The 144,179-nt window shown below is 38.2% G+C and overlaps 1 protein-coding gene across 1 annotated transcript; it reads left to right on the forward strand.

Moving 5' to 3' along the window:
* Positions 1-60,876: 60,876 nt before the first annotated feature.
* LOC111886159 (uncharacterized) lies at positions 60,877-62,878 on the forward strand. The gene is made up of 5 exons (XM_023882387.3): positions 60,877-61,413; positions 61,644-61,693; positions 61,797-61,884; positions 61,961-62,077; positions 62,630-62,878. The coding sequence occupies exons 1-5, from the start codon at positions 60,949-60,951 to the stop codon at positions 62,675-62,677; spliced, it is 768 nt and encodes a 255-aa protein (XP_023738155.1). The 5' UTR covers positions 60,877-60,948; the 3' UTR covers positions 62,678-62,878.
* The last annotated feature ends 81,301 nt before the right edge of the window (positions 62,879-144,179 follow it).

Genomic DNA, 144,179 nt, shown 5'->3' on the forward strand with positions numbered 1-144,179 from the left:
ATTACACCACCAGTTCCATAAAACATCCGGGGCTTGGCATTAGTGAAGTCCTTATAGGTGCATTCTCGAGGTGGTCCATGACTCTCGCCATGGTTGGATAGGTGTGTGCCAGATCCCGAGCCATTAGTACTCGAGTTATTGATCTGTGACATGGCAGCTGCCACCGCTGCGGTGACTGCTGCTTGAAACATAACAACATCAAATTGAGGTGGTGGAGGTGGTGGTGGTACAGGTGCTTCCTCACCGTTGTTTCGCCTTGGATTCCTACGTGGAGGCATCCTTCAACTATAGGTTGAAAAGACAAGGATAAGAATTTCATAGAATAGAAAATGTATGTGTCTCATGAACTAAATCACTATAGTTCAACAACAGATGATAGTATGAGTCTTAAAATAGAAGAATGAAAGTTATTTGTAAGACTGAAGGTATGAAACAAGTATTTGGCTTCCCAAAGACCATTCAAGGTTTGAACGAAATACTTAACATAGTAGTAATAGTGTCACTTATATTAATATAAAAATTGTTACAACGATCATGAAAATTTGACCCCTATAAGGGTCTCCGGTTACAAAGTTCGAGAAATTTAAAGACTTTTAGCCGAAATCCTAAACTATAACAAAATTTGAGTCCTTGACAAGCACTACTTGCGTCGTAGGTTGCGCTTGGAGCTTGACTCCGCATCTGATTGCTTCGACTCCATTAGACGCCTATCAAAAGCGGCTTGTTGTTCCCTCAGTTCAGCGAGGGCTGCAATCATTTGCGCTTGAAATGCTTCGGTTTGGAGTTGAGCATTGTCTTGTATCTTGTCCAGCCTACGGATGTCAGAAGTGTGAACCTACACTTCCACGTTGACATCCCGGAGTCGACTAGCTTGAACTCCAGACTGATATGACTGATTGGATAACTTACCCACCATTACCGGGAGTGCTCGATCAGCTGAACCTCCGCCTCGGACATCGTAGAAGTCTCGGCACATGCCGTAGGGAGGGCGTAGGTTTTGCTGTTGGCTCCAATGGTGGAGGTGACTTCCCCAGACGGGAGTCGGTCCTTGAAAGTTCCTTATGAAGACGGGAGGTTGAATGGGTGGTGGATCGATAACTTCCAACTCTGAGTCGGTACCGGAGTCATCACCCACTTCTATGGGTTCCTCGTCCTCTTCGGGATCATCTTCGATCCATCCTCCGTTGCCTTGGTTGGGAAAGTAGGGGTCGCCAGGGTGGTGAAATCCAGCCATTTGACTGTACGAGAAATAGGGTTATAAGAATGGAATAAAGTTGAAACGTGCAAAACATGTAAGTTAAACTAGTTTAGATAGCAAATACTCCTATAGTATTTAAATTCTTGTGTTTGATTCTAGTAATGGTTTGGTAAGGTTTGACTTGTTGCTTACTACGATCATTCCTCGATATACGTTGGTCCAATCTCGGGAAAATATAGTTGATCACGCTATATTTGTCCAAAATTTGATTACATATATCGAGTCTCAATCGTGGTGTCAACTTGTCTATATACTTGTATAGTTGTATAACATGAAAATAATTTGTGGTATGCATGTAATTGTACTTAAATGAACTATCAATTTAAGTTGAACGCAAAGCTGCTTAAGCGTAAAAAGAAAATTTGTTTTGTCAGAGAGTATTAGTCCCTTAAGCATTTATAGTTTGTATATCTTATGTGTTTCGATATACTTAGTTCACTATAAACATTGCTCTGATACCAATCTGTCACACCCCCAAACCTGAACGGCGGAAACGTTCGGGGGCGGATGACTTCATGTGGTAACGTAACAAATGAATACATAGTAAAGAAAGCGATACAACCATCATATATATAATTGAAAGTTTATATTTGTCAAAAGTTACATGTTCAAAACCAATTACAATATGATGTCAAAATACGAGATTAAACTGGCGCCGCAGCATCCCTTCATCAAAAGCAAAATGAATACCTGAAATTTACTGATTTCCTGGGACATACAAGTAATTTTGAAAGAGTAGATCAGCATTTAAGCTGGTGAGTTTCATAAGTATTTAAATGACAATGTTTGAATGAAATGAAATGTTTTGTCCTTGTTTGTTTGTGTTTAGAAAATCCTATATTTTCTACTAGTATAATAGTAGCCTTCACTCAAGACCAATGTTTGTTTCTAAAATGTATGTAAGTGTAAAATAACCAATGAGTTTGAAAACCTTGTAAATCAATGCATTTTTAATACCCCTTGTGAGTTTTATAACCATACTATCGACTCGGAATGCCTATACACAATGTTCTTCAGGCGTTGGAATGTTATGACGTTTGTCACCCCAAACGGTGGACTGCAGCTAACAGTCAGGGCGCGGGTTGTCAAGCCCGTATAGATCTATACACAAACACCACGCTCCCCCTCCAAGGGATTCTGGTATATAATACAGGACTTGAAATGTGTACTCGAACGTACATGAAGTTAGTGTCTCACAAAACCGTGGTATAAAAACATATCTACTTGTTAAAATGTTACGTTTGTTCTTGTATACGAAAGTAAACTTCTTGAAATTCATGTTTCTAGTACATAAGAGTTAGAAATTTGTTCGTAAAACTATACCTATTATAGTTTTCTAAAAGTGTGTCTTGTTTGTTTAGAAATACCTAGAAAAGGAATCACTTGTTTATGAAAGCATAGATTTTTGGTGTAGAGTCTAAGATAGACAAGAATAATCTAAGAAAAGTTTAGTTTATACATGCATTACAACAAATTTATATTTCAAAAGATAGAATGCTATTTTAACATATGTTATATATATGAAAGTTCCTTAAAGGTTTATAAATCGCATGTGATTTGGATATATAACAACATATAAAAGAGTTTCTTTATGTAACACACGATAATACTCGTGTGTTTTACTTGTAATCCCCCCTTGAAAGCATATAAAAGAATTTATAAAATATTTAAAAGGTAAATTAAGGGGTATGAACTCACTTGAAAGTTTGAAGATAGCGAGATGGAAAACCGGGCAGAGTTTCGTCTTGGGAAACGGATTTTCCTTGGGATTCTCGGGAATCTCGGGAGTAAAATCGACCCTTGGGACTTGAGCAAAAAGACCAGAGCTTCGGGTTTGAACGGGCACGGAAAACGAGGCAAGATTGTGAGAGAGAGGAGAGAAATGAGCCCTTTTCTCGGAAGCCCTCGCATCCTATTTATAGGAAGGCTGAACTGCCTCGGTACGCGGGGCGTACGCTCGTACGCAGCGCGTACGCGTACGTCATGCATGACCGAAGCCTCGACTGCCTCGGCTTCGGATGGGACGGGTTGCTGGGGAGGCGGGTCGGATGGGACGGCGGGTCGGACGGGACAGCGGGTCGGACGGGTCGGACGCTTCGGACGGGTCGGACGCCTCGGATAGGGCGACGTGGACGATCAGAGGCCAAGTCTCTCGGGTACGCAGGCCGTACAGGGGTACGCAGCGCGTACCTCGGATGAGGACGCTGACTCCTCTTCGGATAAGGTCCGATTTTTGAATTAAATAAATATATAATTTATTTAATAAACTTCAAAAATTCATATCTTTTTCATACGAACTCCGTTTTCGATGGTCTTTATATGCACACGTAGGTGAGACTACGCTCTACAACTTTCGTTTAGACTCCGTCGGCAAATTCCGAAATTATTTTTTTATTATTTATTTTAAACTCATCGTGTTTAAGGAATTTCTTTGAAAATTCATAACTTCTTTATCTGATGTCGGTTTTTGCCAAACTTTTTACCGCTGGAATACCATTGTCGAGACCTTCGATTCTCGTTTAGGTCATTCCGGCCAAAAGTCGCTCGATCTCCGATTCGAGTTTTTAGATGTCTGTTGCTAAGCCGAACTTGGAAAAATCATAACTTCGCTATATGAAGTCGGATTTGGGCGTTCTTTTCACGTACGATCATGGTTCAAAGACATTTAAACATAGAAGGAAATTAAATAGAACTATTTGTACATTTTATTATGAAAGTAAATTTTATTACTCAAAAGTGGTTACAATACTGGACCCTTTTTGGTCATTACAAAGAGTTGAAATATCGGGTTGTCACAACTAGGACCAGTTTCGCATTCCCATCAGGAAGGAAGGCGGTCAAGTGGCCGTCTAGGTTAAGGATTTAGAAAGTTGAGAGTTTAGAAAACGTTTCAACTTTTTGTTCGTGCTTTTCCATGGCATCAGATAATAGGTTTTGTGAACCAGTTTAGAGCTCCAGTTATTATTCGAGTTTAGTTGAGTGTTAGTTTGAGTGTTGGCTCGACCTGGTATGGACAATGTTGTAAGATTACGGTGGTAGCCGTGGCTCTCACCAGCGTTCATTAGTGTTGAAAGTGTTGTAAGACTACGGGGGTAGCCGTAGCATTCACTAATAATCAGATAGTATCGAAAGTGTTGTAAGACTGTGGGGTAACCGTAGCATTCACTCGCGGTCAGATGGTGATAGAGTGTTGTAAGTTTGCGGGTGTAGTCGTAGCATTCACTCGCGGTCAGATGGTGATAGAGTGTTGTAAGTTTATGGGTGTAGTCGTAGCATTCACTAGGTTGGTAGATAGCGTGAGCGCGTTGTTAGGATGCGGAAGGAACAATATTACCCACAAGATCGAGTGTAGCACTGAGGGCGTGGTAAATCTACAGATTGGATTATGGAGTTTCCCCAGACGGATTAGACCTGGTTAAGCCAGTGATAAGACTGTAGAAGCACCATACGACTATGAGAGCAAGGAGGCAGTGGACTGCATAAGGTCATTCGTGACACAAGGCTACCAATGGTCAGGTAGCAATCACTTTTAGCCTTGGATTTGGTGACGTCAGGGTTCGACGCATGGGATCGAACGGTTAGATCATAAAGTTGTTAGAGTAACAGTGGCATGATAACTAGAGGCAACTAGTTCCTGAGAAGGATTTCGTTTAGAAGTCGTGTGAGGCGACTAAGTGGGGAGTCCTCTGGCTCTGCAGCTGGGCCGAAATCCGGTATTTTAGATGATTGGTGAATGAGACGAGACCATGCAGGTCTCGGTATATTATGGAAAACAGTCATGTGGCAGTATACTGCTTCAGGAAGATCAGTGTTCGGGCAGTTTCAACATTTGGGCAACATTAATATTTGTGTTTTGGGTTGCGGAATAAACAGACTAGATTCAATGATAATGATTCAGTATGAGTGGTCTGTCATGGAATCAGACTACCTCAAGATAGCAGATTTTAGACGGAATAGATGTGATCTTGTTGTAGGGAATTCGTTCATCTTCAAGTTTTAGAACCCTACGGGGTTGGTCTGAGTGGCCTTGGAAAGGCGGGGTATGCTTGTGATTGTGACCATCTCGTTCAAGTGTCGTGGGTGTAAGGAATGGTAACGAATGATTTCAAGGACGAAATCTAATTTAAGTGGGGGAGAGTTCTGACATCATGTTTATTAAACAAATAAATAGATAGAAATTGATGAACGATTGGTCGCCCTAAATCCATATTATTTAGTGGGGTGTTGGTTTTAGAAAGCCAAATGTTATAAATTGAATTATTTGGGGGTTAAAGTGTAATTCCGGGACTTGTTTCGCAAAGGATTTTAGTAGTCAGGCGGTGTTTGGTATTATTGGGACGTATTATGTAAGGATCTTAGTAGGCAGGGGCTGATTGGCAACATTTTGGACTGGAATTGAAAGAGATTTTAGAAGGAAGGGTTAAAAGGATAAATTATGGATTGAGTTTGGAAGAAAGAGGGAGAGGAGGGACTAGTTCTGCCATTATGGCAAACTTCTAATATGGAGCAGGTATTTAAGGGTTCTAAAACCTAACCCTAAGGGAAGGAATCAGCTGCCACCCCTCCTTATCTCTACCGCATGCAGCCGCACGCCTCACAACTCCTCCATCACCGGTCGTTGTTTCCTTGTTGGTTGAGGCCGGAGAACAGCCGAAATGCCACCGTCGTCACCATGTCGTCGTTCAATTGGTGATGCAGCCGAGAACATTGAAGACCATCGACATGGCTGTGTACCGCCATGACTAGACTTGCCTCCCTCCTTCCTTCTGTTCGTTTGGTTTATCACTAATCATGTCGCCGAAGTCAAGCTAGAATCGTTGTGCCCTTCTTCTCCTCTTCTTCTTCTTATTCTCCTTTTGTTGCTGTTGTGGCTATGGTATTCGGTGGTGGACTGCCACTTTTTTCCCCACCATAAATGCCTCCATTTCGTTTGCGGTTGAACTTGGCGTGTGTCGCCACTGTTATCGTCGTTTTGCGCCACCAGAAGGGGCAGATGGGCTTGTTCTTGGCCGGTAAAGTGGGCACCAAGACTAAAATCATGCCTACCGGGAGTTGAAAGTCGAAGATCGGAGCTATGCCACCGGTAGCAGCTATTGCTGCTGTTTCCTGTACCGCTACTGCCACCACATGCCATTAGGTGAGGTGGCTTGACTCAATTCGGGCATAAGAGTGTGGGTGTGTGATTTATTTGATCGGGATCCCATGAGGGCCACCACCACCACCGTGAGGTGGAGGCTAGCACCTCCGACCACCACCTGTTGCCACAGTGCGGCGGTGTGTGCGTGTATGTGTTACTTACGTGAGTGTGGGTGTTTAACTATTTTTGTAAAATTGTAATTGTATCGTTAGTCAATGAAAACAAAACTCTAACCACCACCGTGAGGTGGTGGCTGCCGCCACTGGCCGCCGTGTCAGGTGGCGGTGTGCTTTGTATTGTTGTGTTTGATTCGTTTGGGGTGCTTGAAACCCTACTAGGCCCAATGAAGCCCTAATGTGCCTAATAAACCCTAATTGATCAAAAGACCTAGCTATTGGGCCTATTGGGCTAAGATGGGTTGGAAACCCTAACTAGGGTTTGGAAAATATGTCATGAAACCATAATTTGGGATTTATCGGGACCGCATCGGGATTATTTAATGAACTTGAAATATTAATTAAGAAACATTGGCAAATTAACTTAAAGGAGATATTGGACCTATTGGATTAAGTCCTTAATGGGTTAATTAGGGACACTTAACCCTAATCGACATTTATGTGAAAAAAACTTAATTGGAATTGGGTTCTTGTTGGGCCACTTATTGAACTAAGTTGTTGTGGGCCTTAATGGGCCAATTGGGAACATGTTATACACTTAGGAAATCATTGGGCGTAAGGATAAGACCCATTAGAGAGGCTTGGGCACAATTGGGAAAATTGGGCCATAAATGGGCCACAACTGGGCCCTGAGGATTATGAGAGGTTGGGCCATGGGAATGCCTAATTTTTCGACTAGAATGATTGGTTGCGCCTTAAATAAGTCCATATAGAGGTTTGGGCCCAATTTGGAAAATTGGGCCATATGTTGGGATCTGGGCCATTAATTGGCTTTTTTGCCTATGGAATGTGATTTCGACCATGGGCTTGGAACCCAATTATTAATTTGGGTATCATTTGATGTTGGCAGGTTGGGAATCTGTCAACCAGTAGCTGGAAGTTCATCCGCGAGACATCAACAGTGTGGGGTGAGTTTTCTCACCATACCCATGGGTCTAAGACACCAAGGCCGACCCATTTTGTGATAGTTGGTTTACTTGCTATGTAGAGGTGTGATATGTATATATGCATGATATGCGGTAGAGATAGCCTTTGTGGCTAATGGTAGAGATAGCCTTATGGCTAATGGTAGAGATAGCCTTATGGCTAATGGTAGAGACAGCCATATGGCTGATGGTAGAGATAACCTTGTGGCTAAAGGTAGAGATAGCCCTTGTGGCTAAAGGTAGAGATAAATTCATGGCTAATTAATGTGTGATACTTGGTAGAGATAGTTTTATAGCTAATGTTATGTGGTAGAGATAGCATGTATAGCTAATTTGATATGTGGTATGTGGTAGAGATAGCTTGTATAGCTAATCTGATATGTGGTATGTGGTGTGTGGTAGGGATAGCTTTTATAGCTAACATGATACATGTTATGTGGTTTTTGTCTGGGGTATGCTCTAGGGAACTCACTAAGCTTCGTGCGTACAGGTTTGTTTATGGTTTTAGGTATCATCGATCTGGAAAGGAAGGGCTTAGCTTGATTGCAGTGCACACACCTATGATTTCCACAATGAATGGTTTTGGGATGAACTCTGATAATTATTTTACTTAATGATGATTTGGAATGTTTGAAATAAATGGTATCAATGTTCTAGCCATATTAAAAATAAAAATTTGTACCCTTGATTTTTGGGTCGTTACACGTAACGTGACATGGAAATGAAAAGCTTGTGCAAGATTTGCATTTGGATTTTGACCTTGGCGAGAAAAAGATGTGAGATCCAGAAAATAACTAGTGTAATGACCATTGGTACGACACAGTTGGCAGTGGGGTGGGCGAGATCCATGACCACGACCACTTGAAAAAGTTCCACGCACATGGCTAGTAGAACCACTTCGTGATGTTGTTTTTGGTGGTTGCTATTGTTGGGTAGAAAACTCAGCCGGTGGTGGTGAATCTTGAATAGCAACGAGAAACAACTCATGTCCATTGCTTAAGTTACAAGATCCATAAAAGATGGACGAGGTTTGATTTTTTTGAAAAGTGGTAGAGAATGTCTCGAAAGAGGAACTGAGACCACATAAAAATCAATGACTTTTGTCAAGTTATTGAATTGGGTAACCAATTGTTGAGAGTTGAACACAAATAGCTCAAAATTTGGATCTATATTTTGAGGCAGTAGAAAAGCCTTTTCAGAGTTGATGAAGGGTATATTTAAAGTTTTGCATGCATTTCTATGAGTCTTGGTGATATGCGCATTTGAGATTGTGCCATACATCATAGGTGGTTAAGAGTCCTAGAGTTTATGTGATGGTTGGTTTTAGTTAAAGAAGACTGAATGATAGGAAATGCATGTTGATCATCTTTGAGTCATGTATCACAATCTAGATTTGGAGAAGAAACACTTTCAGTTACTTTGGTTTGAGGAGGAGCTTGTAGAGAGCCATCAACATGACCAGAAAAATTCTGGTAAGCGAGTAAAGGTAGGATCTGATTTCAACACTAAGATATTATCCACCTCTTTTGGATTGGAGCATATTTATCTTCCTGCCCAATTGATTCTAGACCTTGCGCTTAAAATCTTTGAACATTTCAAAAGTGTCTGATTTATGTTTGATTAAGTAGATATACCATTATCTAATATAATCATCCATAAATGTCACATAGTATCGATTAGCATCCCTTGTGGCAGATTTGAAGAGCCCCCACAGATCCATATGGATAAGGTCCAATAATCCTTCACCTCTTTCACATGTTCTAGTGAAAGTTGATTTTGTCATCTTTCCCAATAAACAAGATTCACATTCATCATCTTTCCTTAAGTCAAATGATTCCAACACTCCATACTTTTGGAGTTGGGCGATGCGTTTCTTGTTAATGTGCCCAAGACGATAATGCCACAAGCATGCTTTGTCTATACCATTATACGAATCAATATGGAATAGATTATTTCTTAAGTTATCAACACACATCACAATTTCATATACACCATTACAAGGAAAAACTTTGAATATAAAACAACCTTTTTTATACACCAAAATTGAACTATGGTCATCATCAAATGAATATTGATATCCTTGTCTAAATAATGATTGAAATAAAATTATGTTTTTAACCATATCATATGAATAACAACAATTAACTAATCAAACCCCAAAACCACCACCGAACACAAGTCCATAAGTCCCAATCTTGGTAACATGTTATGTGTGCATATTCCCCATGATCAGGTTCAACCTTCCATGCTCCACTTCCTCACTTTCTTTTAGCCCCTGCATATCAGAACAAATGTGAAAACCATATCTTGTATCAAGGACCCATGAATGATAAAGTTGTGTGTTATTGATTTGGATAATGTATATACCTGACGAGGATCCAGGTGGCTTGATCCTCCCTTCTTTCAGCTCTTGCAGGTATTTCGGGCAGCTTCTTCTCTAATTCCCCTTTTCGCTATAGTGAAAGCAAGTAGCCTCCTTTGGATCACTAACAACAGGAACATCAAACTTTGGCTTCCCATTCAACCCACTTCTAGACGCTATAGCATGGGCCTTACCACTCCAATTTGGTTGGGAGGTAGCCCTCCTCTTCTTTCCTATACTATGACCAATACCCAGGATAGGAGAACTTGTCACAGAAGGGACATGATTTTTCTTCATTCCTGACTCAGCAGTTTGCAACAAGTTGTGGAGTTGGGTCAATGGGGTCTCTATGTTGTTCAAATGTTAGGTTAAAATGAATTGATCATAACTAGAAGGTAGGGAGTTAACGAGCATATCAATGGCCAACTACTTATCAAAAGACACATTGAGTTTTTTTAACCTCTCTACATATCTCCGCATCCTTTGCACTTGAGAATAAACAGATTCTCCTTCCTTCAGCTTACATGCCATTAGGGACTTGACGACTTCATACCTTTTTTGTCTAACTTTCTTGTGAAACTTTTTAGAAAGATCCAAGCACATTTTGTATGACCAATAGTCCTCATACAACTTTTGTACCTCATGTGCGATGGTTGCAACCAATATGCAAGCGACCTTAGTGGCGTCACCAGTATGTTTATTATAAGCAACAATAAGAGGTTTCTCGAGAACACTCTTTGTTCTCATAGCGAAGAGTCATCTTCAGGTTGTGCATCTATTCCATGTAGTTTGGACATGTCAGCTTTTCTTTTGATAGAAACGACAAGAGAATGAAGTTGGAGGTTTGAGTAGCGTAAGCATCACTGTTTCCAGAAATCTATAATAAGAGATATAGTTTTAGTTAGTTGGTATAGATCCTTAATATTTTAACCCAAATTAATATACAAGGCTAGGATCCAAAATACAATTCACAATTAAGAATAGGGTGTCATAATCTAATTGCAAATTTATTAATGTAGGTAAAACGATTCACCAATTTATGGATCATTTGAGATTCATTGAATCTTATCAATGACATGTTTAATCTCAGATTATGCTCTTTAATTTGTGACTAGGATACTGAGGATCACAGACAAGATGTGAATAACCAAACAAACCCGCTCGACAACCTTAATGTCATTATCATCGCAAATTTGTGACATCCCCATTTTTACAGCCAGAAAAGACCGGTTTTGTTTATACTTTATTTCAAAATCAGAGTAACCTTTTAATAAAATAGTTGTGGAATTTGTCCCAAAACAATAATATGATAAAGATTTATCAAAAGCATTTACTTAGAAATGTATTTCATTAAAAGACTCGGGATGTCATGTTCGATACAGTACATAAGTATAAACAATACAATATAAGCCTTACTACATTATTTCATATCTACAGGCCTATATCCGTAATCCCTCATCTCAACACATCACAACTATGCTCGAGCGCCACTACCTGTAATACATAAAACTGAGTGGGTCAAGCTTGGGAGCCTGCTGAGCACATAGGGTTTTCAAACCACAATAAATAGTTTATTAATTTCATCAACCAACAATAACCTGATTAACCGTTCTCGTTATCCTCACATTACGTCCCTAAACACCTACCATAAGGGACCTATCCTAAGGATCATCATCGGGATGGACACTACTGCTAAAGGGGTTCCTTAGCAATAAATGTCCTAAAGGCAACCATGTGGGCGATGGAGTACACCGGTGAACACATCGTTCACAACACCTACAGGTTGCGAGGCTGCCAGCATTCCACTAGACTGTCAAGAAGAGTCTGTGGTTGTCATCTATACTCCACTAGATGACTGGATCAACAACAACAACATCGAGGCCTCTCATCATTTTATCACAGATCATCTTATTCCATCTACCCATGTTTTACCCCAACATTATTGTAGATATAAAATACATATATAGTTTAAATCATCTAAAACTTGTATAGAAACATTCATCCAGCATAGATAGCAAGTATACAGATAATATGCACACATATCACGTAATATATAAAATACTTCATATATATGTGTAAGATGAAAGTAACTATGCACTCACCTTAGTAGCGGGAGTAGATAGAATCTAAAAACGGTCAACGACTCGTGATCGTCGGGCTTGGGACGCGGAACGGCTTCAGAAAAAGAGAGAGAGAGAGAGAGAGAGAGAGAGAGAGAGAGAGAAGGAAGATTTAGTGTAAATATTGAATGAGCTTTGATCGTTATTTATAAGGTGTTCTGGGGCCATTCACATCGTGAACATGAAAGGTTCATGTCGTGAACTTCCATGAGTCATCCCATAGCCTTAACGCGTGTTTTCTAGCTCCGATTAGTGTTTGTTGACTCCTCACGTCGTGAATTTTAGATGCTCACGTCGTGAGTTCAGTCAAATTAGGGTTTCTGACAGCTGCATCTTCGGAAGGCCATAACTTTTGCATACGAACTCCGTTTTCGACGTTCTTTATATCCACGCGTAGGTGGAGACGTACTCTACAACTTTCATTTAGACTCCTAAGGATAAAAGTAGTTTATCATAAACTAACTTTTTATGATTCCCAGTGTCGTGTTGGTTTTGACGCGAAACTTCGACAGGTTATATCATTTTTGTTATAACTCGGATTTCGGCGTTCTTTATATCTCTGAAATCCTTGTCCCGACCACTACAACTTTCTTCATAGATATTGGACCTATATTTTATTTTATTTTTGACGCTTATTTTTATTCTTAACTTATTATATCTTATAATTAAATATAAGGCACATAAAATCACATAATATTCAAATAATTCCTATTTATTATTTCAAAGTAGGTTATAAGTGTTGACCCTAACTATTACACCATTAAATTAATGCTTAGCCTAGAAACACGGACATTACAATTCTCTCCTCCTTAGGATGATTCCGTCTCGGAATCATGCATCAGCAAATAGATGTGGGTAGCGACTCATCATGTCACTCTTTGTTTCCCAGGTGAGGTTCGGCCCATGCATATGTTTCTAGCGCACAAGCACTAAGTCAACCATCTTGCGGTGCAACTTTTTAGTCTTACGGTCAACAATCGCCTTAGGCTCTTCAATTAGCCTCTTATTTTCATCCATCCTTAACTCTGAAATTGGAATTATATCAGGAATTTCTCCTGTAAACTTCCTCAAGTAACACACATGGAAAGTGTTATGAATACCATCTAGTTCTTCCGGTAACTCTAGCTTGTAAGCTTGGTTCCCAATCCTCTGAAGAACTTTGAATGGTCCTATAAACCTTGGACTCAACTTTCCTCTCTTTCCAAATTGTATAAGTCCCTTCCATGGTGAGACTTTGAGCAAAACCAAATCTCCAACTTCAAATGTCAGCGGTCGTCTTTTCTTGTCAGTATAACTATTTTGACGATCCTGAGCTGCTAACATCCTTTCCTTGATCACTTTCAGCTTTTCAGCAGTCTGATGGACTATCTCGGGGCCCATAAACTGCTTTTCTCCAACTTCAACCCAACAAGATGGCGTACGACACTTATGTCCATACAACGCATCATAAGGTGCCATCTTAATGCTCGAATGATAACTGTTGTTGTAGGAAAACTCTACTAGAGGTAAGTGCTCATCCCAGTTACCTTGGAATTCAAGGGTAGATGCTCTCAACATATCTTCCAGTGTTTGAATCTTTCTTTCGCTCTGACCATCAGTCTGTGGATGGTAAGCTATACTTAAACACAACTTCGTACCCATTTCTTCCTGTAGACTTTTCCAAAACCTTGACGTGAAATGACTATCACGATCTGATACAATCGTTAATGGTACACCGTGAAGTCTTCCCACTTCTTTCACGTAAGCATTTGCAAGCTTATCCATAGACCATTTCTCATTAGCTGCTATGAAGTGTGCACTCTTTGTGAAACGATCCACGACTACCCAGATCATGTCGTGACCGTTCTTCGTTTTGGGCAGTTTAGTCACAAAATCCATGGTGATATCTTCCCATTTACCCATGGGTATAGGCAAAGGTTCTAAACTCCCATACGGTTTTTGATGTTGTGCCTTAACCCTTGCACATGTTACACATTCATCCACATACTTTTCAATATCGAGCTTCATCGTCGGCCACCAGTAGTAGGGTTTCAAATCCCTATACATTTTAGTGCTACCTGGATGAATCGAGTACATGGTTTTGTGAGCTTCTTCCATCAGAAGATCCCTTATTCCTTCCATCTTAAGTACCCAAATTCTATCTTGGAATACCTTCAATCCTTGTTTATTTGTACCGAATACCAACGTTTTGCCTAAACATTCTTCCTTTCGGTCATTTTTCTCCAAAGCTTCTTTGAGTTTTCTAGATACTTTCCACAATCATTGAGACAACTTCAATTTGTAACGATCTTGGCCTTTTTCTTTCAAAGTTTACATTTCAACTTAGAGCATCAACTACAACATTTGCTTTACCAGGGTGGTAAAGTATCTCACAGTCGAAATCTTTGAGTAACTCTAGCCAACGTCGTTGTCTCATGTTCAATTCCTTTTGATTAAAGAGATACTAGAGACTCTTATGATCAATGAAAAGTTTGCACTTTGTGCCATAAAGGTAATGCCTCCATATCTTTAGGGCAAAAACTATCGCTGCCAACTCTAGATCATGAGTGGGGTAGTTCTTTTCATGCTCCTTTAATTGTCGAGATGCATATGCTATCACCCTTTCTCTTTGAGTTAGAACACATCCTAACCCGACTCCTGACACATCGCTATACACTGCGAAATCTTCAACTCCATCGGGTAGAGAAAGAATTGGTGCTTCACACAATTTCTTCTTTAGCTTCTCGAATGCCTCATCGTGTTTCTCACTCCGTGCATATGTGGCTCCTTTATGGGTCAAAGTTGTCAATGGAGCAGCTATCGAAGAAAAGCCTTGGATAAATCTTCGGTAATATCCATCTAATCCCATAAAACTTCGAATCTCCGTGGGTCTTTTTGGTCGTTCCCACTTCATTACAACTTCTATCTTTGCTGGTTCAACCATTATTCCCTCTTGGTTAACCACATGACCCGAAAATTGGACTTCTCGAATCCAAAAATCACATTTGGAGAACTTAGCATACAACTTCTCCTTCTTCAGAACTTCTAATACTTCTATCAGGTGTTTGCCATGCTCCTGCTGACTCCTTGAGTATATTATAATGTCATCTATGAACACTATTATAGATTTATCAAGGAATGGTTTACAAACCCTATTCATCAAATCCATAAACGCTGCTGGAGCATTGGTCAGTCCAAATGACATAACTAGGAACTCGTAGTGTCCATATCTTGTTCTGAATGCAGTCTTCTCAATATCTGGCTCTCTCAACTTCAGCTGATGATATCCTGACCTAAGATCGATCTTTGAGAAATAGTTCGAACCTTGCAACTGATCGAATAGTTCATCAATCCTTGGCAATGGATACTTGTTCTTCACCGTTGCCTTGTTCAGCTCTCGGTAGTCTATACACATCCTCATACTTTCGTCCTTCTTCTTTACAAATAGCATCGGAGCTCCCCAGGGTGATGAACTAGGTCTAATAAAACCTTTGTTCAATAACTCTCGAAGTTGTGTCATAAGTTCCTTCATCTCCGTCAGTGCTAGTCGGTATGGTGCTTTCGCTATTGGTGTTGATCCTGGCGACAAGTCTATTCGAAACTCCACTTGTCTATCAGGGGGCAATCCAGGAAGATCTTCGGGAAAGACTTCTGGATAGTCACACACCACGGGCATACTTTGTATCTCCTTCTTCTCCTTCTTAGTATCAATCAAAAATGCCAAGTATGATGTGCATCCTTTGGACAAACATTTTCTGGCTTTCATCAAGGAAATGATTTCAGAATTTACTCTGTGTTTGTCCCCGTACACCATAAATGACTCCTTTCTAGATGGGTTTACTCTTACCATCTTCTTGTTGCATAGTATCGCAGCATTGTACGTACTAAGCCAATCCATTCCTAGCAGAATATCGAAACCATTCAACTCAATGGGCAGTAATTCCTCGTGGAATTTATTCCGGTTCAAGTCAATGATGATATTTTTAATGCAAGTACAAACAGGTATGAACTTGCCACTAGCAACTTCTACAACTATAGTATTATTAAGTTTATCTATAGGCAATGCTAGTCTTCTACCAAAATTATGTGATATAAATGAGTAATTTGCTCCTGAATCAAATAATATATTGGCAGGCAATCCATTTACGAGAAAGGTACCTGAAGTGACATCTGCTTCATCTCTTGCTGCTTCCAGTGTCATCTGGAAAGCTCTGGCTTTCGGTTTCAGTGGGACATTGGGCCTTGTTGCCTCCTTCTTCTCCGGACAGTCTTTCAAGATGTGCCCTTCTTCATTACACTCATAACAAACTTTCTTGTCGAGGGTGCATTCATTGGCATAGTGCCCAGGCTTTCCACACTTAAAACAAGTGACTCCTCCATCACATTTCCCTAAGTGCTTCTTTTTGCACTTCTCACACCATTTTGCTTCACCTCCTCTTCCTCCAAACTTCTTTGAATCAGACTTCGAAAATTTACTTTTCTTGTTGGACCCTAAAGATCCATCCAACTTCCTTTTATCACCAACCTCAACCTTGTTGGCGGCTCTTCCCTTGATCATCTCCTCAACAGACTTAGCATCCCAGATAGCTACCTCCAGAGTAGGTGCCTGACGTACTGGCACAGCGTACTCCCATGGAAGTCCCTTTGCGTACTTGTCGAAAATTTTCAATTCATCTGGGACGATGCGCAAAGCAAACTCTATTTATTCTATGAAGGCATTGGTGTATTCATCAATGGACATATTGTCCTTCTTTAACGTCAGGAATTGGTTTTCCAGCTCTAGAATATTTTGGGCCGAGCAGAACTTGCGTTTGAAGTATACTAAGAACTCTGCCCATGTCAGTTGTAGTGGCTCGTTGGGGATTATGGTCTTCCCCGGAGTGTTCCACCAGCGAACAGAGCCACCTCTAAATTGATGTACTGCATATGTGGTTTGTAGTTTGCCCTTGCAATCACATGTTATGAAAGCCAACTCCATCTCCGAGATCCAATCCGTAACTCCAATTGGATCTTCTTTCCCAGTGAAAGTCGATGGCTTGCAAGTTATGAAGTCCTTATACTTGCATCCATTCCTCTCGACTCTTTCATCTTGGTTGTTCCTCCTAACCACTGGAGGTTCATCTTGACTAATAGTCCTGCTGTAATTCCCTTCTTCTGACTGTTCGTCATTCAGCTCAGGCTGTTCAACAGGTATCGTCGGTTCATCCCTATTCTATTGAAGTAAACGCCTTGTCTCCTCCATCTAGCGATCCAACACGATCAGGATCATAGCTTTTACCCCAGCCATCGTCATTGGCTCAGGTGCAGCTGCTACAACTGGTACTTGTTCAATCACTTGGGGTTGAGGCTGGTGATTGTCATTTGCATTGGCATTTTTTACTCCACTTCGGGTTCTTGTCATGATGGTCTATACACCAAATCAGACGTTCAGTGTGTAGTGATGAGAATTAAGATAGGGAAACTTGATCTATGATAGACGTATTAAATCCTCCTTATTACTTCAAAACGTTTACATGCTAGTTCTAATATCGTAGTCAAACGTTTAGAGTCCTAAACACATAAAGTTTCAAGATTCGGTCGACAACAAACCATAGATCCGAACAAATAATAGCATATGAGGCATCTTTATAGTTATAGCTATAACACAAAGCATTTAGCACATAAAAGCATTTTAGGCATCTTTCCTAAACTAAACTAGTGCTCGTGTCTAAAATTTAGCAAGCACTCATCTCACAATCATCACTTAGCATTCTAAGTTTAAGTCAAGAAATCCTATAATTTCCTAGTTTGCTTAAACTAGTGCTCTGATACCAACTGTGACATCCCTATTTTCATGGCCAGAAAAGACCGGTTTTGTTTATACTTTATTTCAATATCAGAGTAACCTTTTAATAAAAGAGTTGCGGAATTTGTCCCAAAAAAATAATATGATAAAGATTTATCAAAAGCATTTCCTTAAAAATGTATTTCATTAAAAGACTCGGGATGTCATGTTCGATACAGTACATAAATATAAACAATACAATATAAGCCTTACTACATTATTTCATATCTATAGGCCTATATCCGTAATCCCTCATCTCAACACATCACAACTATGCGCGAGCGCCACTACCTGTAATACATAAAATTGAGTGGGTCAGGCTTGGGAGCCTGCTGAGCACATAGGGTTTTCAACCCACAATAAATAGTTTATTAATTTCATCAACCAACAATAACCTGATTACCCATTCCTGTTATCCTCACATTACGTCCCTAAGCACCTACCACAAGGGACCTATCCTAAGGATCATCATTGCCATGGACACTACTGCTAAGGGGGTTCCTTAGCAATAAATGTCCTAAAGGCAACCATGTGGGGGATGAATTACACCGGTGAACACATCGTTCACAACACCTATAGGCTGCGAGTCTGCCAACGTTCCACTAGACTGTCTAGAAGTGTCTGTGGTTGTCATATATACTCCACTAGATGACTGGATCAACAACAACAACATCGAGGCCTCTCATCATTTTATGACACATCGTCTTATTACATCTACCCATGTTTTACCCCAACATTATTGTAGATATAAAATACATATACAGTTTAAATCATTTAAAACTTGTATAAAAACATTCATCCAGCATAGATAGCAAGTATACAGATAATATGCACACATATCACGTAATATATAAAATACTTCATCTTATGTGTAAGATGAAAGTAACTATGCACTCACCTTAGTAGCGGGAGTAGATAGAATCTAAAAACGGTCAACGGCTCATGATCGTCGGGCTCGGGACGCAGAAGGGCTTCAGAAAACGAGAGAGAGAAGGAAGATTTGGTGTAAGGATTGAATGAGCTTTGATTGCTATTTATAGGGTGCTCTGGGGCCATTCACATCATGAACATGATAGGTTCACATCGTGAACTTCCATGAGTCATGCCATAGCCTTAACGCATGTTTTCTAGCTCCGATAGGTGTCTGTTGACTCCTCACGTCGTGAATTTTTGATGTTCATGTCGTGAGTTCAATAAAATTAGGGTTTCTGACAACTGCATCTTCGGAAGGCCATAACTTTTGCATACGAACTCCGTTTTCGACGTTCTTTATATCCACGCGTAGGTGGAGACGTACTCTACAACTTTCATTTAGAATCCTAAGGATAAAACTTAGTTTATAATAAACTAACGTTTTATGTTTCCCAGTGTCGTGCCGGTTTTGACGCGAAACTTCGACAGGTCATATCTTCTTCATTATAACTCAGATTTCGGTGTTCTTTATATCTCCAGAATCCTTGTCCCGATCACTAAAACTTTCTTCATAGATATTGGACCTATCTTTTATTTTATTTTTTACGCTTATTTTTATTCTTAACTTATTATATCTTATAATTAAATATATAAGGCACTTAAAATCACATAATATTCAAATAATTCCTATTTATTATTTCAAAGTAGGTTATAAGTGTTGACCCTAACTATTACACCAATAAATTAATGCTTAGCCTAGAAACACGGGCGTTACAAATTGAAGTGACGGTAAACCACATCAATAATTATAATTTTCAATTTGTTCCATCATTTCAAGTTTATAGTCCGAAATTAGTGTGTCGGTCAGCCACACACGCTCCACTAACGACTTATAAAGAGTGATTTGTCTTTTAATGGATTAGCATACATTTCACATTTTTCCTAAAGTAACTAGAGTGGTATTTAAAAGAAAGCTCTAGTATATAGCATTATACTTTTAATGAGATTATGTTCTATCAAATTTGTTCAGCTAACCACCATCCACCACACAAATGGGCAGTGGGTGAAAAGGAAACTCATTTAATGGTCATTTTATAGGTTGTTTCCTTATACCCCTCTTATAGCACGACTTTGTGAATGAGGCGTACAAGAGATTCGACTGACTTTTCTTATACATATAGTATTAAACGTTTTAATATGTATGTATGTATGTATGTATGTATGTATGTATGTATGTATATATATATATATATATATATGCTATTTTTTAAAACTTTTTAAAATACAAGGTTTAAATATTAACTATCTAAATGAATTAATCAATTTAAACCTAATATGATTTAATGTTTTCTTTTAATTAAACAATTAATTAAATTAATTAAATCATTTAGGATTTAATTAATTATCTTAATTATAAGTTTAATTAAATAATTCAAATTTAATCATAATCCTTCTAATTTTCAAAATTAAGGTTAGGATTACCAAGTTTTAATTGTTCAAATTTCCAAGCATTTAAAATAACAATAAGGAAACTAGAACGCTAAGAAACCCATTGGGATTTTCTAAAATAGGCAAGGAAGCTAGGGTTTCAAGAAACCCTAGCAATTATTAAAATTTGCAAGAGGCAAGGGTTTATTTTCAATAAACCCAAGCTAGATCAATTGTAACATCCGAAAAATCATGATAAATTTTTTTATTTTTCAAAGTGATTTTCATAAACCATAAGTCATACAAAGAATTGTTTCAAAAACATAGTCGTAAAATCATAGTATCAAAAATCTCTCAAACATATATTACTATGAGGATGTGTATGATCACGCCTTAGCCTTGCCCCAGTCATCTGATGTACCTGAAACCATGAAACCAAACTGTAAGCCAAAGCTTAGTGAGTTCCCCATAATACCACACACAACAGTACATGTATAATGCATGCACACTAGGCCCACAACATCATATTGGAGTGCCTCTAAGCCCACGACATAAGACTGGATTGCCCTTCCGTCTCTCAGCTTATGACAGGATTGCTCCTAAGCCCATAACATAACTCTAGATTGCCCTCCAGTCCTTCGGTTTATGACTGGATTGCTCTCAAGTTTGTTGGCTTACCGCATAAAGTGCTAACGCATCAACCTAATCGCACTATGTCGACATATGCAACAGATAAACAATAACCAACAAGTACAGGTAATCTTACAGATCTACCAATCTAATATATCACTACATCATAACAACATCCTACATACCATGATACATAACACAACCTAGTGGGCTGACATTTTTGCCTTCGACCCACAAGTACGGTGAGGAAACTCACATCAATCCTAAGACAAGACAAACCACCCATTCGAGCCAACGATATCAAGCCTCCTCATGCTAAACATATCCACAACAAAACCCTAATTAACAATCAAGAAAATGACTGGCCCATGAAAATCTAGGCTCATCATTAAACCTCCTTTGGGCAAAAGACTATTTTTCCCTTCCAATACTGAGTCCAAAAGTCAAACTGGCCAAAAGTCAACATTCAACCCTCAGTTGACTTACGCCCTACGTAACTAATCTATGCCCTACATAGAGTTACACCATGCATTACTAGATTACGCCCTGCGTAATGCCCCAAATCACAAAAACTTATATTAATCTCTTAATACAGCAAGTCAAACACCCAAACTCCAAGATCTGATCTAGATGGACATCTTAATGGATAAAGTCTCTGACTTTATCCATTTGTATGGTCATAAACAACACAAAACCAATACCTAGGTCCATAAAGTTATTTATTACTCAAGAACTCATGGATGAATTGATGTGAGTGTCTAAGCTCTCATATTTATGACTTTCTATCCTCAAAACCATAAGAATGATACATTTAAATAGTTTGGAGTAACCTATACTCACAAGGAAAATATTATGGGACAAAAAGCATAAAACCCATTACCTAATTAGATCTAACAAAAGGAACATCAAGATGCAAGATTTATACCTTCTGGAGATAGGTGATGATGTGCAAAGTCTGGATCTACAAAGCTTGGAGCTCACACTTGCTTCTACAATGGACTCCTTTTTCAAGAATACACCCAAAAATCACACTAATGCCTCCAAAACTCAAAATTGGTGGCTAGGATTTCAAAGGAACGATTTGAGGTGATGTAGACTGGTAATGGGAAAGGCTCCAAGAAGTTAGAACCCTTAAATAGGATTTAAAACCTTAGGATTATGGTTTTGGTTAGTAGCAGTTACGCCCTACGTAACCTAAGTTACGCGCTGCGTAGCCCATTAGAAACGCAATCCACATTTAGCAAGCTACAACCTGCATAACTTGACTACACCCTACATAGGGCAAAACCCCAAACTTCCAATTAAAATTCAAACAACCATAACTTCTTCATTTCAACTCCATTTTCGTCGTTCTTTATATGCAGGAAAAGGTATCAGTGAGCCCCGCATTCTTATTAGTTACTTTTGAGTAAAAATATACCACACTAAAATACTTAATTCATGAAAGAAGTCTGAAACTTCACTTTTCATGTTTTACCCTTTGACTCAAAAATACAAACCAACGGCTTAGCGCACATAAACAATATTATCAACATCCAATAGGGTTTAAACCATATTTCCTTAAAGCCCAAGGCCTTTACTTGATCCATTTATTGTCTGCAATCCCAAAATAAGAAACTTCTCAAAACATGAAGTTACTGATGGGTTTTGAGCATAACTACAAACCTATGTGTTCATGCAACCCTAATTGCTTAGGATCTAGGTTTTTACTAGTTGAACATGAAAACTTGAATACCAAAGAAAAACCCTAGGAACTAGTATATAATTCGTAATTCTATATATAAATAGGGTTTAGAAGTGTACCTTACTCATTATGTAGTAATAACAAGAGAACCTTGTAGATCTAGACTCTTGAAAGCAAGTGCCTCAAATATGACACCTCTAATGGCTTACAAACGCTCTTTGCAAGATAGATGAGAGGAGAGAGGAGTAGATACACCAGAATTTTGGCTACCAACTGTTGTATTAGGTGTCTAAGCCCATAACTATAGTTGGGATGTATTTGAACCGATTGTAGCATGGTCCTTTTGGGTTGCCTTCACCAGAGCAATTTGATAGGATGGACTTTATGAGAATAGGTTATTTGTGATTTATTAATAATTATAAGTATAATATATTAATTGAGAAATCATATTATTTAATTAGTATTGATCAAGAATTAATTTGGAATTAATTTAATGATCAAAAGAGGCTGATTAAATATATGGGAACTGATTATATAAATCAGTAATACTTATAGTTGGGCTAATGATCCATGGTTGGTTAAGGTGGGATAAACATATGTGATAGTCCATAAAGTTTTAACCTATGTAACCTAAGAGATATGAAGGATCATGGTGCATTAGGGTTTGCATAGATGTAACCCAAGACTTTCCCACACTATAAAAGGAACCCCATAGTCACCAAAATCGCCCCCCCCCCCCCCCCACCATGTATTCTAAGAAGAATGATATCCGATTTTGAGCTTCCTAGCCACTTCTCATAAGCCTCCTCTTGCATTTGGTATTTGTGACACATTGGAGGCATCACATTTGAGGTGCTAAAGCTTTCAAAGGTCAAGAACTCCAGGCTACACTAATAGGTATTCATCTAACTTGGTTTTATGTTGTATATTCTCAATTGTATGCTAGTTATGATGAATGCTTTGGAAAATTGAAATTGCAAGTATAATTAGAGAAAACATAGTTCTTCTAGGGTTGCATGTGCACCATAGGGATGTTATAGTGCTCAAAACCTGACAGTGGTATTAGAGCCTAGGATTGTTTTCTGTTATATTTGATGATAGATTAATTTTCAAAGCTGAAAAAAATGGATTCTGGCCTCTGACTGATGAACTCGCCGAGTCCATTGATCTGACTTGACGAGTTCACTCACAAAAAAGGCAACTCGACGAGTCTAGTTCATGCACTCGTCGAGTAGAACACTCTGTTTGGATCATTAAAAAAGTTTTTTTTTCTGATATGGTAGTGATCATGCTAATCCAATTAAAGGATAATTGTCAAATTTTAAGATAATAAGTTGATTATTTGTAATATTTGATATGAATTGCCTTGCTTTATGAGTTTAGTTAGATCAATCATGAATTATATGATAATTTTATTTGTTAATATTGATATAAATGGTTTTAATGAGTTCCATAACTTCTCCTCAAGTTATGGAACATGAAAAGTCTCGTTAATTAAAATAGCATTAAACTCATAAGTTATGGAAATCAAGAGTTTTGAAGAGTTTCAAAACTTGCCCTCAAGTTTTGGAATTTGTAAAGTCTCACTAATGAAACATTTAATTCCAAACCCTAGAATTTTAAAATTTAAAACTCAACCTTTATACTATTATAATATTAAAAGCTAATACTTATATATATATATATATATATATATATATATATATATATATATATATATATATATATATATATATATATATATATATATATATATATATATATAGGGAAGAGTTATATGGAAAATGAATGATTAGGGCAACACATATTTGAACCAATGAAAACATGACAACACATCACTTCCATAATAACTTCCACAATACATTACTTGTGAAGAAAGAAATGGACATGTGTCATTTGATTATTGGTTCCGGTAGATGTTGCCCTAGTTATTTGTTTTCCATAGAACTCATTCCTATATATATATATATATATATATATATATATATATATATATATATATATATGTATATATATATATATATGTGTGTGTGTGTGTGTATAAGACAAGTCAATCTTACCGTTAATAGGCCTCATTCAAGAAGTCGGTCTATAAGGGGGTCTAAGGTTATTGCCTATAAAATGGTGGTTTAATGGGTGTTCACTCTCACCGACTGCTTCCTTGACTGGTGGAGGGTCGTTAGCCGAACGGATAGGATTGGACATTAATTCTCGTTAAAAGTATAATGATAATTATAAATTAACTAAACTTTTATAAATTCCCAATCTTAGTTACTTTAGGAAAAATGTGAAATTGGTTTTATTCCATGAAATTGGACTTTGCACCTTGCCAAGTCATTAGTGGAGCGTGTGTGATTAATCGACACACTAATTTGGGACTGAAAATGTGTGGAAAAGGGTAGCTTGATGTTAATCATGGATCAATAGAGTGTGTGTGGTTAACCAGCACATTGATTAGGTGATTTTTAACATTAAGTGTACCAAGCTAATTTGCATGGTTATTCACATCGTGTTTGTTATCCTCGGCATCCCAGTCACAAACTTGAAGGGCATAGTCGAGATTTAAACATGCCATGAAAAGTTCAATGAATCTTAAAGAATCTAGGAATTTCAATCCAATTTAAAACTTAATTATCAATTTCGTTTTTGATGGTGGAAATTGGTAAATTGTCATTTACCTACCTTCAAATATTTTGCAATTGGATTACGGCATCCCTCTTCTGAATTGTAAAATATTGAGTTGGGTCCTAGCCTTAATATTTCATTTGGCTGTTATATTAAGGATTGTCATCTAATCTAAACTTTGTTCTTCTTCTTTTTTTAGATGTCTATCCCAAACAATGCTTCAGGCTCTAATCCTTCTAACTCATTCTCCCTCATGAAATTGGTTGGGAGAACAATTTTCGATGGGTCAAACTTTAATGATTGGATCAGAAACATTCGTATGGCCCTTCGCTATAAGGAAAAATAATAAGTCCTCAATAAAGAGCTAAAGGAGTTTGATGAACAAATTGCTACTCCTGAGCAAATTGAGGAATATAGGGTTCATGAGAGGGACACGAGATGCACCAAAACTTGATGGAAAAGTACCATCAAATTGCTCGACAGGAGAGGTATGAAATCATTGCCTCCATGATTACAACCAAAATAATGGATGGAGAGTCCATCACGGCCTACTTGCAAAAGATGCAGAGATATATGGACCTCTTGCTGAAATTGAATGTGAATTTCGATGAAGAGTTGGCCATAGATATAATTCTACACTCTTTGCCTCCTTGTTATGATCAGTTTTGTATGACCTATCATATGAACAAGGAGGAGGTCACTCTTAGAAAGCTTCAATGCCTTCTAAGAACTGCAGAAAGCAACTTGAAAGGTAAGTCTGTTGTATCTACTCCTACTGCTACTCCAGTCCTGGCAATTGGACATGGAAAAGGGAAGAAGATGAAGGCTCCTTCTAAGAGCCGCAAGGGAAAGTCTCATGATGGATCCTCTTCTAGTGGGACCAAAGCCGGTTCTGCAAATCCCTCTAACAATCCTAAAGAGGTAGAGTGTTTCTAGTGTCATGACAAAGGGCATTGGAAAAGAAGCTGCCCCAAATACTTGCAGGACATTAAGGCTGGGAAGATAAAGCCCACCTTCGCAGGTATTTACACTATTCTTTATAATAACTCATCACATGCTAATTCGTGGGTCCTTGATATAGGATGTGGATTTCACATTTGTTCTGATTTTTAGGGACTAAAAGAATGTAGGGATGTGGAGCACATGAAGATAAACTTAATCATGGGGAATAGGAAAGTGTCGTCTGTCACCAAGATTGGAGTTTATTCTTTATTGCTTATTAGCGGGTTAAATTTAGAACTGAATAATACTTGTTACTCGTCAGATATGGCAAGGAATATTATTTCCTTTCATGGTTTGTAAAAACAAGGTTTTAGATTTTCATTTGATAATGAAATTGGTTCTATTAATGCTTTCTTTAATGGTGTATTTTATTTTAAAGTATTGCCTTGTAATGGTATATATGAAACTGTGATGGTTGTAGATAACCTAGGAAATAATGTGTTGAATATTGATTCATCCAATGGTTTGGATAAGGCATGCTTGTGGCATTGTCATCTTGGACATGTCAATAAGAAGCACATAGCCCAACTCCAAAAGGATGGAGTCTTGGAGTCATTCGAATTGAAGTCGGATGACACTTGCGAATCTTGTTTGCTTGGAAAGAAGACCAAGTCACCCTTCACTGGTACTTGTGAAAGGGGTGAGGCTTTGTTGGATTATACACACCGATGTGTGTGGACCCTTCAGATCTGCCACAAGGAATGTTGACCGCTTCTATGTGACTTTTACTAATGATTACAATAGATATGGATATATCTACTTGATCAAGCATAAGTCAGAAACCTTTGAAAAGTTCAAATAGTTTAAGAAAGAAGTGGAGAATCAATTGGGCAAGAAGATAAAGATGCTTCGATTCGATCGAGGTGGTGAGTATCTTAGTATCGAGTTCCTAGACTATCTTAAGGAATGTGGAACTGTTTCACAATTGACGCCACCTAGGACACCGTAGTTGAATGGTGCGGCTGAGAGGCGCAATCGAACCTTGTTGGACATGGTTTGTTCTATGATAAGTCAAGCTTCGCTACCTATCTCATTCTGGGGGTATGCCTTAGAGAATGCCGCTCATATCCTTAATCTAGTCCCAACTAAAAAGGCTGCAAAAACACCTCACAAGATGTGGACAGGGAAGGTTACCTCGTTAGCACACATAAAAGTTTGGGGTTACGAGGCTTTTGTGAGGCGTGAGACTCACGACAAGTTTGAACCTCGTAGTGAGCAATGTATTTTCATCGGCTACCCACAGAAGTCCTTTGGATATCTCTTCTACAGAACGAGTGACAATATTGTCTTCGTTGCGAGGAAAGGGGTTTTTTGAGAGTGAGAGAACTTATATGCCAAGAGGACAGTGGGAGGAAAATTGATCTTGAAGAGTTTCAATAGTTAAGCAATGAAGGAACCTCAAACACTAGCGCTCAACCCGAGGAGGAAACTCATGTTGAACCAATTGACGAGTCCATACCTCTGAGACGTTCCAGTAGAGTTAGTGTTCCACTTGTGTTATATGGTTTTCATATAACATCTGAAGGTGATACATTTATCAGTGATAGTACATGGATAAATATGGATGAACCTAACAACTACAAGGAAGTCATGGCAGGCCTCGAGTCTGCTAAGTGGAAAGAGGCAATGGACAGTGAGATTTAGTCCATGTATGACAATCAAGTTGGAAACTTGCTTGACAATGTGCCAGGTTGTAATATGGTCGGGTGCAAATGGATCTTCAAGAAGAAGACCGACATGGATGGGAAAGTACACACATATAAGGTACGACTAGTTATGAAGGGATTTACTCAAACTCATGGAGTTAACTATGATGAGACCTTCTCACCAGTAGCGAAGATTAAATCTATAAGGGTTATGTTAGCCATAACTACATTTCATGATTATGAAATACGGCAAATGGATGTCAAAACCGCTTTCCTTAATGGAAAGTTGGTTGAGGATGTTTACATGAGTAAGCCAGAGAGTTTTGTCAATGCAAAGTACCCTAATAGTGTGTGTAAGCTTGAGAAATCCATTTATGGATCGAAACAAGCATCTCGCAGATGGAATCTTTGTTTCGATGAGAAAGTCAAAGAGTTTGGATTTTCGAGAAGTGAAGATGACTTATGTGTATGTAGATGACATACTTATCATAGGAAACGACATCCCAACCTTGCAGGAGGTGAAGTCCTGGCTTAGGAAGTGTTTTGCTATGAAGGACCTTGGAGAAGTTGTTTATATTCTAGGGATAAGGATATTGAGAAACATGAGTAAAAGACTAATAGGACTTAGTCAAAGTACCTACTTGGATAAGGTGTTGAAACGTTTCAACATGGAGAATTCCAAGAAAGGTGACTTACCTATCCAAAGCAATACCAAGCTGAGTAAGACTCAGAGTCTAAGTACAGAGACCGAGATAGCAGAGATGAGTCGAGTACCATATTCTTCCACAGTTGGCTCAATCATGTATCTTATGACTTGTACTCGCCCTGATGTGGCATTTGCTTTGAGCATGGTCAACATATATTAAGGGAATCCTGGTAAAGCTCACTGCACTGCAGTAAACAACATTCTTAAGTACCTACGGAGGACTAAGGACTAGTTCCTTACCCTCGGTGGGAGTGATGACTTGAGAGTGACAGGGTATTGGGACACCAGTTTTTAGACCGACAGAGATAATTTGCACTCTCAGTCGGGATGGGTTTTTACCCTAAATGGAGGAGCAGTAACATGGAAAAGTTGCAAGCAGGAGACTATAGCTGATTCAACGTGCGAATCAGAGTACATAGCAGCGAGTGAAGCATCGAAGGAGGTGATATGGTTGAAAAACTTCATCGGAGACCTCGGAGTTGCACCATCCATAAAGGAGCCTATAGAGATTTTTTGTGATAATGGAGGGGTGGTTGCCTTAACCAAGGAACCGAGAGATCATGGAAGATCAAGGCATATCGACAGAAAATACCACTTCATAAGACATCAAGTATAAGAAGGACGCTTCGTTGTAAAGAGGGTATCGTCAGAGGACAACCCAAAAGATCACCTTACGAAGGGACTGAGTAGGGTTAAGCACTTGCTGCATGCAAGGGGCATTGGGCTAAAGGACGATATTATTTTTGGTGATTAGATAAATATTTAGAAACTTGTAATAGCTAAATTGTAATTGACATTTGATGATTGAATAAAAGGAGTTTTATTTATAATTAAAGTTACTATATTGTGTCAATTATTTACTATTGTTTCACTTTTGCACGCTTTGACTTCCGGAATAATAAGATTATTCAAACTATCCACATTCGATCATACTTTGGAAGTAGGTTATGAGTCGAGATTGTCATGAATTGGCTTGTAGATTGTCTAAGGTGTTAGACATAGCAAAAGTTTGCTACAACATTCATGAGTGCTCTTGAAATAAGATTTGAGTATTGGATTAAACTCACGCTCATATGAATCACTTCATGGAATTTATCACCAGTGATAGTGAGACGATAATATCATTTAATATTCAAACCAATATATATGAGTTATTGGCTATGAGTTGGTTGTGCACTGATGGTATGAAAACGCATCAGTAACTTGATGTTATAAAATGTATCGTTATGCATGATTTAACGAGTAGTTAGTACAAGCATATAAGTCGAAGTTTATATGTTCCTTTTATCCTAAGAGGATTAAAAGAGATATCTTGGGCCCCTCGATGATTTTGTTTTGGGTTATGTGTCGAGCCCGGCCAGAACTCAATTGATGTGTTTAATTAAGTTCTATGTCAAACAAATTAGAAATCAGGAAACAAACTGTTGGACAATAAGTATGAGTATGTTCCATGTATTTTTCCACACAATTTCTTGTAGAACAGAGTATTATACAATCCCTTATCTAAAGGACATGTCATTGACTGGGTCATACTTCGACGACGGCTTTTGAGAGCTATGATTGCTAATTAGATTTTGAAGTTGCATTGGCAATTATATTTATTAGACTTATCCAAATGGGAGACTGTTGGATTAGGTGTCTAAGGCCATAATTATAATTGGGATGTACTTGACCCTATTGTAGCATGGTCCTTTTGGGTTGCCTTCATCAGAGCAATTTGATAGGATGGAATTTATGAGAATAGGTTATTTGTGATTTATTAATATATTATAAGTATAATATATTAGTTGAGAAATCATATTATTTAATTAGTATTGATCAAGAATTAATTTGGAATTAATTTAGTGATCAAAAGAGGCTGATTAAATATACGGGAACTGATTATGTAAATCAGTAATACTTATAGTTGGGCTAATGATCCATGGTTGGTTAAGGTGGGATAAACATATGTGATAGTCCATAAAGTTTTAACATGTGTAACCTAAGAGATATGAAGGGTCATGGTGCATTAGGGTTTGCATGGATGTAACCCAAGACTTTCCCACACTATAAAAGGAACCCCATAGTCACCAAAATCGCCCCCATGCATTCTAAGAAGAGTGATATCCGATTTTGAGCTTCCTAGCCACTTCTCATAAGCCTCCTCTTGCATTTGGTATTTGTGACACATTAGAGCATCACATTTGAGGTGTTAAAGCTTTTAAAGGTCAAGAACTCCAGGCTACACTAATAGGTATTCATCTAACTTGGTTTTATGTTGTATATTCTCAATTGTATGCTAGTTAGGATGAATGCTTTGGAAAATTGAAATTGCATGTATAATTAGAGAAAACATAGATCCAAAGTATCTAGGGTTGCATGTGCACCATAGGGGTGTTATAGTGCTCAAAACCCAACAACAATGAGCATATACCGAAACTTTAAGGAGGTAGGGTCTTTATATAGTTGAGGGCGGCTAGGGTTTGTTGGAGGAAACCCTAATTTCCTGCTTAAGACTTAAGCATCCCATGGACTCCTCATCAAGAGGCCTTGGACGAATACTTATAGGGCCTCCCTATAATTTTCGTCCATTCCTATCTAAGGAGTCCAGTAGCCCAGTTTCACAACTATAAATGATTTGCAAAACAGCCCATGTTCCTTTAATCAGTTCTTTTAATCCCAAAATTAATTCCAAATTAATTCATGATTAAATACTAATTAAATAACATGATTTCTAATTAATATATTATTCTCATAATACACTAATAAATCAATTTATTATTCCAATTTATAAATTCAACCTCTCTCTCCAAAATTCATCCTGTCAAGTTGCAAGAGTGAAGGCAACCCGAAAGGACCATGATACTATCAAATCAAGTACATACCAATTACAGTTATGGGCTTAGACACCTAATAACTATGATTGCAAGTATGACCTCAAAATTTGACCAACAATCGTAGCTTCCAAAAGCCGCTGTCGAACTCTGAGCTAGTCAGTTAGATGTCCTAAGATAAGGGATCATATAGTCCTCTGTTCTTCAAGATATGAATAGAATCATTCTCATTCTCCAATAGTTTGTTTCCCGATTTCTGACTTGTATGTCAAGGAAATTAATTGAACACATCAATATAGTCCTGACCGGGCCCGACACATAAGTCAACACCAAATCATCGAGGGGCCTAAGATATCGCTTTTACCCCTTAGGGAAAAAGGAACAGACAATTTTTGACGTATATGCTTGTACTATTTACTCATCAAATCATACACAACATACATTTTATAACATCAAGTTACTGATGCGTTTATGCATTATCAATGCACAACCAACTCGTAAACAGCAACTCATATGCCTCGGTTTAAAGATTATACGATATTATCGTCTCATAATTACTCATGATAAATTCATTGAAGTAATTCTATGATCGTGGTTTTAATCCAATACTTAAATCCCCATTTCAAAAGTACTCATGAACATTGCAGCAACCATTGTTATGTCTAAACACTTAGACAATCTACAAGCCAATTCGTGACAGTCTTAATTCATTACTTACTTCTAAAGTATGATTGATTGTGGATACTTTGAATAATCCAATTATCTGGGAAGTAAAACATGCAAAAGTGAAACACAATGATAAACAATTTACAAAAGATAGTAAACAATACTTATAAATAAATCTCCATTACTTAATCATCAAATGTCCATTACATTTATATTTTTACAAGTTTCTAAATGTCTATCTAATCACTAAAACTAATATCATCCTTCAGACCAATTCTCATTGCATGTTGAACGTGCTTGATCCTACTCAGATCCTTTGTGAGGGGATCTGTATCTTCTAATGATACCCCATTGGTGATGAGGAGTCCCTTTTCTACCCGATGTCTAATAAAGTGATATTTTCTGTAGATATGTCTAGATCTTCCATGATCTCTTGGTTCCTTAGTCAAGGCAACTGCTCCTTCATTATCGCATAAAATCTCCATGAGCTCTTTTATGGATGGCACAACTTCAAGGTCTCCAATGAAGTTCTTCAACCATATAACCTCCTTTGACACTTCACTCGCAACTATATACTCCCATTCACATGTAGAATCAGCTATGGTCTCCTGCTTGTAACTTTTCCAAGTCACGGCTCCTCCATTTAGGCTAAACACCTGTAACGCCCAAAATTTCAAAACAATTAAAACTTTTCAAAAGCCACTCATTTTAATAATGTTGTTACAAAAAGGTTTTCAATACATTATTTTAACAGAGTATTTCCCAGGTTCAATTCATAAAACACCAACGCGAGGAACGGTACGATCACGCCTTTGCCTTGCCACAGACTCTTGAGAACCTGAAACATAAAACCACAACTGTAAGCCCGAAAGCTTAGTGAGATACCCCCAGAATACCAACCACATATACGCCTTTCCAGGCCCTGACCTTCCGGTCCATGTGTCTCAGGGGACTTCCATCACACAACATAATCGCCTTCCGGCCCATATCATATTGCCTTCCGGCCCATAAGCATAAGATACACATATAACATAACAAGCAACCATATAGCAGTTCATTGACAACAATCGATCAACAGATCACATATCATAGCATTACTCTAACAAGATACTGGTCTAGCCGGTCACTATCATAACATTACCCTATGAATCAGTCAACATACTAAATGCTTACATACGCCTTTCCAGGCCATGACCTTCCGGTCCACATAGTAATGCCTTCCGGCCCATAACATATAACAACTGACAACTACCCGGATTTCTATCCAATAAAAGGGTTGGCCTTGGTGCCATAAACCCTAGCGATATAGTGAGGATAACTCACCTCGAAACTGCCGACTGAACAGATAGCTCAAGCTGCTCCGATCACTGATACGATCTCCACCCCTGGATAGCCACCAATGCACTGAACTCAAACGATAAACAACAATTACCAAAATACCCCTGGAACCACTAGTCAATCCTTGGTCAAAGACAAGGTCAAAGTCAACCCCTGACTGACCCTACTCGCCGAGTCAACCCTATGACTCGCCGTGTCCCCATACTCAGAACTTCACTTAACCCGCGACCTAACTCGCCGAGTCACCCCAAGACTCGCCGAGTTCAACGACTCTGAGTCCACTCGCCCTTGACTCACCGATTCCTTAAGATTCCCTTTCTACACGTCGAGTATCCCCTTTTTGCTCGACGAGTTCCTCCTGGAAGAATCGCGGGGCCACCCCGACTCAACTCGCCGAGTCTGAAGAATAACTCGACGAGTCCCAGTTATTCTTCAAGCTACTCGCCGAGTCTGTTCATCGGACTCGGCGAGTCCATGCCATGCAACCGCTCAACTGCCTTCTAAGGTCAGAACCGCTCCGACCATTCATAAGTCTGGCCTTCCTAGACTGATCCACCACGTAAGGTCCTCATTTCAGTGCTCATGATACACCCCATGATTCATAATTCACATTTTGACCTAAGGCATAAGGATTCCAATCCAAATCCTTCATCAATTCCCGAAATGCACAGGCATGGGACATTCTGGACCTACAAAGGTCCTAATACAGAGTCACAATCGTTTGGGGGACTAGGGTAGCATTCAATCTAATCACAAAAGGGTTCCACAAACCCTAATTCCATAAACACATCAACATAGCAGAGTATACTCGAATTCTTACCTGGATGATGTATTCTCTGTGTCCCCAATCCTCAGAATGTGACTCCCTTGCTGCTCCTTTAGCCAATCCCTTCTCTTCCTTGCACAACAACTCTTCCAAGATCAACAATGGCCCTTAGACTTTGCTCCAGATGCACCCACTCGATTTAGGGTTCTTCTCAGAAGGCTAAACTGAACAATGACAGCCAATCAGTGCCTCTTATACGTCCCAAACCTGAACGGTTAGGGTTTTTGCCAAACAGCGTAGACTCGCCGAGTCCCTATCTGGACTCGTCGAGTCCAGTCGCGAACCCGCGACCCGGTCTGCGATCCTACTCGGCGAGTCTAGGCTCCAACTCGCCGAGTCCCCTCTTAAAACACCCCCAAAATCATAGTTATATCAATATTTGAAATTCCGGGCTGTTACAACACCCAGCCTGATTAAGAATGAAAGTTGTCTCTATCAGTCTAAAAGCTGGCATCACTATATCCTGTAACTCTTAAGTCATCACTGCAATCAAGCACAAGGACCCAGTCCTTTGTCCTTCGTAGATACTTAAGAGTGTTCTTGACCGCTATCCAGTGAGCCTTACCCGGGTTCCCTTGATATCGACTAACCATGCTCAAAGCAAAAGCCACATCAGGGCGAGTACGTGTCATAGCATACATGATCGATCCAATGGCGGAAGCATATGGAACTCAACTTATTTCTGCTATGTCTGCATCAGTACTCAGACTCTGATTCATACTCATTTTGGTATTGCTCTAGATAAGCAACTCTCCTTTATTGGAATTCTCCATGCTAAAACACTTTAGCACTTTATCCAAGTAAGTACTTTGACTAAGTCCAATTAGTCTTCTACTCCTATTTCTCAGAATCCTTATTCCCAGAATATATGCAGCCTCTCCTAGATCCTTCATAGCGAAACACTTTCCAAGCCAGGACTTAACTTCCTACAAGCTTGGAACGTCGTTTCCTATAAGTAGTATGTCGTCAAAATACAATACTAGAAAGTTGACTATACTCCCACTAGCTTTGACATATACACATCACTCATCTTTACTCCTAGAGAATCCAAACTCTTTGACTTTCTCATGGAAGCAAAGATTCCATCTGCAAGAAGCTTGCTTCAATCCATAGATTGATTTCTCAAGCTTACACACTCTATTGGGGTATTTAGTATCCACAAAACCCTCTGGCCGACTCATGTAAACATCTTCAGCCAGCTTTCCATTAAGGAAAGCGGTTTTGACATCAATCTGCTAGATTTCATAATCATGAAACGCAACTATAGCTAACGTAACCCTAATAGATTAAATTTTAGCCACTGGTGAGAAGCTCTCATTATAGTCAACCCATGGGGTTTGAGTAATGGGGTTTGAGTAAATCCCTTCGCCACCAATCGAGCCTTGAAAGTGTGTACCTTTCCATCCATGTCGATCTTTTTCTTGAAGATCCATTTTCACCCAACTATCTTACGACCTAGTACATTTTCAACCAAGTTCCAAACTTGATTGTCATACATGGATTGGATCTCGTTGTCCATCACCTTTTTCCACTTAGCAGACTCAGGGTCCGCCATAGCTTCCTTGTAGTTAGAAGGATCATCTAAATTTATCAGTGTACTATCACTGATAAACGTATCACCATTTGTAGTAATATGGAAACCATAAAACTCATGTGTCATTCTAACTCAAGTGGAACGCCTAAGAGGTAATGACTCGTCAATAGGTTCAACGGGAATTTCTTCCTCAGGTTGAGTGCTAGTGTTAGAGGTTCCTTCATCGCTTGATACTTGAATTTCTTCAAGATCAATTGTACTCCCACTTTCTTCTTTGCATATGAGTTTCCTCTCGCGGAAAACTCCCCTTCATGCTACAAAAACCACATTTTCACCAGGTTTGTAGAACAAGTATCCAAAGGACTTATGTTGGTAGCCGATGAAAATACATCGCTCACTTCAAGTCTCAAGCTTTTTGTGAGTCTCTAGTCTAACGAAAGCTTGACAACCCCAAACCTTGATATGTGTCAACGAGGGAACCTTCCCTCTCCACATCTCATGAGGTGTTTTGGCAACCTTATTTGTTGGGACTAGATTAAGGATATGTGCGGCAGTCTCTAAGGCATACTATAACTCCCGGGTTTCAGGGCTAAGAATTTTTTTCAATGTAATAGTCTAGGTCAACTATTGTAACTCTTTTTGAAGTAATAAAGATGAAATATTTGAGTATTATGTGAATTATGTGTGTTTATGTGTTTATTATTTAATTATAAATGTATAATTAATAAAGAATAAAAATAAGCGTCAAAATTAAAGTGTGAGATAAGTCTGATATCTTTACATACAGTTGTAGTGGTCGAAACAAGGATTCTGGAGATATAAAGAACACCGAAATCCGAGTTATAACGAAGTCGCGACAGAACCGGCACGATACCGGGAAGCGTAAATAGTGAATTTACGATAGAGCGAGATTTAGCCTTAGCGATCTAAACGAAAGTCGTAGAATAGGTTAAACTAAGAACATCGATAAAAAGAACGCCCAAATCTGACTTCGTGTGAAGAAGTTATTATTTTTCGAAGTTTCGGATTAGCAGTGTACAGCCCGAAATTCGAATATTAGATCGAGTGATTTCTAGCCGACATGACCTAAACCAGAATCGAAGATCTCGTTAAGAGTAGCGTAACGAGAAAAAGATGGGCGAAAACAGATGTCGGATGAAGAAGTTATGAGGACTTAACGGACCAATCCTGTCCCGGCCGGTTAATAATATAAAATTTAAAATCGAGTCAAAATTAGCCGACGGAGTCTAAACGAAATTTGTAGCGTACGTTTCCACCTTCGCGTGGATATAAAGAACGTCAAAAACGGATCTCGTATGTGAAATTTACGAATTTTTAAAGTTGGAAAGTGAATTTGTGAAGCTGAGGCATGGACTGATGACGTGGCTTAATCCTGACCGTCGCTTGGGCCCACAGTCCTCGCTTCGGATGATGACACGTCGCCTCGCTTACGCCCCGCGTACCCTCTCCCTTATCTTCTTCCGGAGTGCGAGACATCTGGTCCGAGGTGGCGCCCTTATCCGAGCCTTACGCCCAGCGTAATCCGAGGCCTCGCAGGCTATAAAAGGGGGCCGAGAGTTCCTCATTTTTCACACCTTTTTCACTTTTCTCTCTAACTCCTTTCTCTCTCTAAGTGTCCTAGACACTCCTAAACCCTAGGGAACCTCCCCAGCACCCGAAGGAAGCCCCGAGGCTCCCGGAGTCCCGAGAAAAAGAGCGTTTCGGTTTCGAAACGCTGTTCCAAATAAGTTCCGATTTTCGATAAAATTCGCTGTATGTGTGCTACGCTTATGCAATTTTTAATATAACTTTCAAATAATTATAGGAATGTTATTAGGTCCTTAAAATAATTATTTGGGCTATTATTATGAGTTATATTGATTGTTATTAACGCTTGTATAATAATAATAATAATAGTCAGACTAATTAATTTGTCGCGGTTATCGTTAGACTAAACCCTAGTGGTATTGGTACTAGATTTTATCGAAAGAAAATCGTTTTGAGAGTATCGAAGCGCTGTCCGAGTGCTGAGTCACCACCTTTCAGGTGAGTGCATAGTTACTTTCAGCTTACACATAGATACGAAGTATTTTATATGAATTACATGCTATGTGTGCATATTACTTGAATACTTGCTATCTATGTTGGATGAACATTGTTATACATGTTTTCAATGATTTAAACTGTATATGCATTTTATATCTATGAAAATGTTGGGGTAAAACATGGGTAGATGTAATAGGTGATGTGTGATAAAATGATGAGAGGCCTCGATGTTGATGTTGTTGATTTTGTCATCTCGCGGAGTATGGATGACGACCACAGACTCTTCTAGACAATCCAGTGGAACACTAGCAGACTCGCAACCTGTAGGTGTTTGTGAACGATGTGCTCACCGGTGTACTCCATCCCCCACATGGTTGCCTTTAGGACATTTATTGTTAAGGAATCCCCTTAGCAGTAGTGTCCATCCCGATGATGATCCTTAGGCTAGGTACCTTATGATAGGTGTTTAGAGACGTAAAGTGAGGATAACGGGAATGGGTAATTGGGTTATTGTTGATTGATGAAATTAATAAACTTATTTATTATGGGTTGAAAACCCTATGTGCTCACCAGGCTCCCAAGCCTGACCCACTAAGTTTTATGTATTACAGGTAGTGGCGCTTGAGCATAGATGTGATGTTGGACGAGGGATTATGGATATAGGCCTATAGATATGAAATAATGTAGTAAGGCTTATATAGTACTGTTTATGCCTTTGATCTGTACGAACATGACATCCCAAGTCTTTTAATGAAATACATTTCTATGGAAATGCTTTTGATAAATATTCATCATATTGTGTTTTGGGACAAATTCCGCAACACTTTTATTTAAAATGTTACTCTGATTTTTGAACAAAGCATAAACAAAATCGGTCTTTTCTGGTCGTGATTTTGGGGATGTCACAGTTGGTATCAGAGCATTAGTTTAAGCGAACTAGGAATTTGTAGGATTTCTAGAGTTAAACATAGAATGCTAAGCGATGATTGTGAGGTGTGAGCACTAGCTTATTTTAGGAATTGTGCCTAAAATGCTTTTATGTGCTAAATGCTTTGTGCATGATATGCTGTAATTTGTTCGGATCTATGGTCTGTTGCTGACCGGATCTGGAAACCTTATGTGTTTAGGATTCTAAACGTACGACTACGATATTAGAACTACCATGTAAATGTTTCGGAGTGATAAGGACAATTTAAACGTCTATCCTAAATAAAGATCTAAATTCACCTTATTCGGTGTATAGATCAAGATGGCAAGGACCCGTAGCGGAAAGGTAAACGCAAATGGAGATAGGAACCAACCCCTATTGGTTCAGCAAATACATGTTGTAGAAGAAGTTGCGCCTGAACCAGTCATGATGGCCGGAGTGCAAGCGATGATCCAGGCGATGTTGGATCGTCAAATGGAGGAAACCAGATGTTTGCTCCAGCAAAATCGAGAGGAAGAGGCTATTCAGATCGAACAGTCCGAGTTGAACGAAGGGCAGACTGAGGAGGGAAACTACAGTGGGACTGTTGGTCAAGCCAACCCACCGATAGTTAGGCAAAACCACCAGGATGGAGGAAATAATGGACATGGATGCAAATACAAGGATTTCATGGCATCCAAGCCACTGAGTCTATCTGGAAGCCCGACGCTGGTGGAAGTCATGAACTGGATCTCTGAGATGGAGACGGTGTTCGAGAGTTGCAAGTGTAGCAATAGACAGAAGACCGCTCTCACGGTTCCTCTGTTGAAATCTGGAGTACTAAGCTGGTGGAAGCTACTAGCTGACTCAATGCCCAAAGGTGAAGCAAGCAAGATGTCGTGGGAGGATTTTTTGGTACAGTTGAAGATGCAATACTGCTCTAAGCAGGATCTTCTGGAAATCAACAACGAATTCCAGAATCTGAAGAAGGGAAGAATGAGCGTTACTGAATACGCTGCAAGCTTTACTGAGAAAATGAAGCTTGTTCCTCACCTCGTCCCAACTGAACTCTCCAAGGTTAACAAATTTGCCCTCGGATTACCAGCGGACTTCGGTCCAATGGTCAAGCAAACTACCACTCTGAAAGCCGCCATCTGGGCTGCTAAGAATGTGGAGACCCAGATACGAGAGAAGGGTCTGGAGAGAGCGGAAGTAGGAGAGAAAAGGAAATTCGACGGATCCTCGAGGTCCAGTAAGAAAGGTAGATTCTCAAAGTCTGGTTCGAGAGGAGGAGGATCAGAAGCGAAGTGGTGTGACAAGTGCAACAAGAAGCACCAGGGTAAGTGTGACGGAGGGGTCACTTGTTTCAAATGCGGAAAGCCCGGGCACTACGCCAACGAATGCACGTTCACTAAGAAGGTCTGTTATGAGTGCAACGAGGAGGGACACATTTCAAAGGATTGCCTGAAGAAGAAGGAGGCAGGAAGACCCAACATACCACCGAAGCCGAAGGCGAGAGCCTTCCAGATGACGCTCGAGGCTGCGAAGGAGGCAGCAGACGTCGCTTCAGGTACCTTTCTTGTAAATGGTTTGCCTGCAAATATACTATTTGATTCCGGAGCCAACTACTCCTTTGTGTCGCATAAATTTGGTGGGAAATTAGCATTGTCTGTAGAAAAACTAGATAATCCCCCTGATTGTAGAAGTTGCCAGTGGCAAATTCGTACCTGTTAGTAATCGTATCAGGAACATCGTCATTGACCTAAACGGAAACGAATTCCACGAAGAGCTATTACCCATAGAGTTCAACGGTTTTGACATCGTTTTGGGTATGGATTGGCTTAGCGCCTATAATGCTGAGATTCAATGCCGAAAGAAAATAGTAAGGGTAAACCCACCCGGAAAGGAATCATTTATGGTGTACGAGGACAAATGCATAATGAATTCTGGAATCATCTCCCTGATGAAAGCCAGGAAATGTTTGTCCAAAGGATGTGCATCGTACGTGGCATTCGTAATCGATGCTAAGAAGGAGAAGAAAGAGGTGCAGAATATACCGGTTTTGTGTGATTATCCGGAAGTCTTTCCCGAAGATCTTCCCGGATTACAAACTGATAGGCAAGTGGAGTTTCGTATCGACTTGTTACCAGGAACAACACCGATAGCAAAAGCACCTTACCGATTAGCACCGACGGAGATGAAGGAGCTCATGACGCAACTTCAAGAGCTGTTGGACAACGGTTTCATCCGACCTAGTTCATCACCCTGGGGAGCTCCGGTGTTATTCGTGAAGAAGAAGGACGGAAGTATGATAATGTGTATAGACTACCGAGAGCTGAATAAGGCAACAGTGAAGAACAAGTATCCATTACCGAGGATTGATAACCTATTCGATCAACTGCAAGGTTCGTGCTACTTCTCAAAGATCGATCTTAGGTCAGGATATCATCATCTGAAGGTGAGAGAGCAGGATATTGAGAAGACTGCATTCAGAACAAGATATGGACACTATGAGTTCTTGGTTATGCCATTCGGACTAACCAATGCTCCAACAGAATTCATGGATTTGATGAATATGGTTTGTAAACCCTTCCTCGATAAATCTGTGATAATGTTCATCGACGACATTCTGATCTACTCGAAAAGCCAAGAGGAGCATGGCAAGCATCTACAGGAAGTGTTGGAAGTGTTAAAGAAGGAGAAGATTTACGCTAAGTTCTCCAAATGCGACTTTTGGATTCGAGAAGTCCAGTTCTTGGGTCACGTGGTTAACCAATAAGGGATAATGGTTGACCCCGCAAAGATTGAGGCTGTGATGAAGTGGGAACATCCGAAGAGTCCCACAGAGATTCGAAGCTTTCTAGGATTAGCCGGATATTATCGACGATTTATCCAAGGCTTTTCTTCGATAGTTGCTCCGTTAACAGCTTTGACCCATAAAGGAGCTACGTATACGTGGAGTGAAAAACACGATGAGGCATTCGAGAAGCTAAAGAAGAAGTTATGTGAAGCACCAATACTTTCTCTACCCGATGGAGTTGAAGATTTCGCGGTTTATAGTGACGCTTCTGGAGTAGGTTTGGGTTGTGTTCTGACCCAAAGAGAAAAGGTGATAGCATACGCATCTCGATAGTTGAAAGAGCACGAAAAGAACTACCCCACTCATGATCTGGAGTTGGTAGCGGTAGTATTTGCCTTAAAGATATGGAGGCATTACCTCTACGGCACGAAGTGCAAGCTCTTCACTGATCATAAGAGTCTCCAGTATCTCTTTAATCAGAAGGAGTTCAACATGAGGCAACGACGCTGGCTAGAACTACTCAAGGACTATGACTGTGAGATATTTTATCACCCAGGTAAAGCAAATGTTGTTGCTGATGCTCTCAGTCGGAAAGTCAATCTTGAAAGGCAAAAGCCAAGAGCGTTAAGAATTGAAGTCGTCTCGACGATTGTGGAAAGTATCAGGAAAGCTCAAGAAGAGGCTTTAGAGAAGAATGACTGAAAGGAAGAACGTTAGTGTTCGGTACAAACAGTCAAGGACTGAAGGTATTCCAAGATCGAATTTGGATACCTAGGATGGGAGGAATAAGAGACCTTACGATGGAAGAAGAACATAAGACCATGTACTCAATTCATCCTGGTAGCACTAAAACGTATAGGGACCTAAAACCCTACTACTGGTGGCCGACGATGAAGCTCGATGTTGCGAAGTATGTGGCCGAGGGTGTGATATGTGCAAGAGTTAAGGCACAACATCAGAAACCGTATGGGAGTTTAGAACCCTTACCTGTACCCATGCGTAAATGGGAAGACATCACCATGGATTTTGTGACTAAACTACCCAGGACGAAGAACGGACACAACATGATTTGGGTAGTCATGGATCGTTTCACCAAGAGTGCACACTTCATAGCAGCCAACGAGAAGTGGTCTATGGATATGCTCGCAAATGCTTACGTGAAGGAAATTGTAAGACTTCACGGTGTTCCTCTTATGATTGTATCAGATCGTGATAGTCGTTTCACGTCGAGGTTTTGGAGGAGTCTGCAAGAGGAATTGGGTACGAAATTATGTTTGATTACGGCTTACCATCCGCAAACTGATGGTCAGAGCGAAAGAACGATTCAGACACTGGAAGATATGCAGAGAGCATGTACCCTCGAATTCCAAGGGAATTGGGACGAGCACTTACCTCTGGTAGAATTTTCCTACAACAATAGTTTTCACTCAAGTATCAAGATGGCACCTTATCAAGCCTTGTATAGACAGAAGTGTCGTACGCCGTCTTGCTGGCTTGAAGCCGGAGAGAAGCAGTTTATGGGCCCCGAGATAGTCCATGAGACTGCTGAAAAGTTGAAGGTGATTAGGGAAAGAATGTTAGCAGCCCAGGATCGTCAGAAGAGCTATGCTGACAAGAAAAGACTACTGATAACCTTAGAAGTTGGGGATTCGGTTTCGCTAAAGATCTCACCGTGGAAGGGACTTATACGATTTGGGAAACGAGGAAAGTTGAGTCCAACGTTTATTGGACCGTTCAAAGTTCTTCAGAAGATTGGGAACCAAGCTTACAAGCTGGAATTGCCCGAAGAACTCAATGGTATTCATAACACCTTCCATGTGTGTTATTTGAGGAAATTCACGGGAGATGTTCCCGACATAATTCCAATCTCAGAGTTAAGTATGGATGAGAATAAAAGGCTGATCGAAGAGCCTGAGGCAATTGTTGACCGTAAGACTAAGAAGTTACGATGCAACATGGTTGACTTAGTGCTAGTCCGATAGAAACATTCGAATGGGCCGAATCTCACTTGGGAAACAGAGGATGACATGATGAGTCGCTATCCACATCTATTTGTTGATGCATGATTCCGGGACGGAATCATCCTAAGGGGGAGAAAATTGTAACGCCCGGGTTTCATGGCTAAGAATTTTTGGCAATTTAATATTCTAGGTCAACTATTGTAACTCTTTTTAAAGTAATAAAGATGAAATATTTGAGTATTATGTGAATTATGTGTGTTTATGTGTTTATTATTTAATTATAAATGTATGATTAATAAAGAATAAAAATAAGCGTCAAAATTAAAGTGTGAGATAAGTCCAATATCTTTACATACAGTTGTAGTGGTTGAAACAAGGATTCGGGAGATATAAAGAACACCGAAATCCGAGTTATAACGAAGAAGTTATGACCCGTCGAAGTTTCGCGACAGAACCGGCACGATACCGGGAAGCGTAAATAGTGAATTTACGATAGAGCGAGATTTAGCCTTAGCGATCTAAATGAAAGTCGTAGAATAGGTTAAACTAAGAACATCGATAAAAAGAACGCCCAAATCTGACTTCGTATGAAGAAGTTATTATTTTTCGAAGTTATGATTTTTCAAAGTTTCGGATTAGCAGTGTACAGCTCGAAATTCGAATATTAGATCGAGTGATTTTTAGCCAACACGACCTAAACGAGAATCGAAGATCTCGTTAAGAGTAGAGTAACGAGAAAAAGATGGGCAAAAACGGATGTCGGATGAAGAAGTTATAAGGATTTAACGGACCAATCCTGTCCTGGCCTGTTAATAATATAAAATTTAAAATCGAGTCAAAATTAGCCAACGGAGTCTAAACGAAATTTGTAGATTACGTTCCCACCTTCGCGTGGATATAAAGAACGTCAAAAACGGATCTCGTATGTGAAAGCTACGAATTTTTAAAGTTGGAAAGTGAATTTGCGAAGCTGAGGCATGGACTGATGACGTGGCTTAATCCTGACCGTCGCTTGCGGCCCACGGTCCTCGCTTCGGATGATGACACGTCGCCTCGCTTACGCCCCGCGTCCGAAGTCAGTACGCCCCGCGTACCCTCTCCCTTATCTTCTTCCGGAGTGCGAGACAGCTGGTCCGAGGTGGCGCCCTTATCCGAGCCTTACGCCCAGCGTAATCCGAGGCCTCGCAGGCTATAAAAGGGGGCCGAGAGTTCCTCATTTTTCACACCTTTTTCACTTCTCTCTCTAACTCCTTTCTCTCTCTAAGTGTCCTAGACACTCCTAAACCCTAGGGAACCTCCCTAGCACCCGAAGGAAGCCCCAAGGCTCCCGGAGTCCCGAGAAAAAGAGCGTTTCGGTTTCGAAACGTTGTTCCAAATAAGTTGTGGTTTTCGATAAAATTCGTTGTATGTGTGCTACGCTTACGCAATTTTTAATATAACTTTCAAATAATTATAGGAATGTTATTAGGTCCTTAAAATAATTATTTGGGCTATTATTATGAGTTATATTGAGTGTTATTAACGCTTGTATAATAATAATAATAGTCATACTAATTAATTTGTCGCGGTTATCGTTAGACTAAACCCTAGTGGTATTGGTACTAGGTTTTATCGAACGAAAATCGTTTCGAGTATCGAAGCACTATCCGAGTGCTGAGTCACCACCTTTCAGGTGAGTGCATAGTTACTTTCAGCTTACACATAGATACGAAGTATTTTATATGAATTATGTGCTATGTGTGCATATTACTTAAATACTTGCTATCTATGCTGGATGAACATTGTTATACATGTTTTCAATGATTTAAACTGTATATGTATTTTATATCTACGAAAATGTTGGGGGTAAAACATGGGTAGATGTAATAGGTGATGTGTGATAAAATGATGAGAGGCCTTGATGTTGATGTTGTTGATTCTGTCATCTAGCGGAGTATGGATGACGACAACGGACTCTTCTAGACAGTCCAGTGGAACACTAGCAGGCTCGCAACCTGTAGGTGTTTGTGAACGATGTGTTCACCGGTGTACTCCATCCCCCACATGGTTGCCTTTAGGACATTTATTGTTAAGGAATCCCCCTAGCAGTAGTGTACATCCCGATGATGATCCTTAGGCTAGGTCCCTTATGACAGGTGTTTAGGGACATAAAGCGAGGATAACGGGAACGGGTAATCGGGTTATTGTTGATTGATGAAATTAATAAACTTATTTATTTTGGGTTGAAAACCCTATGTGCTCACCAGGCTCCCAAGCCTGACCCACTCAGTTTTATGTATTACAGGTAGTGGCGCTTGAGCATAGATATGATGTTGGACGAGGGATTACGGATATAGGCCTGTAAATATGAAATAATGTAGTAAGGCTTATATAGTACTGTTTATGCTTTTGATCTATACGAACATGACATCCCAAGTCTTTTAATGAAATACATTTCTATGGAAATGCTTTTGATAAATCTTCATCATATTTTGTTTTGGGACAAATTCCGCAACACTTTTATTTAAAATGTTACTCTGATTTTTAAACAAAGCATAAACAAAATCGGTCTTTTTTGGCCGTGATTTTGGGGATGTCACACATACCCCTATAATAAGATTTGAAGTAAAGTTCGACTTATCATGGAACGAACCATGTCCAACAAGGTTCGATTACGTCTCTCGGCCACACCAATAAGTTGTGGTGTCCTAGGAGGTGTCAATTGTGAAACACTTCCACATTCCTTGAGGTAGTCGTGGAAATCGATACTAAGATTCTCCACCACTATCAGATCTGAGCATGTTGATCTTCCTGCCCAATTGCTTTTCGACTTCACGTCTAAACTCTTTTAACTTTTCAAAGGTTTTTGACTTGTGATTGATCAAGTAGATATATCCATATCTGCTATAATCATTTGTAAAATTCACATAAAATTGATTTGCATCCCTTGTGGTGGATGTGAAGGGCCCACACACATATGTGTGTATGAGATCCAACAATCCTTCACCTCTTTCACAAGTACCAGTGAAAGGTGATTTAGTCATCTTTCCAAGTAAACATGGTTTGCATGTATCATCTGGCCTAAGGTCAAATGACTCCAATACTCCATCATTTTGGAGTTGGGCAATGCGCTTCTTGTTAACATGTCCAAGACGACAATGCCACAAACATTCTTTGTCTAAACCATTAGAGGAATCAATTTGCAATACACTATTTCTTAAATTGTCTACAACCATCACAGTTTCATATACACCATCACAAGGCAATGCTTTAAAATAAAATACACCATTATAATAAGCATTAATAGAACCATTCTCATTATTAAAAGAATATCTAAAACCTTGTTTGTACAAACCATGAAAAGAAATAACATTCCTCGTCATCTCTAACGAGTAACAATAATTATTTAAGTCTAAACACAACCCACTACTAAGCATTAAAGAATAAACGTTGATCTTGGTAACAAGTGACGATCTCCTATTGCCCATTATCAGGTTCATCTTCCCAAGCTCCACATTCCTACTTTCTTTTAGTCCCTGCAAGTCAGAGCAAATGTGAAAACTACAACCTGTATCAAGGAACCAAGAATTAGAATGTGATGAGTTTTTAGACAGAATGGTGAAAATACCTGCCGAGGTAGGATTGATCTTGCCATCCTTAATATCCTACAAGTATTTGGGGCAACTTCTTTTCCAATGCCCCTTGTCTTGGCAGCAGAAGCACGTTGCTTCTTTTGGATCTAAGGCAGGAGGAGGGGTAGTACTGGATTTTTCTTTGGGTCCACTACTAGAAGACCCTTAATGACACTTTCCCTTCTAGTTTTGCTTTGAGGGAGATTTCCTCTTTTTCCCCTTTCCAATGTACAATAGCCAGGACTGGAGCAGCAGCAGTAGAAGTGGATTCAACACCTTTTCCTTTCAATCCACCTTTAGTGGTTCTCAGCAAGCCTTGAAGTTTACTCAACATGACTTCCTCTTTGCTTAAATGATAAGTCATTGTGAACTGATCATAACAATGAGGTAATGAGTGCAAGATTATGTTAATAGCCAGCTCCTCATCGAATTTCACATTAAGTTTCAGCAAATGATCCACATACCACTGCATGCATTGCTAGTGGGTCGTGATGGACTCTCCATCCTTCATCTTGGTGGTTATGAGTGACCTGACTATCTCATACCTTTCATGACGTGCTCTTTGATGGTACTTCTTCATCAAGTCCTAGCACATATCATAAGCCCAATAGTCCTTATAAAACCTTTGTAGCTCAAGAGTCATAGTTGCCACCATGATACACGACACTTTCGTCACATCTTTGCAGTGGGTCCTATACTCAACTATTTCTTTAGGAGTAGCTTTAGATTCATCTATCCCGTTCAGCTTTTTGTCGAGGACGTATTCCTTGTCCTCGAATCGCAAGGCCTTTCTGATGTTACGGATCCAATCATTAAAATTAGAACCATCGAATGTCACATTGGCACAGATGCTCAAGAGTGAGAAAGTGTTTGAGGAGTTGTTGTTGTTGTTGTTTGAGGAGCCAGAAGCGTTGTTTGATGTAGACATCTGAAAAAGAAGAAAGACAAGTTTCGATTATACAAGAAAATACATAATATAACACCCAAAAGAAATGTTAAGGCTAGGATCCAACACAATAATTCACAATTTAGAAAAAGGATGTCGTAATCCAATTGTAAATTATTTGAAGGTAGGTAAATGATAATTTACCAATTTCAACATGAAAAACAAAATTTAAAATGAATTAGGTTTTAGATGAAATTCCTAGATCTTTTGAGATTTATTGAACTATTTAATGGCATGCTTAATCTCGATTATGCCCTTTCCATTTGTGACTGAGATACCGAGGATCACAAACAAGGTGTGAATAACATGCAAATTAGCTTGGTACTCTCGATGTCATTTTTTCACCTAATCAAAGTGTCGGTTAACCACACACGCTCCATTGATCTATGATAATTTATGAGCTACCCATTGCTACCCTTTATTAGTCCATATTAGTGTGTCGGTTAGCCACACACGCTCCACTAACGACTTTTATAAACTGCAATGTGCAATTTTGTGGATTAGCATCAAATTCACATTTTCCTAAAGTAACTAAGATTGAGAATTTTATAAAAGCATTTAGTTGCTTTATATTTTTCATTATACTTATTAATGAGAATTTAATGTCCTATCCTACCCGTTCAGCTCACGACCGTCCACTAGTCAAGGGTGCGGTGGGTAAGAATGGATACCCAATGGCAGTCATTTACCAGGCCACTTCCTTAAAACACCCCTTATAGACCAACTTTGTGAATGAGGCCTATTAACGGTAAGACTGGATTTTCTTACACACACACACACACACACACACACACATATATATATATATATATATATATATATATATATATATATATATATAAATTAAACTTTTAGTTTTATAATAGTATAAGGGTGTATTTTAGACTTTTAAAATACTAGGGTTCTAAAATTTAAAATTTCAAAATTAAACTATTTAATCAAATTTTAAATTATAAAACCAAAGGTGTATTTTTAAAACTTTTCAAAAATACTAGATTAAAATTTTAAATAACTAAATTAATAAATTAATTTTATATGATCTAAAAATTTAATCAAATCATTTATTTTGATAAGGATATGCAATTACCTTTTCAGAAAATTCAATTTTAAGCAGTAAAAATGAATTGAGGTAATTATCATAATCAAACCAAGATATCAAATTCGAAAAATCAGGGATCTGACGAGTCAACTCGTCGAGTCAGGCAATGAACTCATCGAGTTGAGCCAACTCGCCGAGTTCCAGTATGAACTCGTCAAGTTATATGAGCAGAATGATGATTCTGATCCCTTCTCATTTGGACAATTCACAATTGCATCAAATTCAACTGAAAAACATTGTAGGCTCTGATACCACTGATGGGTTTTGAGCATAACTATAAACATATGTGTTCATGCAACCCTAATTGCTTTGGATCTAGGTTTTTACTAGTTGAACATGTAAACTTAAATACCAAAGCAAAACTCTAGGAACTAGTATATAATTCGAAATTCTATATATAAATAGGTTTTAGAACTGTACCTTACTTGTTATGTAGTAATAACAAGAAAACCTTGTAGATCTTGACTCTTGAAAGCAAGTGACTCAAATGTGACACATCTAATGGCTTACAAACACTCTTTGCAAGATGAGTGAGAGGAGATAGAAGTAAATACACCATAATTTTGGCTTGGGTTAGGAGCAATAAGCATAGGCTGAAACTCTAAGGAGGTAGGGTCTTTATATAGTTGAGGGTTGCTAGGGTTTGCTAGAGGAAACCCTAATTTCCGGCTTAAGACTTAAGCAGCCCATGGACTCCTCATCAATAGGCCTTGGACGAAAACTTATAGGGCCTCCCTATAATTTTCTTCCACTCCTATCTAAGGAGTCCAGTAGCCCAGTTTCACAAATATTAATGATTTGCAAAACAACCCATGTTCCTTTAATCAGTTCCTTTAATCCCAAAATTAATTCCAAATTAATTTCTGATTAAATACTAATTAAATAACATGCTTTATAATTAATATATTATTCTGATAATACATTAATAAACCAATTTATTATTCCAAATAATAAATTCAACCTCTCTCTCCAAAAGTCATCATGTCAAGTTGCAAGAGTGAAGGAAACCCAAAAGGATCATGCTACTATGAAATAAAATACGTACCAATTATAGTTATGGGCTTACACACCTAATCCAATAGTTAAATCAATTCACCCAATGCATAATCAATTGTGAGACCAAGGTTCTAATACCACTGATGGGTTTAATAGGTTATAAAATTACATGTGAATGCAGAAAAATCACTTAACACTCAAGGGTACATGTAACCTATAGGGATCTATGTCTTCACAATTATTATCAACATACTATGAATATCATGAACCTTATTGAAACCCTAGTATAATCGAAAATACAAGAGTTAGGGTTTACATACCTTAGAATTATTATAGCAAATAGTTCTCTTGATTCCTTTCATTTGTTATTCAGAAAGCTTACACCAAAAACTTAATGCCTATAATGGTTTACACCTAAAACATAGAAATTAAAAGACAAGAAGAGAGAGGATATGCGATGCAAATTTTGGTTGTCCTTCTACTATACGGAGTGGACGAAAATAGGCTACCTAAGGGGTCTTACTTATAGATGATGGGACGAAAACCCTAGAAACCCTAATTTGAAATATAATAACAATATTTCAAATCCAAGTGGTTATCCAATTTTCTTATTTTCTGGAGGCCTCCAGAATGCCCTATTAGGGTATCCCCAAAACCGTCCACAAGGGAAAGTTCTGGAACCTTTCCCTTGTTCAAATTTTGAACAGCTATAATATAAGTCCTTACACCTCTAATTAATTCTAATTAATCCAAAAATTAATCCTAAGTAATTTTTGATTAACTCTTAATTAATCGTTAATATTTTCAATTAATATATTAATCATATAACATATTAATAAGTCATTTATTTTAATTTCCAATTAGTTTATTATTCATATAATAAACTAATAAATTATCTTCTCCCTCCAAACGTCATTCTATTCAGTTTCTAGCTTATGAGGGCAACCTAAATAGGACTTTGCTTTTAATTACAAGTATATACAAATTTAGTTATGAGCTTAGGCAACTTACTCCAACACTTACTCAATGTTTTAGAGGTTGATTGCTTGTCAAAGTATATGGTACTTATATTCATTCATAGGTTTAAAAACTACCATCTTTCTTAAGATAATACGTTAAATACTTATCTTGAACGCAAGATATCTAACTATATATTAAGGATAAGGGGATCAAATTATGCTTTAATATGCTAGAAATCCTTTTATTGTTAACTTTATTTTAGACCAAACGTATAATTTCAATGGAATAACATGGATATGTTATAAAACGGAAATGTCCCTAGCATTCAACACTTACGTGTTGTACTACAAACTCCTAAGCCTTAACATTTACATGTTATACACCACAAATATACCCCGCATTCAACACTTGCATTTTGATCTATATATTCCTAAGCCTAAAACCTAACATGTTAAAAAGTACCAAGATATATGATGAAGTTAACATCTAAAACCTTTTGAAGTACTACCCAAGATCAAACGTTATTTCCGTTATCAAGGGCTAGGGATTGTGATCTTTCCCTCAAACTTTTTAGGACCCCAAAGGAGGGGGAAATTTCTCAATCTTCTCATATGGGCCACTAGAAAGGAAATATTCGACATAAAAGGAAGAAAATGCAGATTCGGAGCGGGTAAATATTGGACCTACGAAAAAAATTCGACATCATGAAAAAGAAGTCACATCAACACCTCAACGATAATAATAACCTTGAAGAAAACTCCATGTCTCGACATCTTCAGTGGATTATGAAGTTTAATGGGGGCAACTCTTATGGGTGATATTTTACATCTATCTAAGATCTTGCATCTTGAATGTTGTCAACGATCTTGCATCTTGAATTCAAGATGTTGATATTATCTAATATCTTGGCCAACAATTCTTGTTTACATTGTTATACATGTCAAAAACTGAGTTCGTTGATTATTCTCCCTCATTTTATTGGTCAAATTGGGATAAAATGAAGATCATGGACTTATAGGAGAGTTAGTTAGCTATCAAATTTATAAATAGAAAAATTGAGAAAACAACACACACACACACACACTCCACATAGTCATTTTTTATTATTCTTTGTACTCGCACTCTCTAAAATCTATATACCCACTTGAAATCATTTTTTTATTAAAAACTCTAAGGCAGTGTGACTTTCTTCACCTCCCAATGTTTTACATCATAAATCTTGAGTGACCAAGGGCTTTCCTCGTACATCATCAATCGAATATTCAAATTTTACTTTTAAACATCTTAAAGCTTTTACACATCTTAGACATCTTAGTACTTTTATGTATCTTAAACATCTTAAAACTTTTGCGCAACTTTAACATTTTCATATTTTACATCAAACATCTTGAATATTTTTTCAAAACATCACATCACATTGACAAATTTGGTTAATACACCTTAAGATAATTTTTGACCAAAAAAGTTATACAAAAGTTTAGTTTCAAAACAATAATATTGTTCTTATTTCTAAAACTCTTTATCAAATAAAATCATTAGTGCACTTATATTTTGTATGTTATTTAGATAGAGTATACCACTTTAAGGAAAAGAAAAAGTTTAGTGGACAAAATATAATATAGAATATGTATTCTTAAACGAAGAACCCACTTCAATTACATTTCTTCCAATGATAATTAGTTGCTTAATTGTCATGAAAAGAACAATATTAATTTAGTAACGAACCGATAATTAATCTCCTAATCACCTAAAGTACTCTTAATAATACATTGTGAGAAGCGAATTATTGTTGCCCCTTTTTTTGCGAGTCTCGCCGCGTAGATAGAACAACCCCCTCCAAGGGATTTCATGAGATACATCTCTGACTTATGAACTAGAGTCATCGTATTAAAAGAGGAAAAATATTCATTTGGTAGAATAATTACTTAAAAGGGTAACATCCTTATGACCTGCTATAGAATTACGTGATCGATGGATGTTTTTTGAACTGTTCAAAAAACATCCTTATCACCTGCTATAGAAGGTTTAGCCGATTTCCAGTGTTCTTGTGAGCTCCAACAAGGTTCCAGTCATCTTCTTCAACGACTCTCCGGCCAAACATGACTTTCCCAGTGACTTTTTCATCTCTAAAAACCAACGAGTTTGAAGAGTTCCAAGTTCATGGCTTTTCATGGAAGAAGACCATAGCAGATCTGGAGTTTTTGGTTACAAACACCCAAGAACTCATATGTCAATTTCGACAGAAAGGAGGGTTGTGAAGATGAAGGGGTTGTGAATTTAAACACGAAAACTATCAAAAACCAAGATCTAACACCATCAAAAATTCCAAAGCTCGATTTCTTTGATTTCTAGTATGAACTCGAATTCACATTTAAGTTCATGTGTGTGTGTGTGTTTGGATTCGAGTTCTAGGTTCATAAATCAAAATGAGAAAAAAGGTTTTATGATCTGAAAATTGAATAAAGATATCTGAAGATCTGAAAATTGATGTGTGTGTTCTTGACCGATGTGTCTTCTTGAACAAAAATCATGTTTTGAACTGATTCGAGTTCCATTTTTATTTTCCCTGATCGATGTATGTTCTTGAACAAATAACGATGTGTGTGTTCATCTTTTTCCCAGAAATCAAATAATCTTTAAGGTATGTGTGTGTTCATCGTGTTCATCTTCTCCACAGAAATCAAAAATCGATGTGTGTATGTGTGTTCATCTTCTTCACAGAAATCAATCGATCTCCAGAAGTGTTCGTATGTATGTGTTCTTGCTTGAACATCAAATTTGGGTTTATTGGAGCGACTTTCAGATGTATTCATGTTTGATTTTGAAACAACACACATACACTCATCTGATATGTATGTATGTGTGTGTTCATTATGTAAACATGTTCCATAGTAGATAAGAGATAGATTAGCTTGACTAGTAACTGTTGTAAAGATAGGATTTAGTTTGTTATTATCTCTTATCTTGTATTGTTAATATATAAATACAGATCAATACCCAAAGGGTAATATACGACAATTATCCCTCTTTTCTACTTGATATCAGAGCCAATCCTAGGGCTTCTGAGTTTTTCTCTTCTTCTTCATCTGCTATCTACGCCTTCATCATGACTTCCCATATCAACTCTTCCAAAATTGCTACAGCCATCTCCTGCAAATTGACCAGAACCAACTTCCTATTATGGAAGGCTCAAGTTGTTCCAATTCTAAAAGGTGTTCAATTGTTTGGATACCTCGATGGAAAAACAGCCGCCCCTGCCGCCAAGGTCACCACCGGAACAGGTGTTGAAGCAAGAGAAATCGATAACCCACTGTACAATATGTGGGTTGTCCAGGATCAAGCCATCATCGGAGCTCTCCTATCCTCCATGACTGAAGATGTAATCGCCCAGCTCACTTGATGCACCAACACATCCCAAGAATTGTGGAAATCACTCCACACGATATTCTCTGCTCAACACAAGGGCAATACCATTCAGATTCGCACTCAATTGTCCACCACTAAGAAAAGAGATCTCACATCATCAGAATACTACCAGAAGATGACTGGATATGCAGACACCATGGAGAACAGGTTCAATCATGCCTATCAATCTGAAGAATACTGTGGAGGAAACAGTGCCATCACAAATCATTACAATAGTGATCCAACTTGGTATGTTGATACCGGTGCTACAGACCACCTCACTAGTGATCTTGATCGGCTCATTATCAATCAAGAAAGATATTAGGGCAAGGACCAAGTTCAAGTTGCAAATGGAGCAGGTTTGCCTATCTCTCATATTGGTCATACAAAAATTTCTGGTTTAGGCACATCTCTTAATCTCAAAAATATCCTTCATGTTCCTCATATCAACAAGAATTTATTATCTGCTTATAAACTTGTGTCTGATAATGATGTTTTTATAGAAATTCATAAACATGCCTTTTTTGTTAACGACAAGGTCATGAAGAGAATTCTTCTATTCGGTAAGAGCAAAGGCGGGCTTTACCTGGTGCCACTCGTTCGTACTCCTCACCATGCATCATCCAGTGTTAGAGTCTCGTCTTCCTAATGGCATCAACGGCTTGGTCATCCCACCTCTACAATAACCAAGTCTATTTTGCAGTCGAATAAGTTAGGGTGTCTTTTTGATAATAAGTTTTCTGTGTGTGATGCATGTCAACCTGCTAAGAGTCATCAATTACCTTACAAAACTTATGTTCATGTTACTTCATCTCCTCTTGAGCTTGTCCACACGAATGTTTGGGGACCAGCTCAAGTTTCGAGTGGTGGTTTTAAATATTATGTTAGCTTCTTGGATTATTATAGTCGTTACACTTGGATTTATCTCATTAAGAATAAGTCTGATGTTGAACAAATTTATTATATCTTTCAAAACCATGTTGAACGTCTTCTAAATACAAAAATCCGAACTGTTCAGTCTGACTGGGGAGGAGAGTATCACAAACTTCACCAATATTTTCAACGAATTGGTATATCTCATCGTGTGTCATGTCCCCATACCTCACAACAAAATGGTATAGCTGAACGCAAGCATCGTCATATCGTTGAAACAGGGTTAGCCTTGTTAGCTCACTCATCCCTTCCCCTTCGTTTTTGGGATGAAGCTTTCCTCACAGCCTGCTATCTTATCAATCGATTGCCAAGTCGCACAACCAACAATGTGTCACCTATTACTCGACTTCTCAAAATCAAACCTGATTACTCGTTTCTCCGTAGTTTTGGTTGTGCTCGTTGGCCAAGCCTTCGCAAATACAACTCACGAAAACTTGAGTTTCGTTCCAAAATGTGCACATTCCTTGGATACAGTTCCATCCATAAAGGCTACAAATGTTTAGATCAGACTACAGTGCGTATCTATATCTCTCGAGATGTCGTCTTTGATAAATCTTGTTTTCCCTTTGCGGGTTCTGGTGCCACCACACCCTTGTCTTCATCTTCAATTATGTCCCTCCCGCAACATGAACCATAAATTTTAAATGACCATATGAATAGATATGATTTATCCTTGCTTTTGTCTAACACTTTTGATGTAGCTACAGCTCCGACATCGACCGCATTACCAGTCTTTTATCAATCTAACGAGCCTGTGCATTCACCATCTCCATCAAGTGCTGACATCAGTCTCGTGAATGAGAACCAACCCAATCCAGGTAGCACGGACACTACTGCAGCGCAGCCTCCGGTTGATAACACTGCTCCAGCTCAGCCTCAGGTTAATAACACTGCTGCATCTCAGCCTCAGGTTGATAGCCCTATTGTCACTCCTCCGGTCAATGCATCTCCTCCCTCGCCTCCACCAGGTGTTCAAACACGAGGCCGTGCTGGTAAATCCTTCCCACGCAAATTTACAGATGGAACGGTTCTTTATGATCTTCACAAACGAGCTTTTCTAGCTGCTCCTACTTCACACCTCAGTGCTCTATCCAATCCAGCTTGGAAACAAGCTATGGAAGCCGAATTTGCTGCCCTGCAACACAATAAAACATGTTCGTTAGTTCCTCGACCACCGGGTGTTAATATAGTCAGTTGTAAATGGATATTTAAAGTAAAGCAACACCCTGATGGAACTATTGACAAACATAAAGCTCGCTTGGTAGCCCGAGGCTTTACACAACAATATGGTGCGGATTATTTGGACACATTTAGCCATGTGGTTAAATCTGCTACGCTGCGGTTGATACTCGCCTTAGCTGTTTCACGTCGTTGGCCTCTTCGCCAAATTGACGTGAGTAATGCCTTCCTCCATGGTTTTCTACATGAAGAGGTCTATATGCAGCAGCCCCCTGGCTTTGAGGATTCCCGACGGCCTCACTATGTGTGTAAATTGCACAAATCCATTTATGGACTCAAGTAGTCTCCCCGAGCTTGGTTTTCTCGACTCAGTAACAAGCTGCTCCATCTTGGTTTCAAATCCTCTAAAGCAGACACTTCATTATTTGTTTTTCATCATCAAGATATCACTATCTATATACTAGTGTATGTTGATGATATTATTATTACAGGGTCATCTTCTTCAGTAGTTGACAAACTTGTTCATGACTTATCTGCTTCTTTCCCAATCAAAGATCTTGGTTGGTTAAATTATTTTCTCGGGATTGAAGTTCTTCACAATTCCGGGGGAATCACTCTTATGCAACACAAGTATGCCACTGACCTCCTACATCGTGCTCATATGGAGAATTGTAAAAGCATTTCAACCCCGATGTCAGTAACGGAAAAACTTTATCGAGATCATGGAACACCACTAAATAATGAAGAAGCGTTTAAATATAGAAGCATTGTTGGAGGCCTTCAATATCTTACATTGACACGACCAGACATTTCCTTTGCGGTGAACAAAGTGTGTCAATATCTCTCAAAACCAACGAACATTCATTGGGAGGCAGTCAAAAGAATTCTAAGATATGTAAAGGGCACAATAAATACAGGACTCAGATTTAGGCATTCAAATTCAACACTCTTAAGGATCTTCACGGATGCAGATTGGGCAGGGTGTTTGGACAATCGCCGTTCTACAGGTGGCTATGCAATATTTTTTGGGCCTAATCTGATTTCTTGGAGTTCACGCAAGCAACCTACAGTGTCAAGGTCAAGTACAGAGGTTGAGTACAAGGCACTTGCAAATGGTACAGCAGAAGCATTATGGTTGAAGATTCTACTAAAAGAGTTAGGTGTTCGACAACCAAGGCCTCTGGTTTTGTGGTGTGATAATCTCGGTGCAACATATTTAATAGCAAATCCGGTATTCCATGCTCGTACAAAGCATATAGAAGTGGATTTTCATTTTGTTAGAGAAAAGGTGGCAATGGGAGCTCTTGATGTCAGATTTATATCTTCTGGAGATCAAATAGCTGATGGATTAACTAAGCATGTGACTAAGAACCTGCTGGAACATCTAAAACACAATCTCAACCTTGTGGCGGTTAAGATTGAGGGGGAATGTAAACGTCTTCCATAGTAGATAAGAGATAGATTAGCTTGACTATGTAACTGTTGTAAAGATAGGATTTAGTTTGTTATTATCTCTTATCTTGTATTGTCAATATATAAATACAGATCAATACCCAAAGGGTAATATACGGCAATTATCCCTCTTTTCTACTCATTATAGATCTTGAGTTCATAAGAAAAGATAAGAAAAAGATAGAGGATAATAAAAGATGAACCATATCTGATTTATGTTTGTTCATCTTCGTCGGAAAAATCATGAACGCCGGAGACTCTACGAAGAAGATGACTGGAGCATTGTCGGAGATGTCAAATACATTAGAAACCGGCTTAACATCTGATAGCAGGTCATAAGGATGTTATTTGAAAAGGTCAACAACTTCAATGGGAAAATATGGACAAAAAAAAACTCAGTGAATATGTACAAATCAAAAAATATGTTATCCTTTTAAATCATTATCTCTCCCTTGCGCAACCTTAAATTTCACTCTTCATTCCTTTGAAAATTGAAATTCATAATAACTTAAAACTCACCTTTTTCCAAACTAGTATTACATTTCTTAAAATGATTTTTTCTAATAAAATTTATGTTGATTTACCATAAGGATATTAATGCTTTTTTAGTATCGGGCCTAAAGTATTTTTGGATCGATCATACTACTTACCTCATTATATAGAGTACAAAACATTTATTTCAAAATTCACTAATTTCGAAATTTCGAACAACTTTTCTAGAATTAGTAGTTTTAAACTTATAATTAATTTTGCATCAACAAAGAATGTTAATTTTTATTCAAAAGATAATTTTGAAATTAAATAACTTTCACACTTATCATTAATTTGGTTTTTTTAATAAAAATAAGAGAAAATTCAGAAAATGACCAAAAACAATAGGTGATTTAAAGAAAATAACCAAAGAAAAACACATTTCAGAAAATGATCAAAGGATCCGCAGAGCACCCTCTGCGGATTTGCTACACCTCTGCGGAATGTAGTTTTTTTTTTTTTTTTTTTTTTTAATTTTTGACCAAAGGATCCGCAGAGCACCCTCTACGGATCTATTAAGCCCTCTGCGGATTTGCTACACCTCTGTGGAATTTAGTTTTTTTTAATTTTTTTTTTCATTTTTTTGCGTTAATTTTAGTTTATTAATATTATTATTATTTTTTTTAAATACACTAATACATTATGTTATTATTATGTAAAAAATTTGACAAAAAAAGTTTTTTTTTCCGTTTTTTTTGCGTTAATTTTAGTTTATTTATATTAAATTTTCTTTTAAATACACTAATACAAACAAAATACATATAAATAACGTAATACAAACCGATGCATATAAATAACCTAATTACATGTCTCAATTGAAATACATTAGTTTCATCTCCAAGTTTCATGACATATCCTAACTTCGGGTGTTTAAAAGACAAACATATATGACTATCTAACACACTCACCTTACTTCTAACCATTTGTAATAACATTTCATGGTCAATGTTAGGAGGAAGATTTAAACCATAGTTTTTCACATTATTTGTAACGTAAACCTCAACTCCATTAACTAACTGCCACGACCCTCCGTACATAAAATAACAAAACTCATTTTACAAATCACTCTCTACAAACACAACGAAAAAACAACTTCTACTAGTAATTGAAACTCACAAACTCACAAATAACCACTTAAATACGTCTATAACTTCTATAACTGATCCGCAGAGGTGTACACTGATCCTTAGAGGTGTGCACTGATCCGCAGAGGTGTACACTGATCCTTAGAGGTATGCACTGTTCCGCAGAGGAGGTGTACACTGATCCTTAGAGGTGTACACTGCTCCGCAGAGGTGTACACTGATCCTTAGAGGTGTGCACCGATCCGCAGAGGTGTACACCGATCCTTAGAGGTGTGCACTGATCCGCAGAGGTGTACACCGATCCTTAGATGTGTGCACTGATCCGCAAAGGTGTACACTGATTATTGTATTACGTTATTTATATGTATTTTGTTTGTATTAGGTTATTTACAAAACCAGTCGAGTTAACTTTTACTTTATTCCATAAAACATAAAATACAAAACAGTACAAATACATGAAAAACATATATTAGCAGCAAACGTATTACATAAAACATTTCATTATTTTTAACATTTTTTTTGGTCAAATTTTTTACATAATAATCACATAAAGTATAAGTGTATTTAAAAATAATAATATTAATAAACGAAAATGAACGCAAAAAAAACAAAAAAATATTAAAAAAAAATTAAAAAACCAACATTTCGCAGAGCTGTAGCTAGATTCGCACAGGCTTTAATGGATCCGCTGATGGTGGATTCTCAAAGAGTTCTGTGGACTGATATCAAACATAAGTTTATTATTTTTAACCTTTTTTTGTTAAATTATTTACATAATCACATAAGGTATTAGTGTATTAAAAAAATTAATATTAATAAACAAAAATGAACGCAAAAAAAAACGAAAAGAAAAATCAAAAAACAGCAATTCCGCATAGCTGTAGATGATCCGCAGAACATTTAATAGTTCTGCAGAGGGTGTATACTGACTTGTAGAGGTGTACACTGATCCGTTGATAAACGGTTCTGTAGATTCCCAAACAGTTATGTGGACTGATATCGAACATAAGTTCATTATTTTTAATATTTTTTTTGTCAAATTATTTATATAATCACATAACGTATTAGTGTATTTAAAAAATATATATATTAATAAACGAAAATGAACGAAAAAAAACAAAAAAAACGAAAAAAAATAAAAAAACAGCAATTCCGCAGAGATGTAGCGGATCCGCAAAGCAGCTAATAGATCCGCAGAGAGTGCTCTGCGGATCCTTTGGTCATTTTCCAAAATCCATTTTTTCTTGATCATTTTCTTCAAACAGCCTTTTCTTTTTTGTTATATCACAAACTTTCTCTGAAAATAAGGGCTTTTTATCTAAATTTTTTGTTAAATGCAATTAAAGAAACGGTCATTTGACGAATATACCTTCACTATAAGCACCTTGTAATTTATATCCGAGATGTTGAGCATGTTTTGACCGGAAATCAGTAGCGGGAAGAAAATGACTGGTGGCGTGGGCGTTATCCAAACCCTCAATCCCTCCGCATTTCCACCACCTACCGCCACCACTCCACCTACAATTACTAGAATCAAAGCACTCAAACCGCTCAACGCCATATCAGCAGAGACCAAAGAGATCAGGGTGTGCACAAACAAACCTTGCCGGCGACAAGGATCAACGGAGGCCCTCCAAGTCCTCTCAGGCATCAATCCACCCAATATCACCGTCAAGTCCTGCGGTTGTTTGGGTAAATGCGGCGCTGGACCCAACCTCGTAGTCCTACCGGGCCCGACTTATGTGAATCACTGCGCCACTGCTGCTCGTGCTGCTGATATCATGGCAATTGTAGCAGGTCACGATTCGGGGGATTGGAAGACGAGTCTGGAGGCGCTTTCCATGAGGAAAAGAGCTGAGATTGAGATTGAGAATGGTGATTTCGCCACGGCTGAGATTTTGTTATCTGAGGTTAGTTGGTCAAAACTATGTTCAAACTGCAAAATTCATGTAGATATTGTTGGAAATTGAAATGTTGCGTTGCATTTTTCATAATTTTTGATGTGGAATTTTAGTTCTACAGCTGCTCTACTTCATATTAGCATAGAAAATTCATTTCCAAATCTACTCACCACTCACCATTGTCAATAAATTACATAATCAATCAAGTTTTTTCACTTTTTATGATGATCATGCTGCAGGCAATCAATCTGAATCCAATTGGTGGACTTCACTACATATATAAAGACAGGTTAGTGATGCTTAGATATCTATAAACTTTATGCCCTAGTCTATCTTTCACCAAATAATTAGATTATCATTCTTTTTGTGTGATCTAACAGGGTCTGATCCAGGTCTATTGCAAGATTGGGAATGAACAAGGCGATTGATGCTCTTGCAGATGCCATAGAAACTTCTACTCTTGCTCCCAAATATCATGAGGTTAGTTAATTAGTTATTATGGATTTATGAACTATGATTTTTAATTTATGATAGATTTGGGACTCTAAATGTGTAGGCATACATGTGTAAGGGTGATGCTTTAATGGCTATGGAACAATTTGAGGAAGCCGGGGATTCTTATTCAATGGCTTTAGAGTTGGATCCTTCTATCCGTACTTCCAAACCTTTTAAGGTAATCAAAATTTCATGTTTTAAAGTTTTTGATTTTGATCCACAAAATTCTTGGGCTTTAGTCAGAAAAAAACCCAACTTATTATCCCCAATGTTAAAAAAAAACCCATTATGTTATTAAAACCATTATTTTTTTGCATCAGGACGATAAAAAAAACATTTGCTATGGATTTAAAAAGATTACATGACATTATTAATTTCTAGAAGCTGTAACTTTTTCTCGGAGAAATTTTTTGTCATTTTGCTAAAAACTGTGATGCCCAAATTGCTAGAAAGTGTAATTGCTAATCAACATAAGTTTTATACTTTTTAAATTAATAATGTAATGTAATCTTTCTTAATTTCACTTAGGCTATGTAATAGGTTTTCTTAGGGTATCCGGTTGTGAAACATTAATTTAACCAAAATCAGAAAATATTATGTTTTTAAGAGACGCAAAAATAACATAACATAAAGGGTTAATGTTTTTTTAGAATAAGAGGATAATTCGTTGGGTGTTTTCTGGACATTTATGTGGTTAATATTTATTTCTGTGGTTAATATTTATTTCTAGGCTCGGATTGCGAAGCTTCAAGAGAAATTAACTATTGCAAATTGTTAATTCTTGATTTATGATGAATTGCTAGAGCACTAAAAATTGATGAGATGGACCATTTGGCCTCTTTATCTAATGTACTTGCCATTTTGTGAGGTTGATGAACCAACTATGTATATAGTTATTTTATTAGATAGAATCTTTTGTATTAAAATGATATCTCTAAATATTATTAAAAGAGAAATCTTATGACATCATTTAAAACAATCTGGGCTGTTGAATGTGTTTTCTTTATTGTTTTTACACTCTTAGATCAATTTGCTTACGTCACCTTGATTAAACAAGAAGTCAACCTGTTATATTAGGAAATTAAATGTAGAAATTGAATGAAAATAATACTTGAATTTTTTCCAAACTTACAACTACAAAATTGGTTCCTTATTAATGTAAACTTTAAATTTAGGTTCTATTTCCATTCAAAATTGTTTTCCAAATATATTATATGTTGAAATCTAGGAAACTATTAATTTCTAATTTCAAAAGTTTCGGATATTATTATGAACCAATACACTTTGAAGTACGATATCTTAAGTTTAAATGAGATTTCAATTGATTACCTACTAATTTTCATCATATTGACTTGTATATATATTTCAAACCTTTATAATAATCGATTTACACCAACATTATGTCATAATTCCTCCGCAGAAAACAAATGCAAAAAAACTTATACCTTCCCATCAGTCGGATTAGTCGAATAAATGTATGTACTTTTTCCTTAAATCCTTTTAATCTATATGTTTCATATTGTTTTCAAATTTATATGTTTTTACTCATTCGTATGTTTCTTTGTTGAATACTTATAATTTGGATGTATAATGTTGTTTTAGATTATTTTTTTTTTGATGTTGTGTTTGGTTCTTGGTTCCGTCTTTTTAATCGGTAACTATGATCCTATTTTCGAAAACAGTAAACTCAATGTGAAAATTGGATGTTATATATAATGAAATTATGATGTTAAAATTGGTTCTTGTTTTAGTTTCTATAATCTCTAAATATTATTAAAAGAGAAACCTTATGACATTATCTAAAACAATTTGAGCCGTTGATTTTGTTTTCTTTATAGGTTTTACACCCTTAAATCAATTTTCTTACGTCACCTTGATCAAACAAGAAGTCAACCCGTTATACTAGGAAATTAAATGTAGGAATTGAATGAAAATGATACTTGAATTCTTTCCAAACTTATAACTACAAAATCAGTTCCTTATTAATGTAAACCTTAAATTTAGGCTCTATTTTCATTCAAAATTGCTTTCCAAATATATTATATGTTGAAATCTCGGAAATTATTAATTTCAAATTTCAAAAGTTTCGGATATTATTATGAACCAATACACTTTGAAGCATCATATCTTCTATTTTAAGTTTAAATGGGATTTCAATTGATTACCTGCTAATTTTCGTCATATTGAATTGTGTATATATTTCAAACCTTTTTAATAATCGATTTACACAAACATTATGTCATAACTACACCGCAGAAAACAAACGCAAAAAAACTTCAACCTTCCCATCAATCTGATTAGTTGAATAAATGTATGTACTTCTTCCTTAAATCCTTTTAATTTGTAAGTTTGATATTGTTTTCGATTTTTTTATGCTTTTACTCATTCGTATGGTTCTACGTTGAATACTTATAATTTGGATGTATAATGTTGTTTTCGATTTTTTTTTTGATGTTGTGTTTGGTTCTTGTTTCCATCTTTTTAATCGGTAACTATGATCCTATTTTCGAAAACAGTAAACTCAATGTTAAAATTGGATGTTCTATATAATAAAATTAGGATGTTACATGTGTGTATACCTTTGTAAAAAATAAATAGACAAGACAAGAGATGACATGACATAATATAATAGACAGGTTGTACAAAAGACATGAACGCCCTCATTAGAAAGTTTTCTTATATCTCCGTTAGTAACAGAATAAGAATAAAAAATATACCTTCTCTACAATTGATGTGAGCTCTAAAGTTAAATATAAGTATGTTGTGATTGATGAAAATAGTCTCCTGTATTCTTTGTTCAAAAAGAATCGGTACCATACATGGGCAGGTAAGAATACATGGTATAATAGAAGTGTGTACTCAACTAGACTCAACATTTGACCCTGAAATACCAAAAACACCCCTCAGAACCTTCTGAAAAAAAAATCCAGTATACTCAAGGACCAAAAATGTAATTTACTCTAAACTTAAGTATATATATATATATATATATATATATATATATATATATATATATATATAAATTTTGTTGTTATGCTATATGTTTTTTAGTTTTGGTTCAAAGGCAAAATGGTCATTTAAAAAAAACTAATAGTTAGGCTGTGACAACCCAAAACTTTCATCCTATGTAATTGGTCCGCGTATTGTCTTTAAATCTTGAATTCATCATCCTTTGTAAATCTTGTGGTTCCAAATGCGTGTTTTGGACATAATATAGTCTAGTTATGGGTCTTAGGAGGTGTTGGAAAGTGTTTTGCATCATGAAATTGGATCAAACACACCAAAAGAGGTGTGTGCGGCCACACTTTTGTGTGTACGGCCATACTCCCATGTGTGCGGCCGCACACCCAACCGCACACCCTCCAGCCTCACACCCAAACATATATATAGATGGATACCCACTTCATTCATTCATTTGGATGCTCCTTACTCTCTCTACTTTCTCTCTCTAAAATCTTCAACCAAGAACACCTTGAAGGCCTCATATTTGTGATCTAGTTCATCTTCAAGCTTATTAGTGGTAAACACTTGAATCCCAAGCTTTAAAACTCATCATGTTCATCATATTCATGGTCCCTTGAAGGTGTACGACCGCACACCTTCATGAGGGGGCAGCACACATTCAAATCTCCTTAGTGTCAAGAGCAAACACATCATTTGGACTCACAGGAGGAGTGTACGGCCGCACACTCCTGTGTACGGCCGCACACACACACTCTGAACGGCCGCACACACACTTGTGTGCAGCCTCACACACCCTTCTGGCCGCACACCTCAGCCGCACACTCAATTTCAAGGCCATGCACTCACTCAAATGCCAACTTTTGGCCCTAAACTTGCATGAATCATTAAGTATGGATCATGAGACACTTGTACTCAGTAATGCCGAGTCCTAAGGATGTTTTTCCATCATGTTTAAGCATGAAACACCCTAGTTCTAACCCAATTATGTGTCATCACATGTTTTATAGGGACCATTGGCATTCAGGGCTTCCGTTGACACTCGAACCCTACGATAAACTGTGAGTTCATACCCCTTTAATGAACCTTTCAAATGTTTTTAATGCTTTAGGGGGGGGGGATACAAGTCAAATATACATGTTTATGAAAATTAATCACATGTGATTCACTATCCGTAGTTCAAATCACATGTGATTTATCACTATGCCTTATAAAAGAACTTTTCGTTTTCAAAACTATTTTGGATAAATAAACTATTTTCTAAATGTTCCCTTTTGACAAGATTTTTATTAAATATATTTTCTTATAAAATGTAACCACACTAATATATTTATATAAGTAAGACTTGAAGGACTTAGGACTGATAGCTCGCCTTATTTCCTGTTCTTGTTTGATTGTGGGCTTAGGGTAGTTGTTATCCGTCCGACTGTCGTTGATTTCTTAATTATATATCATGTATATTGGTGTCGGATACGAGCCTTTTCATTTCAATCGATGCCTACAGTACTTAATTGCCAAGAATTACACACACTAAGTTAACTATAATGGGTATAGTTAAGGCCACTACTACTCGTTACTGCCACTAGTTTACATACTATAATACACACTATCACGAGACGACACACTAGTAAGAGAACTCACTACGAGCTATACAAAAGACTACTACACTACGACTCACTAGTAAGAGAACTCACTATGAACTATACAAAAGACTACTACACTATAATACAAGAGAAAGCACTAATCAGGGGATAACACACTAACTCACTACGAGATACGCTATTCGCTACATACTATGCCCAGAGTTTTCCGACAGCAAGACGACGCTACATGTATAGATCTATACGGGGCAGACACTATTACATCCCGACTGTTAACCTCAGTCCGAGCCGTGCAGGCCCAGGGATGCCGCTACTTCTCTACACTATGCATGATCGGGAAGGTCATGGGGTACTCTATTACTCACACTATCAGTAGCATACAAGGAATACACTACATTCACACTAAAATACTAACACTAAAGAATAAGTTAAAATCTCGAAGTAAATAAGTATCTATTTCTTATGGGAGTTTGCCCCACTATCACCGATATCAGGCATAACTTTTCTTATTACACTACCTATTGGAGACTCACTAATATACCTTTACAACAAATGGTTTTAAATGAAGATAAGTACATGCAACTTAAAGGCTTTCACTTACAAGGTATTTTCTGGAAAATATAGGATTTTATAGAGTTTTCTACTACTTACGAATGTAAACTACAGCTTTTCACACTATCTACACTAATACATTTTATACTAAAATTTACACTAAACTCTTATGAACTCACCAGCTTTATGCTGATACTCGTTTTCAAAATAACTTGTATCCTCAGGTCAAAGATAGACAGCTACAGGTGCAACATTTTGGAGAAGGTGGAGCATATAAGATCCATCTCTTATTTTTGTATACTTTTGGTGTTTGTTGAACTTTACAGAACACACTTGTAATTAAACTCACTATGTAAATGAACTGGTTGCATGTTTCTTGTTTTTACTATTATACAATTATGATGATACTGTACATGACGTCCTCCACCCCAAAACGTATTCCGCCGTTACCGGTTTTGGGGTGTGACAGATTGGTATCAGAGCATTGTTTATAGTGAATCAAGTATATCAACCTATAAAAGATATACGAACTATAAACACTTCGGGACTAAAACACTCTGACCAAGAATATATATACTGTTAAGCATCTAAAAGATTTAACTAAGTATATATATGCACACACCTCTATAAAACATAGAAGTCAGTATCACACTAGAACAGAACAAAAGTATTAAGATTGGTGGACAACACAATTGGGCTTAGAGACATATAGTCACAGTGAGGGGGATGTATCCTGATCAACTACGTTTTCCTAGAAGTGAATAGCATGTGCCTAAGCTTGGTTGTGGTGTTGCAACAGGTCTAAAACTTACCAACACTACCACAATAACGTTAGTATGAGAATACTATAGGAGTATTATGTATCTCTAAAACATACATATGTGAGAACTAAAAAGGGTCGTTACTAGTGGAGCAATGGTTGCTAAATGGATACTTTCCGGTTACCTGTGATTAGGGCGTTATAGACTTAGAATCTGTGATCTTTGCTTTACTTCCTGTTCCTTGTTTGGTTGTGGACTTAGAGTTAGGGTCACTTATTCGACGGACTATCCTGCCCCGGTTACATGTAATTAGTATGCATCATGCAAGTATTGGTCTAACTTGTGACGATCACATTATAAGTATTTTAGGTTAGTACGTCTATTAATCTTCTTTTCCCCTTTATCGCATAGATAGCATGGCTGGCTTCCACCATCCCGGTGATCCGTACTATCCAAACCAGGGCAATGGAGGATGGCTCGATGAGGAGTCAGATGATGATCACCCGATCCCTTTGGATGATCATCATGCTGAAGGCTTCTCGGATAGCTCCAGCTCCGAACCAGAAGTTAACAACCTACCTCCTGAAGCTCCAAACCCCAACCCTCGTCGGACATTTCAGGGACCCACTCCTATGTGGGCCATATCCTTGCACCGATGGAGCGAGGAGCAGGGCCAACCTTTACCTTACAATGGAGACCAAAGCTACTACAACATAAGCGAAAGAGGATCAGCGGACCGAGTTCTGCCCATCATGGTCCGAAGGATTGCCAGGAATGTCGAGCAGGGTCAAGCAGCCATTGGTCGAGTTGTAAAAGTGGATGCCAACTCGAATCTCAACACTGTTCGCATCCGCCAACTTGAAGAAGCCATGGACAGGACAAGGAGGACCAACGAGGCTCTGCAGCAACTGCTAGCTGCATCCCGAGCCGAAGTTAGGAAACTCCGAGCACGTCAAAGGATTCATGATCGACACCTTCAGGAAGTTATGCGTCGACTAGCGGATCTGAGGGTTCGCTCAACAAGTAACCGTCGCCAGTAGAAGACATCTAGTTACCTCACTCTTTTGTCTAAAGGACTAGCCTTTTCTCTCAATGTTCCGTAGATCTCTTGTCTGTAAACATTCCTAGCTCTAAAAAGTACCCTAACTAGACCTCTAAACTGCCAACATTTTTCCCTATGGTTTGATGTAAGACCTTCTGTTAGGTCAATTTTTCCTGAACTTGTATTACATCATCAATACCAGTATATTGGCGACTAACTATTCTATTGCTATGACTCTCATTCTGATTTTTGGATTATGTTGAATTAATCCATGAAACACTCTACTCATATTCGCAATTGACTCTTACTATTGCTATCATTCCTATGATCTTCCAGTAAAAGATGCCTCCACGAAAGCGTCCAAGCAGAGGAAGACCAACAACTCAAACCCCTCCTCCACCACCTCCTCCTCCGCAGTTCGACCCAGTGCTGTTCCAAACAGCTGTGAGCCTATGACCGCGACTGTGACAGCAGCCATGGCTCAAATGAACTCCGGGGATGCGAGCGGTGGTAACTCTAGATTTGGTGAAGTCCATCAAAGAGTACAGGGATGGACTTATAAGGACTTCATGAACTGTAAACCTACCTTCTTCGATGGTACCGGAGGAATTCTAGCTTTGTCCCAATGGTTCGAAAGAACCGAAGCTGTCTTTGAAATGTGCTCTTGTCCCGAAGAGAGCAAAATCAAGTTCGCAACTGCCACCCTCACTAAAAGAGCCTTGACATGGTGGAACGGCCATGTCAGTGCACTCTCCTTGGTAACAGCCAATGCCATGGGCTGGGACACTCTAAAGGATCTCATGAGAAAGGAGTACTGCCCGAGGGGCGAAATTCAAAAACTTGAGGAGGAACTCTGGAACCTCAAGATGGTAGGGACTGACATAATAGCTTACACGGCCAGGTTCTGCGACTTGCGGCTATGTGTCCCAACATGATCCCATCCGAAAGCAAGAAGATTGAACGATACATCTGGGGTCTAGTGCCCCCATATCGAGGAAATGTTCTAGCCTCACGCCCTACCACCTTCGATAGTGTGACAACCCTATATTTCCCAAAAGCATTGTAAACACTCGAAAGCTAAAAACAACGAAATTAACCTCGAAAATAAAGTGTTCAAGTATCTAAGTTGGGATGCATCAAATATTAGATATCATGCCAAGGTTTCCAAAAACATAAAGAACGCTCAAAACCGGGTTATATTGAAGAAATTATAACCACTCGTATATTTACGACACGACGTTAAAACATTATTTGACGTAAAAGTAAAATCTCAATAAAATGCATTTTTAGCCTTAAGTATCTAAACAAAAGTCGTAGATCTCGTTGAAAGGTGAGCGTGCATAAAAAGATCGCCCAAATTGGACCTCGTATGAAGAAGTTACGAATTTTCAAAGTTTCGTAACAGTAGTAGAGGGCTAAAAACTCGGATTTAAGATCGAGTGTTATTTAGCTATCGCCACCTAAACGGAAGTTGAAGATCTCCTCAGTGGTAATAAAACGATAAAAAGACAAACGAAAACCGACGTCGAATAAAGAACCTACGAATTTTTAACGAATTTTAGGAGGCCCGGCCTATTAAAAATATATCATTAAAATTAAAGTCAAAACTAGCCGACGGAGTCTAAATGAAAGTTGTAGAGCATAATCTCACCTACGCGTGGATATAAAGAACATGAAAAACGGAGCTCGTACGTGAAAGTTACGGAATTTAGAAGAGGACAGGCCGGATTACGCCCCGCGTTCTCTGGGAGTACGCCCCACGTACTAGACCCAGAGTCGAGTCCCATCGGCCCGCCCAAGCTACGCTTAGCTAGCCAGGAGTCGTAAGCCATGACGCATTTTTACACCCAGCGTAATGAGGTACGCGCTGCGTACGTGAGTACGCCCCGCGTACTCCAAATTTACGCCCCGCGTACTCCAAATTTACGCCCCGCGTACTCACTCTTCCAGCACTATAAATAGATGGCATGAGCTTCGAGTTTTGGCACACCTTCACAATTCCTCAGCCATTCTCCCAGCTCCAGAGACCATTTTCTTACCTTGGTTTCCGCACTCGAGCCTCCGACGAAAGATTTACGTTGCAGAGATCCCCGAAGAGCCCGACGACGCAACCATCCGCGGTCGAAGTTCTGCTCAACCCTAACCTCTCTCTTCAAACTTAACGAGTGAGCTCATACCCCTACTTTTCAATTCTTTTTAAGTTTTAGGGGGGGTAATACAAGTACATTACGAATCAAAGTATCATTTTATAAACATAATTATATTATCGTTCTTATAGGGTTTCGATACAAAAATAACTTTATGTTTAAAGGGCTATTATATCACCAAGTTGTTATTACCAAATGGGAACATACTTTTGAGAAACTATAATGAGCATTGTATTCCAGTTATTCATACATTTACATATACATCTCGACAAATGAAATACTTTCAAAAGAAGTAAAGTCTTTATTATCGTAAATCTGTTTATACCAAGTAATGTGAGACATTTAAACTTCAACGTACTCGTATGTATGCATTTCAAGTCCTGTATTATATATCATAATCTCTTGGAGAGAGAGCGTGATACTTGTGTATAGATCTATACGGGATTGACAATCCCGCACCTAAACTATTAGCTATAGTTAGACCGGCAGGTCTGGGGTGACAAATGTCATAACACTACAACACCTGAAGAATGTTGTTACAGGCCGTCAGTGTCAATAGTATGGTTATAAAACTCACATAAAAGTATAAAAACAAGTTTGATTTACGAGATTCATATATGCATTTCAGTTTTCCATTTTATTGTTAACACAAATTTTATCACTATTATTCAAGCATGGAAAACACTAATGCACTCCAACACGGGAAACTTTTCAAATCATTTATAGAAAATATTGGATTTTCTGAAAACCTCGTTCATCGATTTACTATCAAAAAGGACATACTTTTCAATGCAAAACACTTATGAACTCACCAACTTAATTGTTGACACTTTTTCGAAACCACTTGTATTTCTCAGGGAATCAGTAATACAGGTAACCACCAGCTTTTGACGAAGGGAACACTAAGGATGTTTTATTATTGAACATTTATCATATCATTGTAATATTCTTTTGCTAATATGTATAACGCAACAACATACGTTTTCATTATATATGTGATGGTTGTGTTACTTTCTTTACAATATTCAATGGTTGTGATACTACGTGAAGTCATCCACCCCCGAATGTTTCCGCCATTTTGGTTTGGGGGTGTGACAGACAGTGCCAAGGAATTGGCCTAGAGTCTGATCAACCATGAAGTCTCTTCCACTCCAGCAACAGAAACCACAACTACCATTGCACCACCTGATTCATCTGACAGAAAGAGGAAGCGATTGGATAAGAAGAAAGGCAAGAAAACTCAAACCTCCTCCAAGGACCAGCAAATTGTGGCGGTCCATGCTGCCACTACTCCAGCCACTCCTGACCGCCAAAGGCTTATAGTGGGAATCTTCCCAAGTGTCCCAAGTGCCCTTTCCACCACAACGGCCCCTGTCGTGAATTGCAGTTTTCCAACTGCGGTCGGAAGGGCCATACTGTGCGATTCTGCAAGGCCCCTCCCAAACCTATCTCACAAGTTTCCGGTTCGGGAGTGACCCCGACATGTTATGGCTGCGGTGAAGCTGGTCGTTTCAAGAAGAACTGTCCGAAGACTGCGAATGCTGGGAGAACTGGTAGGTTACTCGCTATTGGTCACAACGAGGCGGTAGCGGATCCCACAGTAGTCACGGGTACGTTTCTTCTCAACAACTCTTATGCCTGTTTCTTATTCGATAGTGGTGCAGAAAGAAGCGTCATAGATCAAAACTTTAAACACTTACTCAAACAATCCCCTCAACCACTAAAAGAAACATTCGTCGTAGAAATGGCTAACGGGAGAACTGAAAGCTCTAACAAAATCTAGATAGGTTGTACCCTCACGTTAGACGATCACTCATTTCCAATCGACCTCATACCAGTCTCAATCAAGAGTTTCGATGTCATTGTTGGTATGGACTGGTTGAGTCTTCATCGCGCTGATATCCTATGCTTCGATAAAGCCATTCGCCTGAACCTTCCGAATCACGAAACCCTATTGATCTATGGAGATAAACCCGGTACGAGCCTTCGTATCATCTCCAGTATTCAGGCTCGGAAATACTTGCGTAAGGAATGTTGCGCCTTTCTTGCTCACGTCATCGACACAAGCCAGAAATCGAAAAATCCAAAAGACATTCCCGTTGTATGCGAATTCCCTGACGTTTTCCCAGAGGATCTTCCAAGTCTACCTCCCAAACGTCAGGTTGAGTTTAGGATCGACCTAGTCCCAGGAGCTACTCACGTAGCTAAGTTGCATTATCGTTTAGCGCCTGCAGAAATGCAAGAACTATCCGGTCAACTTAACGAACTGCTCAGCAAGGGCTTTATAAGACCAAGCTTCTCACCGTAGGGAGCTCCGGTCTTGTTCGTAAAGAAGAAAAACGGATCGTTCCGTATGTGCATCGATTATAGGGAGCTCAACAAACTCACTGTCAAAAATCGCTACCCTCTCCCTCGTATCGACGACCTATTCGACCAACTACAAGGAGCGAGTTACTTCTCCAATATTGATCTCAGGTCCGGATATCACCAGTTACGAGTACTTGAGGAAGATGTTCTGAAGACAGCCTTCCGAACCCGTTACGGACACTACGAGTTCGTGGTGATGCCCTTTGGACTGACTAACGCTCCCGCAGTATTCATAGACTTAATGAATAGGGTATGTCGTCCATATCTAGATCAATCCGTCATCGTCTTTATTGATGATATACTCGTCTACTCTCGGAATGAGGAAGAACATAAGGATCACCTGCGACGAGTCCTGGAAACACTGCGATCAGAGAAGTTATATGCGAAGTTCTCTAAGTGCGAGTTTTGGATCCGAAGAGTTGAATTCTTAGGACACGTGGTTAGTGAAGAAGGAATCCATGTGGATCCCTCCAAAATTAAAGCTATTGAGAACTGGTCAGCACCGAAGACGCCTACGAAGATTCGTCAATTTCTAGGCCTCGCTGGCTACTACCGCAGATTCATTCAAAACTTCTCTAGGATTGCGAAGCCTCTCACCATGTTGACCCAGAAGGGCGTATCATTCAACTGGGAAGAGAAACAGGAGAAGGCATTCCAGACCCTGAAGCGAGCCCTATGCACCGCACCAGTATTATCCCTTCCTGAAGGAACAGAAGACTTCGTGGTATACTGCGATGCATCGAATCAGGGACTCGGCTGTGTCTTGATGCAACAAGGTAAAGTCATCGCTTATGCCTCAAGACAGCTAAAGACACATGATGTGAACTACACTACTCACGACCTCGAACTAGGAGCGGTCGTCTTCGCACTAAAAATCTGGAGACACTACTTGTATGGAACGAAGAGTGTAGTGTATACTGACCATAAAAGCCTCCAACACATACTGAACCAGAAAGAGCTCAACATGAGACAACGCCAATGGGTCGAGCTACTCAACGATTACGACTGCGAAATTCGATATCACTCGGGGAAAGCCAATGTGGTAGCAGACGCCCTGAGTAGGAAAGAGTATTATGGTCGAAGAACCAAGTCATTAACAATGACTATCCATTCGCATCTATCCGCATAGATCAAGGAGGCTCAGCTTGAAGCCTTAAAGCCTGAGAATGTGACGGGAGAATCCCTACATGGAATGGATAAGAGTTTGGAGGTCAAGGGTGACGGAGTTTACTACCTTATGGACCGAATCTGGACTCCGCGCCACGGAGGTTTCAGAGAGGTAGTCATGAAGGAAGCTCACAACACTCGATACTCCGTCCACCCAGGTTCGGATAAGATGTATCTGGATCTCAAGAAGCTATACTGGTGGCCTAACATGAAAGCAGAGATCGCTACCTGCGTGAGTAAGTGCCTTACATGTGCGAAGGTCAAGGTCGAATATCAAAAGCCATCATGACTCCTCCAACAACCAGAGATACCGGAATGGAAGTGGGAGCGAATTACAATGGACTTTATAACCAAACTGCCCAAGACAACGGGTGGGTTGGATACCATTTGGGTCATCGTCGACAGATTGACCAAGTCTGCACACTTCTTACCCATCAAGGAAACGGACAAGATGGAGAAGCTCATGAGAACATACCTTAAGGAGATAGTACGGCTGCATGGCGTCCCTATATCTATTATCTCATACAAAGATGGTAGATTTACCTCGAGATTTTGGCAATCACTACAAAAGGCTCTAGGGACGAGGCTGGACATGAGTACAGCTTACCATCCGCAGATCGACGGACAAAGTGAAAGGACGATCCAAACTTTAGAAGACATGCTGCAAGCTTGTGTGATTAACTTTGGTAAATCGTGGGATACACACTTACCTCTTGTGGAATTTTCCTACAATAATAGTTATCATACGAGCATCAAGGCAGCTCCATTCGAAGCCCTCTACGGCCAAAAGTGCAGACCCCCTCTGTGCTGGGCTGAGGTGGGTGACACTCAGTTAGCTAAAGGACGAGTTCCTGACAGTGCTCTCACTGGTCCGGAGATCATTCGAGAAACGACCGAGAAGATTGTACAGATTCGTGAACGATTAAAAGCCGCTAGGGATTGACAGAAAAGCTACGCAGACAAACGAAGAAAACCCTTGGAGTTTAAGGTAGGAGACCGAGTGCTTTTGAAGGTCTCGCCCTGGAAGGGCACGATACGCTTCGGAAAGCGTGGAAAGCTGAACCCAAGGTACATTGGGCCTTACGAGATTCTTGCTAGAATCGGCCCTGTAGCTTACAAACTCAAATTACCCCACGAGCTAAGTAACATACACCCTACCTTCCACGTCTCAAACTTGAAGAAATGCCTGTCCGATGAGACTCTCATGATTCCCCTCGATGAGATCGAGGTCAATGAGAGCCTCAGCTTCGTGGAGGAGCCTGCGGAGATTATGGATCGAGAAGTGAAACAAACGAAACAAAGCCGCATCCCAATTGTGAAGGTTCGGTGGAACGCCAAGCGGGGACCGGAATTCACTTGGGAGCGCGAGGATCAAATGAAACTCAAATATCCTTATCTTTTTGCGTAGTAGTTCTGTAATTACCCTCTGTAGGAATTCTAAATTTCGGGACGAAATTCCCTTTAATGGGGGGATAATGTGACAACCCGAAACTTTCATCCTATGTAATTGGTCCGCGTATTGTCTTTAAATCTTGAATTCATCATCCTTTGTAAATCTTGTGGTTCCAAATGCGTGTTTTGGACATAATATAGTCTAGTTATGAGTCTTAGGAGGTGTTGGAAAGTGTTTTGCATCATGAAATTGGATCAAACACACCAAAAGAGGTGTGTGCGGCCACACTTTTGTGTGTACGGCCACACTCCCATGTGTGCGGCCGCACACCCTCCAGCCTCACACCCAAACATATATATAGATGGATACCCACTTCATTCATTCATTTGGATGCTCCTTACTCTCTCTCTACTTTCTATCTCTAAAATCTTCAACCAAGAACACCTTGAAGGCCTCATATTTGTGATCTAGTTCATCTTCAAGCTTATTAGTGGTAAACACTTGAATCCCAAGCTTTAAACTCATCATGTTCATCATATTCATGGTCCCTCGAAGGTGTACGGCCGCACACCTTCATGAGGGGGCAGCATACATTCAAATCTCCTTAGTGTCAAGAGCAAACACATCATTTGGACTCACAAGAGGAGTGTACGGCCGCACACACACACTCTGAACGGCCGCACACACACTTGTGTGCAGCCTCACACACCCTTCTGGCCGCACACCTCAGCCGCACACTCAATTTCAAGGCCATGCACTCACTCAAATGCCAACTTTTGGCCCTAAACTTGCACGAATCATTAAGTATGGATCATGAGACACTTGTACTCAGTAATGCCGAGTCCTAACGATGTTTTTCCATCATGTTTAAGCATGAAACACCCTAGTTCTAACCCAATTATGTGTCATCACATGTTTTATAGGGACCATTGGCATTCAGAGCTTCCGTTGACACTCGAACCCTACGATAAACTGTGAGTTCATACCCCTTTAATGAACCGTTCAAATGTTTTTAATGCTTTAGGGGGGATACAAGTCAAATATACATGTTTATGAAAATTAATCACATGTGATTCACTATCCGTAGTTCAAATCACATGTGATGTATCACTATGCCTTATAAAAGAACTTTGCGTTTTCAAAACTATTTTGGATAAATAAACTATTTTCTAAATGTTCCCTTTTGACAAGATTTTTATTAAATATATTTTCTTATAAAATGTAACCACACTAATATATTTATATAAGTAAGACTTGAAGGACTTAGGACTGATAGCTCGCCTTATTTCCTGTTCTTGTTTGATTGTGGGCTTAGGGTAGTTGTTATCCGTCCGACTGTCGTTGATTTCTTAATTATATATCATGTATATTGGTGTCGGATACGAGCCTTTTCATTTCAATCGATGCCTACAGTACTTAATTGCCAAGAATTACACACACTAAGTTAACTATAATGGGTATAGTTAAGGCCACTACTACTCGTTACTGCCACTAGTTTACATACTATAATACACACTATCACGAGACGACACACTAGTAAGAGAACTCACTACGAGCTATACAAAAGACTACTACACTACGACTCACTAGTAAGAGAACTCACTATGAACTATACAAAAGACTACTACACTATAATACAAGAGAAAGCACTAATCAGGGGATAACACACTAACTCACTACGAGATACGCTATTCGCTACATACTATGCCCAGAGTTTTCCGACAGCAAGACGACGCTACATGTATAGATCTATACGGGGCAGACACTATTACATCCCGACTGTTAACCTCAGTCCGAGCCGTGCAGGCCCAGGGATGCCGCTACTTCTCTACACTATGCATGATCGGGAAGGTCATGGGGTACTCTATTACTCACACTATCAGTAGCATACAAGGAATACACTACATTCACACTAAAATACTAACACTAAAGAATAAGTTAAAATCCCGAAGTAAATAAGTATCTATTTCTTATGGGAGTTTGCCCCATTATCACCGATATCAGGCATAACTTTTCTTATTACACTACCTATTGGAGACTCACTAATATACCTTTACAACAAATGGTTTTAAATGAAGATAAGTACATGCAACTTAAAGGCTTTCACTTACAAGGTATTTTCTGGAAAATATAGGATTTTATAGAGTTTTCTACTACTTACGAATGTAAACTACAGCTTTTCACACTATCTGCACTAATACATTTTATACTAAAATTTACACTAAACTCTTATGAACTCACCAGCTTTATGCTGATACTCGTTTTCAAAATAACTTGTATCCTCAGGTCAAAGATAGACAGCTACAGGTGCAACATTTTGGAGAAGGTGGAGCATACAAGATCCATCTCTTATTTTTGTATACTTTTGGTGTTTGTTGAACTTTACAGAACACACTTGTAATTAAACTCACTATGTAAATGAACTGGTTGCATGTTTCTTGTTTTTACTATTATACAATTGTGATGATATTGTACATGACGTCCTCCACCCCGAAACGTATTCCGCCGTTACCGGTTTTGAGGTGTGATAGATTGATATCAGAGCATTGTTTATAGTGAATCAAGTATATCAACCTATAAAAGATATACGAACTATAAACACTTCGGGACTAAAACACTCTGACCAAGAATATATATATTGTTAAGCATCTAAAAGATTTAACTAAGTATATATAGGCACACATCTCTATAAAACACAGAAGTCAGTATCACACTAGAACAAAACAAAAGTATTAAGATTGTTGGACAGCACAATTGGGCTTAGAGACATATAGTCACAGTGAGGGGGATGTATCCTGATCAACTACGTTTTCCTAGGAGTGAATAGCATGTGCCTAAGCTTGGTTGTGGTGTTGCAACAGGTCTAAAACTTACCAACACTACCACAATAACGTTAGTATGAGAATACTATAGGAGTATTATGTATCTCTAAAACATACATATGTGAGAACTAAAAAGGGTCGTTACTAGTGGAGCAATGGTTGCTAAATGGATACTTTCCGGTTACCTGTGATTAGGGCGTTATAGACTTAGAATCTGTGATCTTTGCTTTACTTCCTGTTCCTTGTTTGGTTGTGGATTTAGAGTTAGGGTCACTTATTCGACGGACTATCCTGCCCCGGTTACATGTAATTAGTATGCATCACGCAAGTATTGGTCTAACTTGTGACGATCACATTATAAGTATTTTAGGTTAGTACGTCTATTAATCTTCTTTTCCCCTTTATCGCATAGATAGCATGGCTGGCTTCCACCATCCCAGTGATCCGTACTATCCAAACCAGGGCAATGGAGGATGGCTCGATGAGGAGTCAGATGATGATCACCCGATCCCTTTGGATGATCATCATGCTGAAGGCTTCTCGGATAGCTCCAGCTCCGAACCAGAAGTTAACAACCTACCTCCTGAAGCTCCAAACCCCAACCCTCGTCCGACATTTCAGGGACCCACTCCTATGTGGGCCATATCCTTGCACCGATGGAGCGAGGAGCAGAGCCAACCTTTACCTTACAATGGAGACCAAAGCGACTACAACATAAGCGAAGGAGGATCAGCGGACCGAGTTCTGCCCATCATGGTCCGAAGGATTGCCAGGAATGTCGAGCAGGGTCAAGCAGCCATTGCTCGAGTTGTAGAAGTGGATGCAAACTCGAATCTCAACACTGTTCACATCCGCCAACTTGAAGAAGCCATGAACAGGACAAGGAGGACCAACGAGGCTCTGCAGCAACAGCTAGTTGCATCCCGAGCCGAAGTTAGGAAACTCCGAGCACGTCAAAGGATTCATGATCGACACCTTCAGGAAGTTATGCGTCGACTAGCGGATCTGAGGGTTCGCCCAACAAGTAACCGTCGCCAGTAGAAGACATCTAGTTACCTCACTCTTTTGTCTAAAGGACTAGCCTTTTCTCTCAATGTTCCGTAGATCTCTTGTCTGTAAACATTCCTAGCTCTAAAAAGTACCCTAACTAGACCTCTAAACTGCCAACATTTTTCCCTATGGTTTGATGTAAGACCTTCTGTTAGGTCAATTTTTCCTGAACTTGTATTACATCATCAATACCAGTATATTGGCAGCTAACTATTCTATTGCTATGACTCTCATTCTGATTTTTGGATTATGTTGAATTAATCCATGAAACACTCTACTCATATTCGCAATAGACTCTTACTATTGCTATCATTCCTATGATCTTCCAGTAAAAGATGCCTCCACGAAAGCGTCCAAGCAGAGGAAGACCAACAACTCAAACCCCTCCTCCGCCACCTCCTCCTCCGCAGTTCGACCCAGTGCTGTTCCAAACAGTTGTGAGCCTATGACCGCGGCTGTGACAGCAGCCATGGCTCAAATGAACTCCGGGGATGCGAGCGGTGGTAACTCTAGATTTGGTGAAGTCCATCAAAGAGTACAAGGATGCACTTATAAGGACTTCATGAACTGTAAACCTACCTTCTTCGATGGTACCGGAGGAATTCTAGCTTTGTCCCAATGGTTCGAAAGAACCGAAGCTGTCTTTGAAATGTGCTCTTGTCCCGAAGAGAGCAAAATCAAGTTCGCAACTGCCACCCTCACTAAAAGAGCCTTGACATGGTGGAACGGCCATATCAGTGCACTCTCCTTGGTAACAGCCAATGCCATGGGCTGGGACACTCTAAAGGATCTCATGAGAAAGGAGTACTGCCCGAGGGGCGAAATTCAAAAACTTGAGGAGGAACTCTGAAACCTCAAGATGGTAGGGACTGACATAATAGCTTACACGGCCAGGTTCTGCGACTTGGCGGCTATGTGTCCCAACATGATCCCATCCGAAAGCAAGAAGATTGAACGATACATCTGGGGTCTAGTGCCCCCATATCGAGGATGAAAATATAAGCTTTAAAGTTAAATATAAGCATGTTGTGAATGATGAAAATAGGCTCCCATATTCTTTGTTAAAAAAGAATCGGTACAATACATTGGCAGGTAAGAACACACGGTATAATAGAAGTGTGTACTCAATTACAGTCATCATTTGACCCTGATTACCAAAAACACCCCTCAGAACCTTATGAAAAAAAATCAGGTATACTCAAGGACCAAAAATGTAATTTATTCTAAACTTAAGTAAATATATATATATATATATATATATATATATATATATATAATTTGTTGTTATGCTATATGTTTTTTAGTTTTGTTTTTGTTCAAAGGCAAAATGCTCAGTTGAAAAAAACTAATAGTTAGGCTGCTAACTTAGGCAATCATAAAAGTTTTATGAAACAGTGAAACAAGGTCCAAAAACTACAACCTGATTCTTATAGGGACCAAAACCGACAACTAAACACATGGACCAAATATGTAAATTACTAAAAATAAATGAAAAAACTTTTGTTTATACTAATTCCCCCCCCCCCCCCCCCCCCCCGCCCCCAACACACACACTGTTTTGAGATCATGGTGGTGGATAGAGCTTCATCACTTCTGCCTCTAATTTGCTCTTTGCTTTATAGTAACAAATGTTCTTTGCTACCACTGGATCATATCTTGCATGTTCAATATCCATTGATATAATCCCTGTTGTATTTCAAATTCAATAACAAAATTGTTTAATTAATTTCTCATTGAAGTTAATAAATTATAAATTTATCTCACTTCCCGCTCATCCAAGTTTTCGCATTGCTATAGCATCAAGAAGTTGATCATATCGCATATTTTTCTAAATAAGAAACACTAAATCAATAAAAAAGCTATTTTGTTTTGTAATAAAGTTGAATTAAACAATAAGTAAATAAATAAATAAATAAGAAGAAGAAGAACCTTGTATTACCATCATATTTTATGTTTGACCTCATCATCATATTTAAATCCTCCCATAATTTGAGGCATTGTGATTAAGCAAAATGCAACAATGCTTGGATCTTTCATGCTATCAATAATATGCTGAAACGCAAAAACAGATGTTTTGAAGTATTGAAGTGAGATAATTGTTACAAGAGGAAAATGGGTAGAATCGTAATTGGCATTTGCGTCATAAGGGTTTTTTGTTTTTTTCATTATGTTGTAAGCTTTGCATGGAGGCTTGATGATCTGCAAAATAAATAAAACTAGGGGGTGTTTCTTTTTTCCTTTATTAAACTCTGTAGTGAATGACTATAGGGATAAAATGTTCTATACATAAACATTGTAGATAAAGATGGAAAATAAAACGCAATGGATTATGAGAAATCACAAAAAATAAGAACCAAAACTAGGAACCAACATCGAACAAAAACCCTACTTTCTTTACTTCAAAAAAAAATCAACGTACTTGCACATACTAAAACCGTAGAACGAATTTCACAATAAAAATGTTATTTCATAAAAAAGGAGTCCGGAAAAAAAAAGATGTTGGTAAACCGGAGAAGGCAAATCAAAATCAACAAAAAAAAACGAAGATATAAACATAAATGATGGACCTGATAAATGATTTATGTCATAGTTATCCTTAAAATAAAAAAAGTCATCAATGAATCTTAATATTGTCGATGATAGTAACAACAACTCAGATTAAGGAAAAAAAAAGACCTGATATTAGAGATGAAGTGAAAGGGGATGATTAGCTTCGTTGCAGATTTATTGGTTATAGTTTCTTTGTGGGGGGTTTTATGTGGTTCATTTTGAAGGAACATAAATAAGTTGCTATTTTTTGAAATAAATAGTTATATTTCGCAATATATCTATAAAATAACAATATATTTTGAAAGTACATTGTCAAATGTTGGATTATACTTGTTTAGACTCATTTTCACGCATGGTTGGCTGTATATAGTTGTTTTCCATGTCACAAGTAAAAAATGTTTGAAGATACTTATATGTGACAAGCAAGGTCATTGAACTAATAAAACAAAAAATATTGTCTATAAAATGGTCCTTCAACGCTATATATATTTACTCATTTTAGTGTAATTTCTACACATTTCAATAATACCAATAACCATGTTTTTTTTATAATTATTTTGTATTATCTATATAAATTTGTATTTTATTTATGTTTTCCCACGTTTAACGCGGGTCATAATCTAGGTATGATTAATAGTAAAGGATCAAATACACATACCAACAAAACATATGCTTTTTCTGTAAATGAAATTTTGTTACTTGCTTTTATTGTTAATGCAAGACAAGAATAACAAATATGTCTTAGTAAACGAATGTTTGATAAAATGTTGCCCCTTTAAATGAATTGGTTAAGAAAAAAAAGTGTTAACCTTATGCGATGACCTTCTCAAGATTTTGCATTGCGCGGGAAAAAAAAAACACTTGTGAACTTATATATGATAACATAGTCATATGTTGTTGTGCATGGTTTAGAGATTTGGCAACATTATTGTATGAAAAAAGAGTTCATTGTCATGGTCACCATAGGTCACTTAAGCATATAAAGATAAAGTAGGTTAAATAGAAAAAAGTAAACGAATTATGGATAACTAACAATATTTTTAAGTTGTATGTTAAGTTTTATGGAATTATGCACATCAATCACTAGCCTCTAATTGTGGGCATATATTTTGAAAAATAATTTAAAAATTCTCTTGCTATTTCTGCAAAAGAATTGTACATGAATATGTGCTTCTCACAACTCGGCAACACGAAGAATCTAGTGTTACATGCTCTTAAGTCCGGCTCCTTGTATATATACACTTTGGCCATATTAGACACGTTTATAATAAGCTTAAACTTTTACCTAAGTGTAAATACTTTCATTTATTCATAAGGATCTCTTTTGAACCTAATATCGATATATAATACACAATACAGTTACCGGGTGCTTATGGTATCAGAGCGTAAGTTTCTTTATGCCCACTACAAGGAAACAACTAGAGTTCCATTCACCAACTCCCTTAACCATCTGCCACCATGGCTCTTCTCGATAACTTTACCATCGCCGAGAAGACAACTCACAACGCCTACAAATTTACTTTTCCTCTTACACCAACCAATTATGGCTATTGGAAGGTTATGAATCATCCTTTCTTTTCACACACAAGTTATTTGGTTATGTGGAAGACTCAATTCCATGTCCCCGACCCCAAGGCATAACTGGGAGACAATCCAAATTATCCGGTATGGATCGCTAATGATGCATGCGTTCGCATGTTGAGACATCCCATCTTCTTCTTCACATACAAGGGACTACCTCTATAACGTCCCAAATTTTCAAACCCAAATTTTCTTTTAAAATAAAGTGTATTACAACCAAAACCAATTATATATATATATATATATATATATATATATATATATATATATATATATATATATATATATATATATATATATATATATATAGGTTCAGGTTCATTTGACACCATTCTAATTTTGTGAGACTGTGAGACCAAATCTAAAAATAACTTTAAAATGCAAAATAAATGGAAAAATCCAAAAATTCTTTTTTTAAATATTATTTTTGGAACTTGAATTAACTAAAAAAAATAAAAAAAATCCCGTTTTTTTTTAAAATACATGAAATATTCTAATAAAATATTACACTGTACATATTCTAAAAAATAATTTTAAAATGCAAAATAAATGGAAAAATCCAAAAATTCTTTTTTTAAATATTATTTTCGGAACTTGAATTAACTAAAAAAATAAAAATAAATAAAAAAAATCTTGTTTTTTTTTTAAAATACCTGAAATATTCTAATAGAATATTACACTGTACATATTCTAAAAAATAATTTTAAAATACAAAATAAATGGAAAAATCCAAAAATTCTTTTTTTAAATATTATTTTCGGAACTTGAATTAACTAAAAAAATTAAAAAAAATCCTGTTTTTTTTTTTTTTGAAAAATACGTGAAATATTCTAATAGAATATTAGTAGAATATGTAAAAAATGTATTTTATTTTTTATTTTTATTATTTTTGGTATTTTTTGGAAAATATATATTTCGAAAATAATATTGGAAAAAAAATTTGAAAAATTTCAATTATTTTGCATATTAAAAATGTTTTTGTGTTATCTACTAAATGAGTGGCTAGGATTGCGTCTCATGATCTCACAAAATTAGGTCGTCTCACATGAACCTAACCTTATATATATATATATATATATATATATATATATATATATATATATATATATATATATATATATATATATATATATATATATATATATATATATATATATATATATATATATATATAGCAATAGTACTTTTTTTACCTTTATGTTTTTGCCACAAGAATTTAGTGAATTTTACACTTTTAGTCCCTAAAGTCAAAACTTTTATATTTTTATGTTTTGATTAAGTTTTGGTGTCTTTAGTTTTTTACCACAAATCTCTAGTGACTTTGACAATTTTAGTCCTTGCAGTGAAAAGTTTTACATTTTGGTGTTTTTGCCACAAATCTTTAATGAATTTGACACTTTTTGTGCTTGTAATCAAAAATTTTACATTTTGACATAAAAATACAAAAAACCTCCTTTAGAGTTTCGTAACCATATTTTCCAAACGTTGACAACTTTAACATTATTGTCACAACATTTTTGGATTTTCTCCATCAGTGTCCCTTTTTTTGGTTGTACAAATTTTAGGAGCTGTCAACTTACTCCCCTATTTGTGATGATTTACAATTTCAACATATATCTTTTAAAATTTGCCGATTTTTTCCATATTACCCCAAAATCGGCGTAGCTGCGGGTTCTTTACTAGTTTTCATAAAATCCAAGTATCAATTCTTTCCAAAATCACAAAAACCATATCAATATCTGAATTAGAGTCATAAAAACAATGGAAATCAAAAACATAGATCAACAGTGATGCGCATGTGGTCCAATCAGTTGGGTCGTTCCCACGATCGACATAACTACTTGAAAAACATTTAATCAACAACGAATGTAGTATCATTTAGTATCATCAATGACAAATAATAGCTTTGGTGTTGTCTACTCATCAACAATGAGTATTCTAGGCTCACAACTCTAGTGTTGTTCCGCTATCAACCCCTCAACATAATATATCAACATATCATACAATCAAACAATCAAACAATCAACATGAAAAAGACTATACCTATCACACCCCGAAACCGAAGACGGAAACGTTCCGGGGCGGAGGACGTCATGAATATCACAACCAATGTACATAGTAAGCATAGTAAACACAAAACATTACATTACATAGATTCATTTACATTTTCTGAAAACAAGAGTTACATGTGTTATACATATATATATCATATGAAAAAAAAGTAATAATGTGTCTTCTACGTACTCCGTCTTCGCCAAAAGGATCGTTGGGTACCTGTCTAATGTGGACCTGAGAATACAAGCAGTTTGAAAATCAGCATAAAGCTGGTGAGTTCATAAGTGTTTTGTTTTCTGAAAATGAACATGTTTCCTTTGATTTTCCGAAAAAGTTTGTTATCCAAGAAAATCCCATATTTTCTTATAAGTATAGTTTAGTTATCTTTTTGTTATATGATCCGATTATGTACAATTCAGTTATCCCAGGAAAAACCCTTATTTTCCTAAAAGTGAAGTTTAGTTAAATACCTCAGTGTATAGTTTAATACATAAAACTATATATTGAAAACCACTAGGAATTACCATCCAGTACAACAGTAGATATTTTTAATACATAAAAATATTGATTGAAAACCATGGGAATACCATCCCGTACTAGAGATAAGGTATTTTTAATACACAAAACTATAGATTGAAAGTCATGGGAATACCATCCCGTACTAGATATAGATTGAAAACCATGGGACTACCATCCCGTACTAGATATAGATTGAAAACCATGGGACTACTATCCCGTACTAGATATAAATTAAAAACCATGGGACTACCATCCCGTACTAGATATAGATTGAAAACCATGGGACCACTATCCCATACTAGATATAGATTGAAAACCATGGGACTACCATCCCGTACTAGATATAAGAACTATAGATTGAAGATAGATATAAAATCAAATCCGTGAATAAACTTATATTAATATGTATTGTGAGTAGGGTAACCATGCTGATACGACACCGAGACCTCCTTGACGTTCGTCAGACGTCGGACGATATCCAGAATATGTCACCCCAGGTGTGCCCGCCTAACTGTAGCTAGCAGTTTAGGTGTGGGATTGTCGGTCCCGAATAGATCTATTCACAAATTACACACTCTCCCTACAGGAGACTCTGGTTACACTTCTAGAGAGGATTTACTGATAACCCAAAGGGTTTAATAATGACGAATCTCACAAGTTAGTATTAAATTATTCACGGTGTTTTCAGACGATATCAAACATACTAATCATTTTGAAACATAATACAGTGAAAACAGTTAAATATAATGGAATTATCTGACAATATACTCTAAATTAAACAGAGATAAACTGAATCAGACATAGTTTATCTAATAACTTTACATAAATCTGTGCTCGTTAAACAAGAACTAAAGATCCCAAATTATTCCCATAATAATTTGATTGGTTTGATTGTTTCCTTTACTGAAATCCATGTAGTTATAATCGATAAAACATCCCTTATGCTCATCATAATACATAAGGGGTAAAGATATCTATAAGTTTGCCAGATATTTATAGAAATACATCAGTTTTAGGTTTTGAAAACATTTATATTTTGCTTGTATTCCCCCTGAAAACATTTGAAAAACACGGAAAAAGAGTAGGGGTATGAACTCACCAGTCGAGGAACGTGTCGTCTAGGATGCTAAGTGTCAGTTCGGGGCTTGATAACGCGTGAGGTTCCTATGTAATATGAAATGATACATAATTGTATCTAATTAGACTTCAAATCACTAATTAGATAAGAGTAAACACTTCTAGACGCGAAAACACTTCAATTCAAGTGTTTGGAGTGACCTGGGTAGCATCTATGGACAAGTATGGCTTGGATATGGAGTTTACTCTTCAAGAGTAAACTCCCAAGAGAGTTTACGGCCCTAATAACCCACTCCCCATGAGTTTACGGCCGTAAACTCATGGTGGGGTGTTCTATGGTGTTAAATGGCCTTATATCACTTGGGAAAATCAGCTAGGATCAAATTTAGGGCATAGGAATGGATTAAACCCTCATATGGACCATCTAATGGAGTTTTTACGGTAGTAAACTAGGATTTTACGGCCATAAACTCCCCCACACTTAATCCTTTGATGTTTTGGTGGTCCTAGGTCTTTACAAGTGTTTCTAGCTAATTCTACAAGCCATGGAATGAGTTTAAGGCACCATTTGACTAAGTTTTAGGAGTTTACGACCTAAGAACCCATTCTTGGGGGGGGGGGGGGGGGTTTACAACCGTAAGCTCCTATGGGGGTAGTTTTAGCATGATTAAGGCCCTTAACTTGATTGTGGTTACTTCTAGACTTTATTCCAAGGCTTATGGTGTGTTTAAGTGGCATCTTAACACTTTAAATTGAGCTTACTCCCCATGAATAGGTGTTTACGGTCCAAGCATGTGCATGGGCTGTAAACTCATGTTTAACCCAAAATGATAAGTTCAAGGTGTTCTAAGTCCAATTTGGTAAGCCCCTAAGTCATATCTAAGCTCCAAATGAGGTTTAGAAGGGTTTTAAGGCTCAAAAACACCCTTTGCATGTGTTCGCGGCCTAAGGATGTTCCAGGGCCATAAACACATGTTTATGGTCCTATTTCTCATATAAATCACGAATTTGAAGGCTAAAGGTGTTATACTAGGAGTTAGGATAGTTACCTTGATGATTTGGAGCTTGAAATGAGTGATTTTGGATCAAGAACTTGGACTTGAGGAGAGAGGTTAGAGAGAGAGAGTAGAGAGAGGGTGCAAAAGCTTCAAATGGAAGCCTTTTGAACTTTATATATGGTTCAAGTTTTGGACACGGTGTTATTCTACCCGATACTGACGTTAAGCGAGGCTTTAGTCGCACCCGATTAGGTTACCGTAATTATGACTTAGATGAAACTAACTATTTTCTAAATGAAAATAGATATTATTTTAATGTTTTAAAATGTATCCCTTCACTTATGAAACCTAAATAGAAGTCGCAATTAAATTAAATTAAAACAAGTTAACGGGAAAATTGGAACGTAACGGCTTTATTAACGGAACCGGGTTACGACGACGGAACAAACTTCGGGTTGTCACAATACTAACCTACTTTCATAATCAACATACTACAGTACATCTATATCCTATCATGTAAATGATATATATATGACAACCGTCAACTACCGGTCAATTCAAAGTCAAATAAAGTCAGCAAGTCAAACCGATCAACTTAATTAACCCTTGTATATTAGGGTTTACATTATGTTTACTATTGTACAACACCCTTTCTTAATGCAAAGTATCACTTTGAGTCTTCACTTGTTCAGAAAATCTAAACCCTAATCGGGGTAAGTGATGGAACTACTCGATAAAACATTATTACATACCCTCCGGGGATGTATAACACTCATAACGAGGCTTAATGGTGTTTACAAACCTTGCATTACGGAGCTAAACACTCGTAAAGGTCACAAACAAAGTCTCTCTCAATCTCTCTCGCTCCATCTCTCTCTCTCTCTCTCCTAAATCTCTCTCAACTTTTTATAATCACTCGGGGCATCCTGACCCTTAATTTAGTCAAAAACCGCTCAAAGCGGGATGTTTATGCGAAAATTAGCTATATAGGGTCGAAACCCTGGAAACCGAGCTCTAAGAACCAAAGTCCCAAAGAGCCAAAGCCGAAGGTCCCCTTTCAGAACCGAATCTCTGAAGACCGAAATAGCACTGAGGACCGAACTGCTGAGGAACCGATCCACCGAGACCGAAACCGAAACCCTAAGCGAACCGAAACAACCTTTGGCCCGAAGCCCACTCCGTCTTCGCCTTCGCCTGTGCTTCTCACCTGCCTTCACTTTCGGTTCCCATCAGCAAGTTCGCCTTCGGACCAAGCCCTCCCTCTCGGTTCTTAAGGACCGAACCTCACAGCTTCGCTTCTTGGTTCCGGTTTTCGACCACTTTCACATTTTAAGCCCGTTTTACATTATTTTAAGGTGGGATTTTCACCCAAACTCATATTTTGACATATAAGACCCTTTATATTCATATTTTAATCACGTTTTTGGGGAAATCTTTATCTAAGAATAATATCTTTTGCACAAGATATTGATTTGGAGTGTTGACTTTCCCATAAAGTAATGACACAAGCTACCTCCCATACCTACTCTATGACAACCTCCAGTCACTATTCATCTCTAGCTAGTCAACTATTGTCTTCTCACACTCTTCTCTAGCAAGTTATCTTGATCAAAGGCTGGAAAATCCTTATCTCTCCTCCAAGAAGTTCTCTATTTCATCAAAAGCAAACATATCACTCTGTCATTTTCACTCTCTCAAACTCGAGATTTCAAGGGCTGATCCCAAGCTTTTCATCTACTTTTGGTAAGTATATTTATCCTACTCTTAAGTATTCTACACTCCTTCACTAGAATCATAGATTTCTCATACAAATATCGACATATTTGTTCTTAGGATTTCAAATCTTCAAGCATCTTCCAAGTGTTCTTGGCTTGGAAACCTCTTTTCTTCAACATTCATCTCATGGAATCACTTACGGTGGGTTCATACCCCCCCCCCCACATTTTCATTTTTTCTTCAAGTTTTAGAGGGAGAATACAAGTTAAAACACCAAAAACTTAACTAAACTCAAACATCAGCTTTCAACTGGAAAGTTTAGTTCCATTCACGGACTGTTTTGAACATCTTAAACTTTTTAGTTTTCAATATTGTACTAGGTGCAAATAGTTCAGGTTTATACCTTTAAAATGACTACTTGCACATGTTCATACGATTTTTCTACAATTTATAGTGATTTTTACAAAACTGTCTATCACTGTAACTACGAATTCGGGATGTGAATATGAACATTTTCACACAAGTTGGAGATAACTAAAAATCATAATAAAAATTATGAACAAACTAGACACATTTTCTAAACTCTCAGAATTTACAGAATTAGTTTTCGATTTCGTATGATTTTTCTGTGATTTTTCTAAAGCAGTGAAGACAAGTTAAAAACTAGTTAAACTACTTGCAACTTTTATAACACTTTGTAACATGTTGAGCAAAGTGTTTATCCTTGATGACTTCATATTTTACATAAGTTTTCTGTTGAGTTACATTTAAATAACAGAAATTACTCGTTGAATTGTAAAAGTCCTTTGTCATTACAAATAATACAAGATGAAACATAAGAAGTATAATTATGTTTTGCTAAACTACTACTTACACAGAAAAGGTTTTACTCTCAATATAAACGGGTTTTTCATTTACCACATGATAAACTATAATAGGCATAGTTTATGGATTTCACAACTACAAACTTAGTACACAAAGGGGGATTTCAATTCCACCACAGAAAAGGGTTTTACACGCAAATTACACGTAAACTCGTTATCGTAAATTGTGAGACTAGTCTTCATTGTACTCTTAGAGTACAGGTTAAAATGCCTATTAGTTATAATCAGAGTCTCTTGTCGGGAGAGCATGATAATTGTGTATAGATCTATATTGGGATTGACAACCCACACCCATTGCTGCTTGCAACAGCCCGACCGACCAGTCTGGGGTGACAAATGTCATATCTATTTCGACGCCTGAAGAATGTCGTGTGCAGGTCATCTCTGTCGTAGTATGGTTATAGCGACTCACATAGGGAGATAACGACACATGTAGCTTACGAGAATTTCTACTTCAAAAAGGGGTTTTATCTATTTAAAATTGCATACATCGTTACAAGTACAAAACATACACATACTCGCAGTCTTGGGATTTAAGACTACATAACATTTATTAAGGAAAATATTGGACTTTTCTTGGGTATACATTACATTTACAAACAAAGCTTTTCAACCTCGGGATACCATACTCGGTTTTATTACAAATAATAAAACTACTATACATACTGGTAGTAACCAGGGTTTTCAAACTCTACATCCAAAAGCTTATGAACTCACCAACTTAATTGCTTACACTTTTTCAAAAATACTTGTATTCTCAAGAAAACAGTAAAAACAGGAACCCGCAGCTTTTGAGGATGGGACGTTAAGGCGTCAAATAGTTCATTTTGTCATCATAATGTAATTGATTTTGAAGCATGTAAATCCATACTATGGTGTAACTTTTCAATTATATTTATGATGGTTGTATTTACTTTGAGCACTATTATACTCGTTATGATACTACGCATGAAGTCCGCCACCCCCGGATGTTTCCGCCATCCTTGGTTTGGGGGTGTGACAGATTGGTATCAGAGCATTGTTTATAGTGAACTAAGTATATCGAACCACATAAGATATACAAACTATAAATACATTGGGACTAAAAGTCTCTGATTAAACATTTTCAAATAACTATACTTTTAGAAATGAAATAGTTTCTTGTTAAAAAGTATGAGTACATGCATACATGCTAGTATAGCGTTATATCTAGGACGATACAAAATTAAAATGAGGATTGTGACATTACGGGTAGACATTGGGATATGTAATCAGACTTTGGATGAATATAACTTGATCAACTGTATTTAATCCGAGGTGTGATTAATGTATGCCGGGGAATCATCGTAGTGAGCAACAAGCCTAAAAACTTCCCATACAAGAAAACCACTAAGAACCAAACCTAACATTTAAAATACTATAGGAGTATTTTGTGGTGCTATAACTTATGTGAGAACTAAACAGACCCTTACTAGTAGATTTATAATTACCAAGATATACCCTAAGGTTATATATAATTAAGATTTTATAGACCTAGAAATGGGTGATTTTCACTCTACTTCATTTTCCTTGTTTGGATGTGGTTTTAGAGTAGGGTCACTTATTCAGAGGCCTATTCAATCTTAAGATATATACAACCTGTATACACTGCGTGATTATAGGAAGTCTCAGTAAGGGTCACACCACAAGATAAAATTGTGTTTTAGTTAATCCCATAGATTCTTTAGCCACCCCCCCCCCCCCCCCTAATTCTCGCAAAGACAACATAGATAGGAATAGCCACTTCACCGCAACAACCAATAGAGGAGTTAAGGAAGAACGAGAAGAGATTCGTGAAGACGATTCTGGGAAGGGATCAGTCGTAGAGTAAGACAACAGAGTATATACTACTGAGCCTTACTATAGCAAGATCAGACATAAGAAACTCGCTCGGACATTCGGGGTCCGACCCTCCATTGCGAAATAATGGAGAACAGTAACAAAGTCTGAAGCAGGATATAGCAAAGATTCAACACATCTACAGGGGACAAGAACACCTTAGGAATGCCCCGAAGACAACAAATCTCTACAGCCGAACTTAGGATAATCACATCATGAACATAAAACAGATAAACCAACTCCCTAGATACGCGAAGAGACCGAGCACTGTATGCATCACACTAATAATTAATAAACTAATACAACCTAGTGAGTTAGTAATTGCACTGCTCACACTATGCGTTAGGCTTATATTGTATTTCGTGACAAATAGTAACAAATTATTTAGCTCACAGATGTTCATAAGAAGATAACTACTACTAAATCATAAGTTTGTTTTGCATAAACCTCTGTTATGAATCGTTTTCAGAATACTATAAAAGCCGGAACATGATACACTCAGAACTAAGATAACCTAGTTAGATAACTCACGACGTATAAGCCCTTATTAAAGACTCATTATCATCTCACTTTTTTTAAACATCATGGTCAAAAAGGTGCCTTTTTCGTGGACCTATATGGTTCGACCATGCCAGCACTAATGCACCAGATCCCATCAGAACTCGGCAGTTAAGCGTGAATGGACAAGAATAGTACTAAGATGTACAAAATTAATAGTCGTACGAGACCTACTTCTACCTACTACCATAACTCCATCTCAAGAATGTTAGCAGAAACATTGAGAATAGCTCAACAAAGTGCGGAATTTATATATATATATATATATATATATATATATATATATATATATATATATATATATATGTATATATATATATATAAATATATATAAATTATAAGAAAACCACTAATAATGACCATCATTACTCATTAGATCGTTTCTCACCATACGACAGGATTATGTCTTCACCAGGAGGTAACCAGCCAACAATCTAGGCACCAATCCTGCAGATAGACTCTGCTACTTTTCAAGTTGCGGTCACGACAGCTGTGTCAGCCATCATGGCGCAACTCAATGCTAACAACGCCAGTGGAGAAGGAGCGAGTGCCGGCAATACTAACCGCTGTAACAATCAAGGACACCGGCGGGTGTCTACCAACGAAGACGCCTCAGACCACAAACCTAAGAACAAGAAACGAAAGTTTTAGGACAAAAAGACGCGCATTCTATCTCAAAAACTCGCTAAAAGACAACAATCTATGGCTGCCCCTGCAATTACAACACTGGTCACGACACATGCCTCGACATTAGCCACAACACCTGTCACTCAAGCACCGGTCGGATGATATATTGGAACTACACATGAAGTCCGCCACCCCTGGACGTTTCCGCCATCCTTGGTTTGGGGGTGTGACAATATATATTGAAATACATAGTATAGTAAGATAACTTGCCTGAACGTGAAGCTAAAGAATCACAACTACACACACGTACTCATAAGACTCGGTCTCACGAACCACCTAGATAGCAATTAGAGGTCAAACCCTAGTCTACATCTTAAATCCTTCAAAGTTTGACCAAAAGTGCAACTGGTCAAAAAGTCAACAGTTAATGTTTAACTGGTCAAAGTCAATATCAACGATCAATCTCACTATGACCCAGATCATGGTCGCATCACAATCACATGACGACAAGTAGTCATAAAACCTCATTAAAACTCACGTCATGACCTAACCTTGGTTGTGTAGTGCTTTCTAGTGCATAAATCATTTTTAAGTTAAGTACTTAATCCATTTAGATGAAGGCTCAAACTCTCAAATTTGAAACGCACAAAGGTTTTAATTGATAAAGTTTCCAACTTATCCAGAACCAATACTCACTCAAGATAAATCTTAAACCCTAACTTCTTATATGCTAATAATGGTCAAGAACTCGTGCACGGCTTAAAGGAAGCCCATGCGTACACCTTTTCTACTCCCAAATATCCAAAAGACTACACAAATCCATTCTAAAGTTCTGGAGTTGCTCATACTTGTAAAACCTTAAGTCTAAAGGGATAAAAGGGACCAAAATCCCATATAAGATCTAGATCTAAGCATGAATCTTATTAAAGAAATGAACTTTAGGACTTACATGTGACATTCCCAATTTCACGGCCAGAAAAAAACAGATTTATTTATGCTTTATTTGAAAATCATAGTATATTTTTTAAAGAAAATGTTGCAGAATTTGTTCCTAGAAAAACATGATAAATACGTTATCAAGGCACTTCGGAAGAAATGTATTTTATTCATTTTTAAAACATTGGGATGTCATTGTCGATACAGAAACATAAGCATAAACAGACTTACATTCATTAACACTAGTGATTTACATCTCCTTAATCTCTCAATGTAATGTAGCTTCATATCGACACATGTGATACAAATAAACTGAGAAAGTTGGATGTCCAATCACTTTCTAAGTCACATAGTGAGTTCCTTTGGGACTCCTATGAAACACACTATGACAAAACCCTTAATGATCTTATCTTTTTGCTAAGATCAACTTCCCAAAACTTTATAGACATTGACAATGATAACATTGAAAATTCAGAAAAAAAAATATTCTCTTCCCAATGGAAAGGGATCAACCATAATCAACTCGGTTGACCAAGTGGTAAAGAGAAATGCTAAGTCTGTGATAGTCCCATGTACCATTACCACAGAGTCCATATGTTAAATTGCCAAAGTAACGGACATTAATTGCGAAGCTGCCAATTTTTACTTAAGGATGTTAAAGTCAATAAGTTTGACTCTACTTCAGGTAAAGTCCACTATCTAACTCTGTCAAATTTCTATTATGAGATTCTTGATACATGGTGTGACTGGGTTACATGTTGATGTATTAAGAATCAAAGAAAAGGGAACAAACTTAGAGAAAGAGTATACTGAATCTGATTGCGTAGATGGATTTCTATAGCATAGTTTGAAGATCGGATTCTTGAGCTACTTCTTAGGAGTTATGATATATTGCTTAGGAATCGATGACAACAAGTTTTCATATACATTTGCATTGTAAGGATTTGTTTTTCCGCAAAGTTTTAAAATAAAAAGAAAAGTTTTAATTTTATTTATTTTAAAATATCCTTACAATGGCATTTAAAGGTGTTGCTTATATGATTCCATTAATATAAATATTGGAAATATGAATTTGATTTTTTTTAATTCGTGGTAGTGTCTAAATTTACCAAATAATGAAAGATTCCCATCACTCAAGTTTCAGTTGGACCGAAACTTGGAATCATGCAAGTTGTATAGTATGATGAATGAGAACTTTCAAGCATTGGAAAATTAAGACTAACTATTTGTCCACATGGATAAGTGAGTCAAGTAAAGGACTAAGGGATCGAGTACACATTCTTAGGCAGAAAGATAAAAGTTTCTCAAATCTGAAAAAAAAAATGGGAGAGTACTTTAGCATCATGTTTTGTGATCATCTTAATGATTTAAAAATCATGTCAAAATTAGTCCTCTAAAGTCATCTTAGTGTATTCTTATGACTAAGAAGAGGAATCTTGAATTGTTGAAATGATTAAATCAAGAAGATGAGTCATGCTTCGTTCCAAAAACAATTCTTAGAGTGATACTCCAAGATTGTAATTTGAGTGACACATCTTAAAGAAGGTTTACTAACACTAGTCAAATGTAAGAGTAAAAGGTTTTCTACTCTTGTACATTTGAAATTGGAAAGTTGTTATGTTTTGGATAAAAAAAGACCAAATTAGGCCAATTGTGTGAAGTATTAGTCTTGATTAAAATCCCCACTATCTCTTGAATATCTAACAAGAAAATATTATATGTCAAGGAGACAGTGGGAGTCTTAAGGATCTTGAAATTCTCAAGAACTAATCAAGAATAAAACCTAAAGTTCATCACTAGCTGTGACAACCTAAAATTTCAAGCCAATGTAACGAATTCCAGTCGAACCTCGTAACCTGTTTTAAGTTAATAAGAATATTATCGAAAATGAAGCGTTCAAAAAGCTCCGTTTTAGTACATTATGTGATAGATATCGTGATAAGGTTTCCAAAAATATAAAGAACCCTAAAATCCGAGTTATAACGAAGGAGTTATGACCATTCTAAGATTCCCAACAAAACCGGCAATGCTGATAAACGTAAAACGCGAAGTTTCAATACAATAATTATTAGCCTTAGGTGTCTAAGCAAAAGTCGTAGATATCGTTAAACCATGAGCATGCATAAAAAGAACGCCCAAATCTGACTTCGTATGAGGAAGTTATGATTTTTCCAAGATCCTGATATAGCAGTAGACAGCTAAAAACTCGAAATAGAGATCGAGAGACTCTTAGCCAAAACAACCTAAATGAGAATCGAAGATCTCAACAATAGTAGTGCAACGGCGAAAAGTCTGACGAAAACGGACATCGGATGACGAAGTTACGTATTTTTAACGGAATTATCGTGTCCTGGCCTATTAAACAAAATATAATTAAAAATAAAGTCAAAATTGGCCGACGAAGTCTAAATGAAAGTTGTAGAGTATTTTCTCACCTTCGTGTGGACATAAAGAACGTCAAAATCGAAGATCGTATGCGAAAGTTATGGATTTTACAAGTTCGTGGCACACACACCGAAACGATTTACGCCCAGCGTACTCAGATGCTAGGCTCCGGTTCGTCCACGTCGCTCCGATGCTTCGACCGAGGATGCGGTCATGCATGATGCACGAGTACGCCCAGCGTACCAAGGACCTCCAGCCACTATAAATAGAATGCGAGGGTGCCGTCCATTTCTTCCCTTTCTGCGTCTAAACCCCCGAAGCCATCCCAAAGTCCCAGTTTTCATATTGAAGTTTGGAAGAAAGTTTTATGCTCCCGAGGTTCCCGAGATTCCCGAGGATCCCAAGAAAAATCTGCTTTCTCCGGTCAAAGTTCTGCTCGATTTTCGTCTCACCTTCTTCAATCTATCATGTGAGTTCATACCCCCTTAATTAACCTTTTAAATGTTTTTAAATGCTTTTATGGGGGGATACAAGTTGAATCATGCTAGTTATCATATCAATCACATGTGATTAATAACCCACATGCAAAAGGATTTACTACACTTTTATCAGTTTTACCAAATATAATACTTTAAATGGTTTCCTAAAACGTTTTTACTAGTTTAAATCTCTTTATCAAACTGTCTTACACTCTATATACTTCCTTTCAAAATCTGTAACAGTTGTGTTTCAACAAAGGTTTTCTTCACTTAAACTGTCTTATCAAAACGTTTTCAAATTGTTTTATAAACGGACATCAAGTCCTCTTTTCTTAGTTATCAAACTATTCAAAGGTTTTACAAAACTTCTTTTATACTTTTTGTTGGGTTGTGTTTTGTGTTAAGTATTGCGTCTATTGGGCTCGTTAGCTAGTCCATTTTGTATCTCCGGTATGGGCCAGTCCATCCGTGAGTTTAGTAGGATTTAGTATATATAGGAGCTTGCATACATCCTAGATAGTAACGATAGAATAGAACGATCAGAGAATTATTCAGCAAGTTTATTATTATCGTTCTTGTAACCCTAAAATCCTCTACAACGGAAGTTCTTAGTCGAGCTCTGCTGAGGATTGTTTGATCTAATCATTCGACACATCTTGATCTATACTTGTGTTATTTACTGTTTTTACTTCATCGCATTACCTGTTAAGAAGATCTAATCGATCATCAAGTTAATTAATAACTTATCAATTGGTATCAGAGCAGGAGGCTGTGTAATTCATACACATCTTTTCTGTGAAAAAGGTTGCGATTAGGGTTATTCCGCATTAACTAATATTTATTAAGCCGTCATCCCATAATTGACGTAACTCAGGATTTATTTGTTTTGCCCTAATCTTATATATTACAAGTCTGATCTTTCAAACAGGTTACACGATCAAGCATGGACGAGTCACAATCAAATCCCATAAACATCTCAAACAACATTGGATCAACGACGAAGATTCCCATCCTTTACACCCGTGATTATGAAGTCTGGGCACATCACTTTGAAGATTATGTCATTGGATCTGAAGACAATGGATATCTTATCTGGGAAGCAATCGTGTCTGGACCATTCGCTCATTCAGCAACATCTAAAATCATTAAAACTCAGAAAGAGTATAATGATCTATTGAAGGACGTAAAAGATATTGCTCAAGACGAAAAAGATAAGTTTCAGTGCAATATTAAAGCGTTGAGACTAATCAGATTCGCTCTTCAATCGGATACTTTCAGGCTAGTTAGTTCATGCAGCACTGCCAAAGAAATATGGGATAGGCTGCCAGAGTTATATTCTACAGACGAAGATCTGGAGCATTCCATTCAGACCTTACTTTTATCTGAGTTTGGCGAATTTAAGCAGAATTCCGAGGAAACTGTTACTCAGACATTCGATCGCTTCAATCATCTTCTCAGTAAGATGATTAAACACGATATTGAAAGGAAGTTTATTGAACAAAAAGTTACATTTTTGAATGGTCTTAGATCTGAGTGGAGAGCGGTTGTGTCCACTGTTAAAGCTCATGAGCAATTCAAATCTTATTCATTGGCTAAGCTGGTAGGAATTTTGAAATCCCAAGAAAAGATTGTCTTGCAGGAAAAGAATGTGGTTTCAAGCTTGGGTTCCTTGGCCCTTCTTTCTAAAAGCAAAAGTGTGATGGAAGATGAAGACCTTAACTTAGAAGACTATGAACTTACCTCTGAAGACTATGCAATGATGGTGTCAAATCCAAAGAGGTTTATTAAGAAAAGGTTTCCCACCAATAAGAACCGGAATTGGCAGGGAAGCTATAGTTCTGAAAAAGTGAGGGAGGAACCGAAGGCTGAAGAACCAAAGAAAGAGCCGAAAGCTGAAGGAGATTCAGGTGTGAACTGCTACTACTGTGGAGGAAAGAACCACTATGCCAAAGACTGTGTCCTAAAGAAAATGGCAGAAAAGGATGAAGAAAAAGATGAAGAAGTTGTGTTGACGAAAAAGATGGAAGAGATCAAGAGAAAGAAAACTACTGCTAACCCTTCTATGAATGCTTTAATTGTGCAGGGTTCGGTAGCGGATGATGAGTTCAGTGGCGTGGAAGTCTGGTCAACCGATTCTGAGGATGATGAAGTTAGAAAGCCATCTCATGGAAAGGCTTATGTTGCGAAAGGTGAAGGAAGCGGTGGAAAGTGTCTGATGGTGTCGGATGTATCTCAAATAAGGGGATACAACACAGACGGTGGGAATGAAGACAAGAAGGAGCGAGAGGACTTGTGTTTCACAGCAAAACCTCTCAGCGTGCAGCTTAATGAGCTTGATGAATTAATCAAGAAGGTACAATCCATTTTTGTTTCATTCAAAGTCCCACAAAATTCATATGAAAAAGAATTAAAAAATGTAAATTCAAGAATCTCATATCTAGACAGCAGTTTAACTCAAAAACGGCTCACCAATTCTAACCTAACTGACCAAATAAGCAGGGTGTCTTCAAAGATTGAGGAACGGAGGATGTGGATAGAGCTGAAGGAGTCGGAGTTGATCAAATCCAAAGACGAAAACATTTATTTACAAAGAGACAATTTAAAACTTTTGAAACAAAGAAATGTCTTTTGTTTGATTGCTAAGCGTCTTTATTCTAACATCACTCAACTTCATCTTAACTGTGAAATAGGACAGAAAATTCATCGCATGATTTTGCCCTTTCTTGAGTTTAAGGAAGAAGAAATTGACGCTGAAGCATATAATTGCGAAAGCGTAGTCTCATCTGAGGATGTAAATCCGACTTATATGTATGGACTAGACAAAATCGAATCTTTCATAAAGTCCAAGGACCATAAGGACATACTAAAAAACCTTTTTGATGAAAATGATAAATTGAAACTAAGGACCGAAACCATACAAAAGTTTGACTCATTGAATGCCAACTTGAGTTCAGAAACTAAAATTGATGTTGAAAATGCATCTGAGCTTAATGAGGATGATGATACGAGTGAAATTTCTGTAGAGGCTGAAGTGGATTGTTCTGAGTTTGTCAAAAGCGAACCCGAAAACCACAAAAATCTTATTTCAGAAAATTCTGTGGAGTTTGCTCGTCTGTCCCAACAAAAGTCCCCAATCCTTGAAGAAAAAGTTGTTGTATACCAAAAGGTAAGGACGACTCCAAATCAGGTGTATAAGGTCACAGGAGTAACCGAACATCAGACAGCCGAACTCACGGCCATTGTAAATGAAGATAATGTTGATGGTTGTGATGAGTTCTTCTGGTCCGCCCCCATCGACAATGCTGATGAAACCGTTGGTCTGTCAGAACGGACGTCCTGGAAAACCAAAGGCAGATATGTGCCAGAGCCTTTGAACAAGCCTGACAACTTCGACATACCAAGTACTAGTGGTACAAAAGATGTTCCTGAAGAAAAAGGAGTTCCTGCAAAAGATGTCTTTCCTTCAAGCGAAACATCATCAATGCAAAGTGCACCGACTGACAAGAAGCAAAAGTAAAAAGCCAATATCCATCGACACCCAAAGCAAGTGAAGAATCAAAAACAGCAAAGGAATCGGAGATACAAGAAGAATCTCCATGAACGAAAACAGTTTTGGCAATCTCAAAACGCCCATTTCTCTTATCATGATAGAAATTTGAAGTCAGAGGAAAGTGCTTAGGTTCTGAAAAATATGACAACCGAAGGCATAGTTTCGGTTCAGAGAACACCATCTACCGAAAGCATAGGTTCGGTTCCGAGAGCAAAAGCGACCAAAGTTCAAGATTCGGTCCCACAAATGACCAAAAACAAAAGGGTCACTCAGGACCTCAAATCAATAAAACTTCTCAGTCTAACTTCTCTCGTTCTAATTCTTCTAATTCCTCTCAACCTCATTCTAAATCCAATTCTGTTCATTCTCAAAATCCAAAATCTTCAACAGATTTGAAAGGAAAATCGAAGGTTTCCTTAGTCAAGACTGATCAAAATCATTCCAAAGTCCAAATGCCTAAACCTGAATCCAAACCGACTGTAACAAATCTCAACAAAATTAAGGTTTTCACCATTAAAAAGAAAGATGAAACAACTTTAATAAAAAGAACATATCTTGTTGACATCTCTCTTACTATTCCTGTTCCTGTGAAAGGCTCACGTGGACCCAAGAAACTTTGGGTTCCTAAATCTTCTTAATTTTTGCAGGTTATCAGTGACGAGCAGTTTGACGAATAATGGTATATTGACAGTGGCTGCTCACGTCACATGACAGGAAGGAAGGAAGAGCTGAGGGAATTTTGGTCTCTTTGAAACGGTGGAAATGTTAAGTTCGGGAACAACTCATTCGGCACGATAAAAGGTTATGGAATGATAACAAATGGAGATTTCACAATCAGAAAGGTTGCATAAGTTGAAGGACTGCAGCACAACCTCATTAGTGTATCTCAGCTCGTTGGAGGTACCAGTCTCAAGGTCTCATTCGATGATGAGGGTTCGGAAATAATAGAGAAGAAAACAAAAAGAGTAATTCTCAAATCGGAGCGCAAAGGCGAAATGTTTCCCCTGAATCTCAAACCCATCAAAGGAAATCCAGCTATCTGTCTGTTATCCAAAGCACAATCTGACGAAAGCTGGCTGTGGCACCGAAGGCTCTCTCATCTCAACTTCAAGGATATCAACAAACTTGTCACAGGTGGTCATGTTCGAGGTCTTCCATTGCTCAAATTCGATCAAGAACATTTCTGTGCTGCGTGTGAAATGGGGAAGCAGAGTCGTCAAAGTCACCCATCGATTGTAAACACTAAAGTTGTTGAACCATTAGAGTTAATTCACATTGACTTGTGTGGTCCATCATCTATCGAAAGCATCGGCGGTAGCAAGTATATTCTTGTCATTGTTGATGACTTTTCACGTTTTACATGGGTGTTCTTTCTGAAGCACAAATTTGAAGCAACTCTCAAGCTAAAGATGTTTATCAAGCAGTTAATTCACCAAAGCTCTTCCTGAAGCATCTTTTAACAAAATACTACAAGGGCTTGGTATGATGGAATCAGAGTCAGTACCAAAAATTACCTCTCAAGCTCAAAAGCAAGAAGCGAAACAGACCGAACGTACGGGTTCGGGTCTTGTGCTAACGTACCGAAATGAACCGAATGCTCGGGTTTGGTTGCATTATCTGCTTTTCGCTCATCACTCAAAGGTAGTTTCCTTGGTTGTAGATCTTATGTATAAATTTTCCAAATCCATTTCTCTTATTGTCAAAGTTATTCTCTTTTTCAAATCTATTTTCTTTGGCGACCAAAATCAACCGAACGTTCGGGCTCGGTTCCAAAAATTTTCTCACCCGAAATAGACCGAACGCTCGGGTTCGGTTCCAAAGTTTTTCTCAACCGAAATAGACCGAACGCTCGGGTTCGGTTCCAATTTTTTTTGTGTGTCTTATTTTTTTTATTTTATCAAAAATTCCAAAAGTATTTTTTTTTCATAAATTCAAAAACTCCAAAAATATTTTATTTTTTTTTATCTTATTTAGCTTGGCTTTTATTTTTTTTATTTTTTTCTTCTCTTGTGGGTATATAATTTCATTAGCTAAGTGTCCCTAGAAGCATGCTGTTGTATGTGTCCAAAGCCTCACCTGATTCTGAATAATAGGCCTTACTGACTTGGTATAAACAAACCTTGTCTTCCCAATTAGGCTTTCTTATTTATTCTAATCATGAGCTACCAAACTCTCTTCTCACATGAGATATGAGTTTTCTGCTTGGTCCTATTTTGTTATAGCAGAGGTACTTTGATTTCTTTACACCATCTACATTGCATCTCTCCATCACATTCGCTTCACAAACGTAACCCTTGAGACTCTCAGAAATTACCACTGAGGTTTATGGTTGCACAATTTCTGTGTTTATGATCTTAGTTTCGTGCCACTACGTGCTAAGTGAAACCCAACATTCAAATACCCAAGATGCATTGATGGTGAACAATTAATTTGTTCTAGCTTTCACTGATGAATTGACGGACTTATCCATGGGGGTACAACATGAAATCTCTATTTCTATTTTGTGTGATTCCTATGAAATTGTTAAAAACCATAACATTTCTTCCCTTGGGGTCCAGTTTTAATTTTTGTTGAGATTTTATACATTCCCTAGCCAAATTAAATTATCTCCAACCTACTTGTTCAACAGACTACACCGGTCTCACAAGTACTTCGTTCGATTTCTGTCTTATATAAAGATTAGGAATTTTGAATCGAAGCGATATCCACCCTCATAAGCCTAATTAAAAGAAGCCTTTCAACACTTCTTAATAAGTGTCTGATCGATATTCAACGGGAAACCACACAAACACTTTAAAGTCTCTCTTGACTTTGAAGGAAGAGATTCGTGCCCGGGATCATTTGTTTCGTGTGTTTATTGACATCACATATTTTCCCAAAAGTGTTGCTTTATTTCTTTTCTTTTACACCCTAAGCACTAAAATCTTTGATTTTCCAAAATTCAGGTTCTATTAATTACAAGGCGTTTTAATTGGATTGGTGATTTATTAAAGGATGTGGTAAATATTGATCCACGTGGGAGAATTTTTTTTTTTAGATGTTGTCTTATTCTAAAAGGGATAAGATGACGACATGATGACTCAGGCGGGAGTCTAATTGATTTGATTTCAAACGGCGCAAGAGGGAATTGTGCGAATCTGAACCGTTTCATCTCCAAACGGCGCCTGATGGGAAGGCGTGTTATTAGGGGCCTGACATTCTCTCTCATGCGTGATCATCGGCAACCCCAACTGTCACGCATCAGTCAACTCCGAAAAACCCTTCGTTTTTCAATCGAAGATTTGGGAAGATCTTTCTCTCTCCTTAACCCACAGTATAAAAGGCAACATCATCCACCGTTTACCTCTTCACTGCAATTAAAATTCCCAGAGAGCAAGAAATCCCTAAACCTTCACTGTTCATCATCTCCTCTACTTTCTTCATAGCAATGGCAGATTCTTCATCAGTTCACGCAACATCCCACATTTTGCGCATTCGCCCACAGCAAAGCTTGATCATCGATTTAACCCCTCATTCTTACGACGCATTCATGTTCCCCATCATCGAGTGTCTGAAGTTTTCTCCAATCGCTCCTGCACTTACCAGGGCTGAAACTGCTCCGATGGAATTCTTGTCACAGACCTTTGCCATCGCTCACTTCGACAAGGTCATCGACAGAATCTTCTTTGATGTCTATGAGCACAAGGCGTCGATTTCAAAGCAGCGGTTCTGCTCATTGTTAGGGTTTGACGTGGATTCTTCCAGGGTCAATCCGTAATCCATCCCCATGGGTCATTTGTTCAACATGTTCTACAACATGGGATACACGGAGGTGCTTACTACGATGACGAAATTCAAGAAGTCGTGCCTACGTCCACAGTGGAATGGGATGTTCACTGTTTTGTTCAAGGGTTTATCTAAACGAAGTGTCAGGTCTGATGGAGCTAGCCGTTTATTTCTCTCCATAATGTATGGTATCTACAATGGCATCAACATGGACTACGGGTCCGTTCTGTGGCAACAACTCATTCAGAGTCTCTCATCCACTTCCAGACATTCAGAGATTTCGTATGCTCGGTTCTGGACCATTATCACGAAATGGGTGATGGACAAGTACCATGTCCCCATTGTCGCTGGTGCTCCAATGTCTTCAATTGGTACCTTCCATACCACGAAGATTATTGTGTCAGACGCTTCAAAGTTACCGTTCAACGGGTCTCTTCCGGAAACCATGTATGGGGATGTTCCCGCTGATAGCCGGATTATCAGGACGTACAAGGAGTTCAAGCGTTCTGGTCTAAGGGATCTTACTCCGGAGATGCTGAAATCCATTCATGACGTCGACAAGCCTGCTCCAAGAGGCAAGAAGGCTGATAAGAGAAAACAGGTGGTCAAGGGGGCCAAAGGCCTGTCTCCAAAGAAGAGGAAACCCACCAAGGCTGCTCAGTCTCCCCAGCAGAAGAGGAGAAAAACTCAGCCGAGGCGAAAGCTGGTTATCGCTTCCTCCTCAAGCGAATCTGAGGGTGAGAGTTCTGATTTTGATGACTCTCCACGTGGCAACACTCCACCCAGATCTCCAACCCCTGAAGTTCATGTATCTACTTCTCCAATTTCCTCTCCACCTAAAACCATTCCTATTTTTATTCCCCCCATAACTTCCACTACTCAAATACCACCCACCTCCATCCCAATACATCCACCAGTATTCACCGAAGCAACCACAACCACCACTGCAGATGTTAGAACCAACGTATCTGATACGGGGGTTCATACTGACGCACCAAAATCCACCCCAGCACCCGAAACCACCCCAGCACCCGAGCCCACACCTACACCCGAAACAACACAACCCGAACCTACCCATACTACCAAACCACCAGCTTCACCACCACCATCTTCTCCTGGTAACGCATTAGAGGGAGAAGAACCACTCCTTGGCGGAGAGAATATGACTTTTGACTCGGTCTACTATAGCCCGTTTCAAGTACAAAGCGATGACGATGATGACGCTCCTGTCACCAAAAGGCATCTCCAGGAGCTCCATGACAAAATTGACTCACTCATCGCCTCCTCTTCCACTTCTCAGTCATCCCTATCTGAAGCTGCAGTTCAGAAAACTGTTGATGCTTTCTCCAAAGCTCAACAAGCTTCACTTGCTTCTGCAACCACCGCCATAGATGCCTCTACCAAAGCCTGTCAGGCTGCGACCAAAAAAGTCGATAAACTATTTACTGATGCCTCTTCCCTGTTGAAGTCTTTACAGGAGAGTGCCAACGCCGCCAAGACTATGTTGGAACCTATTATCCACCAGCTGGCAACATCAGTCGCAACTGAGTTGAATTCCTTCGCTTCTCTTCGTCAAACAATTTCTAACGACAACTCAGCTTTCCGAACAACCATCGAAGAGCGTCTCTCCAAGCTTCAAGAAGATTTGGCTGCCGAGAACACTCTCATGGATGTTCTAGCCAGGAAGACTACCGCTCTGAAGGTCAAGAGCATTCAACTCTCCAACTCTCAACAGGAGATTGAATCTCTTCGATCTGAAAGGGAGGTCATCAAATCGTGTGTTTCGGATGTCCACTCTGCCATCTCCAACATCCTAGAAGCACATGATCCAATTCTTAACTACACTGTGAGGCGTGACCTTGCAGAGAAGCTCGCTCCCGCCCTCGCCCTACTCAGTAATATCGAAGGGCTCCTTGATTTCGTGTCCATTCCGAAACAAGGGGGAGAGAAGGAAACAATGTCTCAACCACCTCCTACTTCCACAGCAACTCACACTAACGAACCTCCTCCAGTAGGCCAAGCCTCCGGTTCTGGTGTGAAAGACAAAGGCAAAAAGATTGCTGAGGAGGAAGAAGAAGAAGATAATGAGACAATCGCCGACTTGTTGAAGCATAAAAGTCGACACAATGAGGCTGACATCAGTGCTCGTGTGGCAAGAGAGGCTGAAGAAGCCGAACGTAAACAGAAGGAAGCCCACGACCTTCTTGAGAGCAGGAAAACTCTGTTTCCTTCCTGGACTCTTGAGAGGATGATTAAAGAAGCCATCGACACACCGAGTATCTTGTGGCTGGAACCTGTGATCTCTTTAGATCGGTCTAACACTGTCGACTCACAGTTCGACATGCCACTGACCCGAAAGGCTTTTATCTTTCATGCCTTTTCCAACGTTGCAGAGATCCCTCATCCTCATCCACAGGTTGATCGGGACTTAATCAATTTCTATCTGAAGGCTGCTTAACCCCAATATCAGACTTGGAGCGCTCAGAAAATTGTCAACATTCGGGTCTTGAAGCCGTACAGTGAAGGTAACTTCATCAACGTTCGGTTCAAGGTACTTCGGGGATCTACCAAAACAGAACATGCTATTTCCCTTGCAGATCTTCCCAACCTTAATCCCCATGATTGGATTATCTTTCACAACATCCTCCTCACCAACGAAGTTGAATACGGTTCGATCATCGACCATTTCAAGAGGATGCTCGTGTGCTACATCATGGAAGTTGCATTGATGGATCAGGAGATTGCGAGCGTATTTAAGAAGAAACCTACAATATCTCCTGTTGGCTCTGCCAGTGATCTCAACATGATGCAGATGGGGAAGATTGACCCGAAGAGGAATTCGGTCATGTTTACCAGGAACGAAGGACAGAAATGTCTTTTCGCCTTGGCTGACAAACATCTATACACCACTGCCTGTTTGGAGCATGTTTTGGGGATCATCCACAGATGCAAGCAGAACACAGCGGATGATATCAAGTACTTTGATGATATGATTCAATGGTACATTCGGTTCAGACAGACTATCCTTTCTCTTATCACACGTCTGTTTGATACTATAAGGAAGGCTCCCGCTGCTGGCCCAAGCAAGAAGAAGAAGTAGTCTCGCTCCAATTTGACGCAAAGGGGGAGATTGTTGGGTTGTGTTTTGTGTTAAGTATTGCGTCCATTGGGCTCGTTAGCTAGTCCATTTTGTATCTCCGGTATGGGCCTGTCCATCCGTGAGTTTAGTAGGGTTTAGTATATATAGGAACTTGCATGCATCCTAGATAGTAACGATAGAATAGAACGATCAGAGAATTATTCAGCAAGTTTATTATTATCGTTCTTGTAACCCTAAAATCCTCTACAGCGGAAGTTCTTAGTCGAGCTCTACTGAGGATTGTTTGATCTAATCATTCGACACATCTTGATCTATACTTGTGTTATTTACTGTTTTTACTTCATCGCATTACCTGTTAAGAAGATCTAATCAATCATCAAGTTAATTAATAACTTATCACTTTTATTTGTCAAATGCATGCCTATATATCATGTATACATATATAGTCATAAAAGTTCCATCAATCAGTTCAGTACCTTTGGGTAGCAAAGGTATACTTCCGATTATACTCGTACATTACTAATAACTAGAATAAGTATACATAGGAGATACTACTTGCCATTCCTAGTACAAAGAATCACACAATAGTCAGTTCATTCATGAGTCTATACGAATACATGTTGGTTGTAGAGATACTATTACCTAGATACTTTACTTAGATACGATTACATATGTGTTGTACGTAGAGATACTATTACATGGATACTTGTATATAGATACGATTATATAGATCCTATATGGTTAGATTTTATTACATATTATATGAGAAGATACTATTATATACGCTATGGGACTTCCCACTCCGCACCCAGGCCTGTTAACAATAGTAGGGAAAATGTGCATCGGCAGATGGCTATGGTAGTACTGTTCGGCGAGTTTCCACGCCATGAATATCCTGATATAGAAGGACACACTCTCTGTTATTATATTATCTTCTTCATTTCCTTTACTTTATGTCACGTTCATATAATCAATGAGGTAGATTAGATTTGAATAATAATAGTTATATAAGGTAAAACTTTCTCTTACGTAGAGGTTCATACTTTCAAAACACATGAGTCTTGGTAGAAGACTACTTTTTATACTAGTAGAAAATATGGGATTTTCTTGGGTTTTCACACTTATACAAAACTATTTTCTTAAACTTTTACGAGTCTTTCATACACACTTTTCACAAAGTAATGTTACTAAAATACTTGTGAATTCACCAGCTTTATTGCTAATAGTCGTTTTCAAAATAACTTGTATTTTCAGGTCACAAATAGACAGGTACCGATGCAAGGTTTAGAGAAGATGGAGAAATCAAGACTCGTCTTTTATTTCGAGTATTCATTATGTTGTTTATGCTATGAAAGAACACACTTGTAATTAAAATTATACCATTAATGCAATGGATGATTTTGTTGCTTGTTTACTACTTTGCATTGTTGTGATACTTGACATTACGTCCTCCACCTCAGAACGTATTCCGCCGTTCTTGGTTTTGGGGTGTGACAGATTGGTATCAGAGCATTGTTTATAGTGAATTAAGTATATCAACCAATAAAAGATATACTGACTATAAATACAATGGGATTAAAAAACACACTGACCAAGAGTTTATACTTTAAATAATAAAATATTTGACTAAGTATACGTGCCTGCATTCATACTAAAATCCGTGTCACAATGACAAGAACAAAAGTATTACGATTGTTGAATATCACAAGTAAGCTCGGGGATGTATGGTCAGTCTTGGGAGTGGCATAGCCTGATCAACTATGCTAATCCAAGGAGTGATTAGCATATGCCCAAGAATGGTTGTGATATGGCAACAAGTCTAACAACTTACCAACACTACCACAATGAGAACATCGTAACAGAACCTAAGTCTGAAATACCATAGGGGTATTTGGTGTTACTATAATTGCTTACTTGAGAACTAAAAAGGATCTTCATTACTAGGTCAATAGTTGCTAAGTGGATACATTAAAGGTTATATGTAACTAGGATGATAGAGACTCAGAATCTATGAAATTTTGCTTTACCCCGATTCCTCGTGAATTTGGAGTTAAGGTCACTTATTCGAAAGCCTATCCTGTTTGATGACATATAATCGGTATGCACTTTACAATTAGTGATGTAACTAATAAAGATTTTCTTATAATTATCTAGTTAGTTCGTCTAATAACTACTTCTTGACCCCAATTATCGCATAGATAACATGGCTGGACTCCATCCCCGCGGCAACCCATACCTTCCGAACGAAGACATTGCTGGATGGTTTGGAGAAGAACCAGAGAATGATCATCCGATCCCTTTGAATGATCACCATGATGAAGACCTTTCGGATGATGCTAACTCCGAACCCGAAGTTGAGAACCCACCCCAGGTAGCTTGCATTCCAAATCCTAACTCTCGTCCGGCTTTTCATGGCCCGACGCCTCCTTGGGTAGAATGCTTGGAATCATGGAGTGAAGAGCAAGATCAACCTATGACGTTTAATGGAGACCGAAGCTTCTACAACCTAAATGAAGGGAGATCAGCAAACAGAGTTCTACCAATCCTAATCCGTAGAGTTTCCCGAAACGAAATTCAGGGCAGGACAGCTCTACGTAGTGTCGCAGAAGTTGATACCAATGGAGGGATGCATATCCTTCACACCAATCGCCTTGAGCATGCTCGTGAGAGATCTGAGAGAGATCATGAGACCCTGCTGCAAGCACTAGCTGGAACTTGAGCCGAACTCATAGAGCTCTGAGTACGCCAGAGAGTGTACGAGAGATACCTGTTCGATATGGAATGACAACTGGATGAATTGAGAGTTCACCAGAGGGATGACCGTCACCAATAGGAAATGCTTTATTTCCCTTCCTTGTTAAAGGAATCGTTTTTACTGTCTATATCCTACGTGGCATTTTCTATGTAATTATCTTGTACTATAAGTACTTTTAGTTAGGCCTTATGCGGCCAAAACTTTTCTACTCCGGTTAAGATGTACGACCTTCTACAAGGTCAATTTTCCCAAACTTGTTACATCTTAAACATCAATGATATTGGTAGTCGCCTAACTTCTGTGTCACTCGTTGTTCAAATTACCTTTCATCATGATTTCATTGGAGTCTATCTGAAACTCTCTTTAGTCAAGTCTTTGGACTATAGTAATCTGACTAAGGAATCATTTCCAAGTCTCTTTCAGTGGTTGGATCATATTATTCACCAATCTATAACACCTCAGCGCGAACAACAATCGTCTTGAGACTAGTCTACGAACTTACTTCCATTCCGTACTAGAACTGCATCATAGGGATGTAGGTCAAACCTTCGAGATCATACTCTTACTCTTCAATTGAACGATCGAAGTACATCTAGGGTCAATGGTAGCCGTTACTAGAAAGTCTAGTTCATCAAATAGGATTCATAAGAAGATTATTATTATGACTTTCCTCGCTTATACATTCCCGAGTTATATATAACTAAGACCTGGTAGACAATAGAATGTGAGATTTCTAATTTAGTTTCTTTTCCTCGTTGGGATGTGGGACTAGAGTAGAATCACACATTTTATTATCCGCCCATTCTTGATTATATCATAACGTGTATAAGCTAAGTTTTCATGTATAATGACTCGTCTCTTAGCCAGAATCAAAATGATACAGGTTCAACCATACTCACTCACGAATTCATTCTCTTTTCGCGTAACAGAATCATGTCGTCACCCGGAAATAGTCAGCCGAGCAACGAAACCCCTATCCTCCATATCGACGCCGCTACGTTACAAGCCGCGGTAGCAGCTGCTGTGACAACTTTCCTTACACACATCAACTCTGACAATGCAAACAAGACTGGCAAGGGAGTCGAAAGTTCCGATTGTAGTACCAATCTGGGAAGCCAACAAATGACAACAGTCATGGACTTGCGAAGCCGTAAGACCGAAAAGAGGAGACGATATCGCCAAGCCAGAAGTGATCGCAAGCGATCCCAAAGACTTGCCATGCAACAACAGCAAGTGGCAACTCCTGCCCCTTCAGCACCCGCACGACCCATTTCTCCAATCCATGGCATAGGGACCAACCCTGCACACAAAGGTGGTGGTAAAACCGGACCCTATAAGAGGAAAGTTTCAAAGTGGATGAATGAGGAGGGCACCCGTGTGCACATAACTCTGGCTCGACACCTCACTCCCACCACCAATGCTAGTACTATCCAGTCATGTCACCAATGCGGTGACATAGGGCACTTCAAGAAGGATTGCCCTATAACAAAGAACTCCGGCGCAGACGGCAGAATACTAAGGATCACTGCCGCAGGAGAGGCTACTCTGGACCCACATTAATGTAATTAAGGCAGTTCATTGTAACAGATTTATAAACTGTTTAAAACAAGTGCAACTAGAGTCTTATCTTTTGTGAGATCCTATCAGTAAAGGGACCCTCGTGTTGCGTATACTTGTCTTTTGTAGTATACCTTGTTCGCAACAATAGTCTTGTAGTAAATCTAAAGTACTGTAACTCTGTTAAATGTTGCACTGTTGTGTTTTGTCTGTAATGCATTATGTTCAAATCTAATGTCTTTAGTTTCCATATGATTCCGACATTATCATACAGCTTGAGTCAACTTGATCCTCGCAATACCAATTTTGTGCGCACATCTCTTTCTCTGAAATCGTCTTTCTAGCGAAGCCATCATTTCAGAACTCCGAAGTACTCATGCCAGGAGTACCTCATCTTTAGAGACCTCGACAAGATTCCCATTAGAAATCATTACCCTCTGCCTCGCATAGATGAGTCGGTTGACCAACCGCAAGGAACTATTTACCTTTCAGAAATAGACCTGAGATCTGAATATCACCAGTTACGAGTGTCAGCGAAGGATGTCCCGAGGACAATCTTCCAAACTCGATACAGACAATACGAGTCCGTATTGATATCCCTCGGATACAATGAATACGCCCGTAGTATTCATGAACTTAATAAATAGGGTACACCATTCTTACTTGGATCAGTTCGTCATTGTCTTTGTAAATGACTTACTTATCTGCTCTCGTAGTAAGAAAGGAATCATAAAGAGCATCTACAACAAACCATAGAAACAATACGATTAGAGAAGCTTTACACGAAGTTCTCTAAATACGAGTTTTAGAATTGAAGAGTCAAATTCCTAAGACACAATATTAGTAATGTAGGAATTCTTGAGGACCCTTTTCAATTAATCAAAACCGTTGAGAATTTTTCAGCACCAAAGACGCCGACGGGGATTCGCCAAATTCTAGGTCTCGCTAACCTACTGTCGTAATTTATTTAGGACTCCTCGTAAATTACAGAACCTCTTATGACTTTGTACCAGAAGCGAGTTGCCCTTGACTAGGAAGAGAAGCAAGAGGGAGAAACCTTTGGAACTCCAGGTGAGAGACCCAATTTCTTTTGGAAGCCTCACTCTGGGAAGGCTTGATACGCTTCGGAAAGCGTGGAAAGCTAAAACCCAATATAGTTAGGACCTCCGAGATTCTTGCCAAAATCGGCCCTGTAACTAACAAATTCAACCTACTCGCGAACTTAGCAACATACATTCTACCCTCTACATCTCGAACATGCAAAAGTATCCTTCCGATGAGACTCTTGTAATCCCACTCGATGAGATCGATTTCCACAAGGGCCTCACCTTTGTAGAAGAACCGTAGTGACCATGGACCAAGAGGTCAGGAGAACGAATCAAAGTCGTTTCCCATTAGTGAAAGATTCGCTGGAGTGACATGCGAAGACCTGAATACACTTGGGAGCACGAAGATCGGATGAAACAAAAGTACCTGCATCTCTTTCCCTAATCCTCAGATATGTACCTCACATGTAAATTTCAGGACGAAATTCCCTCTAACGGGGGGATGATGTGACAACCTGAAATTTCAAGCCAATGTAACGAATTCCAGTCGAACCTCGTAACCTATTTTAAGTTAATAAGAATATTATCTAAAATGAAGCATTCAAAAAGCTCCGTTTTAGTACCTTATGAGATAGATATCGTGATAAAGTTTCGAAAAATATAAAGAACCCTAAAATCTGAGTTATAACGAAGGAGTTATGACCATTCTAAGATTCCCGACAAAACCGAAAATGCTGATAAACGTAAAGCATGAAGTTTCAATACAATAACAATTAGCCTTTGGTGTCTAAATGAAAGTCGTAGATATCGTTAAACCGTGAGCATGCATAAAAAGAACGCCCAAATCTGACTTCGTATGAGGAAGTTATGATTTTTCCAAGATCCTGATATAGCAGTAGATAGCTAAAAACTCGAAATAGAGATCGAGAGACTCCTAGCCGAAACAACCTAAATGAGAATTGAAGATCTCAACAATAGTAGTGCAACAGCGAAAAGTCTGACGAAAACAGACATCATATGACGAAGTTACGTATTTTTAACGGAATTATCGTGTCCCGGACTATTAAACAAAATATAATTAAAAATAAAGGCAAAATTAGCCGACGAAGTCTAAATGAAAGTTGTAGAGTATTTTCTCACCTTCGCGTGGACATAAAGAACGTCAAAATCGGAGCTCGTATGCGTAAGTTACGGATTTTACAAGTTTGTGGCACACACACCGAAACAATTTACGCCCAGCGTACCCTCGTACGCCCAGCGTACTCGGATGATAGGCTCCGGTTCGTCCACGTCGCTCCGATTCTTCGACCGAGGATGCGGTCACGCATGACACACGAGTACGCCCCGCGTACCCTCGTACGCCCAGCGTACCGAGGACCTCCAGCCACGATAAATAGAATGCGAGGGTGCCGGCCATTTTTGCTCATTTCTCCTCTTTCTCGTGTCGAAGCTCTGCGTCTAAACCCCCAAAGCCATCCCGAAGTCCCGGTTTTCATATCGAAGTTTGGAAGGAAGTTTTACGCTCCCGAGATTCCCAAGGATCCCGAGAAAAATCCGCTTTCTCTGGTCAAAGTTCTGCTCGATTTTCGTCTCACCTTCTTCAATCTATCATGTGAGTTCATACCCCCTTAATTAACCTTTTAAATGTTTTTAAATGCTTTTATGGGGGGATACAAGTTGAATCATGCTAGTTATCATATCAATCACATGTGATTAATAACCCGCATGCAGAAGGATTTACTACACTTTTATCTGTTTTACCAAATATAATACTTTAAATGGTTTCCTAAAACATTTTTACTAGTTTAAATCTCTTTATCAAACTGTCTTACACTCTGTATACTTCCTTTCAAATCTGTAACAGCTGTGTTTCAACAAAGGTTTTCTTCACTTAAACTGTCTTATCAAAACGTTTTCAAATTGTTTTATAAACGGACATCAAGTCCTCTTTTCTTAGTTATCAAACTATTCAAAGGTTTTACAAAACTTTTTTTATACTTTTATTTGTCAAATGCATGCCTATATATCATGTATACATATATAGTCATAAAAGTTCCATCAATCAGTTCAGTATCTTTGGGTAGCAAAGGTATACTTCCGATTATACTCGTACATTACTAATAACTAGAATAGGTATACATAGGAGATACTACTTGCCATTCCTAGTACAAAGAATCACACAAGAGTCAGTTCATTCATGAGTCTATACGAATACATGTTGGTTGTAGAGATACTATTACCTAGATACTTTACTTAGATACGATTACATATGTGTTGTACGTAGAGATACTATTACATGGATACTTGTATATAGATACGATTATATAGATCCTATATGGTTAGATTTTATTACATATTATATGAGAAGATACTATTATATACACTACGGGACTTACCACTCCGCACCCAGGCCTGTTAACAACAGTAGGGAAAATGTGCATCGGCAGATGGCTATGGTAGTACTGTTCGACGATTTTCCACGCCGTGAATATCCTAATACAGGACACACTCTCTGTTATTATATTATCTTCTTCATTTCCTTTACTTTATGTCACGTTCATATAATCAATGAGGTAGATTAGATTTGAATAATAATAGTTATATAAGGTAAAACTTTCTCTTACGTAGAGGTTCATACTTTCAAAACACATGAGTCTTGGTAGAAGACTACTTTTTATACTAGTAGAAAATATGGGATTTTCTTGGGTTTTCACACTTATACAAAACTATTTTCTTAAACTTTTACGAGTCTTTCATACACACTTTTCACAAAGTAATGTTACTAAAATACTTGTGAATTCACCAGCTTTATTGCTAATAGTCGTTTTCAAAATAACTTGTATTTTCAGGTCACAAATAGACAGGTACCGATGCAAGGTTTAGAGAAGATGGAGAAATCAAGACTCGTCTTTTATTTCGAGTATTCATTATGTTGTTTATGCTATGAAAGAACACACTTGTAATTAAAATTATACCATTAATGCAATGGATGATTTTGTTGCTTGTTTACTACTTTGCATTGTTGTGATACTTGACATTACGTCCTCCACCTCAGAACGTATTCCGCCGTTCTTGGTTTTGGGGTGTGACAGATTGGTATCAGAGCATTGTTTATAGTGAATTAAGTATATCAACCAATAAAAGATATACTGACTATAAATACAATGGGATTAAAAAACACACTGACCAAGAGTTTATACTTTAAATAATAAAATATTTGACTAAGTATACGTGCCTGCATTCATACTAAAATCCGTGTCACAATGACAAGAACAAAAGTATTACGATTGTTGAATATCACAAGTAAGCTCGGGGATGTATGGTCAGTCTTGGGAGTGGCATAGCCTGATCAACTATGCTAATCCAAGGAGTGATTAGCATATGCCCAAGAATGGTTGTGATATGGCAACAAGTCTAACAACTTACCAACACTACCACAATGAGAACATCGTAACAGAACCTAAGTCTGAAATACCATAGGGGTATTTGGTGTTACTATAATTGCTTACTTGAGAACTAAAAAGGATCTTCATTACTAGGTCAATAGTTGCTAAGTGGATACATTAAAGGTTATATGTAACTAGGATGATAGAGACTCAGAATCTATGAAATTTTGCTTTACCCCGATTCCTCGTGAATTTGGAGTTAAGGTCACTTATTCGAAAGCCTATCCTGTTTGATGACATATAATCGGTATGCACTTTACAATTAGTGATGTAACTAATAAAGATTTTCTTATAATTATCTAGTTAGTTCGTCTAATAACTACTTCTTGACCCCAATTATCGCATAGATAACATGGCTGGACTCCATCCCCGCGGCAACCCATACCTTCCGAACGAAGACATTGCTGGATGGTTTGGAGAAGAACCAGAGAATGATCATCCGATCCCTTTGAATGATCACCATGATGAAGACCTTTCGGATGATGCTAACTCCGAACCCGAAGTTGAGAACCCACCCCAGGTAGCTTGCATTCCAAATCCTAACTCTCGTCCGGCTTTTCATGGCCCGACGCCTCCTTGGGTAGAATGCTTGGAATCATGGAGTGAAGAGCAAGATCAACCTATGACGTTTAATGGAGACCGAAGCTTCTACAACCTAAATGAAGGGAGATCAGCAAACAGAGTTCTACCAATCCTAATCCGTAGAGTTTCCCGAAACGAAATTCAGGGCAGGACAGCTCTACGTAGTGTCGCAGAAGTTGATACCAATGGAGGGATGCATATCCTTCACACCAATCGCCTTGAGCATGCTCGTGAGAGATCTGAGAGAGATCATGAGACCCTGCTGCAAGCACTAGCTGGAACTTGAGCCGAACTCATAGAGCTCTGAGTACGCCAGAGAGTGTACGAGAGATACCTGTTCGATATGGAATGACAACTGGATGAATTGAGAGTTCACCAGAGGGATGACCGTCACCAATAGGAAATGCTTTATTTCCCTTCCTTGTTAAAGGAATCGTTTTTACTGTCTATATCCTACGTGGCATTTTCTATGTAATTATCTTGTACTATAAGTACTTTTAGTTAGGCCTTATGCGGCCAAAACTTTTCTACTCCGGTTAAGATGTACGACCTTCTACAAGGTCAATTTTCCCAAACTTGTTACATCTTAAACATCAATGATATTGGTAGTCGCCTAACTTCTGTGTCACTCGTTGTTCAAATTACCTTTCATCATGATTTCATTGGAGTCTATCTGAAACTCTCTTTAGTCAAGTCTTTGGACTATAGTAATCTGACTAAGGAATCATTTCCAAGTCTCTTTCAGTGGTTGGATCATATTATTCACCAATCTATAACACCTCAGCGCGAACAACAATCGTCTTGAGACTAGTCTACGAACTTACTTCCATTCCGTACTAGAACTGCATCATAGGGATGTAGGTCAAACCTTCGAGATCATACTCTTACTCTTCAATTGAACGATCGAAGTACATCTAGGGTCAATGGTAGCCGTTACTAGAAAGTCTAGTTCATCAAATAGGATTCATAAGAAGATTATTATTATGACTTTCCTCGCTTATACATTCCCGAGTTATATATAACTAAGACCTGGTAGACAATAGAATGTGAGATTTCTAATTTAGTTTCTTTTCCTCGTTGGGATGTGGGACTAGAGTAGAATCACACATTTTATTATCCGCCCATTCTTGATTATATCATAACGTGTATAAGCTAAGTTTTCATGTATAATGACTCGTCTCTTAGCCAGAATCAAAATGATACAGGTTCAACCATACTCACTCACGAATTCATTCTCTTTTCGCGTAACAGAATCATGTCGTCACCCGGAAATAGTCAGCCGAGCAACGAAACCCCTATCCTCCATATCGACGCCGCTACGTTACAAGCCGCGGTAGCAGCTGCTGTGACAACTTTCCTTACACACATCAACTCTGACAATGCAAACAAGACTGGCAAGGGAGTCGAAAGTTCCGATTGTAGTACCAATCTGGGAAGCCAACAAATGACAACAGTCATGGACTTGCGAAGCCGTAAGACCGAAAAGAGGAGACGATATCGCCAAGCCAGAAGTGATCGCAAGCGATCCCAAAGACTTGCCATGCAACAACAGCAAGTGGCAACTCCTGCCCCTTCAGCACCCGCACGACCCATTTCTCCAATCCATGGCATAGGGACCAACCCTGCACACAAAGGTGGTGGTAAAACCGGACCCTATAAGAGGAAAGTTTCAAAGTGGATGAATGAGGAGGGCACCCGTGTGCACATAACTCTGGCTCGACACCTCACTCCCACCACCAATGCTAGTACTATCCAGTCATGTCACCAATGCGGTGACATAGGGCACTTCAAGAAGGATTGCCCTATAACAAAGAACTCCGGCGCAGACGGCAGAATACTAAGGATCACTGCCGCAGGAGAGGCTACTCTGGACCCACATTAATGTAATTAAGGCAGTTCATTGTAACAGATTTATAAACTGTTTAAAACAAGTGCAACTAGAGTCTTATCTTTTGTGAGATCCTATCAGTAAAGGGACCCTCGTGTTGCGTATACTTGTCTTTTGTAGTATACCTTGTTCGCAACAATAGTCTTGTAGTAAATCTAAAGTACTGTAACTCTGTTAAATGTTGCACTGTTGTGTTTTGTCTGTAATGCATTATGTTCAAATCTAATGTCTTTAGTTTCCATATGATTCCGACATTATCATACAGCTTGAGTCAACTTGATCCTCGCAATACCAATTTTGTGCGCACATCTCTTTCTCTGAAATCGTCTTTCTAGCGAAGCCATCATTTCAGAACTCCGAAGTACTCATGCCAGGAGTACCTCATCTTTAGAGACCTCGACAAGATTCCCATTAGAAATCATTACCCTCTGCCTCGCATAGATGAGTCGGTTGACCAACCGCAAGGAACTATTTACCTTTCAGAAATAGACCTGAGATCTGAATATCACCAGTTACGAGTGTCAGCGAAGGATGTCCCGAGGACAATCTTCCAAACTCGATACAGACAATACGAGTCCGTATTGATATCCCTCGGATACAATGAATACGCCCGTAGTATTCATGAACTTAATAAATAGGGTACACCATTCTTACTTGGATCAGTTCGTCATTGTCTTTGTAAATGACTTACTTATCTGCTCTCGTAGTAAGAAAGGAATCATAAAGAGCATCTACAACAAACCATAGAAACAATACGATTAGAGAAGCTTTACACGAAGTTCTCTAAATACGAGTTTTAGAATTGAAGAGTCAAATTCCTAAGACACAATATTAGTAATGTAGGAATTCTTGAGGACCCTTTTCAATTAATCAAAACCGTTGAGAATTTTTCAGCACCAAAGACGCCGACGGGGATTCGCCAAATTCTAGGTCTCGCTAACCTACTGTCGTAATTTATTTAGGACTCCTCGTAAATTACAGAACCTCTTATGACTTTGTACCAGAAGCGAGTTGCCCTTGACTAGGAAGAGAAGCAAGAGGGAGAAACCTTTGGAACTCCAGGTGAGAGACCCAATTTCTTTTGGAAGCCTCACTCTGGGAAGGCTTGATACGCTTCGGAAAGCGTGGAAAGCTAAAACCCAATATAGTTAGGACCTCCGAGATTCTTGCCAAAATCGGCCCTGTAACTAACAAATTCAACCTACTCGCGAACTTAGCAACATACATTCTACCCTCTACATCTCGAACATGCAAAAGTATCCTTCCGATGAGACTCTTGTAATCCCACTCGATGAGATCGATTTCCACAAGGGCCTCACCTTTGTAGAAGAACCGTAGTGACCATGGACCAAGAGGTCAGGAGAACGAATCAAAGTCGTTTCCCATTAGTGAAAGATTCGCTGGAGTGACATGCGAAGACCTGAATACACTTGGGAGCACGAAGATCGGATGAAACAAAAGTACCTGCATCTCTTTCCCTAATCCTCAGATATGTACCTCACATGTAAATTTCAGGACGAAATTCCCTCTAACGGGGGGATGATGTGACAACCTGAAATTTCAAGCCAATGTAACGAATTCCAGTCGAACCTCGTAACCTATTTTAAGTTAATAAGAATATTATCTAAAATGAAGCATTCAAAAAGCTCCGTTTTAGTACCTTATGAGATAGATATCGTGATAAAGTTTCGAAAAATATAAAGAACCCTAAAATCTGAGTTATAACGAAGGAGTTATGACCATTCTAAGATTCCCGACAAAACCGAAAATGCTGATAAACGTAAAGCATGAAGTTTCAATACAATAACAATTAGCCTTTGGTGTCTAAATGAAAGTCGTAGATATCGTTAAACCGTGAGCATGCATAAAAAGAACGCCCAAATCTGACTTCGTATGAGGAAGTTATGATTTTTCCAAGATCCTGATATAGCAGTAGATAGCTAAAAACTCGAAATAGAGATCGAGAGACTCCTAGCCGAAACAACCTAAATGAGAATTGAAGATCTCAACAATAGTAGTGCAACAGCGAAAAGTCTGACGAAAACAGACATCATATGACGAAGTTACGTATTTTTAACGGAATTATCGTGTCCCGGACTATTAAACAAAATATAATTAAAAATAAAGGCAAAATTAGCCGACGAAGTCTAAATGAAAGTTGTAGAGTATTTTCTCACCTTCGCGTGGACATAAAGAACGTCAAAATCGGAGCTCGTATGCGTAAGTTACGGATTTTACAAGTTTGTGGCACACACACCGAAACAATTTACGCCCAGCGTACCCTCGTACGCCCAGCGTACTCGGATGATAGGCTCCGGTTCGTCCACGTCGCTCCGATTCTTCGACCGAGGATGCGGTCACGCATGACACACGAGTACGCCCCGCGTACCCTCGTACGCCCAGCGTACCGAGGACCTCCAGCCACGATAAATAGAATGCGAGGGTGCCGGCCATTTTTGCTCATTTCTCCTCTTTCTCGTGTCGAAGCTCTGCGTCTAAACCCCCAAAGCCATCCCGAAGTCCCGGTTTTCATATCGAAGTTTGGAAGGAAGTTTTACGCTCCCGAGATTCCCAAGGATCCCGAGAAAAATCCGCTTTCTCTGGTCAAAGTTCTGCTCGATTTTCGTCTCACCTTCTTCAATCTATCATGTGAGTTCATACCCCCTTAATTAACCTTTTAAATGTTTTTAAATGCTTTTATGGGGGGATACAAGTTGAATCATGCTAGTTATCATATCAATCACATGTGATTAATAACCCGCATGCAGAAGGATTTACTACACTTTTATCTGTTTTACCAAATATAATACTTTAAATGGTTTCCTAAAACATTTTTACTAGTTTAAATCTCTTTATCAAACTGTCTTACACTCTGTATACTTCCTTTCAAATCTGTAACAGCTGTGTTTCAACAAAGGTTTTCTTCACTTAAACTGTCTTATCAAAACGTTTTCAAATTGTTTTATAAACGGACATCAAGTCCTCTTTTCTTAGTTATCAAACTATTCAAAGGTTTTACAAAACTTTTTTTATACTTTTATTTGTCAAATGCATGCCTATATATCATGTATACATATATAGTCATAAAAGTTCCATCAATCAGTTCAGTATCTTTGGGTAGCAAAGGTATACTTCCGATTATACTCGTACATTACTAATAACTAGAATAGGTATACATAGGAGATACTACTTGCCATTCCTAGTACAAAGAATCACACAAGAGTCAGTTCATTCATGAGTCTATACGAATACATGTTGGTTGTAGAGATACTATTACCTAGATACTTTACTTAGATACGATTACATATGTGTTGTACGTAGAGATACTATTACATGGATACTTGTATATAGATACGATTATATAGATCCTATATGGTTAGATTTTATTACATATTATATGAGAAGATACTATTATATACACTACGGGACTTACCACTCCGCACCCAGGCCTGTTAACAACAGTAGGGAAAATGTGCATCGGCAGATGGCTATGGTAGTACTGTTCGACGATTTTCCACGCCGTGAATATCCTAATACAGGACACACTCTCTGTTATTATATTATCTTCTTCATTTCCTTTACTTTATGTCACGTTCATATAATCAATGAGGTACATTAGATTTGAATAATAATAGTTATATAAGGTAAAACTTTCTCTTATGTAGAGGTTCATACTTTCAAAACACATGAGTCTTGGTAGAAGATTACTTTTTATACTAGTAGAAAATATGGGATTTTCTAGGGTTTTCACACTTATACAAAACTATTTTCTTAGACTTTTACGAGTCTTTCATACACACTTTTCACAAAGTAATGTTACTAAAATACTTGTGAATTCACCAGCTTTATTGCTGATAGTCATTTTCAAAATAACTTGTATTCTCAGGTCACAAATAGACAGGTACCAATGCAAGGTTTAGAGAAGATGGAGAAATCAAGACTCTTCTTTTATTTCAAGTATTCATTATGTTATTTATGTTGTGAAAGAACACACTTGTAATTAAAATTATACTATTAATGCAATGGATGATGTTGTTACTTGTTTACTACTTTGCATTGTTGTGATACTTGACATGACGTCCACCACCTCAGAACGTATTTTTCTGTTCTTGGTTTTGGGGTGTGACACTAGCACACGACTAGAAGTTTATAATCTATCGTGTTGACATGTCTGTGCCCATTCTAGTAAAGTTGGCTATACATTTGAGTTCTACATGTTCTCAATTGTTTGCATAACTACTTGGAAGCAATGACAGGCCCTTGTGCTGCCAGGTGGCAAGAAGTTTTGATTGCACAAGTTTGATCCATATGAGTTAGGATTTGTCACTAACCTAGTCTTGTGATTATGGTTTTGACAAAGTCACATGGATTAGAACACATACACCATAAAATCTAAGGGTCATAAGGTTTCTTTCTGATTCATGAAAACGATGGTGAGGAAACACTTCAACCAAGTAGATTTTAAGTAGATAGCAATCTTTGCATCTTCAAAGTCATTAGTAGAGCACACTAACATGGAATTATGAGAAATAGCAAAGGTCTAAACAATTGAGACTATGATTACGGCATCCCTTTTCATAGTTCTGAAATTGTTTAGACACACCTGTGAGCTATCTAAGAAAAGGTGTGTGATTTTGATAAAGTTATATCAAAGAAATCTAGTATCAAAAATCTAAACTTTGGTAAGAAAGTCAATTAAGTATTGTTTTTCTAGAAGTCCACTGATTTCTGAGTACATGTCAAAGCTAGTGGGAGCATAAGTGTTATGCTAATAATCATCATGTTAGTGGGAGCATGATAATTATGATAAGTATTGCAAGTCAGCAATGTTAATTATAGAAAACAAAAGTTTCAATTCGTGAGGTTGCAGGGGTTGAAAAAGTTGTTTTGCTATAATTAAGGGAGAGGAAATTATACTTCATGTCAATTCTAAAAGGCTTAGAGTGAGATTTTAATCATCTTTAGTCAAGAATATATATATATATATATATATATATATATATATATATATATATATATATATATATATATATATATATATATATATATATATGTGAATTTCATGTTGGATTGGTTCAACATAAGGAAATTTTATATATTGCATTCTCAAAATTTGATTATGATTACGGCATCCCTCTTCATAGTCAAATCTTGAGAACATGGCAAATAAAAAATATTCTAGCAAAAGACTGGTCTAGAATCATGTCTTTATGTGAGACATCATGAATCATGTCCCATTTGCCTTGGGTACAGGATCGATTGCATGTGCTATAATATTTATCCTTTCTAAATTTTCCAAATGTCTGGGGCATTAAGAGGGGAAAAGGTCTAGAATTGGATTTGACTAAAGTGATTAAGCAATTGTCGAGAACAATCTAAGGTTTTACCAAAGATTGGTTGCTCAGGGACAGTTGGAAGTATACTATTATTTTGGAAGGACCATATTGAAATATTCTGAAAAGAGGCAACTCTTGTTCAGGAGTGATAGTCAAAATGAGAATATGGAAATGTTCCCATAGGTGGAAGTTATTCATTAAATCTATGAAAGATTAGAAAACTTAATGCAAGAAGGATGTTTCCATGGAGTTGATCTCCATTGGAATGCTCTGTAATGTTTGTTGTCAAGTCTTTATGACTTTGTGCATAACCATTACAAGAGGATCAATGCATATAAGTTGAGAATCTAACAGATTTCGATAAATGATAAGAATTTGGAATTCTTACATTTTCGATAAGGATTTGGGAGTGTGAAAAGAGAATCGTTGAAATTATGTTCAATTGATTTATGTCACAAAGTAAAGATCATAGACAAACTTGGTATGCATACTTGGAATATGGCATATCTAGTGTTTGGACAAACATAGAGTGCATACTTGGTGTATGGCAAAGCTATTGTTTAGAAAAAACATAGTGTACATGCTCGGAGCATGGGACAACTAGGGTTTTTAATTCAAGAAAAAGTTGATTGCTGAAACAGTATGCAATGAATAATGTGTAATCATACAGTGATAAATAAAAGGTGTTCATAAGTTTTGAGACCATATGGGATTCAATTATTCTTGTGTTTCATTTTGCATGTTTTGACTTCCAGAATAACTAGGTCGTCCTTCCTGAATGACTAAGTTATTCAAACTATCCACAATCGGTCATATGTTGGAAGTAGATATGAATCAAGACTGTCATGATTTGAGCTTGTAGAGGTCTAAGATATTGGACAAGGTGGTGCTACAACACTCATGAGTGGTCATAAGTTCTGAGTATTGGATTCAACCCGTGCTCATTGGAATCACTTCTTGGATTTTATCATGAGTGATCATGAGACGATAATATCTTATATTCTTCAAACCTAGAGATATGAGTTGTTACTATGAGTTGGTTGTACATTGATTGCACGAAAACGCATTGGTAACTCGATGTTATAAAACATGCCTTTGTGTATGATTTAACAAGTAGTAGAACAAGCCATATGAGTCGAAGTGTATCCATTCCTTATACCTTCGGGATAAAAGCGATATATGTGGGAACCTCGATGATTTAATGATGATACATGTGAGTGCTTGGCCAAGCCAGGATTGATTTGATTTGTTCAATCAGTCAGTCATCATGAATCGGAAATTGGGAAACAACAAATGGATAGAGAGAATGATCTATAATCCATGTCTCAGTCCATATGATATCTAGAATGGAGGAATATATATGATCTCTTATCGAATGGACAAGTCATTGACAAAGGTCAGAGATCATCGGCAAGGTCAGAGTTCGACAAAAGCTTTTGAGAGCTACGATTTCCAGTCGGTTCTTGAAGTCATACGCCATAATAGTTTTAGACTTATCCAAGTGGGATACTATAACTATAATTGGTAAGACTTGACTCGACCCGACATGGTCCATTTGGGTTGCATGGCATCGGGACAATTGGATTGACAAGATGAGGAAAAAGGATACTAGTGATTTATATTAATATATTATAAGTTCTAATATATTAATATATAATTATACTATTTAATTAGTGTTGATCAAGAATTAATTTGGAATTAATTAAGTGATCAAAAGGAACTAATTAAATATGGACTCTTACATATATATATGCGTGATGGGCCAAGATCATTTAAGTTGGACTAAGCTTTCATGGATAGTCCATGGAGTGATGTGACAACCCGAAATTTATCCCGTCATTTTAACCACATCTTCCGTTAATAAAACCCGCTTTTTTAATTGTCCATTAACCTTTTGTAAGAGGTTAATAAATTTGGGACTTTTATAATGACTTTGTAAGGGTTGAGACAAATTATAAACACCCTCAATAATTCCTTGAAAAGTTTTAGTTACAACCAAGTCAAAATACGATCATTTAATCGGGTGCGACCAAAAGCCCCGTTTAACATCAATATCGGGTAGATTCCCACTGAGCCACAAGCTCCACCCCTATATAAGGGGGAGTGGACTCCATTTACACCCTTTTCACTCTCTCTCTCTCTACACTCTCTCTCTCTCTCTACAACTTGCTTTCGATCCAAAAACGCCCATTTCGAGCCCCAAACTAGTAAGTAATCTACCCTAACTTGTTGTTTAGCTCATTTAACATGAAAATTCATGTTTAAGACAACAATTAGGGGCCAATTCATGTGTTTACGGCCCAAGAACACTCTTGGACTGTGAACACCCATAAGTGGGGTTTTTAAGCCCCAAAACCCTTCCAAATCACTCCTAGGGCTTGGATATGACTTGTAGACTTGCATGTACGAGCATAGAACACCAAAACCTTATTATATAGAGAGTAAACTTGAGTTTACGGCCCAAGAACACTCTTGGACCATAAACCCCTATTCAAGGGTCGTGAACATCTTATAAGGTGTTAGAATTGCCCTTAAACACCTCCTATGACTTGGGAAAATGTCTAGAAGCAACCATCATTGAAGTAAGGGCATTAAACATCAAAGAAACTTTGGACATAGGAGTTTACGGCCATAAACCCCCTTAGGATTGGTCCATGGGCCGTAAACTCCCAAAAAGTGCCCAAATGATGCCCTAACTTCTCCATTTGACTTGGAAAAATGCATAGAACTTTATTCTCTAGGACCTTAATACACAAAAGAAAGGGGATAGTAGGAGTTTACGGCCGTAAACTCTATGTTTACTGCTGTAAACTCCCAAGAATGGTCTATTTGAGGCCTTAAACCCTTCATAAGCCCTAGATGTGAGCCTAGCCTAATTCCACTAGTGAAATAAGACCTTAAATCATCCAAGAGCACACCACCCATGAGTTTACAGCCATAAACTCATGGGTATATGATCTTAGGGCTGTAAACTATATAAAGAGTTTACTCTTGAAGAGTAAACTCCCTATCTAGGCCATACACTCCCTTAGATGTTACCGGGGCACTCCTAGCACTTGACCAAAGTGTTTTCCACTCATTAGGATGCGTTTATGTGTTTAATTAGTATTATAATTACTAATTGTATGTAAACATATGTCATCATATGTTAATAGGTCACTAAGTGTGTTCAAGTCTTTAATTGACACCGAGCACCCAACCGGCACCTCCATCCGATCCACTTACAGCAGGTGAGTTCATACCCCTGAATTAACCTTTTAAATGTTTTTACATGCTTTTATGGGGGGGGGGGGAATACAAGTTAAAACATGCTAGTTATCATAGCAATCATATGTGATTAATAACCCGCATGCACAAGGATTTATCACATTTTCAACTCCTTTACCAAGTATAATACTATAGATGGTTTTCCAAAACGTCTTTACTTGTTTAAGTCTTTTCTCAAATTGTCTCTCGCGCTGTATGTTTTACATCTAAACCAATTACAGCAGTGTTTTAAACAAAGATTTTATTTACTCATTTTGTGTTATCAAATTACACTCAAAACATGTTTATGAACGGTTCTCAAAACTTGTTTTACATAAATATATCAAGTCATAAATTCTTATTTTTAAAGGTTTCCAAAGGGTTTACCAAAGTTTTCTTCTTTACTTCTATGCTTCCACTCCGTTAAATGCATGCTTGTATTTGTATAGTTATATAAATAATGTTTAAAGGACTTAGGAAGGCTAGTTCGCCCCATTTCCTTTTCGTTGTTTGGATGTGGTCTGGTGGGTATCGGTTATCCGTCCGAAGGTCGTTTAAACATTAGTTATATATCATGTATACATATACGGACATAAAGGTTTCCATCGGCCAGTTCATTTCCCTTGGGTAGCAAGGGCATCCGTCCATTCATCACTCATAGATCAGAGACACTAGTAACTATTATAGGAATAGTTAGGAGGTTCTATTCACTCTTTCTAGTACAAGAATTCCAGAGGAGTCAGTTCATTCGCGAGTCTATATCATTTCTCCAGCGCCTCTAATAGAATTCAGAATACGAGATGCATCTTCAAGACACGGATCTCCCCGTCGTCAAGTTGGTTACCAGAGTCTCCTGGAGGGAGAGCGGGCATTATGTGTATAGATCTATACGGGACTGACACTCCCGCACCCTGAATGCTAGCTACATTCCACGGCCTACCAAGCCAAGGGGTGACAAATGTCACATTTATTCCGACGCTTGCAGGGCATCAAGTACTCTAGTGTCAGTCAGTATGGCTACGAGTATCTCCATGTTTACCTTCTAATTCATGGCCTTAAGGTAACAAGAGTTAACACTGTATTCTTAAAACAACACTCTTAGGATTACTCTTTGTTTTAGACCTTGCTAGCCGTATCGTACATTTGATACAGTCTGGGGTCTGTGTTTCCTTTTGTTAGACTGAGTCAGGCGTATCATTCATTCGATACTCTCCTGGAGTCTATGATTTCTTTTGCCTTAGTCAGCAGTACTTTCTGATGAGGCATATGTTATTTTCCTTTAGGATTTTTACTAGTAATATTCTCCTACTCTCTTCAAAGTCAAATACCTTATTTTGGTAATGATAGTATTTCAGGGAAAGGTTCTCTTTAAAACATAACACTGTCGAGTCTTGGTAGAAGACTGCTTTTAATTAGAAAAATATAGGATTTTCTGGAAAGGACGCTAATATACCGTAGATTCTAAACTACTACTTTTTATAAAGTTATTTTGAATAAAATGCTTACTTACACAAATGACACTAAATACTTATGAACTCACCAGCATTTATAAAAATGTTGATACTCGCTTTCAAAATAACTTGTATTCTCAGGTCAACGATAGACAGATATTTCCGGGAGCTTTTGTGAAGCCAGCCTAGAACCGAGCTGCATCTATACTAGTTTCTGTATTACTTTGATGTCTCTATAAAATGTAACTTATGTAAAACTATTACTATTAATGCACTGGTTGTTGTACTTTGATTACTATACTGCATATGTTGTGATACTTGACATGATATCATCCGCCCCAGAATGTTTCCGCTGTTCCGGTTTTGGGGTGTGACAGTGTTTAACCCATGGATCATAAGAAATGAAAGGTCATGGGTATTAGGGTTTAATCCTAATCTCCACACTATATAAAGAGGTCCTTGGTTGGTGAAATTGGCACTAGTGGGGGTACACTAAGAGGGCTAGCCGATTTCACTGGAGAGAACTAAAGTATCCTTATTCTCAAGGTTATTCCAAGAGTTCATGGTGTTGTGTGAACCATTTGAGGTGTCACACTTGGGGCACTAGGAACTCAAGCTTCATGAAGACATTCTACATCAAAGAGGTATATAATTCTAGCTTAATATATTCATATGAATCAATGTTATTATGCTAGTTAGGATGAATACCTTGGAAAGTTCATAATTGCATGTATAATAGAGAAAACATAGATCCAATGTATTTAGGGTTGCATGTACACTTAGGAGTGTTTGAATGCTCAAAACCCAACAATATTCCCCCATATCAGCCTCCATCATCCCTTATACTTCCAGAAAGCATTATCTTGAAACCCTAGCCGTGTTTGAGTGTTCTAAGGCCATTTTGTGCATTTTGGTGGATTGTGAAGCTTGAAAAGAGGAAAGGATCTTGGGAGTTCAAGTTGGAGCTTGGAGATCCAGAGATTATGTTCCATTTCCAGCTCATTTAAGGTAAAAAGCTCTTATCTTGATCTTCCATGTAATTAATCATCTTTAGGGCTTGGATCTTGGTATATTTGGGGCTTTCTAAGCCATTTTCGGGTTGTGAAGTGCATTATGGAGTTATGACTTCAGATATGGGGCCATTGGGAGTCTTTATGGCATAAAGATGCCAACTTTGTTGGCATAAACACCCATTCACCTTGTAGACCATCTTTTATGGATTTTTGAGCCAAAGAACCCATGCATGTGCATTAAGCTTGAGGCTTTACGTGTAAAATGGACAGTAGGAGACCAGATCTATGGTTTTGATGTGTTAAGACCCATTTAAATTGACTGTATGGTAATGGTCAAGGATGGACTCGGCGAGTCGTTCTTAGGACTCGGTGAGTCGGGGTGTATTGACCACCAAGTCCCTTCTGTCGAGGGACCATATGATAGTATGGAAGGTCCCTCAGTTTTTTAGGCTCTTAAGGGACCTAGGAATCTTGGGACTTGACGAGTGTTAGAGCAAACTCGGTGAGTCCAAGGCAATCTCCCAATCTTTGAAGATGGACTCGACAAGTTGTTCTTATAACTCGGCGAGTCATAGACTAGACACATTTGTATGCTGAAGATGAACTCGACGAGTTCAAGGAAGAACTCGGTGAGTCGGATGAAGATTGACTGAAGTGTTGTTGAAGGTGAACTCGTCGAGCTCTTGCTAGACTCAACGAGTGGGGATGGGTTGTAGTATCTTGTGGACGAATGGACTCGACGAGTTGGCGGACCAACTCGGCGAGTCTGGTCGACCAAAAGATGACTTGACCAAGGTTTTACTTTGACTTTGCCTTTGACCTGGATTCATGTTGACCCTTGTAGGGGTTGTGAGTACAAGTTGATAACTTAGAGGGGTTGTTGTGTAGGGATTAAGGAGTCGAGGAGAGCCGAATTTCACACCGAGGACAGTGCAGACACTATGCAACTTGGAGGTGAGTTTCCTTCTAGTAGGGGTGGGTCTACAGTCACAATGTCGACCCACCAGCAAGGGCGTTGTGTAGATGGTTGTCTTTGTGATAATCATCTAGGATTGACGTGCGATATGATTGTTATGCTTGATATGATCATTGTATTTGATATGCATGTTGTGATTGATATGTATTAGTAATAGCAGGGGTGGAATAGTCCCTTGTCACACCCCCAAACCAAGGATGGCGGAAACGTTCGAGGGTGGAGGACTTCATGTAGAGTATCACAACAACGAGTATAATAGTGCTCAAAGTAAATACAACCATCATAAATATAACTGAAAAAGTTACACCAATGTATATGTTTACATGATTCGAATCAATTACATTATGAAACAAAATGAACTGTTTGACGATTTATCGTCCCATCCTCAAAACGTTGTTGGTTTCCCGTTTTCACTGAATTCCTGAGAATACAAGTAGTTTTGAAAAGTGTCAACACAAAGGTTGGTGAGTTCATAAGAGATTTTATTGGAGAAATAGACCGTTTTCCTTGTAAAAATGATACGATATGTATTCAGAAAATCCGATATTTTCTTTATAAAGTATTGTAATGTAGTCTCATAACCGATGACCAAAATGTATAAGTAACCTTTCTTATTAAAGGAAATTAAAATGTGCTTAAGTTGACATAAACGCACTTGAATTAAATGATGTTTCCGCAAATTCTTATGTTTGTTAATACTTAATGTATATGTAGTCCTAGGTCTCAGGACCGAGAAAATAACAAGTATCGTCTATACTTAAAGTTATAAATGTGGTTTCAAATGGTGTGTAGTCATAAATACCAAAAACCGAATGTAGACAGTAATATCGGTACTTATTGAGATAAAAGTGATTTTAAAATTGACATAAAACCCATTAAAGTTTTATAAAAATCCCGTAAACTTTATGTATTGTTATATCCTTATGTGAGCCGCCATAATCATACTTAAGACTAATGAACCTGCCACGACGTTTCTCAGGCGTCGATTAACTGAAATGACAATTATCACCCGTAGACCTGCAGGTCCAACTGTAGCTAGCAGCAAGGTGTGGGGTGTCAAACCCAATATAGATCTATATACAAATATCACGTTCTCCCTCCGGGAGACTCTGATTATAACGTACAGGATTTTATATTCCGCACTCGGACGTACGGAAAGAGAATGTCTCACAATTTAGGTTAACAAGTTTACAAGTTGTATGCGGGAGTGTAAAACCTTTCTGTATGAATGTACCCTTTTCGTACGTGTGTGTTATGTGATGTATTGAAAACTATATCTATTATAGTTTTATCCAAAACGTTTGTATTATATAAGAACTCTTTTATGAAAAAGCGTTAGGATTATAAAATCCATTAAACTATGCTTATTATAGTTTATATATATATATATATATATACGTGTTCTATTTGAATGAATAATCTTATCATGAATGGCTTATTTTCAGTTTATGATGATAAAATTTACAACATATCACATTCAATACTTAGAACTTGACATTATACACTTTGCTCAACATAATACAAAGTGTTGTAAAAATTACAAGCTGTTAACAAATATTCAACCTTCCTACACTGTTTTTGAAAATTCATAGAAAAATCATACGAAGTCGAAAACTAAATCCGTAAATTCTGGGAGTTCCCAAAATGTGTCTAGTTTACTCATAATTTTTATCATGATTTTTAATGACCTGCAACTTAGGTGAAAAAGTCCATAATCACAGACTGGTCCGGATTGGTGTTTGAAATGATAGGTAGTTTTGTAAAAATCACCATAAATTGTAGAAAAATCGTATGGAGATGTGCAAGTAGTCATTTTAAAGCTAAGAAGTGGAACTACATGCAGCTAAAACAGTTTTGAAAACTAAAATGTTTAAGGTGTCCAAAACAGTCCGTGAATGGAGTTCAACTTTTCTGATGAAAGCTGTTAGAAAATTTTAGTTATGTTCTTGGTGTTTTAACTTGTATTCCCCCCCTAAAAACTTAAGAAAACATGAAAATGTAGAGGTATGAACTCACCTTGTGTGATTTCAGCAGATAAGTGTTGAAGAAGAGAAGTGTTCAACCCAAGAACACTAGAAGAATCGCTTGAAGATTCGAAGCTCTAACACAAATATAATGGAGTTTGTGTAAGATATCCATGATTTGAGTGGAAATAATTGAGATAATCATAAAGGAAATGGATTATGCTTACCAAAGGTGGAGGAAACTCTCAAGATCAACCCTTGAATCTCGGATTTCTAGAGAGAGAGAGTGAGAGAGAAAGGAGTTTGATTTTCTTGTGAAATGAGAACAAATGAGAGAAAATGAGGAGAGAGGATGAATATCCAGCTCTCAAAGCATGGAGATGGCTTGTGAGGGAGGTAAAAAGTACAAGGTATGGGGGGAGGAGTGTGGGTTGTCATGGAGTGGACATGGGGTTGCTTGCGTCATAACTAAGGTAAGGTCAACACTCTTCTTTTTGTACTTTACCAACTCCTTTTTAAATAAGATTTTATCTTTAAAATGTGATTAAATCATTAATTTAGGGGTCTTATAATTAAAAATAAAGTTTTTGGTGAAAATCCCATATTAAAACAATTAAAAATGGGTTTAAAACGCAAAAATACGCAAAAATGGGCGAAATCCGAGCTGCCCCAGCGAGACCCTTCGGATCTCGGCCGAGGCTCGGTCTCTGGGCCGAAGTTCGGTCAGATGGGGCTCGGTTCGGACGCGGTAGGCTGGGTCAGGAGGCGGGAGGAGAAGCGAAGCTAGGTCCGAGGTGATGCTGTCCGAAGCGAAGGCGAGAAGCGAATCAGGGGGTTCGGTCCGAAGTGAGGCCAGAACCGAAGGCACTGTTGTGAACAATGATGAACAGTACTCTCGGTTCGGACCTTCCCTCTATGCCGGGTTCGGTTCGGATCTCCTTCAATGCCAGGTTCGGTTCGATGAACAGTAACTTCGGTCCAGCTTATGAACAGTACTTTCGGTTCGGACCCTCATGAATAGTGCTTTCGGTTCGGTTCATGAATAGTACTTTCGGTTCGGAGGGTTCATTTCCTTAAGTCCGTTTTTCGCGTAGACTTCCGTTCTTGGGCTATTTTTCGCCAAATTCGAGGGTCGGGATGCCCCGAGTGATTATAGAAAGTTGGGAGAGATTTCGAGAGAGATTTGAGAGAGATTCCTCGTTCTCAGAGAGATTTGGGAGAGATTTGACGTACTTGGAGAGATTTCACATACGAAGAGATACGTGAGAGAGATTTCACATACTTAGAGAGATTTGGGAGAGATTTGACATACTTGGAGAGATTTCACATACAAAGAGATATGTAAGAGAGATTTCACATACTTAGAGAGATTTGGGAGAGATTTGACATACTTGGAGAGATTTCACATACAAAGAGATATGTGAGAGAGATTTCACATACTTAGAGAGATTTGAGAGAGATTTGACATACTTGGAGAGATTTGGGGGAGATTTGACATACTTGGAGAGATTTCACATATAAAGAGATATGTGAGAGAGATTTCACATACTTAGAGAGATTTGGGAGAGATTTGACATACTTGGAGAGATTTAGGAGAGATTTGACATACTTGGAGAGGTATCACATACAAAGAGATATGTGAGAGAGATTTCACATACATAGAGAGATTTGGGAGAGATTTGACATACTTGGAGAGATTTGGGAGAGATTTGACATACTTGGAGAGATTTCACATACAAAGAGATATGTGAGAGAGATTTCACATACTTAGAGAGATTTGGGAGAGATTTGACATACTTGGAGAGATTTGGAAGAGATTTGACATACTTGGAGAGATTTCACATACAAAGAGATATGTGAGAGAGATTTCACATACTTAGAGATATGTGGGAGAGATTTCACATACTTAGAGATATGTGGGAGAGGTTTCACATACTTAGGGATATGTGGGAGAGGTTTCACATACTTAGAGATATGTGGGAGAGGTTTCACATACTTAGAGATATGTGGGAGAGATTTCACATACTTAGAGATATGTGGGAGAGGTTTCACATACTTAGAGATATATGGGAGAGATTTCACATACTTAGAGATATGTGGGAGAGATTTCACATACTTAGAGATATGTGGGAGAGGTTTCACATACTTAGAGATATGTGGGAGAGGTTTCACATACTTAGAGATATGTGGGAGAGATTTCACATACTTAGAGATATGTGGGAGAGGTTTCACATACTTAGAGATATGTGGGAGAGATTTCACATACTTAGAGATATGTGGGAGAGGTTTCATTGGTGACCTTTTTGAGTGTCCAGCTACGCACTGCAAGGTCCGTAAACTCCGCTAAGCCTTGTTTAGGGATCTTGCATACTCCCGATGAGTATGTAACATTGTTTTATCGGTTTGGCTCTCTACGTACCACCGTTTTAGGTTAAGGAGGTCTAGATGTACGCACTTTTCAATTTATGATCTCTCATTAGAATAGAGAGTTGTTTAGAAGTTACATAACGTAAAATCTAGTACTCACGGCAAATTGAGTTGACCGGTTTGACTTGTTGACTTTTGTTGACTTTGACTTGACCGAAGATTGACGGTTGTCACATCCCTGGATACTGGTTGAAAGATACTGAAGGGGAAGGTAGCTCCCGGTTACCGGTTGAAAGATACCGTAGGGGAGGGTAGTTCCCAGATACCGGTTGAAAGATACCGACGGGGAGAGTAACTCCCAATTATTGGTTGAAAGATACCGAAGGGGAGAGTAGTATCCCAGTTACCGGTTGAAAGATACCGAAAAGGAGGGTAGTTCCCAGTTACCGGTTGAAAGATACCGAAGATTATGCATTTTTTTGGTATGGGTATGACGAGGGAACTCACTAAGCTTTGTGCTTACAGTTTTAGTTTTGGTTTCAGGTACCTCTTCATCTAAGGGGAAGGAGTCGGCGGTGTAGCAACGCATCACACACACACACTCATATGGATTCCGCGTGGAGATTTCTGGGATTGTACTCTGATTTTTGTTACTTTTGATGATATGGTTTTCAGATACACGTTGTTATTATTTTTATAAATTGATATGACATTGGCAATGTTTGGTAAACTATGTTATGAATCTCATAATTAAAAATGAAATTTTTGGCCTTGAAAATTAGGATGTCACACACGTGTAGGTGGATCGTACTCTACAACTTTCGTTTAGACCCCGTCAGCTAATTTTGACTTTATTTTTAAAGTTATATTGTTAACAGGCCGGGACAGGAAAAGTCCGTTAAAAATTCATAACTTTGTCATCCGACGTTCGTTTTCGTCAATCTTTTTACCTTTGAGCTACTATTAACGAGATTCGATTCTCTTTTAGATCGTTTCGGTAAAAATTGGTCGATCTAAAATTCGAACTCCGGGTTGCACACTGTTGTGCCGAAACTTGGAAAAACTCATAACTTTCTCATACGAAGTAAAATTTGGGCGTTCTTTTCATGTATGCTCTCGGTTTAATGAATACTACGAATTTTGTTTAGTTTACCAAGGCTAAAAGTATTTTATCTTAAACTCACTTTTTACGTCACACAGCGTTGTGCAGGTTTTGTTGCGAGACTTCGACGAGCCATAACTTCTTCGTCATAACTCGGATTTCGATGTTCTTTATATGTACGGAACCCTTGTAACATATACTACAGCTTAGTTAACATTATTTATTCTAAATAATCTTCTATCAAAAATTCATTATTGACACTTATTGTCTCTAAATTGACTAGCCTAAATCTGCGAGCGTTACAATTATCTCCCCCTTAGGATGATTACGTCCCGGAATCATCAACGAAACAGGGCTTGTATATTGACTCCATACTTTATCTCTTCATCCTAGGTAATAACTGAAACTTCTATGTTCCTTTGAATGGGTATCTAACTCTTGGTCTTCTTAACCGCAGGCGGTGCTCAACCTTGCACCCGTTATCTATCTTATGTTAGACTTTTGATCATGACCTTCATGTTACAATCTCGATCTTTATCGGAGACTCTTTTTTAACAAACTTAGGATAAGTTCTTTGATTACCATAATGGACCGATGGGTCATGTTCTAATGACCTCTGATCGTATGATGCAACGCTTAGACTCAGGTCATTTTTAGAGTTAAATTCCAGAACAGGATATACCTTCCTTCATGTTATAATATGATATAATCACATTCTAGCAGATAGCATTTCTAGCTACAAGCTTCTTTTCTTTAACAACGATCGCGAAACTTTTATTGATTGATTCAATTATCTTTCACTTCAATCTTCTGGCTTAAGTCAGATGCTACATCGAACTTACTTATATGAACCACGTAACATACTCATCTTAGTGGGACTCAATTTGATATGACCACTAGGGTCAGAATAACAATCATCTTCTTAGTCATTACCGAAACGATGGTAATGACGGACATGAACAAAACGGAATCAATTACTAGCTTTTTGATAACCTTGTGACTTTCCTTGATCCAAGTGTGAGTGTCACACCCCTGAACCAAGGATGGCGGAAACGTCCAGGGATGGAGGACTTCATGTGTAGTATCATAACAACAATGGTAATAGTGATGAAAGTAAACACAACCAACATATATATAATTGAAAAAGTTACATCATTGTATGAATTACATGTTTCAAATTCAATTACAATATGTTGACAAAATATGATAAGTTTGACGCCTCAACGTCCCATCCTCAAAAGTACTTTGTTACCTGTTTAGCGATTTCCTGAGAATACAAGCAGTTTGAAAAAGTGTCAACACAATGGTTGGTGAGTTCATAAGTTTTTGTATATCTTTATGAAAAAGCTCGTCAAGTAATGGCCTAGTTGTTCCAGAAAAATCTGATATTTTTCTTAAAATGAATAATGTAGTCTTGTATCCAAAGACTGTAATGTATGAGTAATCTTCCTTATTTACAGAAAATAATGTATGTTTATTTCAATTTAAACGCATATGATATTAGTGAAACTCTCGTAATTTCTTAAATTTGTTAATATTTTCTGTACGAGTAGTCCTAAATCTCAGGACCAAGAAAATAATAAGTATTGTCCATACTTAAAGTTATAAATGTGGTATCACATGATGTGTAGTCATAAATACCAAAACCGGAAACGTACAGTAATACCTGTATTTATTGAGATAAAAGTGATTTTAAAATCGACATAAAACTCATTCAAGTTTTATAAAAATCCCGTAAACTTTATGTATTGTTATATCCTTATGTGAGCCGCTATAATCATACTTAAGACTAAATGAACCTGCCACGACGTTTCTCAGGCGTCGAATAAAACTGAAATGACATTTGTCACCCGTAGACCTGCAGGTCCAACTGTAGCTAGCAGCAAGGTGTAGGGTGTCAAACCCAATATAGATCTATATACAACTATCATGTTCTCCCTCTAGGAGACTCTGATTATAACGAACAGGATTTTATATCCCGCACTCGGACGTACGGAAAGAGAATGTCTCACAATTTAGGTTAACAAGTTTACAAGTTGTATGCGGGAGTGTAAAATCTTTCTGTATGAATGTACCATTTTCGTACGTGTGTGTCATGTGATGTATCATAAACTATACCTATTATAGTTTATCCAAAATGTTTGTAATATGTAAGAACTCTTTTATGAAAAAGCGTTAGGATTATGAAATCCATTAAACTATGCTTATTATAGTTTATATATTTGCGTGTTCTAAATAGATGAATAATCTTATCATGAATGACCTATTTTCAGTTTAGGATGAGAAGATTTACAACGTATCACATTCAATACTTAGAACTTGACATTATACACTTTGCTCAACATAATACAAAGTGTTATAAGAATTACAAGCTATTAACAAATTTTCAGCCTTTCTACACTGTTTTTGGAAATTCATAGAAAAATTATACGAAGTCGAAAACTAAATCCGTAAATTTTGGGAGTTCCCAAAATGTGTCTAGTTTACTCATAATTTTTATCATGATTTTTAATGACCTGCAACTTAGGTGAAAAAGTCCATAATCACAGACTGGTCCGGATTGGTGTTTGAAATGATAGGCAGTTTTGTAAAAATCACCATAAATTGTAGAAAAATCGTATGGAGATGTGCAAGTAGTCATTTTAAAGTTAAGAAGTGGAACTACATGCACGTAAAACAGTTTTGAAAACTAAAATGTTTAGGGTGTCCAAAACAGTCCGTGAATGGAGTCCAACTTTTCTGATGAAAGCTGTTAGAAGAATTTAGATATGTTCTTGGTGTTTTGGCTTGTATTCCCCCCCCCCCCCCCCCCCCTAAAAACTTGAGAAAACATGAAAATGTAGGGGTATGAACTCACCTTAAGTGTTTTCAGTAGATGATTGATGAAGAATGGAGGTGCTTAACTCAAGGACACTTGGAAATGTCTTGAAGATTTCGAGAATCTAGCATGATAGTTATGGAGTTTGTATGAGCTATCAATGATTTGAGTAGAACGAAGTGTGAGAATCACAAGGAGGGTGGATTACACTTACCAAGAGTGGAAGAACACTTGATGATTAGCCTTGAAATCGTGAGTTAGAGAAAGAAGTTGGAGAGAAAGAGTTGGAGTTCAATCTTGGTGAAATTTGAGAGTGTTTGAAGAGAATGAGGAGAGAGGGTGTATGATCAGCCCTTAGATTATGGGGGTGACTTGTGAATGAGAGTAAAAGGTACAAGGTATGGTGGGGAGGAGTGTGGGTTGTCATGGAGTGGGTGTGGGGGTTGCTTGCGTCATAACTAAGGTAAGGTCAACACTCTTCTTTTTGTACTTTACCAACTCCTTTTTAAATAAGATTTTATCCTTAAAATGTGATTAAATCATTAATTTAGGGGTCTTATAATTAAAAATAAAGTTTTTGGTGAAAATCCCATGTTAAAACAATTAAAAATGGGTTTAAAACGCAAAAATACGCAAAAATGGGCGAAATCCGAGCTGCCCCAGCGAGACCCTTCGGATCTCGGCCGAGGCTCGGTCTCTGGGCCGAAGTTCGGTCAGATGGGGCTCGGTTCGGACGCGGTAGGCTGGGTCAGGAGGCGGGAGGAGAAGCGAAGCTAGGTCCGAGGTGATGCTGTCCGAAGCGAAGGCGAGAAGCGAAGGCGGGTGGGTTCGGTCCGAAGTGAGGCCAGAACCGAAGGAGCTGTTGTGAACAGTAATGAACAGTGCTCTCGGTTCGGACCTTCCTTCTATGCCGGGTTCGGTTCGGACCTCCTTCAATGCCGGGTTCGGTTCGGATGAACAGTGACTTCGGTTCGGTTCATGAACAGTACTCTCGGTTCGGTTGATGAATAGTACTTTCGGTTCGGAGGGTTCGTTTCCTTAAGTCCGTTTTTCGCGTAGACTTCCATTCTTGGGCTATTTTTCGCCAAAATCGAGGGTCGGGATGCCCCGAGTGATTTTAGAAAGTTGGGAGAGATTTCGAGAGAGATTTGAGAGAGATTCCTCGTTCTCAGAGAGATTTAGGAGAGATTTGACGTACTTGGAGAGATTTCACATACGAAGAGATATTTGAGAGAGATTTCACATCCTTAGAGAGATTTGGGAGAGATTTGACGTACTTGGAGAGATTTCACATACAGAGAGATATTTGGGAGAGATTTCACATACTTGGAGAGATTTGGGAGAGATTTGACATACTTGGAGAGATTTCTCATACAAAGAGATATGTGAGAGAGATTTCACATACTTAGAGAGATTTGGGAGAGATTTGACATACTTAGAGAGATTTGGGAGAGATTTGACATACTTGGAGAGATTTCACATACAAAGAGATATGTGAGAGAGCTTTCACATACTTAGAGAGATTTGGGAGAGATTTGACATACTTAGAGAGATTTGGGAGAGATTTGACATACTTGGAGAGATTTCACATACAAAGAGATATGTGAGAGAGATTTCACTTACTTAGAGAGATTTGGGAGAGATTTGACATACTTAGAGAGATTTGGGAGAGATTTCACATACTGGGAGAGATTTGGGAGAGATTTGACATACTTAGAGAGATTTGGGAGAGATTTGACATACTTGGAGAGATTTCTCATACAAAGAGATATGTGAGAGAGATTTCACATACTTAGAGAGATTTGGGAGAGATTTGACATACTTGGAGAGATTTCACATACAAAGAGATATGTGAGAGAGATTTCACTTACTTAGAGAGATTTGGGAGAGATTTGACATACTTGGAGAGATTTCACATACAAAGAGATATGTGAGAGAGATTTCACTTACTTAGAGAGATTTGGGAGAGATTTGACATACTTGGAGAGATTTCACATACAAAGAGATAGAGTGAAAGCGATTGAGAGTGTTTTCGTGTGTGATGAATGAGAGTGTCCGGCTTCGCAATGCAAGGTCCTTAGACCCCGTTGTGCCATGTTTTAGGATCTTACGCACTCCCTATGAGTATGCAACATTGTATTATTATTTTTGTTCATTGTTTAGCACTAATGCTAAGGAAATTTAAACACATGAACTTTCCAAGTGGTGTTTTCTCATTAAAATAGTGAGTTATACAGTATTTACATAATATAAACCCTATCATACAAGGTTTTAATTGAGTTGACCGGTTTGACTCGTTGACCTTGTCCGGCTTAGACTTGACCCGATTTTGACTATTGTCACAGTGAGTCATGTGCTTCCGGTAGTATAGGCCTTTGCTACCATTCACACCTAATCATACCCGTCCCAAGTATTGTCTCGCAGTTTTCCAAGTAACCATTCAAGAATTTCACATAATCATTTAACACATCAGTTAACAAAATCAAGGTTTTATATTATTTCTTGAAACGATTACATTGATGTTCAAGTTCATCCTATACTATGCCTCTAATAAGCTACGCCACATGATGATATCCACATGGCTACTTCATAACTTGATCTTCGGATATCAGTCCTCACTCCTGATTCCTTGCATTGTCAGCTGCTTCGTCAAGGATCATATGGAATGCCCTTGGCTGTGGCAGTGCATTTGGCCTTGCTGCTTTATTCTTCATTGGGCAGTTCTTCGAAATATTCCCTCCTTCGTTGCATTCATAACACACCCTCTTGCTGGATGTACACTCATTGGCGTGATGTCCAAATTTTCCACACTTGAAACATGGTACCTCCTCGCCACATTTTCCAAAGTGTTTCTTCTTGCACTTATCGCACCATCTTGTTTCATCTCCCCCCCCCCTCCATACTTCAAGAATTTTCTCTTCTCATTGGACCTTAAAGATCCTTCAAACTTCCTTTTCTCCCCAACCTCTGCTCTTTCCAAACCCTTCTCTCTTATATGGGTCTCAACAATCTTAGAATCCCAGATGTCGGCTTTCAAAATGGTTGCTTGCTTGACCATCGGACCAAAGTCCGCTGGTAATCCGTGGGCAAAATTGTTGACCTTGGAGAGTTCGGTTGGAACTAGGTAAGGAACAAGCTTCATCTTCTTTGTAAAACTTGCAGCATACTCAGTGATGCTCATTCTCCCCTTCTTCAGATTCTAAAACTCATTGTTGATTTCCAGAGGATCCTGCTCAGAGCAGTACTGCATTTTCAGTTGCACTAGGAAATCTTCCCAAGACTGTTGGAATAGTGTCTAAGGCTGTAATTATATCCGGTTGTGCATGGTCCTTTTGGGTTGCCTTCACCATAGCAACTTGATAGGATGATTTATTAAGAGAGAATAAATATTATTAATATATTATGAGAATAATATAATGAATAATATATTTGTTATTTGATTAATATAAGTCATAGAATTAATTAGAATTAATTTGGTGACTTAAAGAAATTAATTAAATAAAGGGGTATAAACTGTCAATTGTTTGATAGTTAAGCTTTAGACTGTAAATCCATTTGGATATACTATGGACGAATTCTAAGAGGATTAGGATAGCTAAAATCGTCCATTAAGAGTTATCTAGGAATGGATTTGGATAGCCTTAAGAGAAGATTATCTGATAGGGACTTATCTGTAATCCTTAAGGAGTCTACAAGTATAAATAGACCCCATGGCTGATGGAATTCGACACTTGACCTAAAGTAAGGAACCTCTGGTCGAAATTCCTCCCCTCTCCTCTCTCCCAAATCATCCTCCTTGCTTTGGTGTTTGTAAGCCATTAGAGGAGTGACATTTGTGACTCTAGAAGCTCCAAGACCTCAAGATCAACAAGGAACTCAAACGTATGATTCTAGATCTGTTTCAATGTTGTTATTTAACCTAATTAGCAATTAGAAGTCTTGGATTCAAAGCATGTTTATTAGAAAGCCTAGATCCAAGCATTAGGGTTTTGCATGCGCACATAGGAAAGTTCTTATGGCTAAAACCCATCAGTGGTATCAGAGCCTGGTTTGGTTTTCTGTAAATTGTTGCTTGATTAACTGAAACAAACCTGCAAAATTCGAATTTTTGGTTTCTGAGTCATGGACTCGGCGAGTAGGCCTGACTCGGCGAGTCCCTTTGTGTACTCGGCGAGTCCAGGCGTCAGGAATGGCCAGATTCGGGATTTCTTTGTGTTTATCTTATCTTAACTT

This window comes from Lactuca sativa, chromosome 3 (genome assembly GCF_002870075.4).
Source record: "Lactuca sativa cultivar Salinas chromosome 3, Lsat_Salinas_v11, whole genome shotgun sequence".
Classification (NCBI taxonomy): domain Eukaryota; kingdom Viridiplantae; phylum Streptophyta; class Magnoliopsida; order Asterales; family Asteraceae; genus Lactuca; species Lactuca sativa.

What these genes read in the sequence shown, in the direction of transcription:
- LOC111886159 (XM_023882387.3), top strand. Translation starts at nt 60,949, where the DNA reads ATGACTGGTGGCGTGGGCGTTATCCAAACCCTCAATCCCTCCGCATTT. An exon ending in TTGCTCCCAAATATCATGAG is followed by an intron (nt 61,885 to 61,960) that starts GTTAGTTAATTA and finishes CTAAATGTGTAG; the next exon opens with GCATACATGTGTAAGGGTGA. An exon ending in GTACTTCCAAACCTTTTAAG is followed by an intron (nt 62,078 to 62,629) that starts GTAATCAAAATT and finishes ATTTATTTCTAG; the next exon opens with GCTCGGATTGCGAAGCTTCA.